Here is a 130,372-nt window from a genome sequence, read left to right on the forward strand (position 1 = left end):
CGCGTCTCCAGCCCACCCACCTGCCATGGTATCTGCATGGAGGAAGCAGCCCATATAAGACAACAAGCAAACAGGTTGTTTTGGGGGAGGGGTGGGCTACCTGCCATTGCTATTGCCACATTTAAATCAATGGCAACCCTACTATACATACCTGCGTCACCCATATCACTACACACCTGCGTCACCCATATCACTACACACCTGCGTCACCCATATCACTACACACCTGCGTCACCCATATCACTACACACCTGCGCCATCCATATCACTACACACCTGCGCCATCTATATCACTACACACCTGCGCCACCCATATCACTACACACCTGCGCCACCCATATCACTACACACCTGCGCCACCCATATCACTACACACCTGCGTCACCCATATCACTACACACCTGCGTCACCCATATCACTACACACCTGCGTCACCCATATCACTACACACCTGCGTCACCCATATCACTACACACCTGCGCCATCCATATCACTACACACCTGCGCCATCCATATCACTACACACCTGCGCCACCCATATCACTACACACCTGCGCCACCCATATCACTACACACCTGCGCCACCCATATCACTACACACCTGCGTCACCCATATCACTACACACCTGCGTCACCCATATCACTACACACCTGCGTCACCCATATCACTACACACCTGCGTCACCCATATCACTACACACCTGCGTCACCCATATCACTACACACCTGCGTCACCCATATCACTACACACCTGCGTCACCCATATCACTACACACCTGCGTCATTCATATCACTACACACCTGCGTCACCCATATCACTACACACCTGCGTCACCCATATCACTACACACCTGCGCCATCCATATCACTACACACCTGCGTCATCCATATATGTTGGTGACTATTTACATGTACTGTTACACAGTAATTAGAAGATTAAAACCAAAATAGGAGATTATGGTGTGGCTGAGAGAAGTTTTATATTGTAGTGAGTGCCAAAAGATGATGGTAGACACACCTGATTGGCGGTGTTAGACATGCCCGTTAGGTGGTGCTGGACACAACCCTATGACGATGCACCCCCTAATAAAATGTGCTGGTACATGCAGAAGAGGGTTGTGTGGGATTACGTGGGGGGCCCCAGAAATTTTAGTGTACAGGGCCCCAAGATTTCTGTTGCCGGCCCTGGCCGCCCCACACGGACCCCCACCACCCCGCATCACCCCCTCACCTGTGTCCGGGCAGCACAGAGCTGTGCTGCCCGGACCTGTGACCTCATCCCTGCACTGATCCTCTTCCGGGTGCAGGGAGGAGGAGAGCCCGGCGCAGCAGCAGTGTGAGGGAGGGGGGAGCCGCCGGGACCTGCTGGGACCCGGCGACTCTCACCGCAAAGGACAGCTCTTAACGCAAGAGCTGTCCTTTGCTATAATTATCGCATATGTTAGAACATATGTGATAATTTTAAATGCGAAGAGAGACGAAGGGGGCGAAGATTCTTAGAGAATCTCCCCCTTAATGCCATAGGCCCTGAAAGGTGATCAAATAAAACATGCTTTTTCTATTTTATGTGTTATTTATATCAGAATCATAAGTGTATGGCACTAGTTTTCAAACTGTGTGCCTAGGCAGCATGGGGCTGTATGGGGTGCAATAGCTTAATAGTCCATTCAGATTATTGGTGAAAACTAGTGCTTGTAGCTGTAAAATATGTGAACAAACAAAACCAAATCTTACAGATAACTGAACCTAATGATGACAAACTGTATAAACAGTAAAAACAAAATGTACTTAATTTAATATTTCTTTAAAACATTTCTCAATAAGAAATGTTTGGCCTAGGGATGACATGAAAAATATTCTGATATTCTAAAGGTGCCATTGTGGCACCCCACTGCAGGTTGGTTGCAAGAGCTGCCCAGTAAAACCCCTTCCCTGTAATCAGGGCTGCAAGGGGTTAAACTAACCTGGCCAGCACTAGGACCCTGCTGGCTGCTCTGATTTTTTTTTTTTCCCGAGGTGTGCTCCCCACCACCAGTGCTGTGCCTAAACACGTGCAAAGGAGGCCGTGCGATCGAATGGGTCCGTCTCCTAGGAGACAGGGCCCCGTTTTTCCCCTAACCCCTCTCAACCATAAGGCCGAAGAGGGGAAAATAGGGAACGGTGGGTCCTCTTCGCCGAAGCTTAGAGAGACCCTCATTCCTCAACCCCCGGAAGGGTTAAGACGGTGGGTCCTCCGCACCCGAAGGTTTGGAGAGGCCCTCAGTGGACTTCCCTCCGCCTTGCGGCTCGGGGTCGTCCTCGGGGGGACCGAAGCTCTCCCCAAAAGGCGAGAGCTTCGGCACATTGGGGAAATGGAAGGCCCGAAAGGGTCGACCACACTACCCAAAAAAACGTGACAAACTACAAAAAAATACAAGGAACTTGAAAAGTGACAAACGTGAGAGGGGGAAGAGAAATCTCTTATATATTTAGCCAGATCCGTCACTCAAGGCAGTGTAGAGAACGGTGGGCGGGGTTACACGGGTGATTGACAGGCCCGTCCACCGTTATCCACACTGCAACCCAAGGGCTCTAAGTTTCTACACAGCTCTGTCCTACACACCACCACCGACCATACAACCCCGCCCCACGGCTACACACCGCACCCCCGCACCATCTGGCCGTCCTACTCACAAGCTCCTGCCGCCCCCTCCTCGCACGCCACTCCCATGACCGCCCCACAGCTACACAGCGCGCCCTCCCCCAAACCCTATCTCACTTCCCAGACCACGGTCGGCGTCTAGCAGCCGCATCCCCGCTATCCGCCCCCTCCTCTCCCACTGCTCAACAACGCGCACGCCCCCCCCCCCAGCCTATCTTTATTCAGACAACGCTCGGCGTCTAGCAGCCGCATCCCCACGATCCGCCCCCTCCTCTCCCACTGCTCCACAACGCGCACGCCCCCCCCTTCCCAGCCTATCTCTATTTAGACCTGCTCGGCGTCTAGCAGCCGCATCCCCGCGATCCGCCCCCTCCTCTCCCACTGCTCCACAACGCGCCCGCCCACCACAGCCTTGCTATCTTCACAGGCCAGGCTTATACGGCAGCCTGATGCCTGCACAACTAAAGGGTCCCGCCGCGATCCGCCCCCTCCTCGCCCCCAACACTTGCAATGCCCGCAGTGCATGCTCTCCTAAGCCCGCCCCCCCACACCGCGCACGCCCCCCACAGCCTCTCTCTCAGGCCAGCCCAGGCTCTCTGCCCCGTCGAGCGCACACTCCTGTGCAAGCCAAGGTCTCTCAACACCCGCACGGATCAGCTGCCAGCCTCACCAGCCTCACCGCCTAAGGTAAACCAAACACTGCCTGCCGCCCCCAGCTGACACAGACCCATCACCCACCACAGCACAGCACGCTCCAGCTAACCACACCAGGGGGCACACACAAGGGGGCCCACAATCAGAGCTGCCCAGGAAAGAAACATTGTCCTGCAGTCATAAAGAGCACCACCCTGCCTTCACACACTTACTCAGCCAAGCCCCACCACCCACCTGCTGCTGCCGACCACCACCCTCCACGACCTGCTGACGCCAAGCGCAAGCCTCCAGGACCTGCAGCCACCGGCCAACACCCTCCTGGATCTGCTGTCGCCGACCACTACGTTTCCAGAACGCCTGCGGCAGACCACAACTGTACCCCACCCTACAGTAAGTACTACCCACCACCCCATACCACTACACCACCAACTAATCTCCAAACACAGCTCCCTTCCGTTTCACAACAGTACCTGCTGCACCCCAGCACCCCATACCCAGTGGCACAGCTACGTTTTGGCCGCCCCCCCGCCGTTAGGGGGGGGGCGCCCATACCCACCCCCCGCCACAGCCCCCTCAAGCACCCCCCCTGCCGCCCCGCCGCCCATGCTGACCCCCCCCCCCCCCCCGCAGTCTTACCTATCGCGCTGGTCCCGGCGGCTCCGTTCTTTTACTGAGGACCACCACAAAATGGCCGCCCCCATACAGCAGACAGTTTCAGAGAACAGTGTGCTATATGGGGGCGGACATTTTGTGGTGGTCCTCATCAGAAGAACGGAGCCGCCGGGACCAGCGAGTTACCTAAGTCTGCGGGGGATTGGGGGGGGGGGTAACTATAGCACCGCAGCCCCCGCCGCCCCCACATGCACAGCGCCCCCCCCGCTGTGGCGGGGGCTGCGGTGCTATAGTTACGCCCCTGCCCAACCTCTTTAAACACACCTTTCCCACCATCAATATTGCCTGGGTTTCTATCACTGGACCGTACCTGCTGGGTTTACCCACCAACCCATTTTACAACACACCTCTCCTCCATAACACCTTTCATCACACACTATATGGGCCAAGTTCCCATATCAGCGTGGGACCTGCAGGATTTCAAACTCGCTGTAACACAGTACACCCACTTATGCACCAACGTATGCTTCCAATAATCACAACTACACACACACACACTCACACACATCCATGCCTCCAATACTCACACCTACACACACACCCATCCATGCCTCCAATAATCACAACGACAGCTGCAAGGTTTAGCACTTTGCCACACTTCCATTTATGTCTTTTAATTTTTGATTTGCCTTTAGGGTCCCTTCAACACCCTCCAGAACCTGCTGCCGACAACCGCCACCCTATACGACCTGCTGCCGCCGAAAGCAACTTGCATGCAACGCCTGCCAAAAAAAACAAAAACTCTACCCCACCCATCTGTAAGTACTACCTAACACCCCATACCACTACACCACCAACTAATCTACAAACACAGCTACCTTCCATTTCAGGCCACTACCTCCTGCGTGGCACCCAGCACCCCATACCGAACAATATCACGCCACTACACACACACACACACACACACACACACACCCACCCATACATGCCTCACATTCTACAAACTATACACATCCATACCTCCAATACTACCAACTACACACATACACACACACCTATCCACACCTCCAATACTCAAAAATACTTTGCCACACTTTCATTGATGTGTTCAAATATTTACTTTGGGTTAAAGGTCCCTTCAAAACTGTGTACGACATTACACTTTCATACGTCTGCCCACTAATGCACCAACATGATTGTCAACCACACACTAACATCTATGCCACCAATACTCACAACTAAACACAAACACACACACATCCAGCCCGACAAAAATCAGACATACACACACACACACACCCATCCATGCCTCCAATACTCACAACCACACACACACACACACACACACAAACATCCATGCCTCCAATACTCCCAACTACACACACCCATCCATGCCTCTAATGCTCACAAACACACACACATCCATGCCTCCCATACTCACAACTACACACAAACCTCCATGCCTGCAATACTCACAAATACACATACACACCCATCCATGCCTCCACTACTCACAACTACTCACACACCCATCCATGCCTCCAATATTCACAACTACACAAACACACACACACACACCCATACATGCCTCCAATACTCATAAGTACACAGACACAAACACACATCCATGCCTGCAATATTAACAACTACACACACACAAACACACCCTTCCATCCAATACTCACAACTACTCACACACACATCCATCCAATACTCACAACTACTCACACACCCATCCATGACAATATTCACAACTAGACAGACAAACACACACACACATGCCTCCAATACTCACAAGTACACACACATCCATGGCTGCAATATGAACAACTACGCACACACAAACAAACCCTTCCATACCTCCAATACTCAAAAATAAACACACATATACACACACACACAAATACACTACCATCCATTCCTCCAATACTCACAACTACACACACACACACCCATCCATGCCTCCAATACTCACAAGTACAAAAAAACACAGACACACATGCATGCCTGCAATATTAACAACTACACACAAACACACCCTTCCATACCTCCAATACTCACAAATAAACACACATATACACACACACAAATACACTACCATCCATGCCTCCAATACTCACACATATACAAACACACACATACCCATCCATGCCTCCAATACTCACAACTACCCCATACCACTACACTACCAATAGCTCTTCTAACACAACTATCCTCCCTTCAACATTTCTGCTCACACTGTATTGTGTGCATTACCATATCAGATCGGTACATGCTCCATTTATAACTTCAGCACACCTCATTACACTTTATAACACCTCATTGTATGTCTTACACCACACAGCAAACCATACCGCTACACCACAAACGCCTCTTTAAACACACCTCTCCTCCCTTAAACATTTTAGCTCACACTATATTGTATTACATTTACCACTTTTTACTACTTTAGCACACTTCATGTTATGTCTTATCGCACCCAACAAACCCCCCCACACACACACACATCCATGCCTCCAATACACACAACTACACACATACACATACCCATCCATGCCTCTAAGACTTACTACTACACACACACACACACACACACACACACACACACACAATAATGCCTCCACTACTCACAACTACACACACACACACACACACACACACACCTCCATGCCTACAATACTCACAACTACACACATACACACCCATCCATGCCTACAACACACACCCATCCATGCCTCCAATACTCACCACTACACACACACACACATACATACACACACACACACACACCCACCCACCCATCCATGCCTCCACAACTATAAAATACACACACACACACACCCACACCTATGCCTCCAATCATCACACATACTTTGCCACACTTCAATCTATGTCTTTTAGAATTTAGTTCAAGCTCCCTTCAAAACTCACTCTGTACCACAGTGCACTTTACTATGTTTGGCCACTGCCGCTGCAACGTCATTGTAAACCACACACAAACATCTACGCCTCTAATCATCACAACAACACCCTCACACACACACCCATCCATCCCTCGAATACTCACTACTACACACACACACCCATTCATACCTCCAATACTCACAACTACACACACACACACCCATCCATGCCTACAACACACACCCATCCATGCCTCCAATACTCACCACTACACACACACATACATACACACACACACACACACCCATCCATGCCTCCACAACTATAAAATACACACACACACACACACACACACACACACACACACCTATGCCTCCAATCATCACACATACTTTGCCACACTTCAATCTATGTCTTTTAGAATTTAGTTCAAGCTCCCTTCAAAACTCACTCTGTACCACAGTGCACTTTACTATGTTTGGCCACTGCCGCTGCAATGTCATTGTAAACCACACACAAACATCTACGTCTCTAATCATCACAACAACACCCTCACACACACACCCATCCATCCCTCCAATACTCACAACTACACACACACCCATCCATGACTCCAATACTCACAAACACACCCATCCATGCCTCCAATACTTCCAACCACACACACACACACACACACACACACACACATCCTTGCCTCCCATACTCACAACTACACACAAACCTCCATGCCTACAATACTCACAAATACACATACACACCCATCCATGCCTCCAATACTCACAACTACACACACACCCATCCATCCCTCCAATACTCACAACTACTCACACACCAATCCATGCCTCCAATACTCACAACTATACACACGCACACACACCCATCCACGCTTCCAATACTCACAACTACACACACACACACCTCCATGCCTCCAATAATTACAACTACACACACACACACACACACCCATGCCTCCAATACTCACAACTACACACACACCCATCCATGCCTCATATACTCACAACTACACACAAACTAATCCATGCCTCCAATGCTCACAAACACACACACACACACACACACACACACAGCCACATCCTTGCCTCCCATACTCACAACTACACACACCCACCCATGCCTCCAATACTCACAACTACACACAACCAGCCATCCATGCCTCCTATACTTACAACTACACCCCCTTTGCAATTATAAGCACTTTCATTTTAAAACATTTATGCTCTCACTCAAATGCACTTCAAGCACATTATTCAAAAACAATTACACTTAATCTCACACTCACATATTTATACTTCTAATGGGGCGAAGCCCCTCACGACGGTGTGAAGAGCGCCCGGAGGGCGCGATGAATCACCTAGTAAATAATAAAGGACCCTAGCCAGAAGGCCAGGGTGGGGGTGTAAAAAAATTGTCCTACCCCATCCAAAAGGACGAGGTAAGGACGTGAAGCGCATACCTAGAGGGAAAGTGCGCAGTGCTAGTGCTTACTAGTGCATGGTGATTTTGGGATCACCCGTGCATGTTCGGCACCCCCGAGTTTCCCCGGGGGCACAGTGCAGCCTCGGACTCCAAGCAGCCAGCCAGTCAGCGTCCGACCAAGTGTTTCTCCGCTCAGCCAGTGGGCCCTTTCCGACCCCCGGCATGGGAATGGATACTCCACCGGGCTTTTTCGGTGAGTCTCCCCCGCAGAGGTCCAAATGGACCACCTGAGGAAGAAGAAACCACCTACTCAGTCCCGACGTTTCACCTCTCCCAGGGATTGAGTACTGGGCTGGGCTTTTCGCTGTCTCCCTGGCCGGGGGCGACATGTTACCCCCGGACCAGAGAGCAATCTACTCGGTCCCAGCTTTTCCCTTCTTCCTGGGAGTGGATACTAGACCGGGCTTTTCGAGTGACTCTCCCACAGAGGCAAAGACCCCTGAACAAGAGCCCCATCTCAAAGCCAGATGCTTCTCCCCTCCCTACCAGGTAAAGAATGGTATTCCCTCCCTAGCAGGGCATCGATACTCAGCTTTCCCTAGCCCTTACCCAGAACATGAGGTGGATTAATCACCTCATGCTCAGTAGCAGGATACTACGGTACAGCTTTTCTCTATTCTCTGCCAGGGGGCGTTCCAGACCCAACTGATAAGATCAGATACTACACTTGATCTTAGCCAAAAGGCCGAGAAGCGACTAAAACTAACCTGGCCAGCACTAGGACCCTGCTGGCTGCTCTGATCATGTACTGCAGAGAGAAGCCTGCTGGGATGCAGGAAGGAGAGGTGAGAGGTCAGCCAGGCAGGCAGCACGTGTAGGAGAGAGAGAGAGAGAGAGAGAGAGAGAGAGAGAGAGAGAAGCAGCAGCAGCATGGTGTGACAGAGAGCCCATGTGAGATACTGGAAGGATCACAGAAGCCAGGACTGGTGATGCATGTGGGGTGAGTGTTGAGACATCCCCAGACAGAGTGCTGATAGCAGTGTCACTGCAGCCATCTGCTTACAGCCCTAAAGAAGCATGGAAAGCAATTCGGGAGAAACCCCTGTCACGGCATGTATCTAACAGCCAGTGCAGAGTGGGAAGTCCTGTTCACAGAGAGAAATCCTGCAGCCGGACACAGTGTTGTGTGGGAGACTGAGTGAGTACTATCAATAGATGTCTGTGATCCCTGATCAAGCCATTTAAAGGGATTGTTTGGGCCAGATACCAACCTATCTCAAACTAAAGGAACACTTGCACAAGTTTGTGGAGGGGAGATTGCCATTCAGAGAGAAAAGTGTGTGACTATTGCCCAAGATTCTTTTTTTTACTTCAAATCTTTATTTCTTTTATACATATAAAAACAAATAGAAAAGGACTTACAATATACAAACTAGTACGTATAGTTACAATTCATTGCATCTTTGTTACATAGACAAACTGAAATACATTTTTAAGTCATTACGCCGTTTTCCTGCTACCCTGGCTCATGTTAAAAAAAAAAAGAGAAAAAAATAAAAAAGCAGTTTGCCCTGTATGGCAAACGATATCGGGTATTTCCTCCCTCGAGTATACTCATTGACCTTTATACTACCCTGGTCCCTTCATGGGAACTTTGGGACAGATTCTTATGTTTATTGCCACCAGGGTAGTTGTTTTAGGAGTTGACCAGTTGCGGGCTAGATGTCGTGGGGACCCACCAATATTGCTAGTTGTTACTAAATCTATTCAAAGATTGGTATTGTCCCCAAGATAAGGTCAAAGTAGTGACCACTGGATGTATAATCTGAATTTACTTAATAGTGGTGTATTAGTTCAGACGGGATAGTGTTACCTTACCAACCCGAAATTTCTACGATTTAGTGGGGATAAGTGCGTGTGTATAGAATAGAATTATATGGTTTACTAGTGAGAGAAGGGAGGCAAAAGAAAGTGTAAAAGAGAATAGTTTATGATAGGTCGCCTCTACAGTTTCCCTTGCGTATGGTGATACCCTCTATACTTCCCATTATGTGCTTTCAATACGATGAACAAACAAGGTTCAACCGTGTGCAATATCTTTTAATTATTACCTCGTGGTGCCATTAATGATATCTACTATATAGTACTTATCGTGAATATTTCCTTCCCATCCCGTCCCCCCTCCCCCTCCCCCATTACTATCATTTATATCGATCGTTGTGACTTAACTATATAAATTACATTTGATAATATGTGGAGTTGGTCCACTTGTGCCATATTAATTTAAATTTTACCAGTGAATTACGGTTTGTGTATACGGATTGTTCCTGTCTGATGATGTAGTTTACTAATACTACCCAGTTGTTCAGCTCGGGTGGTGCTTTCGCCATCCAGTTTCTCCCAACTACGACTTTCGCCAGCGAAACTAAGTTATTAATATAGATTTTCTCGATACCGCTCACATTGTCGTCCATAATACCTAATAGGCAACACTTAATGGTTAATATCTGACTATTTAACCCGGTATCTACTATTACCTTTTTAACTTCTTCCCAGAATTTGGCGACCCCCTGGCACTCCCACAACAAGTGCAGGAAGGTGCCCGAGGTGTCGCCACACCTGGGGCATACTATGGCGGTTCTGCCTGGGAATTTACTTAATGTTTTAACTGAGAGGTACGATCTATGAAATATATATAATTGCGTTAACTGAACCCGGAGCAAACTAGTGGCCTTGTTTGTAGATTTCATTGCTGATAACCATTCCTCATCACTCAGTTCACCTATATCTTGTGCCCATTTCACCCGAAGATATTTCAATCCGTCTTTAGACGCTTCTTTCCCCAAGATTTTATATTCCCTGGAGACTATTTTTTTTTTATTACTAGATTTTAATATTGTTTTTGTGAGTGATTCCCCAAATATCGGGGGGTCATTGGCAAAATATGACTGTATAACACTTCTCAACTGCAAATAGCGATAGAAGTGCGTTTGAGGCAGATTAAATTCTGTTTTTAATTGAGTGAATGATTTTAGGCCAGATGCCGTAAAGATCTGTTGGAGTTTGGTCACTTCATAGGGGTGCCAGGCTTCTATAATCTGTAAATTGGACGCTTCCTGGTCAGTGAGTTGATCTACAATTCGATGATCTGTATCCATAAAATCTACTCCCAGTATTTGGTCAACCTCACGCCATATTTTTATGGCCTGTATTACTAGTGGCGGGTCTGCACTGGTGAGTTTCCCCTGTAAGATTTTTTGTAATGGGTTGACACTAGCTATAGATGAAGAGATTAATTTGTTAGCATATTCCCAGCCGTACTCCCCCTGCAGTATCCACGATCTTAACTGTGCCAACTGAGCAGCCAGATAATATCGCCTCATATCAGGCAAACTCAGTCCCCCTTCACCGTTATCCCTCATCAGATTTTTTAAGCTTATTTTATGACGGGCTCCATTCCAAATGAATGCAGCTATCATGCTATTAATTTTACGAAATAGGGGTTTCGGGAGGTATACAGGTGCATGAGTAAATGCGTATAGAAATTTGGGGAGTACCACCATTTTTACAAGATTTATTCTCCCTGTAACTATCAAAGGGAGTTTGGTCCAGACCTTGATTTTAACCCTCAACCATACCAATAAAGGTTGAATATTGAATTGAACATAGTCTCCAGGGTCCGAGGATATATTTATGCCAAGATACTGAAAATTTGTAACCCATTTCAACGGCTGGGTGGATATTGGGGGCGGTTTTAGAGATGGATTAACTGGGAAAATGATAGATTTTGTCTTGTTTATTCTGAATCAAGAAAAATCACCGAAGCTGTCAATCAATCCCAGGACCACCGAGAGGGACTTACTGTAGTCCAATAGATAAATTAGAAGATCGTCAGCATAAAGAGAGACGACATCGTTACTGCCGCCTAGCGGAAGGCCCACGATTGCCGGATGTTGCCTTAGCAAACAGGCCAGTGGTTCTATTGCCAGGGCGAACAAGACAGGGGAGAGCGGGCACCCCTGTCTCGTCCCCCGGGCAAGAGCAAAAGCCGGTGAGGTCCATCCATTCACGGAGACCCGAGCCCTCGGGCTGGTATACAAGAGCTGTACCCATTTAATAAAATTAGGACCCAGCCCGAACGCTCGGAGCACCACCCAAAGGTATGGCCACTCAACCGCGTCAAATGCCTTTATGGCATCGAGTGAAACAACGATTGAGCTGCCGCACTCCCTGCCAGTGGTCTGCAGATGTGTATAGAGATGGCGGATGTTTGCGGAGGTATCCTTACCCGGCATGAATCCCGATTGGTTTTGATGGATTAACGTATGAATATGTTGATTTAGTCTATACGCTAATATTTTTGCCAATATCTTGGCCTCCACGGAGATCAAAGATATTGGCCTATATGAATCGGGATCGGAGGCTGGTTTACCAGTCTTTAAGATCACAACAATTTTGGCCTCGGAGAATGATGCCGGGACGGTACCCTCCACAAAACAATTGTTAAATGTTTCTAAAAGTAAGGGTGCAAGGGAGTTAATATATTTCTTATATATTTCGATCGGGATCCCATCTAGGCCAGAGGCCTTCCCACTCGGTGAGTCCCTAATTGCATTGACCAAGATTCTAAATGACATTGTTTATTTCTACACGTGACCTTAAACTTTGGATGCATATATATATATATTTCTTCAGCCACTTTCTACACACATTGGTGAGAGCTGTTATTGCAAAGCGCCCTCAATTGGTAGGAACTGTCATTGCCTACATCCAATGCGCCCTCTATTGGTGACTCTGATATGACATGCATGATCTACAGCGCCCCCTATTTGTGGATTACAAACAATCGTGCACAGTTCCAATTAAACTCTTTATTATCCTTGGAGACATTTATTATCCTTGGAGGACATTTAAGAGCAGGACAGTTCATGCTCTGAATAACTTTAGTGGTATAGATAGCATAGTAGTATAGTGACTGTTTGCCTGAATAATTAATTGTTATCATATTTACCACCAAAGCCTTATTAATTGCATTGCCTTTAATTGTATATCTTGTAACATGATGCTTGTTGCATTTACCTAACTTTTAACCTAAATTGACTTGCAGCGGCGACCAGTTCCCTAGTTAATAAATATTATTGTCACCGCCTTTGTGTATGTTAGTTATTGTGTGTATTGCTTGGGGTGTTCATCCTTCTGCCACAGGCTCCTGCTAAGGAAGAAGAAGTTACTGAGTGCTGAACCCACCCATCATCTGGAAACCAGGTACAACACCACACCGTGTCAGTCAGCCTGTCACACCATCAGTCAAAAAAGTCTGGAAACTACTGGCCTATGGGGAAAATATATTTAAGCAACTACGAGGTTTATAAAGTGAGGAGGCAGCATTTGTGGAGTTAGGGCACCAAAATAAAGCCCTTATGTTGGTTCACTCGCAGAGGCAAATTCCTTCTGAAATGGACAAAACCATGTGCACTGCAGGTGGGGCAGATGTAACATGTGCAGAGAGAGTTACAGTTGGGTGAGTTATTTTGTTTCTGTGCAGGGAGAATATTGATGCTTTATTTTTACACTGCAATATATTTCACTTTGAAGTAAAACCTCACGCAAATCTCTCTCTGCACATGTTACATCTGCCCCACCTGCAGTGCACATGGTTTTGTCCATTGAGAAGGAATTTGCCTCTGCGATTGAACCAAAATATGGGCCAAAATTATATCTAGCATCTTAAGCCTCAACATATTACCTTTGATGGAATAAAATTTATTGAGATTAAGTCAACACAATGCGCTGTAAATGTAGAGATTAATTTGATTAAAAAGTCTATATTTGATCATTTTCCTGGTTCAGTTTTTAGATGTCCAAAATGCCTGGAAAAGAAAAGACCCTAAGAAGGAACATGCACATTAGTGGTACCTGCCTCCATGCAAAATGTTGTAAACCCTCCACTGGTGCTGCCTATAGTCCTGTCGGAAGAATATTAAGCAGCAAAGAACCTGCGACCGACCGACCGTGGACGGCCAAGAGCGTTTTTGGCCGTTTATCGATCGCAACGAAGGGATCGGGACAGCGTACACATATATACAATCGAACGGCCGTTCGTCCGCAGATCGGAAGAACGGCCCGACGATTGTACATATGTGTACCCAGCTTTAGGGTGAGGCACTGGGGAAGAAGTCACATGTTTTTACAAAGGATATCTGACATACCCCATCTTAGTTTAATGTTACCCAAACTTTTTTATTATTCTACACCGACTGGATTGCTACTTCCATACCAACGTCCATACCAACCTGGTTTGACTTTGTAAATAATTGCCGCTTTCAAAATCCAGGCAATCTCAGCCGAAATCCTGGACCTCCACGAACCCGGACTCTGTTACATTTCCCTGCATAATATTAAGACTCAGTAGCGCACGCAGGGGGGGTTTCTGAGTACCCAGAACCCCCCCCCCCCAGGAGTCTAAGGGCCTGAAAGCTGAGGGTCCCCTCTTTCCATGAGTACAAGAATTTTTAAAATCGGACCTTGGGAACCGGAGATATCTGACTTCAAAGCAGTGGACCCCATCCAAGCCTGTTAATTGCTCTTCCCAGTCAGATATTGCAGGTTCTTTCTGACATAGAGTTTTTCTGAGGTTATATTCCAAAAGCTGGGACTCTCCCCCTTTAAAGGATACTAGATGCTTGTCTCTACTATTCCCAGAACCAGAGATATCAGCCTTCCAGCAGCTGGTTACTGCTCCAGCTCCACACACCTGGTATGTAGTTTTATATTCTCGTTGGCAGATTGCTCTGCCTTCTGAACTCCGATCCCCTACTCCCCAATACCATTTGGTAGGTGGGATTATCTAGTTTTTAATTCCATTAAAATCTAAGAAATCTATTTCCGGAAACTGGAGATATCTGCAGTCAAGCAAGTTGTCCTCCCACCAGAAAATTATGAATAATAAGCCCACTTCACTATACACCCCTCCTCTGCGTATTAAAGATCCTCTACCACCCAGGAAGTTATGTATCAGGGCCCCTTCATTCAGCCCAATGCCCCCTTCTCCCACCTCATCTCCCACCATCTGTGCAGTAAAGGGGTAATTAGTGGAAATTACTGATCCAGGCCCTACATGCTGAGCGGTTGATATAATACCCCCTACCACCCGCAGGACATCAAAGCATATACTGGGTCACCTAAGTGTCCATCTCCGTGCTTTGCTCCGCCCCTCTGGAAACCCCCTTCTGAAAATCCTGCGTTTGCCCCTGAGACTCACTGCTGATTCTTTTCTTTTTTTCACCCTATCTAGTAAAAAGCGACTCTGATAAACCTCTGATATACTGTATATGGATGGCATACAGTAGTTATGGATTGTTGTCTGATAAATTGTCATTTTTCATTATTGGACATGGGGTTTGGTAAGTGTAGGAGCCCAACAAGCATATTCAGAATCAGGCCATCATTGTTTTACGATGGACTAAAAGAAGGAGACAGACCCCACTGTAAAACGTAGTACAATTTGGGGACACACCGCACGTCTGTATAGCTTTCTTTGCTGGGAAATACTGTACCACTCCTAGTACTGCCGCATATATTAAGAAAATTGTACTTTATATCAGTTTAAAAAACAGGACATTTCCCCTGATCATCCTACATCTCTCCAGCTCATTGCACAATCCACTGATTATGTCTTGGGTGCGCTAAAGGCCCATACACACTAGGAGATTTTGATTTCAAACGACTTTGCAAAAATCTCTGATAGATATCTATTTTACCAAAAAAGTGCAGACACACCAAGCTATTTTCCCAAAGAGCAACAGATTTTCAGGAGGCGAAAAACATTATAAAAGGCTATTTACATAATGGACTGGGTTTGAATTCCAAGGGCGGGAGCAGGGGCCATTTAATTCAGTGCATTTCTGTTCCTTGGGACTGATTCAGAACTGATTGCGTTCCTTGGGACTGATTCAGAACTGATTGCTGGGCTGCATTTATTCGCCCGGAGAAATCCCATCCATGTGCATGATTTTATTTGCAGCTCTGCACAAAGGGAGAAATCCATTCACCTGCACCAGCAATGTATACGTTACCGCCATAATAAAATTATTCTTACCACCTTTGTGATTTCCAGAGAGTGACCCACTCCTTGACCCACTCACAGCCCACCCATTGATCTGCCCCCAGCCCCGCTCATTGACCCACCTTATCATGGTTATTTCTAAGCTTTGCTAAAATTCTATTCTTGATTTTGCACACCATAATGTCACTTACACATTTTGCCAGACATCGTAATGCCCATTACACATTATGCCACACATCATGATGCCCATTATGCCACATACCACAGTGACCATTACACATAATTCTACTCACTGTAATGTCCATTAAATATTATACCACATACTATAATGGCTTTTACATATTATGCCACATTAATGCTGCTTACCTACATGTTAATTGCTAGGGGTTTCTTGCTCAATGCCAAGGCCTTCATGCTAGATGCCATGGGGAAGAAGTGCTCATTGCCACGGGGGAGTTTAAGAACGGTAAGAGCGGCAGCCAGTCAGATGGGCCAAGAGCATTGCACAGGCAGGAACGAAAGAGGTGCAGACCTGATTGTCTCTCTCTATCTCTCCCAGCTATAATAACGGGATGGCAATCTCTCCCGGCGGTGCGCACACACAGCATATCTCCCTCTCAGTTCGACTCTGGGTCCGGGAACACCACCTGTCCAGACTACAGACTTAATTACCAGACTGTCCAGAGTATCCCAGATGGGTGGTAACCCTAAATAAAATATACATTGGTGGCCATTGGCGGTGGTAACGTATATGTTGCCACCATAATAAAATAATAAATATGATTTGGTGGCCAGTGGCGCCATAATAAAATAATAAATATGATTTGGTGACCAGTGGCGCCATAATAAAATAATAAAAATGATTTGGTGGCCAGTGGCGTCAGCAAAATATATGTTGTCACCATGAAAAATATACATTAGTGGCTAGTGGTGTCAGTAATATATACATTGCTGGCATGTATATATTACTAAATTAAAAATAAGATTGGTGTCCAGTGTATGCTCCACATAGTGGAGCAGGGTTCAAGAAGCGACCAGACAGCCAGAGGAGGAGCGTTCCACCGGGCGGGGGAGCAGGACGGCCATCCGTGCAGCATTGGATACTTGGAGGGGAGCGTGCGGCCGGGGTGAGTATACTGGAGCAGGGGGAGAGAGTGGGGCAAAAGCAAAATCTTTCTCAAATGGGCAAAACCCAACCTGCAGGTGGGGCAGATGTAACATGTGCAGAGAGAGTTAGATTTGGGTGGAGTGTGTTCAAACTGAAATCTACATTGCAGTGTAGAATAAAGAAGCCAGTATTTACCCAACACAAAAACAAAATAATCACCCAAATCTAAGGCCCTGTACACACGGTGAGATATTTTCTAATAGTCACTTTTAACTAGATGCACAAGAGATTTTGGCTAGATGATAAACTATGATTATCAGTGATCTGTAACATCTGCCCCACCTGCAGTGCACATGGTTTTGCCCAATAGAGAAAGATTTAGCATTTTGATCCAGCCAGTATCAGGCCCCCAAAGCGCAGATGCAGGGTGACAAAGAGATGCACGTACACACTTTTAGTTAATCGCACATAAAAGCTGACGCAGTTACACTGCATTCAATACTGCACTTTGATGTTACACCAGAAGAAACCCTCCATTAAATTCTGGCTTTAGGCTGCATAAGAAAACATAATCAGTTTTCCACACACAAAAGAAAAGAAAGAAATATAATAATAATAACTTGTTCCGCTTGGCCACATTAACTATTGTAAAGAATTCAGTGTTGTTTCCTCTGCTCAAAACTTTTTTGGTGAATCAATCCCTCTAATAAATACAGTTTGTGCCCCCTGTCTGACCTCCCTTTAAGCTATGTAACCTTGGCATGTAATAATGAACAAGCAAGCATATGCATGCATAGTTTACCACGATTATACTGTATATAAAAGGCAGATATCATTATCGTGCTTTATAGCATGCGAAGGAGGGAGTGTTCTTCTGTAAGCCAGGTTGTATCTAATCCAAATAAACTTTAACAGCCTGCACAACATACGCTTCCATTTAATCTCTGCAAGGCAAGTATGCACTACAGTATCTGTACAATAGTATACAGAGGACGGTGATAAAATAGTATGGCATTAATGTAAAAAATCCTGGATTTTAAACAGATCACTTTGGCACACCAATTTATTCCAGAAGAATGCACCTCCTGTATCTTAAGCAATATATATATTGTTACCATATAGGCGTATAGATATTGTTTTATACCATTATTAATGTAATGTGATTTTAACCATAGTATATATTATGTACGTGTATATAAAAACAGGAATAGCTTAATAATTAGGACATCAGAGTTTGATGTTTGGACATTGTGGTTTGGCTTGTTTTGCTAAATAATATGAATGACCACTTTGTGACATATCGAATGCAGCTGAATTCATTTGGGAGACAAAATGTCTAAGGCATGCTGGTTAGCAGATGGAGATGTGTTGATTCACCCCCAGTCAAACTTGTATAGAATTAGCACAGACTATATATGTTTAGCAAATGCAAACTAGCTATTGTCTTGTTATACTGCGGGACAGGATACAACCGTTTAAACTGGGTTACTTCAAAGGAAGACTAGAGTTTATGACACCTTAAGTCTTGGGAACCAACATTATCCCATGAGAACAGGCAAACCCAATGGGGGAAGTTTGTAATATAAGGAAGGTATGGATAGTTAGTAGTCAGTTCAGATCAGAGGGACGGCTGAGAAGGAATGGGCTGGAGTGTTGGTTACAGGTAGCTATTGATATTCACTGGTCACTATGCCCATGTAACTTGTAAGTATATAATTTATGTCAGTATCGTAGCAGTCTAAGTCTGTCAATTGTTTTAATGTCATTTTATGTAATATAAGCAAGGAGGCGTATATAAATATATATATATAATAGCATATACATCAATTACTGTGTTAATGTATTCTGTAATGGTTTGTTTTGCCTGTAAATAAATATCAGACTTTCTGAGCTAAAATTACAAGTCTAGAACTCTTATATTTTGGGAATTAGATTGATTAATACTCTGCATATTGTATTGTAAAGTATATTAAAATATAATTGCAGATGTCAAATATATATGTTATTATATCAATACTAGATATAATAAATATTTTATATAATATTTCACTCTCAATAATTATTATTGGGATAAGAGAGATATATGATTCCTAAAACTCAACAATGGCGACCACGGACGGGACTTGTACATTTTGGTATCTGATTGTATGATTATAATATTTATAAGGAGTAGCAGATGCGTGAAGCTGGCTACCTAACCTACAGAATCACAGTGAGGATGTATCTAGGAAAACGTAATACTATTGTGTATTTTTATCTTGCATTGTTTGTAGACCTAGAATAACGTATTGGTAGAACAGAACTGATATTCCATTGTTATAATTATCTGGGAGTGCACGCTTAGATATTGATATATGGCATCATTCAGCAATATTTTTAACTAATACTATATTTACTAGGCTCAGCACAAGGGCTGGTTAGCCCGCTGACACATTGCAAGATCACAGTGGGGTATGTTACTAAATAGGCACTTCATAATGGTAAAGGCCTAGAATAAATAGACAATGGAAATGAGCATTTCCAAATAAATGATAATTAGTACCAGATATTAGAGTTAACTTTGAGAATCCGGACACTCTCATTGGGAGGATATCTTATGTACAAAACATAAATATAGCATTGCAAAACGTGTGCAATGCTGAATTCACATAAAGTTGCAGTAGCATTCAGGAAAATGCCCAAAACTGCTACTTTAGGAGCTAAAGAGAAATCAGGTTCATGCCTCAAGAGGGCATGCCTGAAAATGAATGCAAAGGTGCATTCCTTCTTAAAATCCCTAAAGGTTAAGACGTGTACTCAGAAGAATTCTGAGACAAAAGTAAATTTTCTGGCAGATTGTGAACAAACTGCCCAGATCTCTCATGAAGGGATCACAGAAGCACCCAGCATAGGTGTTAGGAGCAGGGATGAGACCACAGATGGACTCATTAACAAACAGACTACAAAGTCTGAAATGGTCACAGATGCTAATCAGGGCTCTGTAATAGAGAGAGAACGTTATATTACTGCAAATAAAGCAGGAGCAATGCGAGATGTCCCCTGCACTGTTTTGATTAAGGGGGGAGATAAGTACAATGAGAAGGAGAGTGATTCTGCAGAATCCACTCTCATAGTCCCTATTGCGCCAAAAGAAATTGTGTTGCCCTCAGGGAAAGGGAAACAGACAATAACCTTGTATACACACACTCCAATTGTAGGTAAAGTTGTCACAGAATTAAATGAGCAAATGTATTCAGCCACAAATATGTCTGAGCTGAGCAATGGCATGAATTTGAGCATGCATGATCACACAAAAGGTTACACCATCTCTGTAACCCCCACACAGCAGTTAGAGACATCTAGTGGTGGAGCAAATGTTTGCAGTCTCTCAGAGAGACCAAATGCAAAGTGTCAATCTAGAAACACCACACCAAGTTTCAGCAATGATACAAAGTGTCACCAGGATGAATATGTTTTTGTACCCTGGAAACCTAACAATTTTGTTATAGATCTGGACAGGCAGAAAGCCCTCCTGAAACCTGCAAAAGGTATCCGGCACGGATTAACAAGTTTCTCTCCCCACAAGAATATTTTCCAGGGCTGGCAAAATTCTCCAAGGCTGAAGAGTCGCACTGAACAGCAAGCACTGCAGATGGAGAAGTGCTGGATTCAGACCACTTCATGGAGCGCAAACACAAGTCAGACGGTGGTATCACTTATTTTACTTTTAAAACCCAATGTAGCCATTGTTTGCTTTGAGAGGATCTCACATGTTAAACCAGCCCAGTTTTCCAAGTTAAATTTGCCCAGCATCATATATGCAGCAGAGTTTGTGCTGTCAATGACACACAAAACTACAGAAAGTAAAGAATGCCACGGACCAGCAACCATTGCTAGTTATTAAGTCCTTAAAAACCATAGTTATGGAAAGTCTGCATCTGGCAGCATAGAGGAGAGAAATGGTACAAACCAGAAAACATGGCCAGCAATGTTGGACCAGTAGATAGCACAAAAGATAGAGCAGCATTGTCACACCAGTTTGTAAATAGCAATAATAGTAATTGTATTTCTTTTTGTTTCAATTTTAGGTTACAAGTTCTACACAGCAGCAACGAAGCTCCAATTCACACCAAAGAACAAGTTCTACTAACCCTTTTATTGCTGCAATTATGCAAAGAGCCAGTACCTTGCACAGCTTGTGTTTGTCATCCAAGGAGAATCCACAGTAGCTCTAAAAGGACTGACACATGGACAAAAATCAAAGGATTTTTTTTTTTTTTATTAGTTTCTTTCTCTTTCCTTCAGAGAAGGAAAAGGTTTAACTACAGCAACTATTTGTTTTCTGGACACATGGACAAAATCCCCTTTTCTCTTCTTCAGGAGAAGTTCATTAACCCCCTCACTACAGCAATCATTGTTTGTTTGTTTGTTTGTCAGGACACTGTGACACATGGACATTCCATTTACAGTGTGCATCATTCTCACCACCAAGTATGCAGAATCCTTTTGTACATACATTTTTAATCGCCAATCAACCCACGCATATGATCTTCATTTGTTTTATGTAACTGTATATACCTTGTAAATATTGTATGTTTTTTTTTCTTCTTCTTATGAGTATATGCTGATTATATATACGCTTCCTTCTTAAAAAGCTTCAAACTAATTTAAATATCAGACAAAGAATGGTATGCCTTACATCAAATTGTAAAGGAGAAACGTTTTGTTAGTTGTTGAGATGGATCATTCTCTTAATACAGACTTAACCAAGTCTAAGAGAATGAATAATAGCATAGATGGAATATTGTAGTTATTGTATATGCACATGGCTGCATATCACACAACACTGGAAGGAATCAGATATAGCCAAACCCATTCTTAACAGATATCTAATATTTGTTTGAAGCAAAATCATAGTCATTTGTTGTATTGATAGGATATTTTCATAGATATGTCAAATCAAAATATTATTGTTAGTTATAGGATTTAGCTGGTGTATGGTCATTTTAGTTTAAGATAAGATAGTATATAGGAAGGTAGGTAAGAGATCAGAGACTGAATGGTAAATTATTATTCAGTGAGGAAATTTAGTGTAAACGGAGTGGATCCTTTAGAATCTACCCCAGACATTTACCTGCCAATGCCTGAAGATAAATGTTCTTACCAACAAGTAAAGTTTCAACGGCTGTATTCAACGTCACACACGAGGTTGGGGTTAAAGAGAGACATGGACACTTATCATGATTGCAGCGCGATAATCTTAAAGGACGCGCAAGGACACTTGTCACGATCACAGCGATAATCGTAAAGGATGCACAAAGCGAGCGTGCTAAGGACTGCATTAATGAGGCTTATCACGTGTTTTTGCAAAACTGTGGTGAAGAAATGTATCAAGACCACAGCACTCCAAGGGCCACACATTCCCTTTATACACGTAAATCAACATTGCAAGCAAGTCAACAGTGTCTATGAAGAATTCTACTTCTACGTCCACCATACTGCAAATGTAAAGTGTCTCCAAGAACTGCAACCCACACAGGTGACAGCACTCAGCCATGAAATCACTGTGAGCAACAATACAAGGAAAGTGTCCTCACACATCGACCAAACAACATGGTCACAAGCGGGGGACTGTTACCATATAGGCGTATAGATATTGTTTTATACCATTATTAATGTAATGTGATTTTAACCATAGTATATATTATGTACGTGTATATAAAAACAGGAATAGCTTAATAATTAGGACATCAGAGTTTGATGTTTGGACATTGTGGTTTGGCTTGTTTTGCTAAATAATATGAATAATATGAATGACCACTTTGTGACATATCGAATGCAGCTGAATTCATTTGGGAGACAAAATGTCTAAGGCATGCTGGTTAGCAGATGGAGATGTGTTGATTCACCCCCAGTCAAACTTGTATAGAATTAGCACAGACTATATATGTTTAGCAAATGCAAACTAGCTATTGTCTTGTTATACTGCGGGACAGGATACAACCGTTTAAACTGGGTTACTTCAAAGGAAGACTAGAGTTTATGACACCTTAAGTCTTGGGAACCAACATTATCCCATGAGAACAGGCAAACCCAATGGGGGAAGTTTGTAATATAAGGAAGGTATGGATAGTTAGTAGTCAGTTCAGATCAGAGGGACGGCTGAGAAGGAATGGGCTGGAGTGTTGGTTACAGGTAGCTATTGATATTCACTGGTCACTATGCCCATGTAACTTGTAAGTATATAATTTATGTCAGTATCGTAGCAGTCTAAGTCTGTCAATTGTTTTAATGTCATTTTATGTAATATAAGCAAGGAGGCGTATATAAATATATATATAATAGCATATACATCAATTACTGTGTTAATGTATTCTGTAATGGTTTGTTTTGCCTGTAAATAAATATCAGACTTTCTGAGCTAAAATTACAAGTCTAGAACTCTTATATTTTGGGAATTAGATTGATTAATACTCTGCATATTGTATTGTAAAGTATATTAAAATATAATTGCAGATGTCAAATATATATGTTATTATATCAATACTAGATATAATAAATATTTTATATAATATTTCACTCTCAATAATTATTATTGGGATAAGAGAGATATATGATTCCTAAAACTCAACAATATATATATATATATATATATATATATATATATATATATATATGACCGAAAAACCCAACCGCGCCTCACAAAGAGGAAGGCAGCACCTCTGAGGGGCCCCCTGTTAGACAGGACCCAGGGTTTAGAGATAGAGAAAATGGGGTATCAGAGTGCGCCAATTAAATTGCATATACAACAGTATTGTTGAACAAACAGTAGTTAGAAGCAGAATCATAAAATAAATTTTTAATCAGGAATCTTCCAAGAGATGATACAGGCCCAACGCGTTTCGTCAACAGCTTGACTTCATCAGGGGCATTGGATTCAGCATTTTGGATCCCAGGAGTTCACTTCCGTTCTGCTCTGCTATTACTATATATTGGGGATACTTACCCTCCCCCTGAAATTGCGATTTAACTTTGGATACCATTGGATTGCGATGCTTTATCAATGTTGCTGATCCCTAGTGCGTAAACCATTTCCGGTTTTACCTTTCGCATGAAAACTTCTGCTGTATGTTTTTTAATCAAACAATGAAAATTATATAGTGTGAAATTGCTTTGTACTGCTCTGCTTCCAATGCCCCTGATGAAGTCAAGCTGTTGACGAAACGCGTTGGGCCTGTATCATCTCTTGGAAGATTCCTGATTAAAAAATTATTTTATGATTCTGCTTCTAACTACTGTTTGTTCAACAATACTGTTGTATATGCAATTTAATTGGCGCACTCTGATACCCCATTTTCTCTCTATATATATATATAGGGTCGGGAATCGGTCATCTGTCAGACCAGACTTAGGTCGACTGTCATTAGGTTGACCGTGGAAGGTCGACTGGCCCCAAGGTCGACAGGGTTAAAGGTCGACATGGCTCAAGGTCGACATGACTTAAGGTCGACATGGTTTTAGGTCGATTGTCATTAGGTCGACATGATTTTTTCACTGTTTTTTTAGCCGACATGTGCACATGGCACCCTGCCCCCCCCCCCCCCCCCCCCCGCCCAGCCCGCCCCTGCTCTGGACGAGCTTCAACAAGCTGAAATTAGCAAAAATGTGGACAAAGTGTGCAATATTTTGATCACTGAATGTCTAACCGAGTGTTGGAATCATAGCAGAAAGGTTGGGACTTCCAAAAGCTACTGTGTATGAGATCTTGACAAATGACGTAGCGAGACGAAAGGTGTGTGCTTGATCAGCCCCCAAGGTTTTGACTCATAATCAAAAAGACAAGCGTGCGGTGATTTCCCGCAAACATTTGGAGCGTGTGCAAAGTGAGCCTGATTTTTTTTGAATGATAACAGGTGACAAATCCGGAATCTTTGAGTACGTGCAGAGTTGCACACACCATTTGCCTAACCCAAAAAGGGCCGATTGAGCACTTCGAAGACCAAATTCATGATCATTGTCTTTTTGGACTCAAAGGGATTTCTACCTACTGGCCAAACTGTCAACAGTGCATTTTAAACTGGAACGCTTAATCCCTTGAGAAACAGGGTACTCTTTGTCCACATGGAGAGTGCCATCTTCAGCTCCATCGTGACAATGCGCCAAGTCACACATTGCTCAAGTGAGGGCATTTTTGGCCAAATAAAACATGACAATGTTACTTCAACCACCCTACCATCTAGATCTGGCCCCGGCTGACTTCTTTTTGTTCCCCCGGATCAAACGCTGCCTGAAAGGACACTGTTTTTACGGTCATTTTGGTTGACACTCTCTGGTGTCTTAGATCTGTGGGCTACCTGTACGGAAAGAGGGCGGTCAGCTGACATCCATTGACGTCAGCTACCCCCACCCCGTCCCGTCCCTTCCCCACCACTCGCCGCCACCCCGCGCCCCCTGTCCGCCCTGCTGGGTGCGAACAGGACAGCAGACAAGCAGTTCACCACGCCCGCTTGCATCAAATGTGTTTGCGCATGTGCAGTCGCACACCAATGCTCCCCTGTGCAAATGTGCAGGGGAGTGAATGAAACAGGATTTCCTCCTTAGAACGTAGACAAACTGCACTCTAGGATGTTCCGATTAATGCCTTCCAAACTTCTCATTACTTTCTGGACAGACTATGTATATTAGAGAACTCTACTGTGCATGTGCAAACCTCCAAAAAAATGGAGCAGCGGCCATTCTTTGGTTGATTCAGGTAGCGCTGCTGCCTTCATCGCAGAACTCTGGATAGGTAAGTAAAAAAATGGGTGCAGTGTGTGCCAGTGTGTCCCAGGGTGGGATGCACATTCTACCCATTATAAACACCACTGCATCTTACATAATAGAAAATACAGAAAACTCAGTTACATACATTTGCAAACATATGGTAAGCCATCAGCCATAACAAGATGTGTCTTTATGCACAGGGGTGTAGGGAGGGCAGAGCACGAGCTCCGGGCGCCGAAATATCACTGGGCACCGGAGCCGTGCAACTCAAGCTCCTCCGCCGGCTCCCCCGCCCTGCTCGCCCGCTCCCGTAGTCCCCTGCTCCCCAAGCTGCCCCACTCCCCGCTGTGCCCCGCTGGAGTCCGCCGCTATTTTCAATTAAAGTCTCCCGCTGGACTGCTAGCCAATAGGTGCTTACGGTCCAGCAGCCAATCAGACTACGAGCGCCTATTGGCTAGCGGTACAGCTGGAGACTTGTGAATTGAAAATAGCAGCGAACGACACTGGCTCAGCCGGGCACATCGGGGAGCGGAAGAGCTGAGTGGGTGGGGGAGCGGGCTGCATTCCCCCTTGGTAACAAGCAATTCCAGTCCCCCTGGGCAATGAGCAATTTCAGTCCCCCTTGGCAATGAGCTATGTCAGTCCCCCTTAGCAACAAACTATTTCAGTCCCCATTGGCAAAGAGCAATTTCAGTCCCCCTTGGCATCGAGCAATTTCAGCTCCACTTGGCACCGAGCATGAAGCCCCTTGGCATCGAGCATTAAGCCCCTTGGTATTGAACATGAAGTCCCTAGCAATGAGAATGTAGGTAAGTAGCACTTATGTGTCAAATGTATAATGGGCATTACGGTTTGTTATATTGTATGTAATGGGCATTACGGTTTGTTATATAGTGTGTAATGGGCATCATGTGAGGCATTACGGCATGTGGGCTTTATGTGTAATGGGTAGTACAAAGTTCGATAAAATGTGCAATGGGCATTATGGTGCGTGGTATAATGTTAGGCCGTGCCCCCTTTTTGCCCCGCAAGAGCCCCACCTACTACAAACCGGGGGGGTGTGGGGGGGGAAACAAAGAGGAGACCTGTTACACTCAAGGGGTTGGGGTTTTTTTTTGGGGGGGGGGGGGACTTTTTTAACAATATTACAGAAATACAACGGAAAAATTAGAAAAGGGGACAAGTGGGGGGCCAGATGCCGTTAACACGCCGATATAAGCACAAACAAGCATATTTATGCAAATTACATTCTAAAATAATTTAATACACTTGTTTGTGCTTATATCTCTGTATGAACATCATACAATTTTTTTTAAGGGGCTGAGGTACCAAATTTAAACTTGCCTCCGGGCAACTTGGATGACCTTATGCCTCTGATCATGGCATCACAAATCTGAGGCGCAATTATAATTGTAATAGCATTTATTATTACCCTACTACCTACTTAACTCCTGAGCAGAGCATGCTATAAAGTAACTATAAGCTTTAGGAAGCACATTGTCTAAGTACAGCAATATACTGTACTGTATATAGGAGGCACTGGGATTCCCTAGTGTAGCACCTGCTGCTTGCTGTACTGACCCCATGGCAACCTGTCATAACTAACAAGGCAGCAGCAGCAGCAGCAGCAGCAGCAGCCAGGTATGGGCTCTCACTGCACTTCTGTTCATATACTAGACTTTCTTTATAAGCATTTATGGAGTGGAAATGAAATGCTTATAGACAGTGCAGGGTTTATGATTAGTGTCTGTTCCGCTTGCTCTTTACACAACATACAGTAGATCATTCATTGTACAGGACAGGCTATGGCCAGACCTACATGTAGTTCAGTCCTCCCGTCTAGTGGAACTCTGGTAACGTCGGAAATGTTTGTCTGTAGTGTTGTGATTTATATATCTGCTGAAATCTAACACAGGACTTTAGGATCCCGGCATTCCAGAATGAACCAGAGGTTTTTTTTTCACTGCTTAGTCCTTTATTTACTGAACACCAAGTACATTTCTGGTAACTAAGGAAGCAAAGGATTAAGGGCAAGGATCGTAGTAAATATACTTCAAGTACTTGAAATTGCACTCACACAATTTATGTATACTGTATAGTAAGTCTTTAGGGAGGAATGTCCAAACTATGGCCCTCCAGCTGTTGTGAAACTACAAGTTCCATCATACCTTGCCACAGTTTTTATGTTAGGAAATGCTAGGCATGCTGGGATGTGTAGTTTCACAACAGCTAGAGGGCCAGAGTTTGGAAATGCCTGCTGTAGGGTGTGGATCATTAGGGTAACAGTAACAAGGTCAACAGGTTCACCACTATTGGTCCACAGAGAAAAGGTTGACACAGAAAAAAAGTCCATATACATTCAGGGCCGGCGCCACCACTAGGCAAATCTAGGCATTTGCCTAGGGCGCCGGCCGCTGGAGGGCGGCATTTTGCCCCCCCCCGTGCCGCCCGGGTACCTGTCCTGCGGCGCTGTGTATTTAAAGCTGGCGGCGGAGGCAGCGAGGGGTCCCTGCAGTCCATTAGAAATAACGAGCGCTATCCGCCGGGCTATGCGGAAGCGCTTCTGTTGTGAAAACACTGGCAGCACGGCGCACGCTGATCTCAGCCAATCAGCGTGCTGCCAGTGTTTTCACAACAGCAGGCGCTTCCGCATAGCCCGGCGGATATCGCTCGTTATTTCTAATGGACTGCAGGGACCCCCGCTGCCTCCGCCGCCAGCTTTAAATACACAGCGCCGCAGGACAGGTACCCCCCTCCCCCGGCACCGGACAGCGCCGCAGGACAGGTACCCCTCCCCCGGCACCGGGGCGCCCCCACCCCGACTCGCCTGGGGCGCTCCGGTGCCTTGCACCGGTCCTGTATACATTAGGTTAACATGGACAAAAGGCCGACACAAGGAAAAGGTTGACATAAATATGGTCAACACAGGAAAAGGTTGATGTGGGGCTTTCACATTTTTTGTGTCTATTTCAACATTTGTCGACCCCAATATTGTAACAAGTACACTCACATGGCTCGCTGCGCTCGTCACACTTTACTGTTCCCAATTGTATGTCATGTGTATCATATGTGTATCGTAAAGTATTTGTGCCTTTTCATGTGTCATGGTCATGTCGACCAATTGCTTGTTTTGACCTTTTGTCTATGTTGACCAAGTGCATGTCAACCTTTTGCATGTCAACCAATAGTATTGACTGTCAACCTAATTACTGTTGACCTATTGACATGATACAAGCCTTTATTATCTAATTTATACAGATGGAGCCGCTCTCAGCAGAGTGGCTCCTATTACGCCACCCCACACCCTGCGCCAGAATGGGTTTTGCGCACATGGAGATGCTCGCATGCCCCATTCTTTGCTCACGCGTCCATGCCCATCCCTGTCCACCAGATTGCCATCCACCAGAAACCTGTGGATGGTGGTCTGGCAGCAATGCTGAGAGTGGCCCCATCTGTATGTCTTCTAGGGAAATGTGGGGGCAGATTCAGAAGGGCAACATTTGGTGGCGTTGTGTGCATAAGTATGTGACCCAAGGTATATCATGGCATGCCCCGCACACCTTGCACTCAGACAAGCACTCTTGTATCCGTATAGCTTGCAGAGCAGAATTTAGACCTCATTGGGCCTTAGGCAAGAAACCGGTTTGGAGCCTCTTCTTCAAACAATACATAGCACTACATATTCACTCCTGATTCATTCCTTGGCATTATCTGTCATATTTTTACCTTATAATAATGCCCCTTACACATTATGCCACACACCACAATGCCCATTACACATTATGCCACAAACCGCAACGTCCCTTACACATTATACCGCACACAGTAATACCCATTACATATTATACCACACACCATAATGCCCATTACATATTATACCACACACACTGTAATGCCTATTACATATTATGCCACATAGGTGTAGCTTACTTACTTACATATGCATGTTGTCAGGAGTAACATTCTTGATGACAGGGGTTACATGCTCGTAGCCAGGGGTTGCAAGCTCATTGCCAGGGGGTTACCCTGTTTTTGCCAGGGGGGGATTACACACTCATTGCCACGGGGGATTATGGCCTCTGTCTGTATGCTGACAGAGACTTTGCACCCTCCCTGAGGCGCCACTCCCCCCCCAACCAGCAACTCCGGCTCCAAACGGCAAATGGGGTGGTCCGGCCATGGACAACCCAACAGTTTCGCCTATTTTATCAGAGCCGGATTCAGGGGGCCCATTGATGAGCACCTTGGGACCCACCACGCTCTAAGTGAGCGTCTAGGTTGCCTAGCAGTAAATTCAGCTCTGACAGCTTTCACTCTTTCGAAACCAGGAAGTCTATGGATGGTCCTGCATCCAACAGCGTCCCAGAGCAGTAGTGAATAGACACTGTGCTCATGCAAAATTGTCTATTTAAGGAAAACACAGGGGGCATGGCCAGCAGTTAATACAGAGCTGGTCATGCTCCAACAGCAGCAAAAATGGGGTGTGGCTTTTCTTTCGCAGGCATCTGGCAAAGCCACACCCACTTTGTTTGAAGCCATGCCTTTTTTTGGACCCACACACAGCAGGCTGTGTGGGAGTCCCAACTAGGGACCGCATAAAGTTGTGAGGTATGTACTAATAACAGGGTCCCCCCCCCCTGCCAATCACCCCATGACAGACAGTCCCAATGGGAGGTGCAGCCTTGGCCAGCCAATACAAGCCAGGCTTTTGCCCATGCACAACATTTTTCAAATCTCCCCTCCACCGGCGATTAGCTGCACCCTGCTCCGTGCCCACTGCACCACGCACTATATGGGATGCATAGTGTCACTGATGGCTACACATGAGAGGTACTTGTTTCCTAGCACGGCCACAACGATCATGATCGTGGGCATCGTGAGGAAAAATCGGGTGCGATGGTACCGACGCGATGCCTGCGATTTCCCCATAGGGAACAATGTTAAATGCATCAATTTACCCACGATGCCCCCGATTTCCCATAGGAATCAATGTTAAATGGCTCAATTTACCCAAATCATCATAGGGAACACTGGTAAATGGGCCAGAAACCCCCAAAACACAGCTGAACAGTGAAATGTCCCCCCAAAAGTAGTTGACGCCACCCCACGATCAACGCGAACCCGAAGCGTGGCGAGCGCAGCGAGCCCGCGAGGGGCGGCGGTACGCGTCCTCCGACCTTTTCATACCCCCACTATCCACGTCGGTGTGGAGTTGAGAATAGAATAGTGTGGCGAGCGCAGCGAGCCACCAAGCCTGAAACGTGGCGAGCGCAGCGAGCCTCGCGCGGGGACGCGGATACCTGTGAAGCCCGCAAAGGGCCGCGTTTACCTGTGAAGGTATCCGCGTCCACTCGCCACGCTTCGGGCTCGGTGGCTCGCTGCGATCGCCGCGCTTCGGGCTCGGTGGCTCGCTGTGCTCGCCACACTATTCTATTCTCAACTCCACGCCGACGTGGATAGTGGGGGTATGAAAAGGTCGGAGGACGCGTACCGCCGCCCCTTGCGGGCTCGCTGCACTCGCCACGCTTCGGGTTCGCATTGATCGTGGGGTGGCGTCAACTACTTTTGGGGGGACATTTCACTGTTATGGGGTGTTTTTTGGGTTTTCTGGCCCATTTACCATTGTTCCCTATGATGATTTGGGTCAATTGAGCCATTTAACATTGATTCCTATGGGAAATCGGGGGCATCGCGAGTAAATTAAGGCATTTAACATTGTTCCCTATGGGGAAATCGGGGGCATCGCGTCTGGACCATTTAAGCCTTTTTTAGCCGCATACCACGCGATATTGACTTTTTTCAATGCATTTCAATGGGAAAATCGGGGGCATCGCGTTGGTCGCGTCGCAGACCACTAAAAATGACACCCGATGCCCGCGATTGTGGCCGTGCTAGGAAACAAGTACCACATGAGATTTATCTTATCTGCATCCCACCCAACTCTGATACGATGTGCATGGGACCCCATATCGGATCCGATCGGATGTCATACACTTGCGATTTGGACCAATTTACCCAAATTCTCTGTCCGAAATGCCAAAATTGGGTAAAATCGGGGCCAAATCACGTAGTGATTTAAAGTGTCTGCAAGCTTCTGGAATATACAGTACCTGCTGACATAAATAAGCCAACATCGCAGAAATGCATATTTAAAATTAAATAATTATCACTAAATACATTTGTAAGACAGTGCCTCATATTTATATATACAATGGGGCTAATGCAGAATTGAGCATACACCCATATGCATTGCGCATATTTCACACATTCGCACGGCAGTGCCAGGCTATCAGTACTGTAAATAGGTGTCATGTGCATCAATTCAGAAACAGCTGTGTGCTGAGATTGGGGCAGCTCTGCCTACTGTATCTGCAAGAATATGCCTGAGGGGCTGTGGATTCTGGCAACGGATACTTAAGTTAAGTCACAAGAATATTTAATAAAAATGATGCACTGTTATACACAGAGGATGTTCCCTGGAGCAGTACAATGTGTTCATCCCAGTTTGTTCTTTGCAAAGTATTAGCAGGGACTGGTTATGTCCTTATTCTAAAACGATGCATATATATATATATATATATATATATATATATATAAAAAAGGAGATGGATTGTCCGGCACTCTCGTCGATAGTTTAAGGTGCCCCGGTGCTGCAGGCGGCTGTTCCAGGAGTATGTGACCCCTACAACAGACAGGCGGCACTCACGGGCGTTGGTTGTATCCAATTTTTATCAAAGGTTAAATGGTGATACAAGGCATTCAAAGCATGGTCGACGTTTCAAAGCCGTGACGGCTTTTTCCTCAGGACGTGTGCTTTAGAAAAGTGCTATCAGCACTTTTCTAAAGCACACGTCCTGAGGAAAAAGCCGACACGGCTTTGAAACGTCGACCATGCTTTGAATGCCTTGTATCACCATTTAACCTTTGATAAAAATTGGATACAACCAACGCCCGTGAGTGCCGCCTGTCTGTTGTAGGGGTCACATACTCCTGGAACAGCCGCCTGTATGTATATATATATATATATATACGAAGCTTGTGGGGCGGCACTCACTCGAACAAAATAGACTCAAATACAGGAGTATAAGTGAGTTAATATGACTTAATATAATATAAGTGACTTAATATAATATGACTTATACTCCTGTATTTGAGTCTATTTTGTTCGAGTGAGTGCCGCCCCACAAGCTTCGTATATTGGAATCCTGCATTGGGAAACCAGGGAAGGCACCACCGCAGATGTGAGTAAGAGGCGTGCTGGCCCTAAAAGTGACTTTATATATATATACATCGGCGCCTGGTCCGGCTGTTTGGCCCTGCTCACACGGCAAGCTTTCAGATTTTAACCCAATGTATGTCAGCATATATACAAGTAAATATTTATAAATTTATTGCTGATTTGTGCGCTTCATTTCTTCTCTTCTTTGTATATATATATATATATATATATATATATATATATATATATATAAAATACAAAATACCAGGAGACTGAAAATTTCCAGTCTCCTGGTATTTTGTATTGTACTTTGAGTACCTCCGCAACCCAGTCCATACATCCTCCGGAGGTATTCCGGTTCTTCAGTGGGGGGCACCGACTTACAGCTTGTCAGTTTCCCATACAAGCATTGGGAGTGCCGCTTTACCCAGTAACTATATATATACTGTCCCGATTTTTTGGGACGTTCCTGTGTCCCTCCCACGGCCGATAGTTTCCCGTGGGGGAGGAGGCAGTTGGAAGCCCACCCTGTCATCAGTGATTAGATGGGCACAGCGTCTATTCTTGCAGGCGGAGGGGCCGGGGGCATAGCCAGCCGCTCACGGAGCTGCTGGGTATGCCCCCACAGCGGCGAAAATGGGGCATGGCCTCGCGGGAGAGCCGCAAATATAATGCATGCCCTCTTTCATTAGGCCACAGTCACACCCCTGAAAATGTCACTGCACTGCAGGCGCGCTTCTGGGATATTCTGCAGGAGACTCCCTGAAATAGCAGCAATCCCCCCTCTCTCCCTCATTAGTCTACCAATCTCCCTCATTTAATCTTGCCCACATTACACTGTTACATTTTTGGGGACAAAAGGGATGAGAGACAGATACATTTACATTGAATTATCAGCACCATTTCCCAGCATTTTAACACGTATAGTAGCTGTTACTAACTGCTTTGTGGCTTATCTACATTTGTATATGTGTCATTTTAAAAGATTCCTCTCAGATGTAGCAGTACACACCTACGCTTCTAGGTGCCACGTTCACAATCTTTTTTCACAATCTCTCCATATATGGAACTAGACACGCCTTTGGGTGGAGCATGACACGCCCCCTCAATGGGGCGCTGTGCAAAATTCTACTACCAACTATAATCTCCCTGAAACTAGTTTTCAAAAGTAGGCAAGTATGATATATACTTGCACTGTATTATGCTGGTATATAAACAATAAACTGGAAAGCCAGAGAGGATATAAAGCAGGCTATGATTGTGCTTCCGAGGAGACCGTTCTGTGAGTCTCTGATTCATGTTTCACATAATACCAACATTTATGTTCCTGACCTGTCCTGACATTGTGTTCTGCAGATAAACAATATATATTGAGGAAGCACAAGTGACACAGGGCTTACAATGTGAAACCATAGCTGCTTCTGGGGCAGCGGAACTGATTGTGATTGGATCTGGTTTTCAGCAGATTTACTGTTGCTAAACGTGCCTGTTTAATACAGTACCATGTGCAAACACATACCCTCCAACATTTGATGGGCAAAAATCGGTACACATTAGGAAGGGGCGTGGCAAAAGGGAGTGGCCATGGGTAAAATGGGCGTGTCATCAACAGTGACATGAATAATAATAATAATGCACCAAAAAAAATATTCAATAAGTCAGACTTGTGAGGAAGACACCCGACTGGGGAGAGGATAACAGAAATGGGTGTATACAGTATGTCAGTAGTTACAGGAGCATAGGATTCATGTATGTATTGTTCCGCTTCTTTGCATATAATGGTTGGTGAGTGACTAGGTGTGTTACACAGTTTTAACACTGACCAGAGAGCTGCTTTCGGCTTGTATTCTGAAGCAACCTGGACCAGCCGGTCACCCGCTCGCTCCAGCTGCCTCAGCCGTCGGGTCGCCGGTGCCTGCAATCTTGGAATGGAGAGTACACACTGCGCAGGTCTGGTCGGGACTCGGGAACCGTTTGCTGGTCCGCAGCTGAGAGGCAGGGTGGGTGGAGTGACGATTGGCCATAGGAGCTGTCACTCAGGAGCGGAGGCTGGGCTGCAGTTACTGCTAATCACCCTTGAGAGCAGTGGATTGAAGCGCCGCCTCCCACCCCCCTGCGCTGTGATTGGACGCTCTGCAGCCACCACTGCCACTGTGTACAGTACCTCAGATGCCTAAAAAAACGCTACATTCGGTACACTTTGATTTAACCGGTACAGATCGTAAAAAAATGGTACTGTACCGGCTAAATCGGTACAGTTGGAGGGTATGCAAGCATTACACAATGCACAAATATTACTCTATGCACAAACATAACACTATGCACAAATGTTACACAATGCAGCCACAAGTATTACACTATCCACGAACATTACATTTGGGAGTTCATTTAAAGGCAGATTTGTGCAGTAAAGTGATGCTGCAAAGAGGCATCGGCAATTGCATATGCACTTGCAGATGCCGGCACTCCGCCGCCAATATCGGCATTGACGGGGATCAGCTAATGTGTATGGGGCGTATATATAGTGAAATAGCACAGTAACCTACTACAGCAGCCCCTTTATGCCTAATAAATAGAAAAATATAGGAGATGGTTTGACACTTATCACTCCATTACAGTACAGCCTGAGCTGCTGTCACCTTATAAATACATAATGGAAACACATTTTTCCAGAGGGACGAAATGACACATGAACAAGTAAATCTTACTCAAGCCCCGTAATTAGCTGAAACTGCTACTTGATGATCAGCTTTGCAGCGCTCTCTTTTAATAACAACGTCATTTGTTAAAAAACACCCTATAAACATTTTTTTGGGACTCCGAGTTCTGGTTAATTTGTCAAATGTGAGTGAAATCCAAGATGTGAAAATAACAAACACATTGCCCATTAGACAATGCAATGTGCACAGGCCAGTCGGGCCCATTTAGAACTGTAGAAGTATTGTAAGCCATTTATTTCTGCTAAAGATTAGTAACTAGGGTGGTGGACTCTTCACTTTTAGCAGCTGCCTTTTCACGAAAATGAGCTGTGATTGCTGTTAACTCAATTGTCCCCAGGTTCCTGCTGAAATCCAATATATTTATTAGTAAAAGAGACAGAGTACCAGAAAAATCAGATGGCCGGAGAAACCAAGCCCAGATTAGAGATGACCATCGACCATCAAAGAGGCAAAATCATCGATGGACTATGACCAAAGTTGAATACTGTTGCCATCAATGGAGGAGAACCCGATGATGTCCCACCATCAATGTTTTTTTTTTTTTTTAACAAAGTGCTGGGACACAGAGCTTAGCTCCGCCCCTTGACACTCCTGTGAAGCCTTGGGGCTGTCAATGGCCTACAGCCTAGTGAATTGTAAAAGCAGGGATGACCATTGGTGGGTTAAACCATTGATGGTTCTCTTGAAGATTGTTACACACCATCGAGGTTACCTATTAATGGTACCAGGTCGGGGGGGTGGGAGTGGTTATACAAATCATTGAGGTAAATAAAATATGAAAATGACAAGGATGTGGTGAAAGGGAACTTTATTTATAATGAATATATGTATATAGTCTAGTTTGCCATATTTGGAACAAATTGTTCATAGCAGGAACACAAAAAAGTTGTCATAAGTATATATAATATATAGTTTGTTATCTTTGGATTCTAGATGATATAATTCTCATATCTTGGATGCTTTTTGCAGTGTTGGAATCTCTGTTTTTCCAGTGTGAGGCAAATTATAATTTGGAGGAGCACAGGAATTTTTGGGGGTGGTTAAAGGTCCTTTCGAATTTGGCAGTAGATGGGTTATCAGTGAAAAGAAATACATTTTGGGATTGGTGTTTCTGTGATTCTGTAAATTAAATTGTGTATGTCATTCCAGAATTGTTTATTTTAAAGCTCCTCTATCCGATATTTATCACGGTTCCTGGCCACACGCGGCCGCCCTCCAGCATCAATTATAGCTGATTGGATTGATTTTGTGGAGTTTGCCGGGAACATAATCCCCATCTGTAAATTATTTGAAATACATTTTCTTTATTTTTCCGGTAGATGGATCTTTTATTTATTCTGTGTAATTGTGTCCAGTTCTCAGGAGATGTTTGCCAACATCTATATCTCATGTGCACAATGAATGCTCTCGGGCTCACTCAAGTCATCCCCTCTGCTACACATAAAAGTGGCCACACTCTTGATCTTGTCTTCCAGATTGGACTAGAAGTATCTGACCTAAAGATAAACCCAGTCACATGGTCAGACCACCACTCAATATGGTTCTCAGTCGCAACCCCTCAAAATAGATCTGTGCCCATGGAATTGACCAAATATCGCCCAAGGAGGGCTATGACTCCTCAGGCCATGGCAGCTAACATGAACCTCTCAGCAGTGATGGGGACCTGTAAAGATCCATGTTCCCTAGTCCATTTTTATAACAGGGCTGTGACAGAGGCACTGGATACTATAGCCCCATTGCGTATTCGACCCTGCAAACCACACCATCAAGCTCCCTGGTTTGACAACAGTATTCGTGAGCTCAAGAAAAGGGGTCGTATACTTGAAAGACGATGGAGGAAGACAAACCTGGCAGAGGATAAATTAAATCTAATCAAACACATTGGAATATACCAATCAACAATCACCCGCAAGAAAACAGTGTTCCTTTCAAATGAGATCATGACAGCAAAAAATAGGCCCGCTCAGCTTTTCCGTACAGTGGAGATGCTTTGCAAACCAGCATGCCTGCAGCCTGATGTAACCCTCTCGCAGTCAAGATGCAATGAGTTTGCCAAATTCTTTGCAGATAAAGTATCTATCATCCGGGCTGGAATCCCCACAGTGACACCAAAGGAGTTCCAACAGACCAAGCCTGCCAGTTTAAGACACTTGCCTTCATGGGACATCTGTGACTAAGTGGATGTACAATACATTGCTGGAATTTCCAGACTGTTGCGTCCCTCCTCCTGTGATCTGGACCCTGCCCCATCCAAGCTTCTTTTAGGGTGTATGGAAATAATCGGCCCTGCATTTGCAAAAATAGTTCAATGCTCTTTGCAGACAGGCGTTTTTCCCGAACCACTAAAGGAAGCAATAGTCAGACCACTTCTTAAAAAATCTAATTTAGACCCTGACTGCATGACCAACTACAGGCCAGTATCAAATCTTCCTTTTCTAGGAAAGGTTATTGAGAAAGTGGTTGCTACTCAACTAGAGACCCACCTGTTAACCCATGACATTTATGATCCATTCCAGTCAGGATTCAGGAGAAGACATAGCACAGAAACAGCTCTGGTATGTGTGCTCAATGATCTTCTAAATGCAAGGGATAGAGGAGACTGTTCAATCCTAATCCTTCTGGACCTCTCTGCAGCATTTGACACCATTGACCATGGGATTCTAATTGAGCGCCTGAAGAATTTCTGTGGCCTGGGTGGCACAGTCCTTAGCTGGTTCAAATCATTTCTCGCTGGCAGGTCACAGAGAGTTGCATCGGGAGTATACTCTTCACCACCAGTGCCGTTGTCTTGTGGTGTCCCACAGGGCTCTATACTATCTCCCATGCTTTTTGCAGTATACATGCTTCCACTTGGTGACATAATCAGACGTCACGGCCTGGTCTACCACTGCTATGCAGATGATACCCAACTGTACCTGTCCTTTGCTCCAGGCACCGATAACACAATAACAACCTTAAATGGCTGCCTAGCTGAGCTCCAGGAGTGGATGAGTGCCAGTTGGCTGAGACTGAACCCAGATAAAACAGAAGTCCTGATGATAAATCACAGGACAAGACGGCAGCATAGCCAACTGACAGGTCTTAAGCTGGGGGGCACAGCACTAAAAAACTCTGATCATGTGCGGAATCTTGGTGTTGTCCTGGATAATGGCCTGACACTTAAACATCAGGTGTCAGCCACAATCAAATCCTCATTCTTTCATCTGAGAAACATAGCCAGAATCAAGCATTTAATTCCCTCAGAAGACCTTCCTAAAGTCATACATGCATTTATATCATCACGACTAGACTACTGCAATGCTCTCTACCTGCGTCTTCCAGCAAAAGAATTGCACCGCTTGCAGCTGGTACAAAATGCAGCCGCCAGACTATTAACTAACCAGCCCCGCTCCTGCCACATAACTCCCATTCTCTACGCCCTTCACTGGCTACCTGTAAAATGGCGAATCGTTTTCAAGATTGGCTTACTCACTTTCAAGGCCCTACATGACCAGGGCCCAAGGTACCTGCAACAGCTGCTGATCCCTTACTGTCCTACTCGATTACTACGATCCACTGAAGAAGGACTACTAACAGTACCCAGAATCTCCCTGAATTCATCTGGGGGTCGAGCTTTCAACTTTGCTGCTCCAACTCTGTGGAACTCTCTTCCTCGCACAGTGCGAGAAGCGCCCTCTATAGAATCCTTTAAAAATAGACTAAAGACATACTTATTTACTCAAGCATTTCAATGACATCTACTGTTAAGCTTGTTTTGTATTTCGAGCTGTAAAGACAATGTGTGAAGCACTTTGAGTCCTATTGGGAGAAAAGCGCTATATAAATATCATTATTATTATTATTATTATTATTTCCCAATTTATTTCATGATTATTTGTACCAATAATGATACGATTAAACTTATATATGGTTGAGATGAGACTGTCACAAAAGGATATATTTTTACATATGGATTCTGAAGATGATGAGCCTGTTATACTACTACGGTTATAGAAGACTTTTAGCAAGAGTCTGATATGCATACTTGCCGACTTCTTAAAATTCCTCTCCGGGAGAAGCCCGGAGAGGAATGAGAGGGGGGCGGGAAGAGGCTACGTTTTGGGGGCGGGACGAGGCTGACGTCACTAAGCCCCGTCACCATGACTGGCAGCTGCAACAATTTGAGGGTCCGTGGATGGTGGGAGGGGCTAAAATGATGTGAAATTACGCGGAATGCATAATTTTAGCCCCGCCCCCTCCCCGCGGACCCACGAAATTCGGGGTTTTATACCGCGGGGAAGGGGGGAGCCGGGCTGTAGTGAAAATGCGGGAGACTTGCCCACCTTCCCGGGGGGCCGGGAGGGGGACCCTCCCGTCCATTCCGGGAGGGTAGGCAATTATGCACATATGCCACTGGTTCTCAACCTTGGTCCTCAAGTACCCCCAGGCCCCGACAGGTGCACAGGTGCACTCATTACTCACTGACACATTTTAAAAGCTCACAGGTTGGCCTTATTATTTCACCTGTGATTTTGTGTGGAGACCTGGAACATGTGAACTGCTGGGGGTCCCTGAGGACCAAACTTTAGAACCACTGTCATATGCGACCCTCTGTGCAGTTTCCCGATGTGCAGGAAGCTGCGCAGAGGCGTTTGTGGGGAGGGACTGGGTTGGATGGCGTTTCCAGACACAAGGGCGCATTGCCCAGTTTTCCGAGTGTGTCCAGCCAAGGACTCTGCATGGATTGTAATTATTCATTTATTTTTTCTTGTAGATGGATGAAATTAGTTTGATTCAAAGTTGGTCCAGGTACAATAACAAGGTCCAAGCCCTGCAGCAGACACTTGGACTTCCCTTATGGCGAAAATCAGAGGTACTGTATAGTAATTACTGGTGAGGTTGCTTTGGGCCTATTTATCATTACATATTTATCACTAGTGATAATTCTGTTGTAAACTCATTGCAATTCATCATGCTTCGCATGCCACATGTTACTGAAGGGCATCTAGCCGCTGCTCTGATCCTCGTCTGCTATTCCTCCCCTTTCCAGTCACAGCATCACATCTCCCAGTGTGCTAGTCTGTAACCTCCTAGTCCCAGCATTCCTGCTTCCAGTTCCAGCACCCTTCCTCCCATTTCCAGCACCCCATCTCCTAGTCTGTTATTCTATTCCCTCATAGGTCCACCACTCTACTCCCAGTCTGCTGTTTCTTCCCTGCTCCCAGTCTCAGGACACATTCTGTTGCCCCTTCCCCTCCCAATCCTAACACCCCTACTCCATGTCTGCCTTTCCTCTCCTTACTGCGATAAAGATAATGCTACAGTTTATGTCCTGCTAGAGGGACTTTATTTCTATATAAAATACTGTATTACTCCGATAATGGCTGGCCACTCCTCTCTGATCGGATGGTCATCAGACGACACAACCCCTTCCAAATTTTGCTATGGGGTCCACAAAGGTGTAATTATGGCCCTGTATGGCAGCTCTAAGTGTCCGAGGAGTCTTCTCAAGTGTCAGATTCATCTCATCTATTTATAATCGAGTTATAGGAAAATCCCTTACCTGAAATGCTCGTGGTCTATAGATTGTAAGCTTGCGAGCAGGGCCCTCCTACCTCCATGTCGGTTGTATCTACCCAGTTTGTTTAATCATTGTTGCTTCCAATTGTAAAGCGCACTGGAATATGCTGTGCTATATAAGAAACTGTAAATAAATAAATCAATCTAGCAGCTATTATCTGTCTCTCCTTGGCAGGGCCATCATCAGTACAATCGCGTTATCTGCCTCCTGTTTCACAAACAGTAACAGGCGTAGAGTAATTAGTGATTGGGTTACAGTACATGGAGCTCTATATTTCTTCCCAATCAAATTTCTGTGTTCACTTTAGTCTTGTTTTGTTTTAGATGAATGAAGCGGAACACAGGTGGGGCACATACGAATTACAACTGCAAGCTCTCAACAAAAAGCTAGGACTTATTTCATATGGCAACTCAGAGGTAATCAGACTTGTATTATAAAATGACACTTGAAATAAGATGAAACTCATCATTTAGGGAGGGGTGTTCTAACATCCACCACACCTTGCTGCCCCTCATCGCCGGCTACTGCCTTCATACTTATCGCATATATGCACTAACATATGCTATAAGTAATGGCTTTAGGGCATGCTGGGAGGAATCCGTGACGGATCCCCCTGGCAGTGCTGCAGAGAGAAGCTCATAGGCTTATATAGGATATCGCCGATGGAGGGGCATTACTGTATACAAAAATATGGTAAAAACCCAGATAACAGGGTTTTACAGCATTTTTGGTTTGCAGCATCACACTTGGCCCATACACACTGGGCGACTTTGAGCTAAAAGCCGCTCAAAACAGCAGGTTTGAGCTGCTTTCACATCAAAGCCGCTCAGTGTGTATGCCCCAGCGATGAGCGCGCTCCTGCATCATCGCCGGGAAAGCCATTCATCTGCTGGTTATACCAGCAGATGAACGGCTTTGAGGATGGCTTTGCATAGTGCTGCGCTATGCAACACCGTCCTCCCCCCGCTGACAGCACCAGGCAGGGGAAAGTGACTCAGGGGCAGATTTATTAAGCTTGGAGAAGAGATAAACTGGAGATAAAGCGGAGAAAAGGTAAAAGGAGATAAAGCACCAGCCAATCATCTCCCAACTGTCTTTTTCAAACACAGCTGATTGGCTGGTGCTTTATCTCCTTTTACCTTTTCTCCGCTTTATCTCCAGTTTATCTCTTCTCCAAGCTTAATAAATCTGCCCCTCAGTGTGTATGCACTTAGCAGCTTTCCCCCCAGCGATGATACTGATCATCGCTGTCCATACACGCTGGGCATAATCGCCCATTGTGTATGGACCTTTAGAATTTACATAAATAGGATGCATTGTTCAGTGTTTGTGGGGGGTGGAATAAGTTTCCTTACAAATTCTTTGATATCATTATTATGTATAAAAGCGTTCCCTTTGCCTTTCCCCATTTACTGGCTCCAGACACTTAAAGAAAAATTCCCCTAAATAAAGTATTTATTAAGGATCTGTGCACTGGAAGAGATCACTCAGATTGAGAAGATGCAGTTACCCAAGTAAGGGGGCTGGTAGTGATATGACAACAGTGCAGGCAGCACATTCATATAAATATCCATTGTTTTACTATCCAATTTATTTTGTTTAAATATGATAACTTCCTCCAACATAAAACACAAGCAGATATGATATCCAACCACTTTTATGGCTGACAATGTGATCTTGGCAATGCAGCTGTGACATTTTTATATCTCCCCAACTAAAAGCGAATCTGTGTGGGATACAGTGACTCAGAGATTGGGGAAGAAGAACATGGTTAATGGGAAGTGCTAGAGCAGAAGATTCAACATAAACATCATAATGCCAAATAAATAGTGCTTGTGACTTGCAGTTTTCCTGCGCGCCACCAAGTCTACAAGTGCAACCATCGCAGAGATTCCTTACATTGCTAGCAAGTGATATAAGTGCCGGAAGAAAGCAGCAGAGACCTGGACCTGATTAAGGGCAGGAATGCTATGTAATTAGAGCCTCAGAACACTACAATTGTTTTAGTCACAGCACACTGAGCCCGGGAAATTCTAAAGCCTGGAATACCCAGACTAAGGGCATTCTGTCACTCACATTTCCTGGTTTTGTGCACAACAGGTTACATTTCCTATGACCGGCTGTCCACAAGCAGATGACACCTCCAGGAAAACATCTCTGGCTGGCAAGCAGCACAGGACTGGAAGAGAGCTGCACAGAGAGGCTGTAAAACATTTTTCACCGGGTGCTGTTCAGTCAATGATGGAAAGTTACTCTAAAGGTTAGCAAGGACAATAAATTAACACTTTATCGTGTTGGAAATATTATTTTTGTCTGGACCTCAACCTAAATCCTTTTAAATATCTCACATGTAAAATGCATTGCAGATTTGATATGGCAATTACTGCAGATGTGTGCGGACCCCCTTGTTTTGCAGCGAGAATGAGAGAAAAGGCCATAAAAGAATGCAATGTTATCATATCCTCCAAAATATGAAGGGCAGAAACCGGTACAAATGTGGAAAGAGGGTGTAGCCACGGGTAAATGGGGTGTGGTCACACCCCCTTTCCTATACTTTCAATGGACAGTTGAGTACAAGGCACCTTTTGGCCGGTACAGACCATAAAAGCCAGTACTGTACCGACCAAAGTGGAGGGTATGTGTTAATAGTCAAAAATTTTTGGCAAGAGTTAAAAAAAAGAATCCAAGAAAATATATTGTTGCACTGCAGAGCTGTAAAGTCCAAAACAGCTTACACTAACAAATATGAGGAGGACGACCTTCTGGCAATACTAACCGCTTCCCCGCCCTTCGTGGGACTTGTAGTTCTACAACAAAACACAATAGTTTGATCTATTTTATCAGCCTGATGCCCAACGCCCTAGGAGGGGCATCCGGGACAGCCCCAGGCTTCAGCCTGGACAGGTAAGTTCTGGAGGGGGGACCCCACTTCCCCAGGATCCCTGCACAGGCAGGGGGTAAATGCTTTGGCCGGGGGGACTTGTATAAAAAGTCCCCCCCCCCTACCCCGGCTGTGGCATTACCCTGCTGGCTGGTTGGGCCAGGTGCTGGTTCTTGAAATATGGGTGACCCCTGCTTCTATCGTCCCCCGTATTTTGGGGGCTGGTTATGCTCAGGAGGGGGGACCTCATGCCGTATTTTTGTTTTGTTTTACTTTTACACATATTTTTGGACAGAACCATGCACAGAACGCACTGGTCTATGCATGGTTCTGTTCAAATCAGAACATGGACTGTTGGTGTTAGGATTTTGGGTAATAATTGTATACTTTTTAATGGGAAAACATCTGGATGCGAATTGACGTTTGTTGAAAAATCGACAGTTCGGAATGTGTGATTTTTGCAGCAAAAAGTGCGATTTTTACCGCAATTTGCATCCTATTAAGTTGGTGATTTCGGAAAAAAACATGTGAATTTGCCCGTTTTTTTTTTTACTGAAAATGGTAAATTTCAGGATATCTCATTCTATTAAATGTCACCCTAGAAATGTTCTATTTGGTCATATGATCAAGTGTGCTTGAAATTAACAATATAAATAGATTGTTGTCCATACCAAGACCAGTAGACATTCTGCAGAGTACGGCACCAGATTGCTAGTCTGTTTGGTGGTTATGGTATTAAGGACACGAATGCACACTTATTGAACTGTACCAAACATTACATCATACCATATATTCACAGACTAATGGTGTGTACACACGGGGGCGATATGCCGTGCTATGCGAGTCCCGATGCATTCAGATTGCATTGGTACTCGCATCGCACGGCATGCATGGAGGGGCACAATTTAGACTATATAATGCAGATCTGCAATACTCTTGGGAAACGGTCATATGTCAGACCAGACTTTAGTCATTAGGTCGACCCCGGAAGGTCGACTGTCCCCAAGGTCGACAGGGTTAAATGTCGACATGGCTCAAGGTCGACATGACTTACGGTCGACATGGGCCAAGGTTGACATGGTTTTAGGTCGACAGTCATAGAGTTTTTCACTGTTTTTTGAGCCGACATGTGCCGACAGGCGGTATTTCATGCCCTACCATCCACTAGGGCGTGGTGGGAGAATAAAATAGTGTGCCGAGTGCAGCGAGGCACTGTGCCCGAAGCATTGCGAGCGAAGCGAGCGATGCGAGGGGCGGCGGTTCAACTCCAACTGTGTCCATGTCGACTGGGTCGACATTCGGGTCAAAAAACATTGAAAAACTCACGTCGACCTAATGACTGTCGACCTAAAACCATGTCAACTTTGGCCCATGTCGACCTTAAGTCATGTCGACCTTTAACCCTGTCGATCTTGGGGACAGTCGACCTTCCGGGGTCGACCTAATGACTGTAGACCTAAGTCTGTTCTGACAGATGTACCGATTCCATAGTCTTGGCTGCCCTCTCTATCTGGCTGCCGATTTGTGCTCACACGGGAGCGTGCAGCGCATCGGTCTCGCAAGCCCTAAAAAAGCATTTGGTTTGCATGCGATATGGCTTCCGATGTTCACTGTATCAGCAACATCGGAAGCCATATGTCACCGTCTGTACACACCATAACATAGTTGATTGCAATTAATGCATTAGGTCTGTGAGCTGATAGCGAGGAGAGGAGATTGCTAGTATACACTGAGGAGAGGAGAGGAGATTGCTAGTATACACTGCTAAATCTGAGACCTAGAACTTCTGAATAGTTGAAAGCAAACTATCTCCTACATCTGATAGTCCATTTAAGAAATTTAAATACCATATTTCACTGGTGATAAAGGCATCATTATTACCCCTCTTTGGTAATCTCACACAGTTATAATGTCATACTGTACATCTGTCTGTCTGTCTTGTCACTTGTAATTTCCAGCAAGTTATGTGACTGCCAGTCATAAAAGTAAGCTTGTGGTGGCTATTTGATATCTGAGGTTCAGTTTACAACACTACAAAAATGCAGTGCAGAATGCATAGGGACGTCATGGGCCTATTTTTGTACCCTTGTTTCTGCTGTTGGGAAGCGGCCAATGCACAGGCAGTAGTATTGCAGTGTCAGCAATTAATCATATACTGAAAACATTGGACATACATGGATGGATCAGGATGTGTCAGAGTTCAAATTGAATATAAAAATGAATCTGTTAGGAAATTGATGAAGATCTAATTGTATCAACCTAAATTGATCAATATTGTCCAAAATCACCTTTAGTAAATATATCCCTAAGTGCCAATATATTGAGATGCATTGCTTTGTTATAGCAATAATATCTAATAGATTTCAGTCAGTAGTAATCCTAATTAATTAATATTGTCATTGTTGTGTAACTACTTTGTAAGCTCCTTGGAGCAGGGCCCTCTTTCCTCTGATTCTCACAGCCCACTTTTCTCACATCTCAAATACAGCTGTCTGCTACTCAGCATCTATACCTTAATCTCCTCTCGCTTGTAACCATTCTTCTCTTCCTGCGGCTTCCAAGGTAAAAGTTTATTTGGATCTTCAATGAGTAGCCAATGATGTTACAGCAATACAATAAAGACCCGACGCGTTTCGTCTAGAGCGACTTCATCAGAGGAACAAACAATATCTCCTAATATATTCCTGGTCTCATAATCTCCAGGTAAAAATTATTAGTAGAAAATCCTTTTCTTAGGAAGAGATAGGAAAATAATGTTTTTCTCTCTATTCCTCTCAATTGATTATCAATCAAGGTAATTTATATATAAAGTGCCAGTGAATAATATTAAAACCATGGATATTTAAAGTGCATCTCCTACCCCTCTCATTCTGGTCCCATACAAAGACCAAATATAAAGATGGCAATCAATTCGGCCTGACTGGACCACAGCAATTTACAATCTCCCTATGGGACCTCTATCTCCTACATGAAAGGATGGCAGAAATCATTTGCTGTGGTCCAGTCAGGACGACTTGATTGCCATCTTTATATTTGGTCTTTTTAAAAAGTGTCGGGTCTTTATTGTATTGCTGTAACATCATTGGCTACTCATTGAAGATCCAAATAAACGTTTTCCTTGGAAAAACCTTTGATTCATTTCAAGTTGGATGGACATATGGACTAGGAAATAAGTTATAGGCGCTGAAACACTATTGGGAAGATTTTATATATATATATATATATATATATATATATATATATATATATAATATAATATATGTATGTATGTATATATATATATATATATATATATATATAAATATACTCCAGCTGGAACAGCACTCCTCACCGAAAATAGATAGTAGGTGCCTTCCTCTGAAGCCCCAATGCGGGGAGTCCAATATAAACAGCGATGTCAGGCGGCACTCTAATAAAACACGTTCAGACGGTCCAAGTAATGGCCATTACTTGGACCGTCTGAACGTGTTTTATTAGAGTGCCGCCTGACATCGCTGTTGATATATAAATATATTTATATATATATATATATATATATATATATATATATATATATATATATAAATAATAAAGCAAATGATATTGATGTGTACAATCCGAATAACACATAGCACTTCCTACCAAGGACTTGAGTACATAAGTGTAATTGCTACAATTACTGATGAAATATCTGTAGATGTCTTATGAAACTGCTGAGGACATCCCTGCCTCCTGGCTGTGATTTCCAAAAGTTCATTGTTCTACAGTATGTGCAGAACAAAAGTAATTATATTATTATCACCAACACATAATGCAAAAATGTATTCTGGGATTCTGTCTGTGTCTATTATGTCGGTGCTGCTCCCATGTGCAGAGATGGAACTAGGATTTCCATCACCCGGGCATGGCTGCAATTTGGCTCTGCTCAGCCACCCTCCTCTGCATGCACCCTCCTCCTCTGTTTCACACCCAGCCCCCGAGGCATGCGACTCCCTAGTGGAAGGTGGGAGAGGGAGTGACAAGGAATGGTGAGAGCCTGGAAGGGATAGAGGAGGAATAGTGGGATAAAGTAGAAAGGAGGAAGTTAATGTGGGAAATGGGAGACTGATACACCTTTCACACCAGAAAATGCAGGGACCTAACCAGGAATTCAGCCCAAGGATCATGCCGGGGCATTCCCGTGTTGGCCCCTTTCACACCAGAAAAGTGCATTTTCTGGTGTGGGGAGGAGGCGGGGTGGAAGCAGGCAGGAGGCGGGTAGGAGGTGGGATGGTGGCAGAGGCAGTGGACAGTACTCACCCTGGGTTGCCAGTCCTTGGTGCAGGTCGGGGATTCACACAGGCGGCGGGCGCAGGTGACAGGTCAGACGGCGGGTGCAGATGACGCAGCTCTCCGGCTGCAGTGAGGGTGCCGGAGAGCTACGTCATTTTCATCCACCACCTGTCCTGTCATCTGCACCCTCCATCTGTGTGGATCTTCGGCCTGACTGCACACACCGAGGACCGCCAACCCGGTTGAGTACCCCTACCCCTTTCACAAAGACCAGGACCCCGATTTGAAACCGGGAACAACCCTGCTCCATAGCAAGGTTAAAATCCTGGCAAATTTTCCCTGGAATTTCGGCTGGTGTGAAAGCGGTATGAGAAAGACCTGAATTATCCACCATATACCAAGCCAGGAGAAGGTAGTGTGTTTTGACAGTCGGGATCCCGACGTCGGGTAAATGCCTGTTGGGATCCCGACTTTTTTACTACAAACATCCTTATCTCATAATACTAGATTTATAGTAAGTTTAGAATCATAACTTCACAAAATTAGCAGATAACAGTAACAAACAAATAACCACTATACTACAGGAATTTTAGGGGACAAACAAATGATAACATATGATTGGTCTACTCAGTGTGTGCGCACGGACTGGGGACGGCAGGCACACAGCTGTACCCGCCGCTGGTTCTGTGGCCTCAGGCTTTTGCGCATATATATATATATTTATATGCAGATATATATATATATATATATATATATATATACACACAGTATGTACATTTCTCTTCTGCCTACCAGTGTCTGGTGCGGGTGCCCCTCCGATGCAAGACATGGCTGACAAGGTGCTGATCAGGAGAGGTATGGCTCATGCCCAGAGACAGAAGAACTATGGTGACACTCTCAGGTGATACTAGACTCTGCTGATTTCCTTAAATGAAAGCCCTCATAAAATATCCCGGACACAGTAGGGAAATGAATAAAACATACACAGACTAAATACAGAATTGATGTTTTTAAAGAACTCTAGAAGCAGCCAAAGAACATTTGAAGAAAGAGCTGAAGAATCTGGAAGCCCAACATGAGTACTTTGGAAACGGTACGTCTTTACAAAGTATCCTAGGCCTCTATGCAGGGTTCTGTTATAGGTCTCAGCAGTGAATATGGACATGTTACTATATTGCCAAATATGGCTAGGAGCCAGGGAATAGAGAGTCCAGATTATGGAGAGCTGACAATGCTGCCATAAATCTGTACATCTGTAAATATAGCAAAAGGCAACATATTTCTGGAAACTGAATATATTCCATTACTGCAGTGACAGAAAACTGCTATCGCATGCCTTGACTGTAACAATATTTCCATTTGTAAAGGTCCAATACTTCATCTTGTCAATGGTCAAGTAAAAGACACATATCCCATCTCTCTCAGACCAGGAGTGTGAACATTGACAGAATAGTGTAAGACGAGTAACACCATATTTGTCCATGCTATTTGGATTTGGACAAAAATCTACATAAACATACTGTGGGCCAGATACACTAAGCATCAAAAGTGATAAAATGGAGAGTGATAAACAACCAACCAATCAGCATCTGTCTGACATGTTTCAAACACAGTCTATGACATGGCAGGTAGGAGCTTATTGGCTGGCGGTTTATCACTCTCCATTTTATCACTTTTGAAGTTTAGTGCATCTGGCCCTGTAAATGTTACAGTGTGGGAAAAGGTGTGTAGTAATCCCTAATTTACTAATAAAGCAGAATTATATATTTGTTGCATTTCATTCCAATGTTATTCCATTTGCTTAAGTAACTTTCCAAAATTCACCTTAGTAGAAAATATATGGGGAGCACCGGGCAGCCTATGCCCCCTCCCTTCTGCAAATCATCCATTCACAACCGTGCGGGGGGGGGGGGGGGGGTTTGGGGTGGGCGGCCGGTACTGCGGGTGGTGGACGGTGTCTGATGGACGAAATTCGCAGCCTTTCGAGTCAATCAGAATAAGGTCCTATGTGCAGCACATTCAATCTCCTGATCTGATGCACACATGACTGCGCATCAGATCGGATAGGATGACCAACTCATGAGATTTCACTCGATTTCTCAGCTCGATTTGTCGCAATTGGGTGAAATTGGCCAAAATCTCACTAGTGTATGGGCACCTTTAGGGGTACAGTTACCAAGATTGGACTTCTATTGAAGATGGAATGTTGCCAATAGCAACCTGTCAGATTCTATTAATTTCTAGAGGGTGCTAAATAAATAATAAGTAGAATCTGATTGGTTGCTATGGGCAACATCCCTTCCTAAAGACCAAAGTCACATGACATGTAAGCAGCACATGTAGGGAGCGAGGAGGTCCATTGCTTCTTTGTGGCACAGGCTCTTATTCAGATCTGATCGCAGTACAAATTTCTACTCAAAGTGGGCAAAGCCATGTGCACTGCAGGTGGGGCAGATGTAACATGTGCAGGGAGAGTTACATTTGGGTGGGGTGTGTTGAAACTAAAATCTAAATTGCAGTGTAAAAATAATGTAGCCAGTATTTACCCTGCACAGAAACAAAATAACTCACACAAATCTAACTCTCTCTGCACATGTTACATCTGCCCCACCTGCAGTGCACATGGTTTTGCCCATTTTGAGAAAAAAAAGTTGTACTGCGATCAGATCTGAATAAGGGCCCCAGTGTAATGCTGTTTATGATGCCGAGTCACGACACAGCAAAAATGTTAACTCTTTTCTCATAGTATTTTTCACACATGAGCTAAGTAAGATTTGATCCTTGGGTGAGTCTGCCCCTAGCTATTTGTCTGAGAATGTCAACATGAAACGGCATGAGAATAAGTGACCTATAAAAGTGCACCAGACAGGTAGATTGAAACCAGATTTATAGTAGTGAACATCGTTATTTAACACATGGTTTGTCCTTTTTACTGTGCGTCTTCTACAGGGGTAATGTCACAGGCCGCAGCACCTATCTCTTTGATGTGTTCTTCTGAGCTCAGGTTGGTTTACTTGTAATACAGCAGGCTGAATGCGTAATATCTTCATTAATACAGCACAGGCCGGTAATGGTCTTCTGGCGCTACAGTGTCTAGGTCTACAATCAAAAGGTCAACATGTTTTTCATTGCATGGATCACTCCCCACCCAAAATCTGCTCCTGCCCGAGGGGTGCATAGTGCCCCCTTCTCCAGCACCGCGCATAGATTTATCATATTTTTTTTTATAGTTTTATCATATTTTTTTTTTTGCTTTTGGGGCATGGCCGCTCCTCCACAGTTAGGCCGTGCTCCCATCATACCCGGACTGGACTGAGGAGTGCAATGAATACGTAGTAAATAGAGGCTAGCTTATTACAGGATTTGTCCTTGCAGTGCCATGTGTAATCTACTCCACCGGACAGAACAATGACAGCATGTGATTATTCTTCTTCTATTATTCTGTCATAATAAACAAAACTTTTTTACACTGTCATTGTACCTTGTTCTCTTTTCCTCCTGAGCATGAAGATCAAACAATGTGCACAGACATCCCGGTGCAACTGCATAAACCCCTGGCTTCTATGGACTGTATCGACTGCAGCCCATAGAAGCTAGATTGGGCTGTGCGAAATGCAGGGATTGGCTTCCTATTGGAAGCCAGCTCTATGCTTATCTCAGTACCGTCTGGCTGTCCCAGAAGAAGGAATCACCTCCCAATGGGACTACCCGTAGTGTCTGTAACTGACAGGTTTGACTGCCAATAGGAAGTCACTGCCAGTCACAGTGAAGCCAATACAGTCATGGACACTGAGCTGGGTAATGAATTTTACCTAGGTTAAAATCCACCACTGCTTAAGATTTACTTAGCAATTAAAACCACAGTATTCTGGGGCTGATACAAGAAAACCTGTTTTGTGGATAAATGCTGCAATTTTTAGCAAGCATGTTTTGGGGCAGAGCATACTGTGCATAACTGTAAGCAACTATAGATGATTCTGAATTTAGTGGTATTTCCACATGCAGCTGAATGTGTGTAAATGTTTGGCAACAAAGACTTCACATGTAGTTTAAATGTTCTTAGAGCATCTCATGATCCTTTAGGCGGAAACGCGGTATATGCAGCGTTAAGGTCAAACAGAGATCCGCCTGAATTTAGGTGGATCTCCTAGTGTGTTGGCAGTGATGACAGCTAATTTGGTAATTGGGTGGACAGCTGCACCCTCTATCTGTAACCTTTCACTTGTTTCCCGATTTACCCGCTATCTTAATTGGTGGGAGGTGTATCAGTGCATTAGCCCACAGAGAGTGATAAATATATATAGATATATATGTATATAAAATATACATATATATATAGGGTGGAAGGGGGGATGTAGGCTGGGCCTAGGGGATAGTTACACTGAACTGGAGATTGCTCGCCTGGCCGACACACATTGCAGCTCTACATGCACACGCAGCAGTTCCTTAGCATCGGATGTAGCTGCTGGGATCTGGGTGCTGGTGTGACTGGGCGCAGTCACTGCAGCACACTCTTGCCTCTCTGTGGTGATGTGCAGCTTGTTGTTATGCCAGCCCGGACGTGGGGCATGATGGGAGGGATCCATAACAGATCCCTCACACTGCACTGTGAATAGAAGCCCATATGCTTCTACAGCTTTTGCTGCTGATACCCTCCGCAGCGGGCAGCACTGCCCTGACGAAGGGGATTTAGAGAATACGAAAATGCTGTAAAAACCCTGCTAACGGTGTTTTTACCGCATCCGTTCCCGGGTGCGGGCTCTTAATACCGACTGGGACATATGGACAGTAGACACAGGGGTGCGGGTGTAAATGCGGCCTTTTTTGGTGTCACTCCACTGAAGGGTGACACCTGGGTGCTGGCTACACCCTCCAAACCCCCCTAGAGATGCCGTTGTCCACTTGTCAGACAAGCTACGTTAGTCTGGAGTCAGGTGGGAACAGTATAGGCCTAAAAACTTCCTTATATAATCATTCCCGAGGTCTTTCCAAGCTGGTGGATTTGCAGATTCGGGAACCTTGGGGCAACTGGGTTGTGAAATCTCTGGGTCAGATGTAGGACTCTAATATACTTAGATCATTCCAACAACTGCAAATAGAGTTTCCCCTTCCCACAGCACACTTTTATAGATACTTACAGCTTTGCAACACTCTACTGTAGCTGCTCAATTTATAGAGGCCACTCCAATTATTCAAGATTGTTATGTTAAGATGATGGTGCGTACATCCGGGTTACGACATTTCATATATATCTTTTATTCTGGTTTATTAAAACTACTTTGCCCTCTCTAAAATTACTGTGGGACACTGATTTGGGTCGATCCCAGATGAGGATTGGCAGGAGGCTCTGTATAGTGCTGTGGGCATGTCCTGTGGTTGCTAGGTTTTTCGAGGCAGTTTATTGATATAATTGTGACAACCATAGGGCATGTGCAGGGGGGGGGGGGGAGAGCTGGGTGTGTCCAGGCGTTCCCTAATGCCCAACACACCCACACCACCAGGGGCGGATTGGACCACCGGGAAACCGGGCCATTTCCCGGTGGGCCGGCCCCTAATAGTCACTAAAAGGCCGCTCACCCCATTGGCGGGGCCGCAGACCGCCATCTCTGCGGTTAACGGGCGGCCGTGGCCGCAGCACTGTGCCCCAAACAAATATGGCTGCGGGCAGCCTCGGCTATTACAGAAATAAAAATGGCCGCGGGAGTGCTGGTGCGCATGTGCGACCGCACGCAGCTGCTCCCGCGGTTCTGTGTGTGGCAAGCACTCACTGTGAGGATGGCTGCGCAGGGAGGCTCTCTCCCTGCTGTATATCCCCGGCCGCTTCTGTCCTCAGACTCTGTAGCTGCCGGCTGCCAGTACACTGTCACACTACATTAGAGGCAGCAGCGCCGGCAGCACAGAGCTCTCTCCCTGGCTTCCAACACACTTTCATGTGTCATCAGTCATGACAGCAGGGACTGGAAAGGGGGCGGAGCAACACGGAGTTGAGGGGCGGGGCTACACGAGTGGAAGGGGGCGGAGCTACACGGGAGCACACATCTAATGAAAGGAAGAAGTAGATGAAGTGCCAGCCAGCTTGATTTTAAGGTAACTAAAGTGTGAGAGAGAGGTTCATACTGTGTGGCATATGTATAATGGACATCACGGTGTGGGCATATGTATAATGGGCATCAGGGTGTGCGGCATATGTATAATGGGCATCACGGTGTGCGACATATGTATAATGGCATCAGGGTGTGCGGCATATGTATAATGGGCATCACGGTGTGCGACATATGTATAATGGCATCTGGGTGTGCGGCATATGTATAATGGACATCACGGTGTGGGGCATATGTATAATGGACATCACGGTGTGGGCATATGTATAATGGGCATCAGGGTGTGCGGCATATGTATAATGGGCATCACGGCGTGTGGCATATGTATAATGGAGCATCACGGTGTGGCATATGTATAATGGGCATCACAGTGTGCGGCATATGTATAATGGGCATCACGGCGTGTGGCATATGTATAATGGAGTATCACGGTGTGTGGCATATGTATAATGGACATCACGGTGTGAGGCATATGTATAATGGGCATCACGTGTGTGTGGCATATGTATAATGGGCATCACGGTGTGCGGCACAAGTATAATGGGCATCACGGTGTGCGGCATATGTATAATGGCATCAGGGTGTGCGGCATATGTATAATGGGCATCACGGTGTGCGACATATGTATAATGGCATCAGGGTGTGCGGCATATGTATAATGGGCATCACGGTGTGCGACATATGTATAATGGCATCAGGGTGTGCGGCATATGTATAATGGCATCAGGGTGTGCGGCATATGTATAATGGCATCAGGGTGTGCGGCATATGTATAATGGCATCAGGGTGTGCGGCATATGTATAATGGAGCATCACGGTGTGTGGCATATGTATAATGGAGTATCACGGTGTGTGGCATATGTATAATGGAGCATCACGGTGTGTGGCATATGTATAATGGGCATCACGGTGTGCGGCATATGTATAATGGGCATCAAGGTGTGGGGCATATGTATAATGGCATCACGGTGTGTGGCATATGTATAATGGAGCATCACGGTGTGCGGCATATGTATAATGGAGTATCACGGTGTGTGGCATATGTATAATGGGCATCACGGTGTGCGGCACAAGTATAATGGGCATCACGGTGTGCGGCATATGTATAATGGCATCAGGGTGTGCGGCATATGTATAATGGGCATCACGGTGTGAGGCATATGTATAATGGCATCAGGGTGTGCGGCATATGTATAATGGGCATCACGGTGTGCGACATATGTATAATGGCATCAGGGTGTGCGGCATATGTATAATGGCATCACGGTGTGCGGCATATGTATAATGGAGCATCACGGTGTGCGGCATATGTATAATGGAGTATCACGGTGTGTGGCATATGTATAATGGGCATCACGGTGTGCGGCACAAGTATAATGGGCATCACGGTGTGCAGCATATGTATAATGGCATCAGGGTGTGCGGCATATGTATAATGGGCATCACGGTGTGAGGCATATGTGTAATGGGCATCACGGTGTGTGGCATATGTATAATGGGCATCACGGTGTGTGGCATATGTATAATGGGCATCACGGTGTGAGGCATATGTATAATGGCATCACGGTGTGTGGCATATGTATAATGGGCATCACGGTGTGCGGCATATGTATAATGGCATCAGGGTGTGCGGCATATGTATAATGGGCATCACGGTGTGAGGCATATGTATAATGGCATCAGGGTGTGCCGCATATCTATAATGGGCATCAGGGTGTGCGGCATATGTATAATGGGCATCACGGTGTGCGGCATATGTATAATGGCATCAGGATGTGTGGCATATGTATAATGGGCATCACGGTGTATGGCATATCTATAATGGGCATCACTGTCTCCTCCACCACTTTGTGACTCCCCTCCCTGCATCCCCTGCCACTCTGCATCCCCCCTCCTACCCTGCATCCTGTGCCACCATGCCCCCTCACACTCTGCGTCCTGTGCCACCCTGTGTAAGTCCTCACTCCCTTCGTTCTCAGCCACTCTGCATCTCCCCTCCCAGCATTCTACGGCACCCTCCATCCCCCCCTCCCTCCCTGCATCCTCTTCCACCCTGCCACTCTACTGTGTTGGGAGACCCCCTGTCACCCCCCCCCCCCCCCCATCTCTATCTCCCCAGCCCCACAGGCTGTAGAATAAACGCTGTACGCATGCGCCTATTCTGCAGCCTGAGGGGCTGGGGACATAGCCAGCAGCTAAGAGAGCCACTAGCCATGCCCTCACAGCGGCAAAATTTGGGCGTGGCCTTGTTGGAATAGGCCACACCCCCATATTGATAGGCCACACCCCCTAAAAATTCGGGCGCGCCTCCGGCGCGCAACAACACTCCCCCCCCCCCCTCTTAGGGCTGCTTCAAGATTTTTCCCGGGCTGGTTTTAATTCCCAATCCGCCCCTGCACACCACCTCGCTGCTATCCAGCCTCCAACCCACAGCGGGCTGCACACACATTCTGTCCTTGGCGGCCCCAAGAGCATGCCATCAGCTGCTAGTATGTTTTCTTAAGGCACTGCTGTACACCCTGCATGATCCGATGTATGACAGTGATGTACATCATACCCTCCAACAATTTCAACTTAAAAATCGGTACAGGCCAGGGGGTGTGGCCATAGATAGAGGGTGTGGCCATTTGTAAAGGGGGCGTGGTCCATGAGCCCCATCCTCTGTGTCCTCGCACCCCCCCGGTCCTCCTCACCTGGACACCTGAATCCCCTGACTCGGTGCCCAGGACAGGCAGGTCACGTTGAGATTCGCGGGGGGCAGGGCTCCAATCCGCCCATCCAGCCGGAGAGGGCAAGCAGGTCCTGGCTGCAAGGGGGGAGAAGTCAATTGGAGGGGGAGCGGATCGCACACGCCGCCCCCCACAGCGGGGTTTTCCGGCGGTGTCATTGCCTGGGTGACAGTTTCTGATAGGGCGCTGTGTGCAGGTGAAATCCGTGGTCAGCGCGGCAGCCTCTCACGGGGAGTGGGACGCAGGGGGAGGAGGGCCTGTCCACATCCCACCACTGTGCACCCTGGGAGATGTAGTCCTTTCCAGCCGCTCCCCCACACTCCCTGGGGAGCAGTGAACTACATCTTCCAGAGTCCTTTAGCGATGGATTTTTAAAAATCGGTACAATCGGCTAAAACGGTACAGCTGGAGGGTATGGTACAGTAGTAAGCAAGTAGCCTTGCTTTACCAGTATTACATTTTGGTCACTTATTTTTAACTTAATAAATGTATTTTATGTACAATCAGTCCAATCTTTTTACCTAATTTTTATTTATTTGATTGTTCCAACCGAGTGCTGCTACCCCTCTATTTTTCTTTGTTTTCTACACTTCAGGTTTGACTAACCTGTATTTGCAGCAGCTAGTGAACCACCTCACGTCACAGTGCCACCCCTTCCCCCTTACAGGGGAATTATCTACATAGTATACGATGATCATTGAGATCCATTATGAATCACATCATTGTTTGATATACTGTATATCGTAAAGTGTATGCACAGCTTTAACCTTGGCATTCCAGCCTTTTTATGCAAATGCTCAACTGTCATTTGCTCTTATCCATTACCAAGTTTTTAGTCCAACCAGCAAGATCTGACAATCGATCTGTTGATGTATGGCCACCTTTATCCTACCGGAGCTATGTTTGATTTGTTGCATTGATCTTTGGACTCCTGACTAATTGCTTATCTGTTCTAGATCAGATTTACAATACAGTCCAGATGTCATATGGTGCTGAATGTAAAATAGCCGTAGAAATAGATCAGATTAAGGGTTTCGATAAATGTTCAAAGTACAAAATTTAACGAATAAAGGAGCCTCTATGTTTAATGTTGTTTCTAAAAGAGGGCAGATTTTATGGCTATGGAATGGTTCAATGTTAATAGCCATTGTGCAGCTAAAATGGATTTATATAAACCCGATCACTTCCTATGCAGAGGAAATCAGATGTGAAGATAGGCATGGCTTAAAAGAATTGTATACTGGAGTCTGTAAAGCACTGGAAATATTCCAGGGCACATTAGGCTCCGCTCAACACATTTAATAAAATACCAGAAAGATGCTCATTAATTTAAACAAGGGTTCAGGTAATAAATCTTGTTGGCATTCGCGTGGTGCATTTGTTCTCCTTCCTTTTATAAAGTCATTTATTTATGTCAGATAGTGTTTAAATGCGCTTTATCAGAAAGTACCCAAATAAATACAGGATTCTTTGTGTTGAAAGAAAGAGGTTCACAGTGTGGTTAATGATATTTTATTTCTTCCTTCTGGAATAGAAAATATCTCCTTGGATAACTGTGCTGTAAACAGAAATTTTGCTTAGATCTGTAAAATTGCAGCAGCATAAGGGTTGTGTAAAAGTTATATGTTTTTAGCTCAGACACAAAGGGGGTTATTCTGGATCACTCCTTCTGGCAAATTCCTTCTCAAATGGACAAAACCATGTGCACTGCAGGTGGGGTAGATGTTACTTGTGCAGAGAGAGTTAGATTTTGGGTGGGGTTTTACTTCAAAGTGAGATCTATATTGCAGTGTAAAAATAAGCAGCCAGTATTTTCCCTGCACAGAAACAAAATAATTCACCCAAATATAATTCTCTCTGCACATTTTACATCTGCACCCCCCCCTGCAGTGCACATGGTTTAGTCCATTTAAGAAGGAATTTGCCAGAAGGAGGGAACCAGAATAACCCCCAAAGTCCCTACTGCAATGAACAGAATCATCAACGATCCATGTAGGTATGTCCTGTACAGGTTTTCTGATTGGACATTAGTCACAACCGGTACAGTTACCTGAGCATACAGAGTACGACTGCCGCACACAACTTTCCTGGTGTGTTAGTACTGTCCGAAGTTGAAAATGTTACAGTTTTGATGGTTCTGGTGCTGAGAACTATAATGGGCCTGTGCACCTGTTTTTGGTGTCTGTCTGCATTCAAGCATGTCATTGTCTCTCCCATTTTTAAAAAAAAAAGCTCACCCTTGGCTCTGATACTTTCTCTAAATAATGTCCCATCACCCTCCTCTGATTTACATCTAACAGATTGATTGGATGGTTTCTCCCCACCTTTCTAGCCTCCCACTCCCTGCATGACCCACTAACATCTGAATCTTCTCCTCTCCACTCTACAGAATGTGCCCTATCTAAGGACAGTAACAACCTTCTTGCTTACTGCTTTTTTCTTCTTGCCACTCTTGAGTGCGTAGCCAACCCTAAACTACTGCAAGTACGTCACTTTGCTGTCATACTGCACTTTCTTATCTTTTCTCATAGCTCAACTTATCCTACTCTTTTAATACCAGCTGGTATTACCCAAGGTTCTTTTCTTCTTTTATATTCCCTATATACTTTCTCTTTGGGTAAGTTCATTAGCCACTTTGTCTCCAATATCATCTCTATTCTGATAATAATCAGATCTCCATGATCTTTCCCATTTTGTCCTCACTCTAGTCTCCAACTGTCCCTCTGCTATTCCCTACAGGATGTCCCAGCACTAAAACTCAACATGTCTATTAGGACTTCCCACCCACCGAGTCACTTCATCTTCCTTGAGTTCACCATCTATTGGTAACCCCAATGTCTCTTATATTCGTCAATTCCGCTGTCTTGAAGTTATCCTTGGCTCCACCCTCTTCTTCAAATCACACATTCGCTTCTACTCTCAGTGTTGTCATTTCCACTGAAATATCTCCAGGATTAGACCTTTTCTCAGTCACTCTGGGGAAAACAAAGTCTTTCATCTACTAACTGGTCAAAACTATTCAAACTCCTCATACTTACCTATAAAGCCCTCATCCTATCCTATCCCTCATCTCTAATGTTATAACCTTCCACACTCACATCCATCCACTTTGCTTTGCCAATGATTACATCCACTCATTTGCCCACCACTGGGAATCTCATCCTATCAGACTCTGTACCTCCATGGAAAACTTCAAACAGGGTGTAAAAACCCACTGCTTGTTCGAAGTGATGTGTGCTACTGTGCAGCCACCAATAAAGTGGCTCCTCTGGGGAAACTTTCTCTAACCAAGATAGTTGCTGACTGTATATCTGTACATGCATGGCACCTTCTTTCCACTGTGTATGAGTAACATGGTAGAGGACAACAGGCACATCAGACTACAAGCACCCAGAAAACATTAATAAAGGAAGGATACCTAAATGCATAAAGTACTCTGTGACATGTGGGCTGCATTGAAGAAGACATATCCGGATGGAGGACTCACGATGAGAATAAACTTGGTTTGTATTGTATAACACAAACATGAATGCAGAAATATTAAGGATTTCTGTAGACAGGATGATACATGTCTCTTAGCAGTTTGAGTCTGTTGGTGCAAAAAATAGAAGATGAGGAAATTGCAACGGCCATGCTTCAAAATATGACGACAGAGTATGACTTCTTTGTAAACAATGAAAGAGCAAAACTATTATAGTTTCAGGAATGTGTATCCTGTCAATCTAATGCTGAGGCAACGGCATTGCAAGCAAAAGTGATACATTCAAAAAGTTCAAGTATTATAGTTGTCACAACATAGGTCAGAGGGCAATCAAGTGTAAACGGAGATAAGTAGATCAATTGCAGCGAAAGAAATGTGATGAATTTAAATGTAATTTTTTTTTAGTACTCTAGTTAGTGGTAATTAAGTTTTATTTTTATTTCCTATTTTTATTTAATCCTTATACTCCCTGTTGGCTCGGACATCTGATCTTGCAGAATTTTTTTTAGATTGTCTTTACCTTGTTATTAGCATATGTCGCATTTTAGTGAGACATTTTACCATATATTTGTGTGAGTTATCCACAACTGCCATCAGTCCAAATGGCGCCTTTGGGCGTTGGTAGTTCACATACCCTGTAATGCAAAACTTTTTTTTTTTTATGTCTCCGTATGGTCTCTCATTGTTATTAACATATTGACTGTATTTCACTGTATGTATACCCTATGGATGTCGATTTACCAACTATGCGGGATCCGATGTTTGTGCCTGTTACATTTACTGTCCACGCAGGGGGGGGGAATATGTTTACTGTGTCTAAAAAAATTTCAATAAAAATAATTGAATTAAAAAAAATAAATGTAATTTTTAGTACCAGTCTGGCCCTGGTTGTACAGTATTGCACAGCTGCTTCCCAGCACTTCCCTGCCCTGTGCAATGCTGTATATATCTAAATTAGGTCTAGTGTACGCTGATTTTTGTGCTTCACTATATACTTAGCTGAGTACCCACTAAACAGTGTGTGTTCTTGGCACCCTCGTTAGCACCAGGACCCCACAGTGTGCCGGTGTCAGCATTCCGCAGCATAGCTCTTGATAGAGATATCCACTGTCATCCTGCATATACAGACGACAGAGGATGTGGGGTGCGCATTGTCAGCGGTAATGTGTGTAGACAATGGATGATATTTAGATTTTACTGTTGCAACCCATTGGAATCAGCAAAAACATTTAATATGTGGGCCCGTGCGTCCCAAGCTTTAGTTTAGTATGGGACCAAATCAGACCTGATCACATGGACTTATTCAGTTAAGATTCCGCCCCACTAAAGAGATATGCTATGCGATTATGTCTCTGTCAATCACCTTGCAAACGGCGTGCAAATAAAGTAGCAGGATTTCATCACAGCACGGCCCATGCATACTGTGAATCGTATCGAACCTGTATCGATAATCGGCCGCCTTGCAAATTTGCAGTCGTGCGATCAGGTCTGAATCGGGCCAATGTCTGGGCTTTCTTGTCAGGCTCACCATCCTCCACAGTTTCCATCATATGAAATATGTCTCTAACCTCAAACGTCTTTCTTTTTAAAGTCAATTTCACTGTTCTTAACATCTGCATCTCATGCACATACTGTAGACCAAGTCTAGCCCCAGAGTTGATTTAAATGAACCATTTACTTCCTGAACATCTGTCCCTATTACCTGCATCAGTGAAACAATCCTCAGCCAACTAATTATAATAATATGTTTCTTTCTAGACAAGAAAATGAGAATACAAACCCAGTGGGCACTGACCTTCTAAAAGGCTTAGATATGGTATGTGAACATGTCCGAAATGATTGAGAAAAGTCAGATAGCTCTTTAATGTATCTGACTCTAGAACAGACTGTACTGCAAGTGTTCTCTTTGTTTCAGGATGAGTATTTGATGGATGAAGTAGTAGAAGAAGTAATGAGTGCCAACTTATCTCACCAGCCCAAAAACAGGCATCTTGATAAAACAGAGTATCCTTTCCCAAGGGGTTATCTCACTCGGACATGCACAGATGTGTTCCAACTAAAGACCCCGTACACACTAGGAAACGGGACCTATTGCCGAAATAATTAATGATATGGGTGGTAAGCCCAGCCATACTTTATTGTGCATACACACTGAACTATATAATTTAACAATATCGTTCAGTGATGTCACTCTGTGCCCCATGGTGCATGCAGTTGCTGATGATATTGTCAGATTGAGCTGCATGCACAAATGATGGAGGGTTGTTAACGATGCTCAGAAGCACGCATCGTTAACGATATTGAGCATACAGACTAGACAAGTATTGATACTATATTGCTCAGAAAGGCCTTTCTGATTGATGTCTTTTAAAAACTCGTGTGTATGGGGCTTATAGTAGTGAAATGTGTTTTACTTTTCCATAATGTGCTGGAAAATTGATTGTAATATGACTGGCTGCTATTGGTTACAGTACATTTAGATACATTGCATAGAGTAACAGTGTCCCAGTTATCCTAAAACGCATAACATTACCATAAGCAGCTTTCTAGGAGTGAGCGCGTGTGTCCTGGTTTACAGTTTTTATTTTATTTTTAATAATACTAAATAAGCTACTTTGGGACTGATGTTTGTAAGTAAAACAAAACAACTAAGCAAGTAACGCTGTGTCTGGAACAAACCACGGGGACGATTTTGCTACCCTGTCTGATGTTAGGGGTTTGAACATGCCCATTTGCAAACCCCCGGAGCAAAGGCCTTTGATGAGTTTCACACTCACCGGGCGTTTGCTCTAGAATGGGAGGGCACGGGAAGGATACAGGGGCTCTCCCAGCATGTCATGGGCATGCCCCCTAAAATGGTGGGAGTGCCCATAGAAATGCTGGGCGTACCCCTGCAAACGCAGGTGTGCCGATGCCTGCTTGGGCAGGCAACTGAGGTCACATGATGTCAGCGCCCACCCCGAATTTGACCTGTCCGGAGAGGATATGTCATTCTAGGCCGACGTTTATTAGCGAAGGGGGTGAGGGGGATCATTCAATGATGAGCGACCAACGAATGATTTCTCTCCCATGTGGCCGCATGGGAGTGGATGTGTATGCGAATGCATCTGCTCACATGATAGTGAGCGGATTCTGGGGGGGGGGGAGCGGGGTGGAGGGAAGAATTCGGCAGGGTGGCGGGCAGCGTTTAGCTGTTCACTGGACAGCGAATATACGCATTGAAAAGGTCGACCTCGTCAAAAGTTGGACACAAGCATTAGGTCAACATTGGGGAGGTCGATAGTCAAAAGGTCACTTTCTGTTTGGACATGCCCAACCCAAATATCTGCTCACATGAGCCCCACATGCCATGCAACTTGGTTCTGCCCAGGTGGACATATAATGTATTTATTTTGCTTTACCTCCAAATCAGAATCCGGCCCTTTGTGTTTATAATCATAGGCGTGCGCAGAACATTTTATTAGGGGTTGCACCGTCAAAGGGGTGTGCTTAGCACCACCTATTGGGCATGTCTAACACAGCCCATTGGGTGTGGCTAACACCACCAATCAGACGCGTCTACCATCATCTATTGGCACTCGCTACAATATAAAAAGTCTCTCATCCACACCATAATAACCTGCCTATTTCAGTTTTAATCTTCTACTCTGTGTAACAGTAAATGGAAATAAAGTCATAAACATATATGGATGACGCAGGTATGTAGTGATATGACAATGGTCTAGTACAATTAATAATGCACATATAATTGATTGATGGGCGCTTCTTTTAATGGAATACAGTTCTAAAAAGCAAAAGTCTTTGGTAAAAGGTATTTCTGGTATTGCTAGTGGCATGGAGGTATTCATAAGGGTGGGCAGAGCATTAGGGGGGGGGGGGGGGCTGTGCACCCCTAACACTCAATGTGCGCACGCCTATGTTTATAATGAACTTCAAGATCAGGAAGTGCTGGGATATTATAGAGATGGCTTAGTACATATCTATTTGTTGCTTATTTTTCCTCCAATACTCTTTCACTCCCGGTATTTTCCGTGTGTTTTAGTCCACCTAAAGTATACACTTTATTGTAAGTATGTTTTTCTTTAACCTAATTGCTATAAGACAACTACAAGAAATAATGCTAGAAATGGCTCTAGATCGTGCTGTGCGTCTCACAAAGGAGGAACTTCTTCTCGAGGTCAGTTCTCTATATATTTTACTTACTGTAAGTTAAGTAACATAATCTGTACAATTAATTGAATTCTGTTGCTTTCTGATAAAACTGACATATTTCTATTTACTCAGGCAGGGTGTAGCATTCCATCACCCTGCCCCATATCATCATGTCAGTGGGGTGGGATATTTACAGTATATCCTCCAGATGAGGGTACCAGTCACTGCATATACATATCACAGAAGACACATTTGTTTATTTTCAATAACAAATACATATTTTAGAAAAAAATTATATTTTTAATTCATATAAATTTCCATATAAATAGAATTCATTCCGTTCTCTTCCTTTCACCCCTAAAATGCCATAAAGCATGGATGTTCATCAGGACGTAGACGCCCAGTCTACATCATGATCATCATTTTCACCATGCCCAAAATCCTGCCTACATCGCCATTGGACCCTATCCAACGCTTTAACCGAAAGACAGGATTATGTAGTGGGGATAATGTATAGCCTGTAATTACTGGATGTGGTACATGCAGATAAATATCTATTCAAGTTTACAAAATTCTGGATTCAACTGTGATACAATGGAATAGTTTAATATGTACATGTAAGAATTAATAACAAAAAGGTTAACACAAAATAAAAATTGAAGATAAAGAAGAATGAATGATATGAGTATCCCATATCCGAAATGCTCGGGACCACAAGCATTTTGGGTTAAGGGTTGTTTTTTTTTTTGTTAACATACTTACCTGATACCCTGGCTGTCTTCCAATGGTTCCCCGATGTCCATGGTGTTCCCTGGGATCCACATCTGCTATCGGATTCCTTTTCAGTGGCATCCCCCGGCCCAAGAATGCATTGTGCAGGTGACGTCACCGGCGCACCCACGCAATGCATCCTTGGGACCGGGGATGCCGCTGAAGAGGAGTCATATGGCTGCTGTGGATACCAGGGGACAAAGTGAGTATAAATAAAGGCGCGGTGGGGGAGGGGGGAATCAAACATAAAACAAAAAAAAACTAAAATATTCTGAAACCCTACGGTTTTTGGAATATTTTAGTTTCGGGATACGGGATACCTAACCTATATAAGAATTAAAAAAGAAGCCTAAAATAATTTGAATAAAAGACAAATAATTTTAAAATGACCATACATATTAATGATTTAATGACAAAAAATATACAAGATTGTTCTATATGTTTTTATTTGATACATTTTTGCTTAACCTTAACTCATTATTTATATTAATTGCTTTACTACTAAAATAAATAAATATATGTCTCATCAATTATTGAATTCAGGATGTTAATCAGACCTGCATTCAGATAGCCACACCCCACCAGAGTGAAACCCCGCCCTTTGCAGGACTGCGAAAGGCTTGGGAAAATATAGCTGTAAATCCATTCACAACTCATGTAGCATCAAATGATGTCCCCAGTGTGTGCGGTCTGTGCATAACACAGGACCTACTCGTCCAGTGCTATAGAAACAGGCTGATCAGGGCTGGAGCTGACATCAAACACCTTTTCTGAAACACCTGGGCATGCCTGCGTTTTCCCTGACACTCCCAGAAAAGCGGCAGTTACCAAAACATTGGGGAATTATCCCAGATCCCATGGGTGAGATTTAATAGGATGAGAGATTCAGAAAGTGAGAGATTTGGTAAGAAATCTCCAGTTTTTTTAAAGCAGCAATCATTTACACTGCAAAATCACACTGGTGTTGCAGTGTAAATGCTTGCCGCTTTAAAAAAACTGGAGATTTCTCACCAAATCTCTCACTTTCTGAATCTCTCATCCTATTAAATCTCACCCCATGTGTTTTTGTGCGAATGCGGGTTCATTTTAAGCCGATAAAAATGGCCTTTATTTGGATGTCGCGAAATTGTGAAATCAGGCCATTTTTAACAGCTGTAAATGTATGCATGTAATTGCAAACCCCCCACAATATGCACAATATGTAGTGTACAGTACTTACTATGCAGGTTACATTGGAGGCCCATCAAGTGTGGCCCTCAAGTAAGCTGCACACTGCTAGCAAATACATCCATATGCCAACATCTTGGCTGTCTTCTGCTGCTGGAATCTGAACAGATAGGTAGACTCTAATTTACAAAGCAAAAAGAACTGTGAAAAAAAGGTGAGCAAAACAAAAATTGCTCACCTACAGTATTTGTGCCACTTGATCATATCAATTTTAATTGTGTTGTATTTTGTATAGATGTGGTGAAATCTATTTCAGGCTTTGATAGGTCGACAGGCAGAACTGCGCCCAAATTTTGATTACTATATTATTTTTACATATATCTAATTTACAAAGAACTCATTATAGTAGATCTGTATGAGTACACTACACACATTACACCATAGAAATCAAAGCTTTATACAGTATATTGCACCATTGTGTAGTGTTTTGGTTAGCAATGCCCTTTGCAACATAAGCCGCGCATATCTTTTTTGGCTCATGTTCACCCATCCCACCGTAACCATACCGCTCAACATTGATCGTCTCTGGCATCAGCACAAAGAGATGTGACCATGTGCTCCAGCCACTGATCGGGTACCGCAGAGGTGCCAGGCTGCCCCAACAACTGTCCTCTCCAATAAAATGTATCAGCATCAGATGTGATATGATTTTTCCCATTCACCATGGTGATAAAGGACATCCTGTACCTGACAACATCCTATTAGCTAGCACAAAGTGTTGACTATCAGAGTGGTGGAACATTCCCCTCAAGTCAGCAATGTCCTGCCTAAAACAGGACAGTTGGAAGGTTAAATTCTAACTTTATTAGGCCCGACCACTACCACTGCAAAATCTTACAATTTGTGTGCCCACATGGAGAGGGCAAGATTACAACGATGCAATTTGCGGCATTTTATCCCTCCCCCTCTGTAAGGTGCCACAATTCCTGATGTTATTGCCTCCCAATATCTCCCACATTCCACCTGCTTCCTAGTAGGGGAGGGTGTGTGTGCAGGAGATCTGCCTACTCATCCAAGGGAGCAGAGGTCTACATGAATAAATCTGGAGTATCTTGCAACCTCCATGAGAGTAGGCAAGCAGGACCCAATATTTTTCAATGCTAGTTCTCATGGCCCACTATCAGTGCATGCTTCTAAATCTCCTATACTGCTTTCATATCCCAAACCTGGGTCAGACCCATGATTTTGAACGTGGGTCCAACCCAGGTCACACATTTTCACCCTGTGTATAGTGGGCGACCCGGGTTTAACCCTTCTTTTAAGTTGAATTACTGAGCTGCTCAAACCAGGATATTCACTTTGGTGCTTTCACACTGCATCTCAACCCGGATCTACCCAGCTTATATGTGCAATGTGAAAGGGGTCCTGGTCTCCTAGTTGGTGCACAGGTGTATTCATTACAGCCATTTTGAAAGGTCCATAGTTTGTGCTGATTATTTCATTTGTGATCATCTATAAAACATGCAGCGATAGGTGCATTTGTGATGTCAGATCATAACACGATCCTTTAAAGGTCACGTAACAGTTGATAAATGGCCTTGATTGGCTCAGTATTATATTTTGGAAGGTGGCCATGTAAACTGTACTATTTCCATTGAATATCTAAATAATTGTCAATGACAATGTTCCATACAACACCAGCTTTTTGCATGGCGTAATTTCATGGCAGCGTAGAGAAAATACCTCATAAATCTGTAGTTGTAAGCTAAATACACTTAATATGGACTCTGATCTCAGTGTTTCTATGAAACACTGAATCCAGTAATACCTTTGTTTAGACAGAAATACACGCCTGACTTTTATGAGCCTGTACTGGGAGTCCATGTCAGGTTTTATTTACTGTGAGCAAGATAAGAGAAGCGCAGCTTCATTTAATTAAGATATGCTGCGGTTAGGTTTAGACATCCATCCTCGGAGTTAAATACTGTGATTGTCATTAGGAAGATATGTATGCAGCTTGCAGTAAAATAGATGAACAGTGCAAACCTGTGTTTTATTTTTGCAACAATGATTAAGAAAATATTAATTCCATCACTCTGAAGTATCCTCTATCTGCAGCTGTCTCCAGTGGCGGAGAGAGGGAGTGCAGATACTAATTTTTCGGGCCACCTGCCTTCCCCACCTCTTCTGTTCACCCTTACAGCTTATTGAGTCACCAACCACAGACAGTTCCAGTGACCAATCAGATCCAATATCCCCTTCACTCGTGAAATTCCAGCCCAGGTCCAAGAAGGAGATTTAACCCACTCCTTCCCCACCAAATGGCTTACACATTACCTCCAAGAAGAAAGTGTTGAGCAACTTATCACCTGAACTAACACTTTAGCAAAAACAACGCATGATCCTTCAGGAGCAGTAGGAAGCAGCAACACCAGCCGGAATGCCAGGTGGCCAGCCCTGGTTCACCTATGCAAAACCAATACCTAGAAGAGGTTGTGGGCACTAGGCTCTGGGCAAACAACCGACTACAGGACCCCGTTGCTAGCTACCGGACCCAGAACATCACGGGATCAACACCCCACATGAGAACCACAACTGTGCGATTATGGCCGTAACTCCCAGTCCCCTCCCTGCATTCCCACAACTGCCTCTAAACTACCAGGGGTTGCCCTTGTCCATAGCCCTCTTACCCAGGATCTATTTGTCTGTCTGCACATGTCGTTCTGCACCAAGTACAGCACCGGAACTATATAAATATGAACTGTACATTGTCAGATGCAAAAACGGATCTATGTGGATCCATCCAGCCATATCCCTATTCAATGTGGTTCTATAATAAATATTTTTTTAGCTCTGGAATCACTGCTCCTGGCTTCAGCCATCCAATTCATATTTAACGTCTGCCAGAGGTGTCGTATGAGGAAAGTGGCCATATACAGTCCAGAGTCTACCAGGCACATGCATACCATTGAGTTCTTTATTGCACATGGACTTATCTCCAGGAAAAGACACCAGATACTTTTCCTTGAGGTTTCTTCAATGGTATCTACAGTCGCTTCACAGGTTACGTATATTGAATGGACACAGAATGCGTTGTGTGGGCACTGCATACACTGCACCTTTTATTAGAGATGTGCACCGGAATCTTTTTTCAGTTTAGGTTTTGGTTTTGGATCTGTATATCCTTCCGGATTTGGATCTGTATTTGTTTTTGCCAAAACCACCCTTGCTGGCTTTGGATGTGTATTTTTTTTTTGCACAAAAAACGCTAATATCACAGAATTTCCAGAGGATTTTGACCGCCCCACATCTCACATTATTGTTTTCGATTTTTCATCAATATTGGTTAAAGGCTGCAGTGAGTTGGCGGATGACACTATAGCCCCATACACACTAGGCAATTGGGGATGAAATCAGCCTCCGATATCATTCAGTGATGTCATCGGGGGATGCTAAACATGCAGGTCATTTGGCTATATAGCGAAATTGACCTGCATGTTTGAAAGACATCAATCATAGTTAATGACGCATGGGAGCGCGCATCATTAGTGATATTGAGTTTACACAGTAGATGATATCGTAAACAGCATTGCTCAGAATCCCCTTTCACAATATCACTTAGTGTGAATGGGACTTAAGAGTGTATATAAAGTGTGTCAGATACAGTGTGGGTTACAGTGAGCGTTGGATACAGTGTCGTATAGAGTCTGTGCAGATATAGTGCTGGTCGGATACAGTATGGGATGGATACAGTGCGGGATATAGGGCCCTATTCAGACCTGCTAAATGGGCTGGGAGTTTTCGGAGCTCAGCGAGCAGGTAAACGCCTCCCCACATGAGAGAAATCCCGCCCATGTACACGGTTGCGAGTAGTACAGATGGAGCCTGGCCCTCTCATTCCGCCAGCTCAATATATCGCTGTTTATGGTGGAGCTGGTCAATGGGGATGTGCGAGAATGGGGCGTGTGAGCACAGATTTAGACCTTCTAGGGGCCCAAGGCAAAATAACTGTTTGGGGCCCCACCTCCTCCGTCAAATAGTCAGTAACAGTATATTTTCCTAAGAAGGTTGTTGGTGGTACCAGCGCTAGTTTTTCTCCAATGGTTACTAAAAGTGTATCTACACTATGGCCCTTATTCTGATTGAGTCGGATGGCTGCGTGTTCGGTCGGACGGCCGATGTATTGTGAGGTGTTTCTGCGCATGTGCGAACACCCGGCACGTCCGAATATGGCGTGAATTCCATACAGAAAACGATCGGTCGGAACAATCTGAGCAGGGGGGGAGAGGGGCATGAAGGGCTGTTTGGGCTCATTACCATATGCGTATGCTCGGCCTTTAATGGGTGTTCCCATGAAAATGCTGGGTGTATGTATGGTAATCCGTCCGTGACGCACGTGTAGGGGGCGGGCAGCTGACATAGCCAGATGCCAGCTGCCCGCCCATATCCCTGCTTTCGCACGGAAAAATGTCAAAGTGGTCTGGAGCACTCGGAGCTGTCTGACCGCTCAGTCCATCGTTCGATGGTCGGCAACCATCAGAGGATGGGGAGGTTCCCACAGATGGGGGAGTTGTTCACATCCACTCGCGGTCCGTTCGCTCGGTGTGTTACTGCATTCGGACGGTGTGAGCGATCCGTACTGTAGGCGGGCCTAAGAACACTCGGTGGCCATCCGAAAATACGCCTCCGTCCGAGTCAACTAGAATAATGGCCTATGTGAGAATTCAGGAATAGTCCACGTCCTTAAATATTTTTATCTTTATTAATTACACTGTCCCTCTTTCTCAGGGCGGCTGCTTCTTCTTCAAATGGTTCTAGTCCTAGTAGAAACTTTAAATTGTGTATCTGAAATAGAGGTAAGAAAAGTGCCTTCTAGTGTAGTAAATACGTATCTCTCGTGAAGTAACCCTCCTTCCAAAATTTTTTATAGAATCGCAAGACAACAACTTAGTTGCACGTACAATGATAAAAACTCCTGAGGAAGTCCAGCCAACAGAAGGCACGGATGAAATGCGTTGAGGGGGACTCTGGTGGCAGATGATCGTACTCGCATATGCAATTGGAGCATACACCAGATAAGCTTGATTATTTTTTACACGTGCAACTGAGTTGTTGTCTTGCATTTCTATTAAAAAAAATGTAACAGTATTACACTATTTTCTGTTCTTGTATATTTTTATTTCCCTGCATATAAAACTGCTGAGGACTCTGGGAAAAGGAATACTAACCTTATGGATTGTTCCTGTAAACGGGGAGGCTCATTCTTCATGCTCAAAATACACTGGTTGGAGACCACTGTTCACGGTACACCTTGATTTGTTGGGGTGCTGTCCGTGTCTAAGGTGGAGGGTTACTTCACGAGAGATACGTATTTACTACACTAGAAGGTGCTTTTCTCACCTCTATTTCAGTATATTTTCCTACATGATTCATGCCCCTTACATTATTTGTTTTGCCTTATATTTATGCATAGGACTTTCACATTGTGGGTGTGATATACTGATTGGATCGTTCTAAAGCACAATGCAATCAAGAAAGCCCACAGACTTCTATAACTGGTGTTACCCTCCACACCAAACCCCAGCATTGTCAGGCTTAGTACATATGGAAAATACAGCCAAAGCCTTAAACTGGCTTTTGGATGTATTTTGCCTTTAGTACATCCCACCATACCCCTGCGCAGGTATATGTAACCAATATCTCTGAATTATATTATCATGTACTGTAGTGTTCAAGATTGGTACTAATGCCATTCAGTGAACTGAGGGAAACAATGTCTTTTTTACTTACTCGGTATTAACCCCTCCCTCATGCACCTGAGTGGTATTACTGAACTAATTGAGCATCTACCACTATATGTACATCCCACCTATGTCAAACACCGTTATGCCCGTAGCATCTTACAGTATATCTCACACTCAAAGGACCCTTACACATTATGCTCCATTCTCTAACACCCTTACATATTATGCTCTGCACTAAAATGTCTAGTGTCCGTGTGTCTCCGAAACACTGCCATCTGTTGACAACAAGTGAAACCACATCTACTAGCTTTCGAAGCATTAGCTTCGAGTGGGCTTACTAGTATATAATATACACACATAAGGGGCAGCACAGATGGTGTTATGGTTAGCATTACTGCCTCACAACACTGAGGTCATGAGATTCCCACCTCAGTCCTTACTCTGTAGAGTTTGTATATTCTCCCCGTGCTTGCGCGGGTTTCCTTCGGGCACTCCGGTTTCCTCCCACAATCCAAAAATATATAGTGGTAAGTTAATTCACTCCCAATAAAATAAACCCTACACTGAATATGTGTGCATGCACATGTGGTAGGGAATGTAGATTGTAAGCTCCACTGGGGCAGGGAATGATGTGAATGTTCAAATGTTCTCGCTGCGGAATATGTGTGCGCTATATAAACGACTGGTAATAAATAAGTAAATAAAGAGTATTAGACTAAATGAATAAGCTATTGGTTTTAGCAATGTATCGGATAAATAAAATACAACAGATTATGATTTGGAACATACTGTGGCTGTTCTTGTGAACTGTCGTTCTATACACAGTTCATTTGAAAATTCTCCAAATGTATGTCATTATCTAAAAGGGTGAATGCCTCATGTTTATCTTGCACTTAATCTGGCTAAGAATAGCACATTATTTCTTGCTAAATTAACCACTTTGTTTTTTCGTGCACATCAGCCTAGTATTTAAAACATGTTCCTAGTTGTTAAAACAGCAATACATAACAGTGTTGCTAGGTTCAGGTCAGATGCGTAGCACTTTTCTTCCCTGTAACTAGACAGGCTATTTTCTTCAGAGCCAATACATCATTTATCTAAGCAATTTTTTAACGTAGAATTGGGTTTATAATATCTCATTCATTTATACAGCACCACAGGATATTGTTGTTCTTCTCAAACTGTCAAATACACTGTCTGGTGTTCTAGTCATATTGCAAGTATTCCAAAGTCGTTACTGGTAAAATCACATAATTATGCTTTTGTGGTTTGATTGGCTGCCTGATATGTCAGTGGTTATAAGCTGGTCTAGTGCGGTATGAGTTTCTCAAAATAACATAGTTGCCAAATTACAGTAACCTAACAAAAGAAAAATACAGAAAGTAATTGCAGACACAACAAGAAACACAAAGCAACTTGTGACGTGGTTTGCATGGAAAGTAACTATTTTAATAAATGAATGCTCCATATTTTCTTATGTTAACTTTAGAAGGGAGATGTAGGATGACCTTCCGACGTCAGAATCCTGACTGTTAAACTGCCCGACTTACAGGGGCTATTCTCCCTCTTGGGGTTTGACGACCCCCATAGAGGGAGAATAGAACCTGTGGTGAGCGCAGCGAGCCTGCAAGGGGCTTCTTTACGCTCGCCCCCCTTTTGGGACACCGGCAGTCGGGATTCCAATGTCGGGATACTGACCATCGGAATTTCCACTGTCGGGCAATTATACCATACTCTGACCCTTAACGTATGAGTGATACCCAGATAAGTATGTGAGATAGATTAAAGGTTAAAAACATGTTCGATCTCCATTCGATGTCTCCATGATCCCAATTTGATTTTGACCAGTGGCGGCTCGTACCTTCTTGGGGAGGGGGGCTGCCTCTGGCCGCAGCCACAGTGGGGGTACCGCGATACAGGCACCCCCCTGTCGCCGCCGCAGCTGCAGCCGCCACCACTGCTTCTTCACTCGGTCCCCGGCGCCTGTGCTTTGATGAAAGGTACCGGGACTGGCGCATGCGCAGTACAAACATCTGTACTGTGCATGCGACCAGCTTCTATGGGCTGCTTCAACAACAGCCCATAGAAGGAATCTTGACCCCGGCGCCTGTACAATACAAATGACAGGCACCAGGACCAGCGCGTGCGCAGTACCGATATAGGTACTGCGCATGCGCAATCGCCGATATTGCAGGGCAGCCCACAGAAAGGTGTCCCGGAGGGAGGGATCACCTCTCAATGGCACTGCCTTTGTGACTGGCAGTCACAGTGAAGCCAGTGCAGTCTCACAGACTGCATCTGGCTTCACTACAGTGGTGGGTTTTACCTGGGGGGGGGCTACAGCCCTGCAGCCCTGCAGGCCATAGGTAAAAACCGCCATTGATTTTGACCGAGAGGCAGTCTAGCAGGATGGTAAAGAGGAGATGTAATAAGTGATAAACGGGAGAGAGGTAAAGTACCAGCCAATCAGCTCCTAGCTGCTTTGTTACAGGCTGTTTGAGAAATGTCAGGAGGTGATTGGTTGGTAGTTTATCTCTCTCAACGTTATCACTTTCCCGGATTATTACATCTGCCCGATACTCTGAACAGAATCACTATTGAATTGGAACAAGAGCTACAGTATGTGATTTATGGATTGGACGGATGAGTGGCCGGTCATCAAGATGGCTCCTCCACTGTCTTATTTGTTCCCAAGTATAGCTGAATGGCCAAACTGAAGGCCTCCAGAGAAGTGTCTAACAAGCAGTTTAATGTCACCATGACTATTACCCACACAGGTGACAAAAGTCTGAATTTAGTATAATGTTTACAACTACACAGGAAATCATCTGATCTTGGCTAGGGTATTCTGACATTGAATCTATGCCAAAAATTAATTAATAAGACAAACTTTCTAAGTGGATTCTTTATTCTACTTGTATAATAATCAGAATGCAGTTTTTAGTGAACATCACTTCTAAACAGGATGCCGTGTCTCTGAAAACATAATTACTATCTTAAGTGAAAGTCTGAAGCAATTAGGTGGCTAGATTTGTTCTGCATATTCCAAGAAAGAGACCTTATTAATATTTGTTTTGGAGTTGTATTCTATTATATAGAAAAAATGTTTTTGTTTTTTTTAATGACCCAGAACACGGGCTACACGGAGACCAGTGTCAGCCCTCTGAAAACAGCCATCCTTGCAAATTTAGGGCAATTTCAGAATCAGGATCATTTCGAATGGGGAAAACAGATTCTGTAGAATTCTATGGGTAGTGCGAAAATGGTACATTTACATTAGCAAGCTTTAGAAAGCTAACCATTGTAGTCTGTAAACTATTTTTGGCATCCTTCGGCTCCCTTTTCTGCAGCCTTATTTACAAGTGCACAGCCTATTGGCAGCACAGTCCCAGTAGGTAAGCTATGTCCAAACAAAGAATAAAGGTGATAATCTAAGCTATCACATTATTATTTACTAGTAAGCCCGCTCGAAGGAAATGCTTCGAAAGCTAGTCTGCTACTTTGTCATTGTCTCTGTGTTTGTGCATGAGTGAGAGAGAAAGAGATGTAGTTTTACTCGCTGCCAACAGATGTCAGTGTTTTTCAGAGACACACAAACGGACACTAGACATATACATTATATAGATGATTCTTCATCTGTATATTCCTCACCCGCAACCTGATATGATTTGTATGGGTGCCGGACGGGGTCCCGACAGTCGGGATCCCGACAGGCATTCACCCAACGTCGGGATCCCAACTGTCAAAACACTGACAGCCGGGTTCCCGACAGCCACCCGCTATTTTCCCTCGAGGGGGTCCACGACCCCCATAGAGGGAGAATAGAATAGCAGCCACTGTGCCCGCAGCGTGGCGAGCGCAGCGTGGCGAGCGCAGCGAGCCCGCAAGGGGCTTAGTTGCGCTCACCATGCTGTCTGGATCCGGGCAGTCGGGATGACTGTCGGGATCCCGACTGTCGGACCCCTGTACCACACCCAATTTGTATTAGTCTTTTTTTGCTATTATGGACCCCTAAATCTCTTGAGCACCTCAAACAATGCACTATCCTTTATACTTTGTATATCGGATAAATTTACCCCCCCCCCCCCCCCCAACTACCTTTTATCCCTCCCTCCTCTTTTCTTTACTTCTCACCTGTATTAAAGCAGATTCATTTTGTCCATGTACAAGAAATGGTCTATCCTGTCTCACAGATGTAGCCACCTCTGGAGCCTCCCCTAGATATTAGAGATAGGTGTCAATATACCTCTCACTGTCTTCGCCAACATTTTCAAATGCACAGTCAAGATAGAAATCCCACAATGTGTACGTTAGGGCGGAGTGAAAAAACTGAAATTGAGAAATTCAAAATCGGCTAGTATGGGAAAGTTGTGACTTGACCTGAATAAGAAACGTGCAAAAGCTTTTTGATCTGAGTCAACATCTTCTGTTCTGGCAAGAGGCCTGAAGTTTCACTTTTTTGGTGAAAATTACAAAAACTGTGAAGATGCTCCGATCTAGTTAAAATTATGTCATGATGTCTTAGAGTGGTTTATTAATATACTTTAGCTTAGTAAAAGAGAGTACAAGCTTGTCATAGTGCAAAGTGACTGACTTTGGCGAGAGAAAAAAACCCTGATAAATACCCATTTTCATGGTTTCAATTGTGAATATGGTGTTGTCTCCGGAACGTGTTTTTTTTGGGGGAGAGGATGCTCTGTAATTGATGTGATCAGGAAAAGAAACTTGGTGAAAAACAACCAGGGTAAATCCCTTTTGTTTGCCTTTACTAGAATAATGCACCTGTGTCTTCTAATGTCCAACAAACTCTTTACTGAATGCTCCAGTAAGTTCAGTAACAATGCATTACACTCTGTTCTTTAGGTGCAGGATTTAAAACACCTCTGTTTATTGTCTTTACTTACAAAAACAGTTTGCATCCCCCATGCTGGGAACATGAAAGGGCTGCATTATGGCATATAGTTATGCCAAAGATAAGCCAATATATTAACAGTTAAATATGTTGAAGTGTATTATGATATAATAAACAAATACATCTAATGTTTAGTGATATTTAAAATGATACATTAAACAGTATACACTGTTACTTGTAATACTTATTGTAACAGTTACTGTTTTTCAATAACAGACTGCAACAGTTATTTCTTATTAGCAAGATCTGACAACCAGACACTCTTATTGATAAGACACAATGGGGCAGATGTATGAAAGATCGTTATGGGTGAGAAGGGGTATCAGCGCACGTTATGTGCACTGATGCCGCGTCTCCCCATGTATGATGGAGCCAGCGTGCGGTAAAGGACAGGGGCGCTATGCGCCCCTGTCCATATCGGTGCTGCTATCTAAATGATAGCAGGCCAAATGTATGAACGGTCAGCATCATTACTAGTGAAAAGGTAATGAGGCTTTTCTGTGAACTGTTGTATCACTGCCTTTTGGCATTATTCAAACCTGATAGCAGTAAACATTTGTTCTTAAAATGGGCAAAAAAATCCTGCACTGCAGGGGGGGGGGGGGGGGGGGGCAGATGTAACATGTGCAGAGTGAATTAGATATGGGTGGGGTGTGTTGAAACTGAAATCTAAATTGCAGTGTAAAAATAAAGCAGCCAGAATTTACCCTGCACAGAAACAAAATAACTCACACAAATGTAACTCTCTCTGCACGTTACATCAGCCCCATCTGCAGTGCAGCATTTTTTTGCCCATTTTGAGAACAAATTGTTACTGCGCTCAGGTTTGAATAAGGACCAAAAGGCAGTGATACAACAGTTCACAGAAAAGCCTCATTACCTTTTCACTAGTAATGATGCTGACCGTTCATACATTCGGCCTGCTATCATTTAGAAAGCAGCACCGATATGGACATCGTACATGGGGAGACGCGGCATCAGTGCACATAACGTGCGCTGATACCCCTTCTCCCCCATAACGATCTTTCATACATCTGCCCCATTGTGTCTTATCAATAAGAGTGTCTGGATGTCAGATCTTGCTAATAAGAAATAACTGTTGCAGTCTGTTATTGAAAAACAGTAACTGTTACAATAAGTATTACAAGTAACAGTGTAAACTGTTTAATGTATCATTTTAAATATCACTAAACATTAGATGTATTTGTTTATTATATCATAATACACTTCAACATATTTAACTGTTAATATATTGGCTTATCTTTGGCATAACTATATGCCATAATGCAGCCCTTTCATGTTCCCAACATGGGGGATGCAAACTGTTTTTGTAAGTAAAGACAATAAACAAAAGTGTTTTAAATCCTGCACCTAAAGAACAGAGTGTAATGCATTGTTACTGAACTTACTGGAGCATTCAGTAAAGAGTTTGTTGGACATTAGAAGACCCATAGGTGCACTATTATATTAAAGGTAAACAAAAGGGATATACCCTGTTTTTTTTCCACCAAGTTTCTTTTCTTGATCACATCAATTACAGAGAATCCTCTCCCAAAAAATAAAAACAGTCCGGAGAAAACACCATATTCACAATTGAAACCATGAAAATGGGTCATTTATCAGGGTTTTTTTCTCTCGCCAAAGTCAGTCACTTTGCACTAGGACAAGCTCGTACTCTCCTTTACTAAGCTAAAGTATATTAATAAACCACTGTAAGACATCATGACATAAGTTTAACTAGATCGGAGCATCTTCACAGTTGTCGTAATTTTCACCAAAAAAGTGAAACTTCAGGCCTCTTGCCAGAACAGAAGATGTTGACTCAGATCAAAAAGCTTTTGCACGTTTCTTATTCAGGTCAAGTCTCAACTTTCCCATACTAGCCGATTTAGAATTTCTCAATTTCAGTTTTTTCACTCCGCCCTAGTGTACGTCTTCCCCTAATTATACTATTTATTCTCCCTGGCCAGAGACCTTGAACCATATATTGCTTGTTGCTCTGACATGATACCCCGTCTATGAAAACTTGTGAGCTGCCATGGTAAATTGATACAGGGTAGACCATTGGTGCTGATGGTTGGGAGCAGATATGATCAAACTTAATTAAGGGTGTTATTCAGTAAGGATCTCAAAATAAATATTTTTCCAATAGGCAAAACCATGTGCACTGAAGGTGGGGCAAATGAGAGAGTTAGATTTGTGTTGGGTGTGTTGAAACTAAAATCTAAATTGCAGTGTAAAAATAAAGCAGCCAGTATTTACCCTGCACAGAAACAAAATAACTCACCCAAATGTAACAGTGTGCACATGTTACATTTGCCCCACCTGCAGTGCAGCATGTTTTTTCCATTAGAGAAAGATATTGCTTTTAAGATGAAGACTGAATAACCCCCTAAACCAGAATCTTCCATTTGTAAATGAGAAAATTTACTTGTACTGGTAACCGCTCTCCTGTTTGCTCCCAACTGTCCAGCATTATTCCAAGTATTTCTATACGATATGGGTCATAGGGTTGACAAGGGGAAGGTCGACATTCATATCTGGTCACTCTCCTCTAGTATGGCTTTGTAGTTCCCATGAACCACTGGTATTGTTGTTAGATGGCCTCTGGGTTATTATTACTTTTCTATGAAATTTGGATGATGTAATTTTGTGTTTAGTTTTCGTATGTTTACTATTCTTTTGTACCCAGTCCCGTTTCCTTCTTTTTCTATTTATTACAAAAACTTTGAATAAAAATATTATTAAAAAAAAAAAAATCTATGTCATATTAAAAGTGGATTTCCTTTTTAGTCATATGGTTCATTTTTTCCACTGCATATGCTTGGTTTTGCTTTTGTTACACTTTGTACTATATTTTTGTTCTTGTTCCTCCTTTCAACTACATTTATGCAGCTAAGCTTCATCATCTCAGAATACTAAACTTTTTGGATCACCTCTCTTCAATTCATACATTGTTGCTATTTAAAATCTCCACCCGAAGCATTCATTTTGAAGACAGATTTAACTGAACCTTTTCCATCTCTTCTCACAGTTAATCTCCTCTAATCAGCAATGTCAATCATTTTTATTGCAATTCAAAAATTATATGTTTCTTTGTTCAAGACAACGTTTTCTTCATGTGAACAAATACAATTTGTACTTTAGTTGGCAGGTAAAACCCCTCACTGAATGAAACTTGTGCACCACATAAGCTATCAGGATTCTACAGAACAAGTTATACCTGGAATCATCTTGTTTTGTAGACTAAAGTCCAGAACATTGAAAAATAAAAATAAAAGATTGAAAGAAAGATATTGCTGTAATACATAAAATGAATTGTGGGTGATCTTTGCCTGCGACATGCCAAATAGCATAATGGAAGATGCCCTCCCCTTCATCTATGCAATCTGTTCTTTCCTGAATTTTGTATATCTACAGTATAAGATGGTTCACTCTCCCTGCCAAGGTATTTGGTCAGCTATGGAGTCCCTGGTTAGCTTCCCAAAATGCCTCATCTCCATTTTCTTAGCTGGTGGCCCATTTCAGTCCCTTCCTTTTATTGGTTCCTGGCCTGAGGGTTTTTCCTACCCCCTCTCATGACCACATAGCCTCATAAAAAAGAACTATTGAATTCCATTTATATTTTACACACAATTATGCAATTTTTCTACTTTTATATATTGAGGCAGACATTGGTGTTATGAATTTGGGTGTGAACCCACAGCTGTGACCGCTGTTTAGGACGGCCACAGCAAACCCTACTCTAGCTCTGTTGGCCTTTCTTAAATAATGGCTGGTACCTGCAACAACTAGGAATTTGTCTATAATAGCCACGTTTGAAGGGGCAAATTAGGTCCACCCCAACTCCAGTGCCATCAGGTCTTGAGCCAGGGACAAGGTACCGGAGAGCCTTTATGAAATGGCCAAAGGGTGAAAACTGACTAAAGGGACCTGCAGGAACAAATAAAACTAACTATTGGCACCTGGCCAACTAAAGGGGAGAAGGATAACGCAATGAATGAGCGACCTTGTTGCAAACCAAAGGGGACCCGGTCCCAAGTACAAGAAGACACTACAAGAACACACAAGACACGCCACACAAAAACACTGCAAACAATATAAAGAGACGGGTAAGTCTCGTAAACAGGAAGTAACTTCGCAAGGGTTAAAGTAAACCAAATAGCACAGACCTGGGAAGGGAAGGCAACAAGTGTGGACCTGAAAAGAACACCAGACTGTTCACAATGTTACTGACCATATCCCTTAATAGGGCTCAGGTGACCAATCACCTGAGGAGGATCCAGCCAGCCCCCCGGACCTAATGCTGACAGCTGCGGGAAGGCATGCCTGCCCCGCGTCTCCTGTCACTCAGGCAACCGCCGGGTGGAAGTAGTCACCCAGCCAGGCGCCGCTGGGCGGAAGTGCTACTCGGCATCCCTGGTTGCTGAGCAACCCGCCCCAGGGACGTGAACACCGGGAGATAGAAGTGCCGGACGAGCCAATGCTCGCATCCTAACTACTGCAAGGTGACCAGATGATAGCACCTGAATTCCAACTGCCCGCTTCCCAAACGTAGGTATGCCGGAAGCCATAGTTTAGGGCTGGGGGTGGGGTAGGTTTTGGACCTGGGGGGGTGACTTACAATTAGGCTGCAGAGGAGTAAGGGATAGTCTGCCGGGTTTGAGGGTTAGGCACTTAAAAGCGCATTAGGGTTAGGCTGCAGATAAGGGGGGTTTTGGTTTAGGCTGCAGGGGGCTACAGAAGTTAGGATTAGGCACTAGCGGAGCAGGTTAGGCTGCAAGGGGGAGGGTTAGGGTTAGGCTGTGGGGAGGGAGGTTAGGAAGTATACTTACCCGACCCATGTGGGGATTCCATCCATCAATATGCTGGTGTTGGTATTCTGACCACCGCATCCCCACTGCTGGTCATCCATGACTGCCACATACAGTACATGGCAATGGCCTCACTTCTCATTATAAGCCCTTGAACATTTCCAGTTTGAGGCCCTTAATCCAGACCTGTGTATGTATATACTAATACAATATATTATATATATATATATATATATATATATATATATATATATAAATAATTCAATCTGGTAAATTCAAGAGGGAACGCTGATCGACAGAAGTTATGTATATATATTTGTGTGTGTGTGTGTATGTATGAGGTGGCCCACACCTCAGAAATGCACCCTGTCACCCACAAAGAGTGTAGGATGGCTATATATAGGCAGATCTTACTAGTAGTGGCGGTCTTAGTCTTTAGCATGGGAAAGGGGGGAAACCCTCGCATTAGATAAACAGTTATGGGGCATACACACAGGGTGATTTAAGACCCATTTCTAAGCGATCTGACTAGATGGCTTAGAAATTAAGCACAAATCGCTGTGTGTGTATATGCCCCATAGCTATAGCGATGTGCTGCCCCGTACATCGCTACCACCACATATTTCAAGTTTGCTTCAAATATCTAGTCATTGTGCATGTTCTCTCTCTTGAGAGCACGGGAAGTGACAGATCTCTCAGCACACATTACTGGTACAGCTCTGTGTGCTAAGCGATCTGTGCTGAGCGATCTGTGCTGTGTGATCTGAGCAATTCAGTGTCGCTCTGAATAAAACTCAACTTACCCCGTGTGTACGGGGCATTACTTGCATTAGCATAAGGTAGAAAACCTACTTTCCATGGCTGCCCCAACATGTTTTTACTCTACTACATTACCTGTTAATAAAAATGTGTCAATTCATTTAAAAAAAATATGCAGCAATAACAATAGAAAAGTAACAGAAAATTAGATTAATTCCCGAAAATGCCGGGAGCCGTTCTAGTCCTTTGTAAGACCTATGAATGAGCAAGCATCATATATTATGTCTCCAATAGTAGTTGTGCTTTTGGCATCCACACAAAGACACATGGTCTTACATAACTAGACTTCAGGCTCAGTTTGCAACCATCCGTCTGATACACGTGCCTGTATAGATTGTTACGAAACAATGTATCCGGGCTTGACCTGCACAAAATGTAATATTTTAGATGCTTTTTTTAAAATAGCGTGTGAAGTCTTGAATTACTCATTTACCGTCAACCACAGATTATTATATTTTGATTATTGCCTACCTGGTGAAACATAATGGCCTTATATAGAAAAGGACTCGGCGTGTTAATTAAAATAAAATAGCACCAAAAATATTCTCATAATAGCAAAGCTAAGAATAAGCACATACAGTGGCAGCCTTTCGTAAATGTTATAGTTGTAGATGTATTTGTGACTTGGTATTTCCGGGGCCGGATTAAAGGCCTCTTGGGCCTGGAGCAGAACATGTTTAAGGGCCTGTTATGATAGGTGAATCAGGTGAGGCCAATGTCATGTAGAACCCATACACTATATGTCCCAATGGGGGGAAATTTACTAAGATGGGAGTTCTATTTCACACGGGATGTTGCTATGGGCAACCAGTCAGAATCTACTACATATTTGGTACTTGTTTCCTAGCACGGCGCCCACGATATTAAGTCGTACGACATATAATCGCATTGCATGGTATACTCCCGATGCGATGCGATTTTAAATAGTAAAAGCCCCCTATACGATTCTTAATTGTATAAGCACCCTAATGGGGGCTTACAATGTTAAATGCACCCCCACACCACCCCCACTATGAACGCCAACCCGAAGCGTGGCGAGCGCAGCAAGCCCGCGAGGGGCGGCGGTACACGTCCTCCGACCTTTTCATACCCCCACTATTGACGTCGACGTGGAGTTCATTTCACCACTGAGCCCGAAGCGTGGCGAGTGCAGCGAGCCCCGCGAGGGGACGCATATTACTTTACATGTATTCCGCGTCCCCTCGCGGGGCTCGTTGCGCTCGTCACACTTCGGGATTGGTAACTCGCTGCACTCGCCACACTATATAAAATCAACTCCATGCTGACGTGGATAGAGGGTTATGAAAAGGTCGGAGGATGCATTCCGCCGCCCCTCACGGGCCTGCAGCACTCGACACACTTCGGGTTGGCGTTGATAGTGGGGGTGCCGTTGGGGGTGCTTTTAACATAGTAAGCACCCATTACGGTTAATTATCTTATAGGGGGCACATTTAACATTGAAAAACCCATTAGGGTGCTTATACAATTTTAAATCGCATACCATTGTATATACAATACAATGGCATACAATATAGTTACATAGTTACATAGTAGGTGAGGCTGAATAAAGACTTGCGTCCATCTAGTTCAACCTATGTTTATAATAGTTTATCCCTTGTTGTATAGTATGTTCTGATATTTTAAAGACAGATTGTTACTTATTCATACCCGTGGATGTTTTTAACCAATAAACGTTTATCCAACCTTATTTTAAACGTATTTATAGTGTCTGCCGACACCACTTCTTCATGAAGAGAGTTCCAAAGTTTGACTGTTCTGACTGTAAAGAAATTTTTTCTTCTAGATGAACAAAATCTTTTTTCTTCTAATCTAAACTCGTGCCCTCGTGTCCTAGATTCCTGACTAGCAGAAAAAAAGGGCGTTTGACAGTTCCTCATATTGGCCCCTGATATATTTGTACATGTTGAGCATGTCCCCCCTTAAACTTCTCTTCTCTAGTGTAAGTTTATTTTATATAGTGTGGCGAGCGCATACAATGCGATGGTATACAATTTAAAATTGTATAAAATCGCCTGCCATCGCGGTTCATCGCATCGCGGTTCATCGCATACCTTCGTATGCCTTATGGTCTGTGATGCGATGGGCGCCGTGCTAGGAAACAAGTACCACTTATTTATTTAGCACCTTCTAGAAGATAATAGATAGCATCTAATTGGTTACTATAGGCAACATTACATCTTCATTAGAACTCCCATCTTAGTAAATTTCCCCCAAGGTCTCCCAATGCAATTTTAATATTTATGACATGTGACCAAATATGTGGCCAGCTGGTGATCACCATGCTGCCATGTTGATGGGCCTATTTTTATGTTGAGGCCTGGAGCTGTGGCTCCTTCTGCCGCATTGTTAATCTTGCCCTGGGTATATCCAGCGTTTCATTGCTAAAGGCTCACTTGAATTCAACTTGACAGTCTAGCACTGTGAGACTGTAAATACAATTTGTGAGTTCTCTCCATAGTTTTTGTTAGACAAAAGAGAATAATTTGTGATGTCGTATAGCTACACTTTTTATTTTTCAAGTCAGAGGTTTGACACCCAATAGGGTACGTAGGAAATCACAATTTGAACTTTTTCATGATGTTGCTTGTAAAAAATACAGACTTGGATATTCTCCCACATGCAATATATGTAAATAAAACACTGTAACTCGCTAAATCATAGCTTCCAAATTTTGGGCATGATTTTGTAGGGAATGACATCAGAAAGCAACATCCCCACTTATATCATGCTGTGGTTGATGCACAGCACCCTGAGAGCTTCTGGGCACCTATATACTGCTTCCTCTGCTGGCTAGAGGGGACCTCTGCATGGGACACTGCATCAAAAAATCAGGGCTGTCATGCCAAAATTGGGATTGATGGGAGCTATGCTATATCCAGTCCTATTATGTCTCTGATATAGCCTAGATCAGTGGTTCCCAAACTTTTTAAAATCACGGCACCCTAGAGCATCAGAATTTTTTTTCACGGCACCCCTAGTTCAAAAGTTTCTTATTCTGTAAATTGATTTGTATGTCATACATGGGTTAATTTATGGGTAAGGGACAGGATTAGCTTCTGTTTGTCCACATATTTTATTATTGGCAGCCCACCAGCAATTTTTTTGCCTTTTACAATGACCATAAATAATTTCAATTGCCTCTAGACCACTAATCCAAGGCACCCCTGCAGGTGTCCTGAGGCACCCCAGGGAGCCCAGGCACACAGTTTGGGAACCACTGGCCTAGATTATCTTGGCATTGTATTACCAATGAAATTCATATCAAGACCATTTTTCAAAACAAAGAAAATTGAGAAAGTGATTTCATTTTCTGCAGTGCAACTGGGGCACATGTTGCAGTGGGATGTGTTCAGCATCCCGGCGGTCAGGATGCCACGTTCATAATACTGACTCTGGAATCCCAACAACAACAACAACTCTTGACTGCCAAGATATCAAATGATGGGTAATTGAGGAGAGCTTGCATCAGCCCAGGAAAGGCGGGTTAGGTATATGAATTAGGGGGAAACAGGGTTAGGCTTAGACTGTGGGGATGGGGTTTAGGCACTTAGAAGGGAGGTTAGGTTTAGGCTGAGGGGGTTAGGCACTTAGAAGCGGGGTTAGGGTCCGGCTGTGGGCGAAACCGAAACAAGGTTTCAGGGGTATTGGGCACTTTATACTTTCAAGGGGGGGGGGGGGGGAGGTGTTGTATTATACTGTGCATACCTCCCAACATGACCCTTTCCAGGAGGGAAATGCTCTCTATCTGGACTTCACTCTTATTATATGATTGGCATCATCTGTTTTCGGCCTTTTACTTTAGTGAGGGTAAGTATACTTATCGGACCCCTTTCGGGATTCCCTTTATCGGACTGTGGCGGCATGCTGACCCCTGGCATCCTGCCCGTGGTTATCCATATGTATCACATTAGAATAATGTTCAAATTTAAAATTTGTCAAAATTCCATTTATACAGGTATTAGGATTCTCAATATTTAACCAAATCTTTAACAAAGGGAAAAAATAAGAAATAGTGCTCAGAGGATTAGAAATAATAATTCTGTTTAATGTAAAGAGAGACCGTGGTACATAAAAGTCTCAGGAAACCACCGGTGCCTGCGATACGGCACCAACATTAGCTTCACAACCTGGGTAACATCAACATATGTGTGTTATGTGCAACAACTTATCCTTTTGAACCTGTCTGCATGCGTTTCATGCATTGCATGCATAACATACATCACATACATTTCACATATATAGAACAGTTCATGTTAGTATTTAGTGTTTGGTACGTTCAATACTGTTTAGTTGGTGGACAGCTATTGGGATGAAGCTTTTTGTAGTTCTTATCGTCTTTGCTGGGATGGACCTAAAACGTCTGCCTGACGGAAGGGGTTCAAACAGGTTGTGGCCAGGGTGTAGCTTGTCCGCCGAGATCTTTCCTGCACGCTTATTGACCCTGGCTAGGTATAGTTCTTGGACAGTGGTGAGCTCCACCCTAATGATCTTTTCTTTGTAACCGTCGTCTGTCATGTGCTAGGATCTGGTGATCTCAAGTGCTACACATAAGATTTATCGGATCTGGTAGGATCCGGCAGCATCACTTGCTGGGGGTTGCATACAATAAATTGTATGCTAACGGACCGCATACGATATATCATTGCGGTCCAGCTGCTGGAGAGCCCGATGGTTCCCCGCCGGACGTTACTGCGGTATTGCATGCAAGGCTGCATGCAATACCTCAGATAAGTCTATGGGGACTTTTACATTAAACTGACCAGTACCACTTAGCACATACAAATACTTAGATATCCTAGTATAGAGTTGTGTAGGGAAGTCAGCCATGTTTTGAGGTCTTTCCCAATCTATTTAGTATTTTATTTGATACCTGTCACTCTAGTACACAGTGTGCTCTTTCCATTATGGGAGATGTACTGAAAATGGTTTTGCCTATTTTATTTTCAAAATTGCAAAAACAACAATAAAAAAAGACCGCTGTTAGCTTGCATGTATGTGAAAGCCAGCAAAAGCTTGAAAAGTACTTTCTCGGAATTAATAATTGTTAGGCATTTTGGAATAAAGTTAATGGAATTCTGCCCGGTTCTTAGTGATTCCCAAGAATTGCTGAATTATTTAAAATATACATGTTACTAATACAGAGAATAAAAAATGTCACAGGAATAGGTTAATCCCATTCCTCGGTTATATTGACAGCTTGATATGGTTTTTAATAATGTAGGATAACTCGGTCTTCTTCCAGGAATCTAAATAAAACACAAAGGATAACTTTCGTTTTAAGCGGTAGAAAGACAAGCATTCATATGGCAACTTAGCGTAACACTGATAAATAACTCATAATTCATAGGCTGAATGGCAGATTAATAGCAGGAAGTTAAATATGGAAATAAGCAAGACATGTATTATAGTTTGCATTTGGGGAGTGCATTTAGAAGCTTTTTACTCTGTAGATTGTATAATCTTTACAATCACTGAAAGAAGAATAATAAAGCAAAGTATTACATAATTACCTTTTTGAGTAGTGTACTTATACAACAGCTCTTCTCGGTTTTTATGTGGATGGTAAGAGCCGAGTACTTATAAGCACATAAAGGGAAATAAGTAAATAAAAGCAGTCTATAATCATTTTTATGCTGCCTCTTGGATAATTGTGCACCAGGCGTGTACAATCATAGTGCAACCACGCATGCACAAACATGTGCTCAGGCATGTACAAGACCACCAAACATGCTGAGTGTGAGCAGGAGACAGCAATCAAATAGAGAAAGGAGACAGCAATCAAATAACAGAGAATCGCATTGAGTGGCACAAATATTATTGAAAAATTTGCCTCAGTTCAGTCATTACCATTAATGTAATGTACCCATTGACATGTAATAAGAAGATACCTTATCTGTTTTTTAGGTGACATATGAAATGGCTAAACAAATTGTGATTGATCTTTTGAAAAGGACAGCTTTAAGTTCAGAGTTTGAATCACATTTTAATTCTGCAGAGGTAAGAGAAACATATTTCTTTACATTACTGGTTACTAAGTATAAGGCTATTATCAATACCGATATAAATATAACCTGATGGACAATCAGTGAAGTGCGCAGTTTACGTACTGTGTCCATAAACTAATAACTTTTACTCCTAGCTACGTGCGAACAAAGCGTAGCGAACCTTACTCGTGGATTATACACGCTAGACAGATACCTATAATTTGGTATCCCTTCGCAGTACTTAGTACCCAAAACTGTGTACACCTTTTTAGGACAATGTCCGTATTACACCTTTGTCGCTATATGCGAATAAGAGTCAAGGCAAGGGATTAACTCAAAGTAAGGAGATAGAGTCTCCAAATAATGTATTTAGTCCCTAGCGGACAGCAGGGGGGTACAGAAAGAAGAACACAGTATAACACACAATAACAGTTGAATTTACAATACTAAATATGCTTTAACACTACTAGGGGAAAAGAAACAGATACATAATATAATCAGCCATAACTATACAGGAATACAAATGTTACCGTCATATCAAATAGCGCAGCGCAGTCCAGTCGAGCTCGCTAGGTTCAAATAGAACTTAGCCCGGCCAGGATGGAGGAGGAGAAAAAGCAGTGGAGAAGTGACCGAGCCAGCCAGGGATCGCTACTTTTATAGTGTCCACACAAAGAGAGGTCAAAGGAAGTTTTCATTGGTCCAAGAGTTCAAATGTCAGGTCCTCGTGGATTGGAGCAAAGGGGATGCACTTCAAGTGGATTGGTAAGGAGGGAATGTGCTCCTGTGTCCTTTGTTGGCATCGTCATAGGGGGTCGTAAATCAACCACAAGAACTGGTTACAATCTGTTCCTTTGTCTTCCTCAGTTCACATGACAAAAGTACATAGATTATGGATTTTGTCCGTAATTATCAGACATTAGGACTTGCGAACATTTCTCTACGACCGGAGTGCTGCGCATGAGACACGGAACATAAAGATACTAAACATGTACAGAAACAGTCGTGTATTATAGGTCAAACTATGTGCTGTGAACTAAACCTACATTTAACTATATTTTATTTTGTGTAAGTGTGGAATATGAATTTATGTGTATTAGTATGGCGGCGCTTAAGGTTCGCTTCGCTACACAGAACTTGGGTATTATACTTTATTTGCGCATCTCTGCGAACCAACATGGCAGCCATACCATTCTAAAATGGCGTGTATGTAATTCGACTTTAACACTATGTTACAGTCAGGGCCTGATTAAAGGTTCTAGCTGTCCTCGCACCGATCTCCGGCCGCCCTTGACATCCGGCGAATAGGGCGCGCGCACATCGGAGACGGTCGCGCCCCCCATTCTCGGCAATGGACTTGCCATCCGCTCACCAGCAGATGGCGCGCTGGCAGAATGGCAGAGAACAGCCCCATCTGTAGCTCCCCCTGTAATGCTGTTAAACACATACCTGTATGTACGGGCTCTCAGGGACTCGCAAGTCATACTGCCCATGTGCATGTCATGAAGGTTACATACAACTGGCATGTAGGATCTAATGCTTGTGGTGTGGGTAGGAATCTAAAAATAGCACAGCAAGTGACAAGTATTGCAAGTAAAAATAGACTGTGCATGTAACAAATTTTGATTAGAAAGTGCACAATCTATTCAGTATAGTCACAATGGTACATAGGGAGTTATTCACACCTTATTGCTGAGATGCTGGTTTGCAGAGCCCTTCGACCAGGTAATCACTGCCCTGCCAGAGTGAAATCCCACCCTGTGCAAGCCTGCAAAAAGATTGCAAACACATCAAGCCCTGCAATTAATTGCAAATGCACCATCGAATTATCTTTCCAGTGAGTGCAGTCTGTGCATAACCCAGGACATACCTGGCTGGTGCGATAGAAACAGTCTGGAACTGACATCACATGCATTTTCTGCAAACTCGCGTATGCGGTATAATGTGGGACATAAGCATTCACAGTGGATCGATAATCACCCGGCCTGCAAATTAGCAGCTATGGGATCCGAATAACCCCCTTAGTCAACCTCATACATAGCCAAAATTGCACCTTGTGTATGCACCTTTACAGTGGGCTACTGGAGACTGAACAAAAGTTTTATGGATTGAGCATGTTTTGACCCAAAATGTAAAAAGAAATAGCTGTTACAAGCATTAAAATACCCCCTGGTTTTCTATTAAAAGCATTACCATTAAAATTTCTGGCTTAATACCTACCAACTTTGAATGTCACCTCCCAGGATGTTGCGTTCACCACAGAAGCATGCGCACTGAAAAGGGCACATTCTCGATCCGTGAGGCCATAGCCTCTGGTGCATGACATTCTGGGGGCATGACATGCAGTCAAGCTCCTATTTCTTGTCAAGCAAGGGATACATGCACCATCCATTCACACCAGTCTGCTATTCAGAGTAATGGTGACAGAGTGACGCCCCCTCTCCCAACTTCCTGTGAGACACTGGGGGCCACAGGTGGGAAATGCCCCAAAACCTTAACTGTCCCCAGGGCCGGTGCAAGGAGGTTTGGCACCCTAGGCAAAACATCAAACACTGCGCCCCCCCCCCCCCTTACTTTCCCCAACACACATGTCCCCCAGCCCTGCACTTTCCCCAACACACATGTCCCCCAGCCCTGCCCTTTCCCCAACACACGTCCCCCAGACCTGCGCTTTCCCCAACACACATGTTCCCCCAGCCCGGCGCTTTCCCCAACACACATGTCCCCCAGCCCTGCACTTTCCCCAACACACATGTCCCCCAGCCCTGTGCTTTCCCCAACACACATGTCCCCCAGCCCTGCGCTTTCCCCAACACACATGTCCCCCAGCCCTGCGCTTTCCCCAACACACATGTCCCCCAGCCCGGCACTTTCCCCAACACACATGTCCCCCAGCCCTGCGCCTTCCCCAACACACATGTCCCCCAGCCCTACACTTTCCCCAACACACATGTCCCCCAGCCCTGCACTTTCCCCAACACACATGTCCCCCAGCCCTGCACTTTCCCCAACACACATGTTCCCCAGCCCTGCACTTTCCACAACACACATGTCCCCCCAGCCCTGCGCTTCCCCCAACACACATGTCCCCCAGCCCTTCACTTCCCCCAACACACATGTCCCCCAGCCCTTCACTTCCCCCAACACACATGTCCCCCAGCCCTGCGCTTTCCCCAGCATGTCCCCCAGCCCTGCACTTTCCCCAACACACATGTCCCCCAGCCCAATACTCTCCCCAACACACATGTCCCCCAGCCCACTACTCTCCCCAACACACATGTCCCCCAGCCCACTACTCTCCCCAACACACATGTCCCCCAGCCCACTACTCTCCCCAACACACATGTCAAACCAACCCTGCACCCAGACACCTCCCTCATATGCATACAGTTACCTTTTGTGTATGTCTGGCATGGTCTCTAGAAGATTGTGCTGGAGGGGGGCGGAGCTACAAGACGATCTCTGTGTGAAGAGCAGCAGCAGGAAGGAAGCACTGAAGCAGAACTTCATATCAGATTGAAGAGCAGGGACACAGACACAAGCATCACGACTGCTGGCTGCTGCTGGAAGCTGAGCCCAGCAAATTCCTGCAGTACCTGCACCCTGCCTGGCCGGGGTAACAGCATTTGAATGTGCTGGGGGAAGTGCTAGGCTCTCCTAAGACCCGATAAGTCCACTTAAATACTTAATTTTTATGATGACAGTATAGGGGCGCCCTCTAGTGGCCAGCGCCCTAGGCAGCTGCCTAAGGCTGCCTAGTGGTAGCTCCGGCCCTGACTGTCCCCCTGAATTCGGACGTTTGGGCTTATGCTAAACACACTGGGAAGTGGCAGCTTTAACATGCCAGTGCTTAGTAAAGTAACCTTTTTAACAAACATAGGGACAGATGTATTAAGCCTTAACAAGAGATAAATCCAAAGGGCCAGATTCTCTAAGCTTCAAAAGTGATAAAATGGAGAGTGATAAACAGCCAGCCAATTAGCTCCTACCTGCCATGTCACAGACTGTGTTTGAAAAATGTCAGACAGGAGCTGATTGGCTGGTTGTTTATCACTCTCCATTTTATCACTTTTGAAGCTTAGAGAATCTGGCCCAAAGAGAGATAAACGTCCAGCCAATGACCTGCCAACTGCCATGTTACAGGCTGTGTTTGAAAAAAGTCAGTAAGGAGCTGATTGGCTGGACGTTTATCTCTCCTTATCACACTTGAATTCTCCTGCCCCATAGAGGAGGATGCATGATGATCTGGGGCTCTTTTACGGGATCCCGACTGACACTCGGGGGTTTATTTACTAAGATGGGAGTTCTATTGAAGATGGGATGTTTCTATAGGCAACCAATCAGATTCTATCTATTATCTTTTAGAAGGAGGTGCTAAATAAATAAGTAGAATCTGATTGGTTGCTATGGACAACATCTCATCTTCGATAGAAGAAGTAGGATAAACCCCTCTGAATCAGAAGGACAGCCACCGCACTTGGTAGCACCATGTAATACCCTCTGGTTTATGTACAGTTGGTCAAGGGTTCATCCTACAGCAAGCTAGTGACACAAAACATCTCTCTAAATCATGGAATGACCAGCAGAGGTTCTTGATTTAAACCCCAATTATCCCATGGTTTGGGGTGAACTGGACAGAAGGGTTAAAGGAAATAATTTAAAAATATTTAACGTCCAATGTGTAAAGAATGGCAGGCGTGTGTTCGGCAGTTATATCTGCATATAGCGGCTACTTTTAAGAATCATACTAGTAAAGCCCAAGTATAGGGAAGGCACCTAACAAGCACGATTTGGGGGTCCACTGCTCAGGTGTCAACACTACAAAAAGTGAAAAACATATGGTGACCTTTTCCATGTCAACGTGTTGGGGTCTACCTAGAATGATGTTGTTTGTGAGCTACAGTATACCATACCCGAATGCAAAAACTTCTATATTAAAGAAATCTGATCAATGCTATTAGACTGACTAGCCTGTAAGTATTACCCCAGTATTCTGATGTGAAATATTGCATCTGTGCCCACATTTCCCCCAGCAGCGACAGCCTGCATGGTATTTCATGGTAATTAGATATTTTGCTGTCGATTATCCATCTACCTCTATGCAGCTGGCGCGAGCCATCCGCGGTTTTTCTGACATTAGTATTGGGGCTTACACCAGGGACGAAACTAGGGTTTCCGGGGCAAGACATTAATTAAGTGCCCCCCCCCCCCCCCCCCCCCAAAAAAAATATTTTTTATATATATATATCTTATATATTTGGCTACATCTGTCACTCAAAGTGTGTGAGTGTGTGTATAACAGGAGGGACACGTTGCTCTGTTTCTGGACTTCTCCCTTAATTAATGATTGCCAGCACCTGTGTTGAAGCACCTTTCTAATCAATTAATAACATGTGTGAAACAGGTGATGGCAATCATACATTATGAGGGAAGTCCAGAAACAGAGCAATGTGTCCCTCCTGGAGAGGGTCATGTTGGGAGGTATGTGACTGACTCACATGACAGAGAACCAGCCCAGTGAGCCCACAGTGCCAGACATCCTCTGCCTCCCCATGTTGCCCAGCAAAGACACTGCACCAGGTGAGCGCCCCCCGCCGCCCCACCCACGATTCGCGCCCCCCCCCTGTGACCCCCCTCCCGCAATTCGCGGCACCCCCCGCGACCCCCCTCCCGCGATTCGCGGCAAAACACCCCCCCGCGCCCCCCCCCTCCCGCGATTCGCGGCACCCCCCGCGCCCCCACTCCCACGGTTTGCGGCAAACCCCCCCGCAATTCACGGCACCCCCGCGACCGCCCCCTCCCGCGATTCGCGGCAACCCCCCCTCCCCATGGCTATGGTCGACAATGAAAAAGGTTGACATGAGATTTTGAGATTTATTTTTCATTTTTTTGAATATTCTCACATTCATTCCCATGTGTCGACATGGACACCAATGAAATGCCACAACTTATGTCAACATTTACATGTGTTGACCTTTCTGTGTTGATTTTTTGCTTGTGGCGATTCGCGGCACCCCCCCCCCCCCTCGCGACCCCTCCCGCGATTCACGGTACCCCCCCTGCGACCACCCCCTCACGTGATTCGCGGCACCACCCCACCCTGTGACCCCCCCTCCCACGATTCGCCGGCAACCCCCGCGACCCACCCCTCCCGCGATTCGCGGCAGCCCCCCGCGCCCTCCCTTCTGCGATTCGCGGCATCCCCCTGCCCCCGCGACCCCCCTCCTGCAATTCGCTGCGACCCCCCCTCCCGCAATTCGCAACCCCCCCTTGCGTGATTCACGCCCCACTCCTGCACTTTGAGGACCCCCGCCCCCTCCCGAGATTCACCGACACCTGCGCCCCCCCTCCCGCAATTCTGACCCCTCCCGAGATTCACGCCACCCCCTGCGCCCCTCCCACAATTCACGGCACCCCTGCTCCCCTCTTTAGTCCCCCGTATGCCCACACACCCCTATCACTACCCAGCTTCCTGCTCTCCTGAACCATAACTTCCACCACTGGGGAGTCGCTGACGCTGTGTTGCCCACATACCCCTATCATGCCTCATAGCCCAGCCTCCTGCTCTCATGCACCCTAACTCCCACCCAGTAGGAGGAGACACTGACTCAGGGCCACCATCCTGTACTCCTGTACTGCGACGCTGGACCCTCACCCACTGGCAGATGCTGCACTGTGTCTCCCACCCTCCTCTTTAGTCCCCCTTATGCCCACACACCCTATCACTACCCAGCCTCCTGTTTTCCTGTGTTGTGACCTCCACCAGTGGGGAGCCGCTGACTCAAAAACACCCTACAATACTATTGCACACACACACACACCCACAAATGTCACTGTACCATCCACACTATCAATGTACATCTTACTCTGTAACTGCTTTTTAATTAAACAAAACAATACACACCCCCTTCCAAATCATATGCTCTCTATTAAACACATTTCACCTATAACTCAAGTTGCAATACAGGCATCTTTCATACAATTCTAACCATATTTCTCACAATACAAACATTCACAAATTAAGGGGGCGCAGCCCCTTACGATGGTGTGAAGAGCGCCCGTAGGGCGCGCTGAATCACCTAGTATATATATATATTTAGATATATATCTATAGCCCAGATATCCGGCACTCCACTTTGCAATGCACAGCTGCCCAGGTGCCTTTCCAAATCCCCACGGATAAACAGAAGCCTCGGTACCAGCGGTACCCGGGACGGCACTCACGGGACTTCTCAATAAGGTAAAAGAGACTGCAGACCACAGTAGTATGTAAGGTGCTGACGTTTCGAAAATTTAATTTCGTTTTCAAAGACAAAGTTACAATGAATGTACACTTACCTAAATAGATCTGAGGACACCCGTGTCAGCGAGTGCACCGCCCCCCGGCGTGCTCCACAGCGGCGCGGCAGCTGTGATGTCATCCAACATTGCCCGCTCCCTCCGTCTGTGTTGGTTACCATGGGGACGCGGCAACGCTGAAAAGAAATAAACAAAGTAGACAAGGCATGTTAAAAAATGCCAAAAGAAAACCATCACCTCCACGTGCAACCCCAGGAGCAAACTGAGAAACATGTAAGAGAAAGAGAGCTCAGGAGAGAGGTCATAGAAAACGTAGCAAACATAATATTTCACGTAGGATGCACAGCACCCCAATCCAATAGGAGACTTCAAAGGCATACAGAGAAACATATTGAATGCAAAGCATATAGATCAATAACTGACAGCCAAATGGTAAGGAAAAAAGGCACCCTGTCATGGTAAGGTGGAAAGTATAACATGGGGGATCACAGGAAACAACTTAATGAAAGATATTCATTTAACCCATGAGGGTGTATGGTGTTCAGATTAAAAATCCATCTTGCTTCCAATTGAAGCAATTGCTTTCCTCTGTCCCCACCACGTATGCTGGCAGTAGCTTGGTTGATCATCTTGTACTTGAGTGTGGGAAGAGGGTGTTTATGGTCACGAAAATGTCGGGCGACTGGTTGATCCGAAGCAGCCCCTTCTAATGCTGCTTTAATTGATGACCTGTGGGCCGCCATTCGCTCCTTAAATGTCCTGGTCGTCTTTCCCACATAAAGTAGCCCGCAAGGGCATTTGATGATATATACAATATACCGACTTGAGCATGTGAAAACATGTTTGATTTTATAGCGCTGTCCAGAATGAGGATGTACAAAAGAATCTCCCGGTTCCAGGTAACCACAGGTGACACAACCTGTACACCTGTAGTTGCCTGGCTTTCTAGTTAAGAAGTGACTGCTGACTACCTTGCTCAGATTGGTTACATCTGTTTTGACCACATGGTCACGTATGTTTCTGCCCCATTTGTAACAGGGCATCACCCTCACGTTTTTGAGAGCCGGCAAATCCGGATCTTTATTAACCATTGGCCAGAATCTTTTCAAAACACTCATCGTTGAAGAACTGGTTGTGGAGTGAGTGTTGATGAATGGCAAGGCATCTTTAAGAACTTTCTTGGGGGTACTCTTTAAGGTGTTCTCTCTTGGGATTGCCAGTGCCTTTGCCCTGGCTTGGGCCAAGACACTGGAACTATATCCTCTCTGCTCAAATTTGGAGACCATTTGATCCATTTGTATATTAGTTATCTCCTCATTGCTGCAGATACGTCTCACTCTTAACAGCTGCGAGAACGGGAGACCTCATTTGGATGCTAGGGGGTGATGACTACTTGCATCCAGTAGGGTGTTCCTATCGGTTGTTTTTTGGTACACAGAAGTACCGATTACACTCCCACAGCGTGTGATTTGTACATCCAGATAGCTTATTGTGACTGGATCAATAGTGGAAGTAAATTTAATGTGAGGATCTCCACTGTTGGCAAGTGGTTCCCGTCCATATTATCAGAATATCATCGATATATCTTGTGTAGAAGATAATCGACTGTGCTGCTGCCGGCTGAGATAAGATGAGTTTCTCCTCCATCGCAAACATGAATGCGTTCGCATACGTCGGGGCTACGCAACTGCCCATCGCGCAGCCCCAACGCTGCAGGTAGTAGGTGCCATCGAAGTAAAAATAATTACGTGTCAGCGTAAGTTCGAGTAACTTTAGATAGAATTCTATCGCTGGGCCCTTAAAAAGAGGATTGTCCGTTATAAGGGATCTCGTGGCTGCTACCCCTGCGGCATGCTGGATGTTGGTATATAGACTCACAATGTCTAATGTGCAGAACAGAAACTCTTCAGGTAAGTTTTGTAAAGATTGTAGTTTAACAAGTAGGTCCGTTGTCTCTTTAAGGAAAGTACTTTGTTCCTGTACAATTGGCTGGAGGTAGGAGTCAAGATATTGTGAGATCGTATAGTAAAGAGACCCCCGGGCCGAAATAATCGGTCGTCCGGGGGATCTAACGGGTTTTTGTGTAGTTTGGGCAAGGTGTATAATAGCGGGGTGATGGGGAAATTGGTCGTCAGAGCTTCTGCACACTTTTTGGAGATGATTTTATCTTGTACAGCAGACAATATGATCCCATCTAGCTATATGTACCAACAAACAGGACAATACTGTATATCATATATTATTATATATACACTGTATTCTGAAATGAAATATATATTTATAAATTATCCCTCAGTCACTGACTCTCTAGAGGTAAATTATTAACCAGTTGCTGACTGTGACTCAGTCAGCAGTTGGTTAATAATAATTTACCTTCAAAGAGTCAGTGACTGATGGATAAACATATCTTTCACTTCAGAATACAGTCGCTGGCTAACCCAGGCCCCCACTTTCTCCCCAATATTGCAGAGGACTAAATCTTGAGGCACCTGCTGTCACTCACTGCTGGCTTAGGACAGGGGCTGCCCTGCTCCTCCATACAGTCCTCTGCGTCCTCCTCGAATATGGGGATGGCTGGGGCGGTGATGGGGAGGCCTGATGGCGTGCTGGCAGCGGCTGTAGTGCTGCCTAGTCCTGCGCGCTGTCTTCCCGCTGTCACTCACTGCTGGCTCAGGCCAGGGGCTGCCACTGCTCCTCCAGACAGTCCTCTGCACCATCCTCGACTGCGGCGATGGTTGGGGTGGCGATTGGGAGGCCTGATGCTGCGCTGGCAGCGGCTGTGTTGTGCTGCCTCGTCCTGCGCACTGCCTTCCCGCAGGCGGGAAAGAACAGAACTTCCCGCACGCTGACTTTCAGGTGCCGACTCGCTCTTCCCCAACCTTCTATATGACGTAAGTGTGGGCGGCGCCTGCATCACGACGTCACCCGCACGGCAAAACAAGAAGGAGGAACTCGGCTGAGATGTGAAAAAATCAGTGACAGTTTTGTACCTGCACTGCGGTCAGTGACACACAGTGGCACACAGTGACAGTATTGCACCCCCCCCCCCTCCAGCGCCCGGTGCGCGCGACCCCCTAGCCCCCCCCCCCCCCCCTAGTTATGGCCCTGCTTACACTCACTTCATGGTAGGTGCAAAACATTGGTGAGGAGCAGGTGTCCCATCTCCATCCACACACTGCCAGGGACCACAGAAGTTCTCCTGCACTCTCATGAGACAGACCTGTTCCGTGTGTTTACATGGTCACCACCCTGTTGCTGCCAGAGACATCTATTTCATGGAAAGTGTGAACCGCCAATGGATGACTCAGTCCATCAGCATTTATTAAACAATCCATTGTGCGCATTTCTACTGCACGAGTGTTATTTGCCGATATCAACGGGATTCACATCCAAATTTGGACTTCTGTCTGACTTAGACTGGCCTAGTATAGAAGATTGTCTACTGTAAATTAGGGACTTCATGCCACTTTGTAACTGTGTGGCCCCTTTAATGATTACTCTAAACAAAATGAACCCATTCATATTACCAATGATTAGGAAAAAACAATGAAACATTAGTTTGCCAGCATCCACCACTTGTGCAGACTTTGAAATATAAAAATGTTTTATAAAGAAACACGATGCTAATGATACAATATGTTGCTGTCTTTCAGGTTCAAGAATATTTGAAGAACTCCAATCCTTTACATTTCTAAAAAAAATGTTAATTGTTTTTTTCCCCACCATGTATATTACATTAATACAATATTATCTTTTATTTATGTGAAACCCCAAGGTCTCATCAGTGCCATACGGAGGATAAACAACACAATTATACATTAGTATATGGGCCAACGTGTGCGAACAATTAACATACAGTAATGTCATTAGTCAGGAGGAAAGGAGCCAGGGCCGCCGAGGGGGGGGGGGGGGGGGGGGGCGGGGTTCAGGTACAGTTTACCCGGGCCCAGGCCTGTCAGGGGGGCCCGGGTCTGGACACTCACAAAGGGTTTTTTTGTATTTGGTGGGTGGGTACTCTGTGTCACATAATATGTGTGGTATATGTAATAGGCATTACAGTGTGTTGCATAATATTAAATGAGCATTATGGTACATGGAATAACATGTAATGGTCATTATGGCATGTGGTAAAATATATAAGGTATTGAGGTGTATGACATAATGTGTACTGGGCAGTACGGTGTGTGGCATAATGTGTACTGAGCACTATGGTGTGTGGCATAATGTGTATTGGGCATAGGAATTATGGTGTAAATTTTTGGTGTGCGCCTTAGGCGCGCACTGTCCCTATCTGCCCTTTAGAGGCATCGGTATAAAAACAGGTCCGCAAACCATGCAACAGCTTGGGGGAGGCAGCACTTGCGGGAAGCTCTGACCATGGGGGCCCAGGAAAATTGTTTTACCAGGGCCCAGGATTTCTCCTGGCGGCCCTGAATGGAGCATGGAGTGAGGGGTAGGATACAGTGACTAACTCTGGCTATTACAAACAAGTGGTTTTTTTTTTGTTTTTTTGGGGGAGGGGGGGTTATAACATTTTATTTAATATTTTTCTCATTTTTCACATACAAACAAACAAAATAAAATATGGACAGTTACATTTTCCAGTTCACCATTACTCCATCATATTACATCACATTGTCATTTTGCATATATATATATCCATCTTCATACATTTCTTCTGAGTCAGATTTCTGTCCTTGTATTTCATAAGTAAACTTACTTATACCTATTCTTCAATACTTATCATTATAGTACCTGGGATTATCCTTCTCACGTATCTTCCTGTATTAATGCTAATATATTTTTCCGATATTACTACAATATCGGTATTAAAATTCTTTTTTATATCTTTTTGCATCCTTTATATACTTGATTATTTTGTAGCTTAGTTTATATATGGGTGGAGGGGGGGAGGGATATATTAACTTATTTAAATAATATTTGTTTTTACTGTGTTAGTGCTCTGCTGTGATATATCTACTATCCTTACTTGAATTGTGAAGTGTTATTTGGTTAGATAAAGTGTTTCCTATATTTAACATGTTTAACTTTGCCTATTTATTGTGTTTAAAGGGGAAAAAAGGGTGGTGGGGGGGGGGGGTTGGGAGAGGAGGGGAGAAAACTTTCCTCTCCTCCTATTCCCCATCCACTATACAGCATATATATGTGATGGGAAGGCGGAGAAGTATATTGAGTTACCTCTCTAAATAATCTTTATATTTACTGTGTTTGTGTTCTACTGTAGGATATCGACAATCCTTACTGTGAAGTGTAATTTAATTAAATAAAGTGCTAAAGAAATTGTTGCCTATATCTAAGGTGTTCAGTCATTTTCTTTTAATGTGCATATTGTTAAGTGCTTTACAGAAAAAAATAAAATTATCTTCCTCTATCTCCTTCTTCCCTCTTTCTTTTGTATTATATTCATGCTTTCAACTTGAATGCAATATATTTCTTTTCCTCTCCTCTCATTTTGTTACACATTTCTTCCAATATGTTTAAAGGCTATTCCTTCCCAGTTCATATTTTGTATTTTCATTATTATATTAAACTTCACTTATCAAGGATCACTAATTTCATGCTTTATTTTTCTTGAATTAATTTGTGATTTCTGTTTTCTTTTCCTTTGAACCACATTCCTGCAACTGTCCATCTCAAAAAGCAAACAAATAATTTTACATACAACCAAAAACACATCTTGCCTAAGATCTTAATTTTCATAAATGATTCATATCTCTATATTTCCCATTACTACCATCTGAATTTCATATTTTTCAGAAACAACAACAAAAAAAGAAAATACTACCTTGTACGTCTTATATTGTTCTAGGGGTGTTATCCTAATGCTTCACTCTTTTTCCTTACATTTCCTTCTGTATTCAAAATATTATTATCACTCCAATACCAATCGTGTATTTTGTATTAGTTTTTGGGTATTATCTTAAATCTTTCTCAATATTGTTAATTTGTAGCCACTTAAACTTATATAGACATATTTTTCTCGGACATATACCGTATTTGCCGGCGTATAAGATGACTGGGCGTATAAGACGACCCCCCAACATTTCCACTCAAAATATAGAGTTTGTTATATAAGTGCACCCGGCGTATAAGACAACCCTCCCACTTGGAGGCATGTTTTTCATGGGAAAAAAGTAGTCTTATACGCCAGCAAATACAGTATTTAATTATCCCGCATTCACTATTTGTCTTTTCAGGGACCATGAAGTATTCTCGTATAGATGTAATACCAGAGTCTGGGTTTCATTAGGCAAAGTTTCTATATAGGGGCCCCATTTTCTATAAAATCTTATTACCCCTGTTTCTATATTAGGTAAAGTTGCCATTCTTTCCATATAAAGGATATTAAATAAAACATTTTTTGTAGATAGATGGGCTGATCGTTTAATTCATGGGTCTTCAAACTGTGGCCCTCCAGATGTTGTGAAACTACAAATCCCAGCATGCCTTGCCACAGTTTTAACAATCCCTTGGCAAGGCATGCTGGGATTTGTAGTTTCACAACATCTGGAGGGCCATAGTTTGAAGACCCATGGTTTAATCCAATGATTTAAAATCAATTTCTTTCCCATAGTTACTGTCAAAATTGGCATTCATTTTTTTCTTCTATTCCCTAGGTCCCATTCGTCTAATATAAGGAACAAACACACCGTAGGGTTCCCAACCACCTTCAAATGAAATGTACTATTTATGAATACAATAAGTTTGTTCCAGTATATTTTTATCTTGCTACACTGCCAGAGATTATGTAGTAATGTGGCTTTTCTCTGGCCACACTTCACACATGTATCTGGTTCCCCAGGAATCATATGGGCTCTCTGTATAGGAGCCACATATGTCCTATACTGTATAAATACCTTCAAATGTACCTCCTGTAGTGAAGCAGAATACAAGTATTTTAATGTTTGTTGGCAGTGCTTTAGGATTACTTTAGTCTGTGGGATCGAAGGGATATCAGTCTCCCAGATCGCCATCGATCTACCCCATTTTTCCTCCCCCAAAGTATCCAAAGCCTCAGTATAGTAATACCGTAGCCTATATACATACCTCCCAACTTCTTGGCTGCTGGAATAGGGACACTCGCGCGGCGAAGCCACGCACGCACCTGAAACGGGGGTGGGGCCTATGCAAACGAGGGAGTGGCTTATGCAAATTATCCGCTACCCCATTTTCGGCTGCGAATAGACGCTGTGCGCATGCGCACAGTGTCTATTCAATCAGCTTGGGGGGCTCCCAACTGCCACCCTCCGCAGCGGGACAATGCCGGCCGCGGGTGGGACAGCGGGACAGGACCCGAAAATCGGGACTGTCCTGCTGAAATCGTGACACTTGGGAGGTATGTATATACCTTTATGGGCTAAAGACATACTGTAATATTAACAATTGTGTCAACTTCTATTCCTTCCAGCCCAACAGGTGGTAAAGAATGAATCAAGTGTCTGATTTGCAAAAACATACAAAATTGCGTTTGTGGTAATCCATACATCTCTTTTAAGTCTATATATGTACTAATATGGCCACCTGGGTCGTAAACGTCTGTAATGGCTGCTAGGCCTTTCTCCTTCCAATATATAAACTGGGCATTTTCCAGGCCTGGTATAAATTGTGGGTTTCCCTAAAATTTAATAAATCGGGAGACAAAGGGAGATCTTCCTATTTTTTTGTTTGTAAATATCCAGGCCCTATATGTATCTCTGAATAAAATATTGTTCCTAATATCTAATGCAATCTTTCCTTTAGGTGTATGTATTAGGGCTGCCAATGACTAAGGAGCGAATAATGCTTCTTCTATTGCACAATTTGTAAATATTGATTGTCTCCAGAACCAATCAGTTATGTATCTGAAACTAACAGCTCTACTGAATGCTAATACATCAGGTATACCTAATCCACCCTCGTATCTGGGAAGTTGAAGTTTAGCGTACCCTACCCTTGGTTTTTTATCGGCCCATAGAAATTTAGAAAATATAGTGTTTACAATATGGCAGTCATGTCTAGAGAGAAATAGCGGAATCATCTGTAATAAATATGAGAGTTTCGGAAATGCTAAATTTTTTATGACCACCGCTCGTCCCAAAAGAGAAAGAGGCAAGGTTGTCCATCTGTGTAATAAAGCAGATATTTCTGCTATTACTGGTCTAAAATAGATCGCATAGATATCGGCTAAAACAGGAGGAATACGAACACCCAAATATTTAATCGCGTGTTTCACCCTAGTAAACTGCCTTAAGGGAGATTCTGGAGGAATAAGCCCACCATTGTAATCATTATCTCAGACTTGGCATAGTTTACTTTAAAACCCGCAGAAGATCCAAATTGGTTGATCAAAGATATTATTTCTATCATAGAATCATTCGGATTTGATCCACAAAGCAACATATCATCAGTGAAAAGTGCCAATTTGACTTCTCGGATTCCTGTATATTTTGTTGAAACTCTTAGAGCTATGGCCAAGGGCTCCAAAGCAGGTGCAAAGAGTAACGGAGACAGCGGGCTCCCTTGTCTTGTCCCCCTTTGTATATAGAATGGTTGTGATAGAAATCCATTAATAGATATCTGGGTATCCGAATCTGCATATATTAAACGTAAAAGCATATAAATTGAATCGGAATGCCAAATCTAGACAGTGATTCATACACATGATCCCAAGTGATTAGATCAAAAGCTTTCTCCGCATCCAGGGAAAGAATAAAATTCTGTTCCCTGGAGGGATGTGTCTTAAGCCATTCCATAACTGCCAGAACTTTGCGAATATTAACAACTGATTGGCGCCCCCAAATAAAGCCAGATTGATCTGGATGTATTATTGATGGCAGTATCAGTTTTAATCTCTCAGAAAGTATTTTTGATTTTTTTTTATAATCAGAGTTTAATAATGATATAGGCCTATAAGATCCTGGGATTTCCAGATCTGTCCCCGGTTTCGGTAATATTCTTATGATTGCCGCATTAAAATACTTAGGTGTTACCCCTCCAGCCATGATTACGCCAAACATTGCTACTAATGACGGGCCTATTTTGGGAGACAAAATTTAAAAATACTCGTTTGCCAACCCATCCAGGACAGGGGTTTCTCCTGATTTTAATGCCCTAATAGTTCTATGAACCCCCTCAAGTGATATAGGAGCTATCAAACTCTTTTTGTGTTTCTATAATACCTAGAATATTAATTTTAGCCCAGAACTTTCCCTTTTCTATCTCATTTATTGCTGGAGATGAATAAAGTGTAGAATAGAAATCATAAAATACTTCAACAATTTCTGCATTTTTTTTTCTCAGTGCCCCAGCTAATCCTTTTATGGATTTTACAATAGAGGATGGATATCTACCTGCCAATAGATGAGATATTACTTTTCCAGGCTTGTTCCCAAAACAATAAAATCTGCTATTTCTATAAAAACTATATTTGGCTCCAATACTTGATATAATATTGTCAAATATTGTTTTATCTCTATAATATGTTGCTTTTGACTCTGCAGCCGGGTTATTTTTAACATTTTGAAACGATTGAGTCAGCTTAATTTGTGCCTCTAAATATTTATTATTTAATTGTTTTTCTCTTTTTTTACAATAAGACATTATAGCCCCTCTCATGACAGCCTTTGACGCCTGCCAAAATAATAAAGGATTTCCCACTTCAGTTTCTGAGTTATTTTGTTTATAATCTGTCCATACTTCTTCTAACCTCAATCTGAACTGGATAGCGTTAGATAAATAAGATGGGAAGTGCCACTGATATATTGGTCCTTTATCTGTATCCAGCACAGAGCATGGTCAGATATGCTAATTGTTTCAATTCTATAGCCTGTCATTTTGGGAACTAAATATCGAGGAACTAAAATATAATCTATCCTGGATAGAGTGCCATGAGTTGCAGAGAGACACGTATAATCCCTCTCTACTGGGTAACACGTCCTCCAAGAGTCTACCAGCTGGAACCTTTCACATATTGAAGAGACAATTTTATCCAGTCCTCGGTTTCTTCTGATTGGAGTTGTACAGTTCTGGCCTGGTACATCGTGGTTTACAACGCGCTTTTGAGGGCTCTGACTCGCGAGTTGCAGATCGCGTTATGTCCTGCGTTATGTACCACGCCATGCAATACATAGTTTAACCACTGGGTGACTAATGCTCCACGTTAAGACTTTACGCTACGGATTTTTGCTAACCAGCCACTTTTCACTAGGGATTTTGTCCTTACTTTACGGACAGAGTATTTTGTATTTATTCGCAGACGCAGCTACGTACGGTCATTTATGTAATTGGTACAGAAGCCATGCTAACCTTTGCTATTGCTAGATGACTACTTAAATTATTGGAGGACCTACAGTATCATACAGTACTTTACACTACGGATTTTGTCCTTACTTTACGGACAGAGTTATTTTCTTTTATTCGCAGCCGCAGTGACATACTGGATGGTCATGAACTGTATTTGATTGGTGCAGAAGCCATGCTAACCATCTGCCAGCAGTAAATCACAGGCAATAGTGGCCTAGCGGGTAGAGGCACGGCTTCACCATCTCAGTATCAGTAGTTCGATCCTCAGTTGGTTACATTATATTTTTATTTTTGAAACGTTCTTTTTTTTTTTTTAAACTAATACAGGTACTGTAGTTACAGTAGTTGGTGCTTTTCAAATTCTTTCGGACTTTTCCACAAACAAAAATTCACAATGGCAGGCCTCCATGTACACGATAGTTAATACCCATACTGTACATACTGTACGGCGCTACAGAGAACGGTTTTTTTTCGCAAAATAGATTTAGCTTTTCAGGTAAAACTTCTTGCCTTGAGGACCGTGTTTCGGGATAAAATTCGCTAGCCTTTGCTAACGTCACTTTTCACTACGGATCTTGTCCTTAGTTTACGGACAGTTTGTACAGTATTTATTCGCAGAAGCAGCTACGTACGGTCATGTATGTAATTGGTACAGAAGCCATGCTAACCTTTGCTATTGCTGGATGACTACTTAAAACATTATTTGAGGACCTGCAGTATCATACTTTACACTACGGATTTTGTCCTTACTTTACGGACAGAGTTATTTTCTTTTATTCGCAGCCGCAGTGACGTACTGGATGGTCATGAACTGTATGTGATTGGTGCAGAAGCCATGCTAACCATCTGCCAAAAGTAAAATCACAGGCAATAGTGGCCTAGCGGGTAGAGGCACGGCTTCACTATCTCAGTATCAGCAGTTCGAGCCTCAGTTGGTTACATTATATTTTTATTTTTGAAACGTTCTTTTTTTTTTTTTTAAACTAATACAGGTAATGTACTGTAGTTACAGTAGTTGGTGCTTTTCAAATTCTTTCGGACTTTTCCACAAACAAAAATTCACAATGGCAGGCCTCCATGTACACGATAGTTAATACCCATACTGTACATACTGTACGGCGCTACAGAGAACGGTTTTTTTCGCAAAATAGAATTAGCTTTTCAGGTAAAACTTCTTGCCTTGAGGACCGTGTTTCGGGATAAAATTCGCTAGCCTTTGCTAGTCACTTTTCACTACGGATCTTGTCCTTAGTTTACGGACAGTTTGTACAGTATTTATTCGCAGAAGCAGCTACGTACGGTCATGTATGTAATTGGTACAGAAGCCATGCTAACCTTTGCTATTGCTGGATGACTACTTAAAACATTATTTGAGGACCTGCAGTATCATACTTTACACTACGGATTTTGTCCTTACTTTACGGACAGAGTTATTTTCTTTTATTCGCAGCCGCAGTGACGTACTGGATGGTCATGAACTGTATGTGATTGGTGCAGAAGCCATGCTAACCATCTGCCAAAAGTAAAATCACAGGCAATAGTGGCCTAGCGGGTTGAGGCACGGCTTCACTATCTCAGTATCAGCAGTTCGATCCTCAGTTGGTTACATTATATTTTTATTTTTGAAACGTTCTTTTTTTTTTTTTTAAACTAATACAGGTAATGTACTGTAGTTACAGTAGTTGGTGCTTATCAAATTCTTTCGGACTTTTCCACAAACAAAAATTCACAATGGCAGGCATCCATGTACACGATAGTTAATACCCATACTGTACTGCGCTACAGAGAACGTTTTTTTTTCGCAACAATAGATTTCTCCAAACTCAGACACAGACCGACACCTCACACAATAAGATGTTGATTGCAGTCATATGTTAATTGCAGTCTGCCTTTTTGTTATGCTGGTAATTGTACATAATTCAAATGCACCTATCAGCTTCATGAAGGATTTCTTGTCTCTGCCAGCATAAATTCAGCTACAGATATTAAAATTGTCAAACAATCCAGTTTGTTTTTCTGCATCTAAACCGTGTAGAATTGCTACGGATCGTCTCTTCATCTCTTGCCTGTATACAAGCACGAGATTGTACCTGTACACCTGGACTATTCATTCTGCTGAATCCAAAGTCAAGTTGTTGCTGCGTTCCTGTTCTACCAAGCGTTACCATCATACAGTACTGCCTTCCTTCCGCCCAATGCTGCAAAGGGACAGTGGATTAGTGAGGCAGCCAGCTCGCTCACCTCAACCCCCACTGTGCCAGTGCTGGGGAGATGGCAAGTGACATGCTGCGCGCTGGGGTCGGCCGGCTGGCGGGCCAGGGATTGCCCTGGTGGCTCCGTTTCCATGGGCGGGGTGATCAACCACAAAAAAAAAAGTAGTCTACTACTAAGATGGATACTGTAGTAACACAAATAAATACTGTAGCACTGCACATTTAAAACAAAATAAATTATTTATATATTTTTTAAAATATAATTAAAAAGTTCATTTTCGGTCGCAATCAGTCTCCCGATTTCACTTCGTATGGCATCTGTGAAAATAAAAAAAAATGAACAGTTTTAGAACAGTAATACAAGTTGAGTACTTTACAGTTACAAGGCACCGTGTGGGGAATTAAGTTGAGAGACAGTGGTGAAAGCCTTAATTACTGTAAAAAAAAAGGTTTAAAAACACTTGTACTGTAAGTTACAGTATTAAGAAGTACAAAACTGTACTGTACCTTGTTGGTCTTCATCCTGAATTGATGGTGCAGGAGTTGCTGTAAAAAAAAAAAGCACTGTCAGTTTACTACTAGTTTAAAACTAAACTTCTAATCTTCCATCCCCCGAACATACTGTACAGTACCCTTTTTCCCACTACAGTATCTTCATCAGCATTGGTGAAACCGAGATCACCTCCACCGACCAAACGCGCGGCCTTGGTGTCATCATTGACTCCTCCCTCTCTTTCAACCCCCACATTCGTGCTCTCTCCAAGTCTTGCCGTTTTAACCTACGCAACATCTCACGCATCAGACCATTCCTCTCCACTGACACGACAAAAATTCTCATTCACTCTCTTGTCATCTCCCGCCTTGACTACTGCAACATCCTTCTCTCTGGGTTACCTCGAACACGCCTTGCACCACTCCAATCCATTATTAACGCTGCTGCTAGGCTCATCTTCCTCTCCCGCCACTCTACCTCTGCCTCCTGGAACAACCTCCCGCCACCTACTGTATCAGGCTTTCTGATTCCCTTACCTCCTTCAAGCGCTCCCTCAAAACCCACTTTTTTCGACTAGCCTATCCCTCCTCCTAACCTCTTTTGATCCTCCTATCATGCCTCCGTTCCCATCTGTTCCTATAGTACTTACAGTACAGTATCCTATTGTTTTTCGTTCGTCCTCCTTTTACTGTAGTCTGTTAACTCTTATGAGTAGGGCCCTCCTTCCTCACGTACTCACCCTACCTCTTTACCTCACCTGTGCTCCTCTCTTGTTGTTCCCTTCATCTACTGTACTGTACTGTACTTCATTTCAACACCTACAGTACTTCTGAACTGATGCTGATTTTAGTTCTACCAGCTACAGTATACTGTACCCCTATTTACAGTATGCTGTAATTTTCAACACACCCTGTACAGTACGTTACCTTGTAATTTGTTTTTTTGTTTGCTACAGTACTGTATGTACGGCGCTGTGGACACTTTGTGGCGCCCAGGGGCGCTGGAACGTTTTTAGGTTGGGGGGGGCAAGATATAATCTCATTTTGGCGCACCCTAAATTGCTATATGCTACCCCGGGCACTATACACACTGGCAGCGGCATATACTGTACACGTGGGCATTATACACAGGGCAGCGGCATATATGCGTGGGCATTATACACTAGGCAGCGGCATTTACGCATGGGCATTATACACAGGGCAGCGGCATATACTGTACACGTGGGCATTATACACCGGGCAGCGGCATATACAGTACATGTGGCCAGAGACACCAGGACTGACATTAATCCAGGGGTTGTCATTTACTCGTAAAAAGTGGAAAAAGTGGCACTGTCACCCCCAAACAGATTTATGTGATTATGTCTGATTATGATAATCAGACATAATTACATAAACCTGTTTGGGTGTGAATCCAGGGGTAAATGACAACCCCTGGATCCAGGAGTCACTGGGGAAGGGAGGGTGAGAGGAGCAGCATTTACCTTTAAGTTTTAGTTGTGGCAGCACAGCGTGATGGCTGCTGCTGCGGCTGTTGTAGGATGCTCCCGCGGCTCCTGCCCATGCACTGATCCACGCGACCAGTCTCCCTCCCTACGGCCCGCATCACGCCCGCCAATCACTGTGGACGCATCACATCCACAGCCACTGTGATTGGCGGGCGCTGGTTCTCAACATCTCCCCGCAGAAGTCATCCATGTGGGCGGACGGCTGCGAATAGGAATCGGATTCTTGCTGAGGCGCTAAAGCAGCTGTGCGGGCGGGCGGCTGCGATTAATCAGTAATATAGGCGGACGGGCGGGAGGCTGGATCAAGCTTAATCAGCCCACCGCCCGCCCGCCTATATTACTGATTAATCAGCCGCCCGCACAGCTGCGTTAGCGCCTCAGTAATTTTGGGGGGGGCAAGCTGCCCCCTCGCCCCCCCCCTTCCGGCGCCACTGGTGGCGCCTAATAAATAAACGTACTGCTACTACTACTACTTACATGGTTGGGGAGGAGTTTGTTCGTACTGCCAAGGTAGCCAAGGGGAATGCACTGTGGAAAAAGAAATGTTTGATCATTTTCTGTAACAATAGTAATACAGTACAGCATATTGTACAGTACATACGGTACTGTACAGTACAGTACAAATACTTTACTGTACAGTACTGAACAATAGTGTCTCATACTGCAGCACATACAGTACTGTACACTAGTGTACTGTACAGTACTGTATGAACACCAATAAAGTCATAAGAATTGTCATAGTGGAGCACAACTTTCTGTGTACAGTAATGTACAGATGGAGCAGCTCCCATTTCAGCTGCTCCTGGAGACAGAATCTCAGGACAGCTATCCATACTGTAGGCCAGTATTCAATGCAGCAGAAGCAGTTGCAGCAGTGAGTGTTGATGAATGAAGGCATTACACAAGTCAGGGGGCATTGTGCAATAGGTGATGGGGGGGGGGGGGGGGTTGAATGCATACTGTAATTACTGTAGGCACTAAAGGGGGGCATTCTTCATACAGTATGGGTCATTCTGTACAGTATACAGAATGGCAATATTGAGGGAATTTTGTAGTGCACAGGTACAGTACAGTACTGTACTGTATATGGCTTTACAGGTGGACTCCACAACTCCCTCAATGCTCCACACCATTACTCCCACCTTCCCTCCCTGCTCCACACTACTACTCCTACCCTCCCTCCCTCCCTGCTCCGCACTATTACTCCCACCCTCCCTCCTGCTCTGCATTATTACTCCCTCCCTCCCTCCCTTCTCCACACTATTACTCCCCCCCTGCTCCACACCACTACTATGCTTGATGGGGAAGGGGCCCCAGAGAGATCAATTTATGGGGCCCCAGGATTGCTGTTGCTGGCCATGAGTACAGTACTTACACCCTGGGGGAGTTCTGCTGGATGCAGGAGGAAGCGCTGCTGCCACCTCGCTTTCTTCCTCCGAGCGGCAGGAACAGTAGCTCCAATTTTCCTGGGGCTCCGGGGATGAACAGCTCCAGGTGTCCATACTGTTGGTGTCCATCCAATCTTCAATTGGCACCTCTGGGTATTTCAGGTCTGTAAAAAAAATTGCACCAAAATTTGAGCTTGCTGATACAGTATACTGTAATACAATAGGTAACAATAAAGTCTTGAGCGTAGAGGATACTGTATGCTGTACAGTAGAGAGGGGTGAAGAGAGACAGAGTGCCTACTGTAATTCAGAGGTGAGCACAAGCAGACACACTTGTACAGTATTTCTGCGCATGTGTAAGAGGGCATGGAAGGGAGGTGGGGTATATTAGCAGCACTTGCCTCCATAATATACTGGACACAGGTCAGTGTTGGTGTAAAAGGGGCCACCCTGGTCCAGTAACACTGGTTTCCTACCCAGGTCCTGACCGAAGTTAAACACTGGTTGGACCTGGGTCGTGGGTGGTGTAAATGGTCCCAACCCAGGTTCCACAGGGGAGCTCACATGGTTGATGCTGTACTTTTATACCGCTACTGTATGTGTCCTTGAGCACTGAATAAAACTTTTTGAAAAAATATTTAACAAAATAAACAAACCAACATTTTTCAATGCTAACTTTTCATGTCTTTTTTATTTTATTTTTTTAATCAATGACGGAAGGTTGACTGGAAGTTTATCAGTCCTAAAATGGACATTTTTTAATGTCATCCAAAGGGAAAAGCAGGTTCAGTATAAATGGCGCAGACCTGGGTCCGACCTGGGACATAGTGCTGTGTAAATGGGGTCTAAAGCTGGGTTCAACCCTGGAAACTCCTGTGTACAAAGATCAGGTCCAACCAAGGATTTTGGTTTAAAAGGGGTACTGTATAAGTCACTCCCCTAGCTTTGTGTGACCATGCCCCCTCATGACACATGGCCACGCCCATTTTTGGTGGAAGCTATCAGTACCACCAAGAAAAAAATTCTACTTGCACCACTGTACAGTACTGTAACATCTGATGCAGCCCCATAGAGAGAAAAACTAACAAATACTGTAAACAAAAACATGTACTGTACTTACTAGGTGGAGGGCTGATACGGCCTCTCCAGAGCTGTCTGGGAGCTCCCACTTGTTGAGGGGGTTGCTGGGCTGTTGGAAGACATGTCACCACAATTAGGGATAAGATCGACAGGTCATCAGGTCGACACAAGCATTAGGTCGACATGGTCTAGGTCGACAGTCAAAAGGTCAACATGGGGTTTTTCACTGTTTTTTTTTATCCGAATGTCGACATACTGTAGTTTTAAGTGTCCATGCACTCGGCACACTATTTTATTCTCCCACAATGCCCCAGTGCAGTGATGGCTAACCTTAACACTCCAGCTGTTGTTGAACTACACATCCCAGCATGCCCTGCATCAGTTTTAGCATGGCCAAATAGTAAAACTGTAGCAGGGCATGCTGGGATGTGTAGTTCATTAACAGCTGGAGTGTCAAGGTTAGCCATCACTGCCCTAGTGGATATTAGGGCATGAAATACCGCCTGTCGGCTCTTTAAACAGTGAAAAATCCTATGCCGACCTAATGACTTGTTGACCTTGTCCCATGTGGACCTTGCAGTACTGTATGTCGACCTAGTGGTGAGGCCCTAATGACTGTCGACCATCTTTAGGTCGACCAACTGAATGCTGCTGCAGGGGCAGAGGACTGGGGGGAGCACATGGGTGATGCTGCACTTTTATACCGCTACAGTACAGTATGTGCGCTTCATCACTGAATACTGTATAACTTTTTGACAAAATATTTTGCTAAATAAACCAACCAACATTTTTCAATGCAAACATTTCATGTCTTTTAATTTTTATTTAAATCATCGAGGGAAGGTTGGCTTCAGTTTCTCACAAATACAGTATCCTACAGTATAAACGACAATACATTAGTGGGGGTTGGTGGTGGAGCTTTACCAGATAGAAATGCTAATGAGTTAGTGTACTTGGAGTGGGGAGGCTAATACTGTAGTGTGATTTTTCCTTTCACAGATACAAGATTCAAATGTAAATGTCCTTTTTAGACAATGCAGTCCAGGTTTATAGCGACCCTTAATCAAATTATCTGTCTGCACTTAACACTACAGAAAGGAGGGTGAACTGGCATCTCTAGTATGCAGCTTTGAAAAGGGGAATCCAGTCATCACATTTGAAGAAAACTTTCAGATTTTCACAAATACTGTACAGTACAGTACAGGTTGAGTATCCCCTATCCCTATGCCGGAGGCCTGCTGTGGACGCCCGGGGACTTGGTAAGTATGAAAAGAGGGTTAGGGGATAAAAAAAAAAAAAAAATTCAAATGATTCCAAAAACCACGGTTTTTGGAATCATTCGAATAAGGGATGTCCGGATACCGGATACTCAACCTGTATACTGTACTGTAGTAGCAAACAAAGATGGGTCATAGGAAAGACAGACATTACTGTAGGTCTACAAGCATTAGTTCGACCACTGAAGGTTGACATGCATGAAGGTCGACATGACTGAAGGTCAACATGGGTTAGGGGGCGAGATGTACTAAAGGGAAAATGCGGTAAAACCCCCGTTTTACCGCATTTTCCTATGTACTAAAACCCGTTCGCAGCGGTTTCGCAGGGCAGGGTATCGCCACCTTTGGGTGGCGATACCCTATAGAAGCCTATGGGCTTCTTTTCGCCGCCCGCCGCGTCGCCGCAACCTGCCGCCCCCCCCTTTCCCCCCTCCCTTGGGCTTACCTTCTTGCAGGTCCTCCTGGACCCCGGAAGGTAAGCCCTTCCTCCCCCTAGCAACGCAGCCGGACGTCCTTCCGGCTGCAGGGGGAGGAGGAAGCGCCGGGGACAGCTTGCTTAGCTGTCCCCGGCGTGAAAGCTGCAGAAGCCGGCTGGGAGGTGACGGAGACCCCCCGCAGACCACAGTACAGGTATCGCGGGGGGCCTCCGTCACCGCATCGCGATGCCAGCCGCATATGTTAGTACATATGCGGCGGCATCGCGGCGGGGGGGGGCGCGAAGGGCGGCGATGTATTTTAATACATCCCGCCCAGGGAGACATGGTCATTAGGAAAACTAAATTATTAGGTCGACATGGGTATGGTCAACATTCAAAAAGTTCACCATCGAGTTTTTCATTATTGTTGACTGAATGTCGACACAGTCAACATGGACACTAGAAAAGTGCATTGCGTCCCCTCAGCCTCGGCCAACGGCACGCCAACAAAAGACACAAGTTGGAAAGGAAGAAAAAAAACACAAACTCAATAAAGAAATGACAGGACTTACTCTCAGACGGAGCGGCTGAGGCGCTGGGGGCAGTAACGGCCCGCAAGGGCTGGGTGTCCTCGCCTTCAAGCGGAGGCACTGTGTGAAGATGAGAAAAATGAGAAAGTGTGCTGTTTAAATAAAGTTACTGTACTCATTACTGGGTTTACAAAAAGGCGTGGACTGGATTTAATAAAGTGCTGCGCCCGCCATACTGTACTTTAGAAAATCCACTCCGCTCCAAAGTGGATAGGACAATTACTGTACAGTAGGAGAGAAAGAAAAAAAAAACACAAACTCAATAAAGAAATGACAGGACTTACTCTCAGACGGAGCGGCTGAGGCGCAGGGGGCAGTAACGGCCCGCAAGGGCAGGGTATCCTCGCCTTCAAGCGGAGGCACTGTGTGAAGATGAGAAAAATGAGAAAGTGTGCTGTTTAAATAAAGTTACTGTACTCATTACTGGGTTTACAAAAAGGCGTGGACTGGATTTAATAAAGTGCTGCGCCCGCCATACTGTACTTTAGAAAATCCACTCCGCTCCAAAGTGGATAGGACAATTACTGTACAGTAGGAGAGAAAGAAAAAAAAAACACAAACTCAATAAAGAAATGACAGGACTTACTCTCAGACGGAGCGGCTGAGGCGCAGGGGGCAGTAACGGCCCGCAAGGGCAGGGTATCCTCGCCTTCAAGCGGAGGCGCTGTGTGAAGATGAGAAAAATGAGAAAGTGTGCTGTTTAAATAAAGTTACTGTACTCATTACTGGGTTTACAAAAAGGCGTGGACTGGATTTAATAAAGTGCTGCGCCCGCCATACTGTACTTTAGAAAATCCACTCCGCTCCAAAGTGGATAGGACAATTACTGTACAGTAGGAGAGAAAGAAAAAAAAAACACAAACTCAATAAAGAAATGACAGGACTTACTCTCAGACGGAGCGGCTGAGGCGCAGGGGGCAGTAACGGCCCGCAAGGGCAGGGTATCCTCGCCTTCAAGCGGAGGCACTGTGTGAAGATGAGAAAAATGAGAAAGTGTGCTGTTTAAATAAAGTTACTGTACTCATTACTGGGTTTACAAAAAGGCGTGGACTGGATTTAATAAAGTGCTGCGCCCGCCATACTGTACTTTAGAAAATCCACTCCGCTCCAAAGTGGATAGGACAATTACTGTACAGTAGGAGAGAAAGAAAAAAAAAACACAAACTCAATAAAGAAATGACAGGACTTACTCTCAGACGGAGCGGCTGAGGCGCAGGGGGCAGTAACGGCCCGCAAGGGCAGGGTATCCTCGCCTTCAAGCGGAGGCGCTGTGTGAAGATGAGAAAAATGAGAAAGTGTGCTGTTTAAATAAAGTTACTGTACTCATTACTGGGTTTACAAAAAGGCGTGGACTGGATTTAATAAAGTGCTGCGCCCGCCATACTGTACTTTAGAAAATCCACTCCGCTCCAAAGTGGATAGGACAATTACTGTACAGTAGGAGAGAAAGAAAAAAAAAACACAAACTCAATAAAGAAATGACAGGACTTACTCTCAGACGGAGCGGCTGAGGCGCAGGGGGCAGTAACGGCCCGCAAGGGCAGGGTATCCTCGCCTTCAAGCGGAGGCACTGTGTGAAGATGAGAAAAATGAGAAAGTGTGCTGTTTAAATAAAGTTACTGTACTCATTACTGGGTTTACAAAAAGGCGTGGACTGGATTTAATAAAGTGCTGCGCCCGCCATACTGTACTTTAGAAAATCCACTCCGCTCCAAAGTGGATAGGACAATTACTGTACAGTAGGAGAGAAAGAAAAAAAAAACACAAACTCAATAAAGAAATGACAGGACTTACTCTCAGACGGAGCGGCTGAGGCGCAGGGGGCAGTAACGGCCCGCAAGGGCAGGGTATCCTCGCCTTCAAGCGGAGGCGCTGTGTGAAGATGAGAAAAATGAGAAAGTGTGCTGTTTAAATAAAGTTACTGTACTCATTACTGGGTTTACAAAAAGGCGTGGACTGGATTTAATAAAGTGCTGCGCCCGCCATACTGTACTTTAGAAAATCCACTCCGCTCCAAAGTGGATAGGACAATTACTGTACAGTAGGAGAGAAAGAAAAAAAAACACAAACTCAATAAAGAAATGACAGGACTTACTCTCAGACGGAGCGGCTGAGGCGCTGGGGGCAGTAACGGCCCGCAAGGGCAGGGTATCCTCGCCTTCAAGCGGAGGCACTGTGTGAAGATGAGAAAAATGAGAAAGTGTGCTGTTTAAATAAAGTTACTGTACTCATTACTGGGTTTACAAAAAGGCGTGGACTGGATTTAATAAAGTGCTGCGCCCGCCATACTGTACTTTAGAAAATCCACTCCGCTCCAAAGTGGATAGGACAATTACTGTACAGTAGGAGAGAAAGAAAAAAAAAACACAAACTCAATAAAGAAATGACAGGACTTACTCTCAGACGGAGCGGCTGAGGCGCTGGGGGCAGTAACGGCCCGCAAGGGCAGGGTATCCTCGCCTTCAAGCGGAGGCACTGTGTGAAGATGAGAAAAATGAGAAAGTGTGCTGTTTAAATAAAGTTACTGTACTCATTACTGGGTTTACAAAAAGGCGTGGACTGGATTTAATAAAGTGCTGCGCCCGCCATACTGTACTTTAGAAAATCCACTCCGCTCCAAAGTGGATAGGACAATTACTGTACAGTAGGAGAGAAAGAAAAAAAAAACACAAACTCAATAAAGAAATGACAGGACTTACTCTCAGACGGAGCGGCTGAGGCGCTGGGGGCAGTAACGGCCCGCAAGGGCAGGGTATCCTCGCCTTCAAGCGGAGGCACTGTGTGAAGATGAGAAAAATGAGAAAGTGTGCTGTTTAAATAAAGTTACTGTACTCATTACTGGGTTTACAAAAAGGCGTGGACTGGATTTAATAAAGTGCTGCGCCCGCCATACTGTACTTTAGAAAATCCACTCCGCTCCAAAGTGGATAGGACAATTACTGTACAGTAGGAGAGAAAGAAAAAAAAAACACAAACTCAATAAAGAAATGACAGGACTTACTCTCAGACGGAGCGGCTGAGGCGCTGGGGGCAGTAACGGCCCGCAAGGGCAGGGTATCCTCGCCTTCAAGCGGAGGCACTGTGTGAAGATGAGAAAAATGAGAAAGTGTGCTGTTTAAATAAAGTTACTGTACTCATTACTGGGTTTACAAAAAGGCATGGACTGGATTTAATAAAGTGCTGCGCCCGCCATACTGTACTTTAGAAAATCCACTCCGCTCCAAAGTGGATAGGACACATACCGCTGCGCATTCCCTGCTTACGGCTGCCCTGGATAGTGGTTGTTTCAAAAGGAGGCATTTGTCAGTGCAGTACCGGATGTACACTAGTACTGCCAGTGGCAATTGCCTCCTTTTGTGCATCAGAGGCATTGGCGCAACGCTCCACCCCCACCCCCCTGACATGGACACAACGCTGACTACGCAGGGCTGCGCTAGGCTGCCATTGGCCCACGCTACCAGCGTACAGGATTTTGTACTGCCACTGGCAAGTGCCTCCTTTGTGCCTCCTTTGCACAGCATCTATTCTCGTATGAAAATGAGGTTGCGGCTAATTAGCATAAGCTGCGCCCTCATTTGCATACGGCCCGTCCCCTTTTCGGGCACTCGCGCGAGTGTCCCTATTTCCCCAACACAGAAGTTGGGAGGTACAGTATGCATTGCAGCAGCAGAAGACAGCAACCCGTGCGGACAGTGCACACAGGCTGCTACCTGGCACTCCACAGGTGGACCTAAGGTGGATGCAGCGCTGTCAGGCAGTAGTGGGACCAAGAGCTTAAAGGAGGAGGGTGCATGATGTGCCTCCCACTCCAGTGACTCCATTTTTTAAGGGATACTGTACAGTACTCTACCTACAGAAATAATTTACAGTATGTATGTTTTGGGGGGGGGGGGGGGGTGGGGGGAGGGGTATGGATTGTATGGTCGACCTAAAGATTGTCGACAGTCATAAGGTCAACATACTGCAAGGTCGACAGGTATCTACTGTAGGTCGACATGGGATAAGATCGACAGGTCATCAGGTCGACACAAGCATTAGGTCGACATGGTCTACAGTAGGTAGACATTCGAAAGGTCAACATGGGGTTTTTCACTGTTTTTTTTTACCCAAATGTCGACATACTGTAGTTTTAAGTGTCCATGCACTCGGCACACTATTTTATTCTCCCACAATGCCCCAGTGCAGTGATGGCTAACCTTAACACTCCAGCTGTTGTTGAACTACACATCCCAGCATGCCCTGCATCAGTTTTAGCATGGCCAAATAGTAAAACTGTAGCAGGGCATGCTGGGATGTGTAGTTCATTAACAGCTGGAGTGTCAAGGTTAGCCATCACTGCCCTAGTGGATATTAGGGCATGAAATACCGCCTGTCGGCTCTTTAAACAGTGAAAAATCCTATGCCGACCTAATGACTTGTTGACCTTGTCCCATGTGGACCTTGCAGTATGTCGACCTAGTGGTGAGGCCCTAATGACTGTCGACCATCTTTAGGTCGACCAACTGAATGCTGCTGCAGGGGCAGAGGACTGGGGGGAGCACATGGGTGATGCTGCACTTTTATACCGCTACAGTATGTGCGCTTCATCACTGAATACTGTATAACTTTTTGACAAAATATTTTGCTAAATACTGTAAACCAACCAACATTTTTCAATGCAAACATTTCATGTCTTTTAATTTTTATTTAAATCATCGAGGGAAGGTTGGCTTCAGTTTCTCACAAATACAGTATCCTACAGTATAAACGACAATACATTAGTGGGGGTTGGTGGTGGAGCTTTACCAGATAGAAATGCTAATGAGTTAGTGTACTTGGAGTGGGGAGGCTAATACTGTAGTGTGATTTTTCCTTTCACAGATACAAGATTCAAATGTAAATGTCCTTTTTAGACAATGCAGTCCAGGTTTATAGCGACCCTTAATCAAATTATCTGTCTGCACTTAACACTACAGAAAGGAGGGTGAACTGGCATCTCTAGTATGCAGCTTTGAAAAGGGGAATCCAGTCATCACATTTGAAGAAAACTTTCAGATTTTCACAAATACTGTACAGTACAGTACAGGTTGAGTATCCCCTATCCGAAATGCTCGGGACCGCGAGCATTTCGGATAGGGGAATTTTCCGGTTTTTGGAATATTTTTTTTGCAGCCATACAGTACTTACAGTACCTGTCCCCTGATGGTCCCCGGGCGTCCCTCGGCGTCCGCGCAGTCCCCGGGCGGCCACAGCAGGCCTCCGACATCTTCTCCTGGTCTCCAGCGGTCCCAGGAATGCATTGAGCGAGTGTGAGCGCGCAATGCATTCCTGGGACTGCTGGAGACCCTGGAGAAGATGCCGGAGGCCTGCTGTGGACGCCCGGGGACTTGGTAAGTATGAAAAGAGGGTTAGGGGATAAAAAATAAAAAATAAAAAAAAATTCGAATGATTCAAAAAACCACAGTTTTTGGAATCATTCGGATAAGGGATGTCCGGATAACGGATACTCAACCTGTATACTGTACTGTAGTAGCAAACAAAGATGGGTCATAGGAAAGACAGACATTAGGTCTACAAGCATTAGGTCGACCACTGAAGGTTGACATGCATGAAGGTCGACATGACTGAAGGTCAACATGGGTTAGGGAGACATGGTCATTAGGAAAACTAAATTATTAGGTCGACATGGGTATGGTCAACATTCAAAAAGTTCACCATAGAGTTTTTCATTATTGTTGCCTGAATGTCGACACAGTCAACATGGACACTAGAAAAGTGCATTGCGTCCCCTCAGCCTCGGCCAAAAAGGCGTGGACTGGATTTTATAAAGTGCTGCGCCCGCCATACTGTACTTTAGAAAATCCACTCAATCCCAAATGTCGACATACTGTAGTTTTAAGTGTCCATGCACTCGGCACACTATTTTATTCTCCCACAATGCCCCAGTGCAGTGATGGCTAACCTTAACACTCCAGCTGTTGTTGAACTACACATCCCAGCATGCCCTGCATCAGTTTTAGCATGGCCAAATAGTAAAACTGTAGCAGGGCATGCTGGGATGTGTAGTTCAATAACAGCTGGAGTGTCAAGGTTAGCCATCACTGCCCTAGTGGATATTAGGGCATGAAATACCGCCTGTCGGCTCTTTAAACAGTGAAAAATCCTATGCCGACCTAATGCTTGTGTCGACCTAATGACTTGTTGACCTTGTCCCATGTGGACCTTGCAGTAGGGATGGGACATCGAAAGAAAACATCGGTCAAATGATGTTTTTCAACATTGGTTGCAAAACATCATTTAGACCTAAACATTGGTACTGTGAACCCGATGTTAACCGATGTTAACCGATGTTTCGATATTTTTTAAAATAAACTGGTTACCAAAGCATATAATACACTAATAAGCTTCTGAAATGATAAATAATCCCTCTATTAAGTTTATCTTGTTGGGGTGGGTGCAGTTGCACTCTCAAATCCACCACTTACTGTAAGTATAAAAGATGCAACATTGCCAACATCAAACATACTGTATGAGCAACCCTAGTGTTGCTTAGAATAACCATCAGAACAAAGACGCTGGAGCCAGTGCAACTGCAAATTAATGTTTGAAACACGTCTGCATTTGACAAACCAGCCCCCATCCCCTCCCTCAAATAGAAACTACTGTACCTGTCACTCAGTATCTGCGTCCGCTGTAAGTCACTGCACATGTGCAGTGTGACTGACATTGCATTTCAAAGAAATAAACTGTGCAAATGTCTGCATCCACAATTGAATCAGGCCCTTTGTAAGGTGCTGTGATATGCTTGCTGCATAATAATAAATCAATTGATAGATTGTAAGCTTGCGAGCAGGGCCCTCATACCTTGGACTGACTGTAAATACCCTGTTTGTTGTATCACTGTCTCTTATTGTAAAGCGCAAGTGAATATGCTGCGCTATATAATAAACTATTAATAAATAAATAAATATGAAGGGAGTTCACCATAATGTCACTACTAGTGACTATCGTACTATACTGTTCATTCTAGCACCCACTATCTTTGAAAACCCATGCAGTTCCTCTTCCCTGCCTGTGGTGTCGCTGTCTGCTGTAGTGCTTCTAGCACAGTGTGGTCTGTATATCAGCACTGACCTGTGCTAGAAACACCACAGCAGACAGCGACAGTGACTCACTAACAGCACCAGTTGCAGTGAGGCAGGGGTGGGGCTGTCCTGTGTGCTGCTGCTGAATGGCTGGCCAGACTGTCTTTCACTGTCAGCTACCACCCACAGCAGCAGCACACAGCCACACACACATATGAAAGCCCAGCCAGCAGTGATACTGTCATGTTTGTTAATGTTTTTTTATCAGTCTCTTAAGTTTTTAATGAATATACTGTAAATCGAGAGAGTGAGGTGGCTGCAAAGCATTGAAAGCAGCACACATTGACACACAAAAGAAAAAACATTGGAAGATTGAGAAAAACATCGGGGGAGAAATCTAGCGATGTAGATGAAACATTGGATCCTCAACATAGCAGGGTTAAACATCGAACATTGGAACCATAAATCCGATGTTACCGATGAAACATCATATGATTACCCATCCCTACCTTGCAGTATGTCGACCTAGTGGTGAGGCCCTAATGACTGTCGACCATCTTTAGGTCGACCAACTGAATTCTGCTGCAGGGGCAGAGGACTGGGGGGAGCACATGGGTGATGCTGCACTTTTACTGTATACCGCTACAGTATGTGCGCTTCATCACTGAATATAACTTTTTGACAAAATATTTTGCTAAATTAACCAACCAACATTTTTCAATGCTAACTTTTCATGTCTTTTAATTTTTATTTAAATCATCGAGGGAAGGTTGGCTTCAGTTTCTCACAAATACAGTATCCTATAAACGACAACACATTAGTGGGGGTTGGTGGTGGAGAGCTTTACCACATAGAAATGCTAATGAGTTAGTGTACTTGGAGTGGGGAGGCTAATAGTGTGATTTTTCCTTTCACAGATACAAGATTCAAATGTAAATGTCCTTTTTAGACAATGCAGTCCAGGTGTATAGAGACCCTTAATCAAATTATCTGTCTGCACTTAACACTACAGAAAGGAGGGTGAACTGGCATCTCTAGTATGCAGCTTTGAAAAGGGGAATCCAGTCATCACATTTGAAGAAAACTTTCAGATTTTCACAAATACAGTATACAGTACAGTACAGTACAGGTTGAGTATGCCCTATCCGAAATGCTCGGGACCGCGAGCATTTCGGATAGGGGAATTTTCCGTTTTTTGGAATATTTTTTTTGCAGCCATACAGTACTTACAGTACCTGTCCCCTGATGGTCCCCGGGCGTCCCTCGGCGTCCGCGCAGTCCCCGGGCGGCCACAGCAGGCCTCCGGCATCTTCTCCAGGGTCTCCAGCGGTCCCAGGAATGCATTGTGCGAGTGTGAGCGCGCAATGCATTCCTGGGACTGCTGGAGATCCTGGAGAAGATGCCGGAGGCCTGCTGTGGACGCCCGGGGACTTGGTAAGTATGAAAAGAGGGTTAGGGGTTAAAAAATAAAAAATAAAAAAAAATTCGAATGATTCAAAAAACCACAGTTTTTGGAATCATTCGGATAAGGGATGTCCGGATAACGGATACTCAACCTGTATACTGTACTGTAGTAGCAAACAAAGATGGGTCATAGGAAAGACAGACATTAGGTCTACAAGCATTAGGTCGACCACTGAAGGTTGACATGCATGAAGGTCGACATGACTGAAGGTCAACATGGGTTAGGGAGACATGGTCATTAGGAAAACTAAATTATTAGGTCGACATGGGTATGGTCAACATTCAAAAAGTTCACCATAGAGTTTTTCATTATTGTTGCCTGAATGTCGACACAGTCAACATGGACACTAGAAAAGTGCATTGCGTCCCCTCAGCCTCGGCCAACGCCACGCCAACAAAAGACACAATTAGGAGAGAAAGAAAAAAAAAACACAAACTCAATAAACAAATGACAGGACTTACTCTCAGATGGAGCGGCGCCGCTTGTTGAGGCGGTGGGGGCTGTATCGGCCTGCATTTCCCTCCTCCTCCTCTGAAGTCCTGTGTAAAAATAACATTTACAGTATAATGTAGTGTCCTTTCAAACATTAGTGCATTGGGTCAACACCACTAGGTCGACAGAAAGCAAGGTCGACATGGTTTTAGGTCGACTTTGGTCAAGGTCGACATTTCATTTGGTCAACACACCTATTACAGCATTCCCGCCAGACAATGGGCCTTATTCTGATCGGTGCAGATTTCTCCGCATGCGGTCGTCCCGCCGATGGTTATCGTCTGCACATGTGCAGAGGTCACTCTGCGCATGTGCAGGCGATTTCGCCGCACGTATTCTTTACACGCCGCACAGGGGGCGTAGAGGGGCGTGAGGGGCTACTTAGCCCCATTACCCTATGCATACGCCCCGCGTTTCATGGGCGTTCCCATTATCTGCAAATATTGGGGAAGATGTAGAACCGGCCCTTTGAGGGTGACCAAACTGCTGATGCGGCCCCGGATGAACTTGAGTTTGACACCCCTGCCCTAGTGGATGATAGGGCATGAAATACAGTTTCGCCTGTCAGCACATGGCGGATTCCAAAAACACTGGAATATACCATGTCGACCTTTTGAATGTTGACATACTGTAATGCTTGTGTCAATTTAATCACATGTCCACCTTGGCCCATGTCGACCTTCCTGCAAGTCGACCTAGTGGGGTCGACCTAATGACTGTAGACCTAAGTTCATTCTGACCGATGTCCCGATTCCCTTTTTTCACAGTAAACCACCCCCACTATCAACGCCGACCCGAAGCGTGGCGAGCGCAGCGAGCCCACGAGGGGCGGCGTTACGTGTCCAACGACCTTTTCATAACCCCACTATCCACGTCGCCGTGGAGTTCAGAACAGAAAGTGTGGCGAGCGCAGCGAGCCACCAAGCCCAGCGAGCACCGGGCGCGAGGGGACACGGATACCTGTACAGATAAACGCTTACCCACGCGGGCTTCACAGGTGTCCGCGTCCCCTTGCGTTTGTGTCTATCCAATTATCCATACCCACTATAACAGTAAATACTGTACTACAGTACTAATGTACTTTAATTTTGTTAATGTCATGTACTGTACAGTACCTCTGCTGAGCTTGGCCCTCAATTTGGCCAGTTTATCTGGCTGTCTCCGAAGCAGGTCACTCCACCTCTTCTGCAGCGAGAGGATACTCCTCTCCCTGTGCAGGACCTCCTCGATCTCCTCCTTTGCGCTCCTGTATGCGCTGTGCTTCTCGGCATTACTGGCCAAGGATTTGTCCACATGCCGCAGCAAAATCAGGAGCTCCGCATCAGAGAAGTTCCTGTTTCTGTGCGCCATGTTGCCTACAGTATACTGTAATGGTGGCCGCCTTCCACGCATGTCACATGTCGACACAGGTCACATGTCAAACACAGCAAGTCCCATCATTCAAGTTTCTGTCCCTACATTAGAGTACTACTTACGGAAGCCCTCCACTATAAAAACGGAAAAATTCGCAGAACAAATTTGTGTTACTAACGGAAGTCCTCCACTAGAAACGGAACAATTCGCAGAACTTAGGAGACCCGCATACGGATGCCTTCCACTGGAAACGGAAAAATTCGCAGAACAAATTTGCGCCGAAGCCACGACTAGTGTACTGTAATAACTGATTAAGGATGCCCTCCGTTAAAAACGGAAAAATTCGCAGGACTAAAAACAAAGTAAGCTGTAGTAACGTACTGTATGTTGAGTACTAAAACACCTGCAACGCACAGTTTATTAAATTAAATTAATACAGTATGAGGCCTCCCATATACTGTACTGTACGGTATGAAGACAATTTTATTAAAGTTAAGAAACCCATTCACTGTATAGTACTGTACAGTACTGGATTGATTACTTTAGCCTACTGACTACCATGTGTCCTGCGTTTTGTGTCATGCGCTGGGGAGTGTTCACTTCCAAAATGGATTCTGCTCAGAGACTGAGACAGCGTTACAGCTACGCAGAGCTGATCATTTTGGTTAGCTGCCGGGACAAGCCTCTGAGCAATAATCGGGAGAAGCGCAATGCTTACAGGGATGCGCGAAGGATAATACTACGCAAGTACTGCCGGCTGCGCAGGATTAGGTCGCTCCAAAGAAAATGGAGCGACCTAGTCACAAGGCAGCCTGCGAAGCTGGAGGCCCTGCGCCGTTCCGTCGCCAGTAAGTACTGTACACTACTCCTGTTAGGTACTTTACATTGAACTCTACTGTACAGTATACTGTACTGTATTTAGATTGTGTACTGATCCTGTACCTACAGTACCAACTACTGTAGGTTGACAAGCATTGTGTCGACACCCATAGGTTAACAGACAGCAAGGTCTACATGTGTTTAGGCCAACATGGGTCAAGGTGGACATGTGGTTAGATTGACACAAGCATTACAGTACAGTATGTCAACATTCAGAAGGTCGACATGGTGTTTTCCAGTGTTTTGGGGATCCGCCATGTACTGACAGGCGAAACGGTATTTCATGCCCTAACATCCACTAGGGCAGGGGTGTCAAACTCAAATTCATCCGGGGCCACATCAGCAGTTTGGTCACCCTCAAAGGGCCAGTTCTTCATCTTCCCCAATATTTGCAGATACAGTAATAATTACCCCGAAACACCATTTTTAAGGGCATATCCGCAAATACTGTATTAGGTAATGCAGCACACAGTACTGTATACTGTACACAGTGGCGTAACTTAAACTTTTGCGCCCCCCCGCCGGGACAATTTCACCGCCCCCCCCCCCCCCCGGATAATTTTGTAGCTCTCCCCCCCCCCGTTAAAAGACCCCCCCCGGGAGCTGACAGGGGGGTCCGTGCGGCGCGGAGGTACCTGTATTAAAGGAGAGCCTGGAGGTCCCTGCGCCGCCTAGTATGATGCTGCCGGGGTCCCTGCAGTGAAGTGGAAATAACGCGCTATCTCCAGCGGAGATAGCGCGTTATTTCCACTTCACTGCAGGGACCCCGGCAGCATCATACTCAGCGCCGCAGGCGCAGGGACCTCCAGGCTCTCCCTTAAACAGGTACCTCCGCGCCGCACAGACCCCCCTGCCAGCTCCCGCTGCACCCACATGCAGTGGGGAGCTGGCGGAGATCCACCAGCGCCCGCAGCCCCCCGGCGCCTCCCCGCCATGCGGGGGCTGCGGCCTAATTGTTACGCCACTGACTGTACAGTATTTTTTTTTAAAATTACTACAGTATACAGGTACTGTACTGTATATTCGGCTAGCCCATGGTACAGTCAGAGCCGGCCTTAGGCATAGGCAAACTAGGCAATTGCCTAGGGCATTTGGAATGCCTGGGGGCATCAGCAGCTTCTGCTGATTAAAATGATATGTGTGTGAGTGAGGCTGTATCTGCATATAAATTGTGTAATCATGGAAATCACTGTAACATACAGTACTGTAGCATTCTGTATGCAGGTACAGCCACAGTCGCACACAAAATACAGTATAGGCATGCTGCATATCATTTTAATCATGGGAAGCTCCTTGTGTGTCCTGGTCACATAACAATCCAAATAAGATGAATTTTCAGCAAAAAATGCACCCAACGTTAGCAGAACTGGCCAGGAGCTGCATGGCTTATTGAGTCAAGATATACTGTACTGTATGAGGAAACATCTGTATCCAAGCAGAGGCAGAGGTCACAGTGTTAGCGGCTGTGCGAGTGCTGTCTGTGGGTGGGTTGGTTGTGCCATAGTGTTCGGCATATGTCTAAGGGGCATTACTGTATGTGTGTCATGTACAGTATAAATGCATTAATAATGTGCGACATACAGTACAGTACTGTATGTGTAACAGGCATTACTGTATGTGTGTCATGTGTATACGGGCATTAATAATGTGCAACATACTGTACTGTACTGTACAGTATGTGTAATGGGCATTGTGTGTGTGTCATTATGTGTATGAAGGGCATTAATAAAGGTTGGCATACAGTAATGTGTAAGGGGCATTATGGTTATACAGTAAGGACATTAATAACATGTGTCATGTGTAAGGGGCATTACTGTGTGGTATTATCAGGGGTGCCGAGAGAAAGGGGTAGGGGGTACAAATTACCCAGGCCAAAGTCTGATGGATGATGTCCCTGATCACATGACGGTACAAACATTGTCTGGCGGGAATGCTGTAATACTGTAGGTGAAGGCTGCGTGGGCCACATGTCGAGGTCTTGCGGGCCAGATTTGGCCCATGGGCCTTGTGTTTGACACCCGTGCACTAGAGCGTGGTGGGATAATAAAATACAGTACTTGTACTTTACTGTACTAATGTTTGAAAGGACACTACAGTATACTGTAAATGTTATTTTTACACAGGACGTCAGAGGAGGAGCAGGGAAAGGGCACTTTTGTCATCAAGTGGAAGCGTGGCAAGCGGTATGTGTCCTATACACTTTGGAGCGGAGTGGATTTTCTAAAGTACAGTATGGCGGGCGCAGCACTTTATTAAATCCAGTCCACGCCTTTTTGTAAACCCAGTAATGAGTAAAGTAACTTTATTTAAACAGCACACTTTCTCATTTTTCTCATCTTCACACAGTGCCTCCGCTTGAAGGCGAGGACACCCTGCCCTTGCGGGCCGCTACTGCCCCCAGCGCCTCAGCCGCTCCGTCTGAGAGTAAGTCCTGTCATTTCTTTATTGAGTTTGTGTTTTTTTTTTTCTTTCTCTCCTACTGTACAGTAATTGTGTCTTTTCTTAGCGTGCCATTGGCCCACGCTGGTAGCGTGGGCCAATGGCAGCCTAGCGCAGCCCTGCGTAGTCAGCGTTGTGTCCATGTCAGGGGGGTGGGGGTGGAGCGTTGCGCCAATGCCTCTGATGCACAAAAGGAGGCAATTGCCACTGGCAGTACTAGTGTACATCCGGTACTGCACTGACAAATGCCTCCTTTTGAAACAACCACTATCCAGGGCAGCCGTAAGCAGGGAATGCGCAGCGGTATGTGTCCTATCCACTTTGGAGCGGAGTGGATTTTCTAAAGTACAGTATGGCGGGCGCAGCACTTTATTAAATCCAGTCCACGCCTTTTTGTAAACCCAGTAATGAGTACAGTAACTTTATTTAAACAGCACACTTTCTCATTTTTCTCATCTTCACACAGTGCCTCCGCTTGAAGGCGAGGATACCCTGCCCTTGCGGGCCGTTACTGCCCCCAGCGCCTCAGCCGCTCCGTCTGAGAGTAAGTCCTGTCATTTCTTTATTGAGTTTGTGTTTTTTTTTTCTTTCTCTCCTACTGTACAGTAATTGTCCTATCCACT

General features: G+C 44.4%; 1 protein-coding gene and 1 pseudogene across 1 annotated transcript; one reads left to right on the forward strand and one right to left on the reverse strand.

Moving 5' to 3' along the window:
* Positions 1–8,867: 8,867 nt before the first annotated feature.
* On the reverse strand, positions 8,868–9,008 carry LOC146045368 (U2 spliceosomal RNA; annotated as a pseudogene).
* An 18,754-nt stretch (positions 9,009–27,762) lies between these two features.
* On the forward strand, positions 27,763–100,662 carry LOC146026120 (uncharacterized). The gene is made up of 12 exons (XM_083156516.1): positions 27,763–27,807; positions 40,859–40,957; positions 41,989–42,081; positions 43,766–43,925; positions 49,593–49,698; positions 49,814–49,890; positions 51,747–51,801; positions 62,867–62,924; positions 63,024–63,112; positions 65,210–65,285; positions 89,413–89,505; positions 100,445–100,662. The coding sequence occupies exons 2-12, from the start codon at positions 40,859–40,861 to the stop codon at positions 100,484–100,486; spliced, it is 948 nt and encodes a 315-aa protein (XP_083012642.1). The 5' UTR covers positions 27,763–27,807; the 3' UTR covers positions 100,487–100,662.
* The last annotated feature ends 29,710 nt before the right edge of the window (positions 100,663–130,372 follow it).

The sequence above is a fragment of the Crinia signifera genome, chromosome 1, assembly GCF_055691185.1.
Source record: "Crinia signifera chromosome 1, ASM5569118v1, whole genome shotgun sequence".
In the NCBI taxonomy this organism is placed as follows: domain Eukaryota; kingdom Metazoa; phylum Chordata; class Amphibia; order Anura; family Myobatrachidae; genus Crinia; species Crinia signifera.

What these genes read in the sequence shown, in the direction of transcription:
- LOC146026120 (XM_083156516.1), top strand. Translation starts at nt 40,859, where the DNA reads ATGGATGAAATTAGTTTGATTCAAAGTTGGTCCAGGTACAATAACAAG. An exon ending in AACTATGGTGACACTCTCAG is followed by an intron (nt 49,699 to 49,813) that starts GTGATACTAGAC and finishes ATGTTTTTAAAG; the next exon opens with AACTCTAGAAGCAGCCAAAG. An exon ending in AGGCATCTTGATAAAACAGA is followed by an intron (nt 63,113 to 65,209) that starts GTATCCTTTCCC and finishes AATTGCTATAAG; the next exon opens with ACAACTACAAGAAATAATGC.